General features: G+C 41.1%; 1 protein-coding gene across 10 annotated transcripts; it reads right to left on the bottom strand.

Moving 5' to 3' along the window:
* Nucleotides 1–16,335: 16,335 nt before the first annotated feature.
* Nucleotides 16,336–94,721, bottom strand: MBNL2 (muscleblind like splicing regulator 2). 10 transcript variants are annotated; one of them, XM_054380788.1, is made up of 8 exons: nt 94,471–94,721; nt 51,608–51,772; nt 47,343–47,543; nt 45,912–46,175; nt 39,479–39,532; nt 38,654–38,807; nt 35,325–35,360; nt 16,336–17,535 (listed from the first exon to the last, which is right to left on the bottom strand). In XM_054380788.1, exons 1-8 carry the CDS (start codon nt 94,642–94,644, stop codon nt 17,408–17,410), a joined length of 1,176 nt encoding a protein of 391 aa, XP_054236763.1. In that variant the 5' UTR covers nt 94,645–94,721; the 3' UTR covers nt 16,336–17,407. The 10 variants fall into 10 exon arrangements, with proteins under 10 accessions (XP_054236763.1, XP_054236773.1, XP_054236752.1 ...); XM_054380798.1 differs by lacking the exon at nt 35,325–35,360 and adding an exon at nt 33,778–33,872 and having other exon boundaries at nt 38,716–38,807; XM_054380777.1 differs by lacking the exon at nt 35,325–35,360.
* Between the last annotated feature and the right edge of the window lie 8,248 nt (nt 94,722–102,969).

Raw genomic sequence — 102,969 nt, 5'->3', positions numbered from 1 at the left:
TGTCACAGTGGGAGGCCTATCCTACAAGTGAAAGATATGCATGCACTACTTTAAAGAAGAGCCAGAGTTCATTTGCTTGAGGAAAATAATACAAATAATTAGCTTCAGCCTCTCTTTGCATTTCCTCTTGGGACTTCTGTGAGGGCTGATACAATTGCATGTAGATTCTTGCAAAATAATTTGGGAGCTACTCAGAACACACCACACAAATCCATAAAATCAGAATTTCCAGAATTATTCCAGGAGGATTCATACAGGTCTAGTCCCACTGCACAGAGCTGAACTTTATCAGGATAACTTTTCTGGGTCAGATTCCAAGCAGATTTCCTCATGGGGTTTGGGATGGAACATAGTGGGCATATTAGGTGATTGAATCTGCCAGAACCGCTCTGTGTCACTCTTCTCAAGATGGTCAGTGTCTACTAGTTTCTCTTCTTTCTGTTTCTCCTTTCGTCTTCCAAATCAATGTTTTTCTCTCACTTGGATATTTTTACCAGTTACTCATCAATGAGGGGAAAAAATACATATACTTTGTATTTATTTAAAGAAAAAGTTTGATGCAGCAATGCAGCAAGAGGGTTATCTTTTGGTATGGTTTTTTTCATGGTGGTGTAATTCTTGGTTCTGTACTTGCTGCTAACTTCCTCACTTGGCTTCTTCTTGGCTTCCTTCTCTTTTTTATGTAGTGTCCTCACAACTCTTCTTCCCCAAGGCCATGCTTTCATGGTATGTTAGCTCTGACAGGGAAACTACATAGTGTAACTTCTGCCCTAGCTCCTCATCGTATCGCCCCACAGTGGTCTCTCATCCAGTTAGCAGAGGACCATTGATCTCCAACACACCATCATTCCTCATTTTTCAGTCACTGCTTGTGGGACTATTGCTGCAATTTGAGGATTTGTAGGAAGGAATTCAGCACCATTTTGTTTTTCAATTGTGATTGCAGTTATGTGATTGATATTTTCTTTATTTTGGTACAACACCCCCTCCCCCCATGTCGGGTTAGAAGCTTAGCATTTGCACATTTTTTTTGGCTGTATCATATCCTGATATCCCAGCCCTATGAACACTTGCTGCTTGATATAGCTTTCTGTTTCTAAAATCACACATGAAAAAGGTTATTTCCACCCTTACAGAGAAACATCTTATTCAGAAATCTCAAGGTCACTGCCATGAGCAGCTGTAAATGAAAAATACTTTAGAGCCACAGAAAAAAAATCAGCTGATGAGTGGATTTCAAGAGATCCCATAGGTCATGCTCTCCTGAGAGGCAATTTGAGTACATCAGGCTCAGTCCTGATGGACATCTGCACACTACCTAAACACTTCATGCAATGGAAATGCCACCATAGCCTACATCATGCTGTGTGTCACTGTCTGTGCTGTGTTAGTTTGAGATTCAGCTTGAATTCTCCTCTTTGTCCAGTTCACTCAGATCACAAAGCTCCATGTACCCTTTTCAGCTTTTAGGAACTTTAGGAACTTTTAGGACTTTTAGGAGCTTTAGCTTTCCCCCTTGGTTTTCTCCAGGATAAAAATGCCATGGGCAATACTGTCTAGACCTCTGATCAAATTTGCATCTTCACTGGAGTTTTTCCAATTAAAGCATTGTTTTCCTGAAGCAGAGCATCCAGACTGGACACAGTACCTCAGCTGAGTAGGTAGGATGCACTTGCCTTCTTGGTAGGGTAGGCCTCTCTTCATGCCTACTGGTGTAACTTGGAACTTCTCTTCACCACAAAGCCATGGTAGAGTTAATTTGTGTTAAGCTTGTGATCTGTAACTAACCTCTCCCACCCAGCCCCTGCATGAGGAATTTTTGCTCAGATAGTTTGGAAAGCAGATCACAGAATCACAGAACGTTAGGGCTTGGAAAGGACCTTGAAAGATCATCTAGTCCAACCACTCTGCCATGGCAGGATCACCTAGAGTAGGTCACACAGGAACGTATCCAGCTGGGTTTTGAATGTCTCCAGAGAAGGAGATTCCACAAGCTCTCAGGGCAGCCTGTTCCAGTGTTTTGTCATCCTCACAGGGAAAAGGTTTTTCCACATGTTCATATGGAACCTTCTGTGCTCCAGCTCGCACCCACTGCACCTTGTCCTATTATTGGGCATCTCTGAGAAGAGATGCGTTATCTAAATGCAGTACCTTGCAGTTGCCTTCCATGAATTACATTGTGGTTTTCATACTCTTTTTTTTTTTTTCCACAATTTGTGAAGACAATTTTTAATTCTAATTTTGTCCTCCAATGTACTTGTGGTTCCTTCTCAGCTTAGTATCATCCTCAGATCTAATAAACATCATCTGTTCCAACAGATGTAACACACCAATTACTGACTGGTTGCTGGATTGTTCCCTAATCCAGTAAGTGCTTATTATCTTTACTGTTACTACATAAGAAAATAGATTTTAGCAAGTTCAGCAGCAGTGTGTATTGGGTACAGCTTAGAGGTATCTGCTCTGTGACCACAAAAGTGATGGCAATACAGCATGCTGAGACCTGAGCCAGCTAGCATAGATAGCACATAAATACTCACTAAACTTGAAATAGTAATTAGTAGCTTAATCTGCACTGCTCCATCTAATTCTCTAGGTAGTGGTGGATTTGGGCTTTTTCACCTGAGAAACTCATACCTGCAAAAACTTGCTGCCTGTTTAGATATGGCTGCACCACTAATCATGCCCCAATGAAGAAAAACAATCATTTAGATAAAAATTGTGATGACTTAGTTTTTTCATGGGGTGGGATGTAATTCACCTCAACAGCCTTTGTTTACTGCTTGTTTACTAACAGCTAGGCAGCTATTAGTAAAATCTAAATGTTTAATAAAAAAAGCCCAATTAATAATACATGTCACTGTTTATGTTTATTGTATTTACTTTTGATTCCTAAAATTTCCATTCCTATGTCATGAAATGTGATATGGTCAAAGCTATGGATTGCTTACAAATGAAATTCTCGGTTTGCATCCATGCAAAGGAAAGACCCTTGAAAGAGAATCAGTGGTATGGGTTGAAAGGGACATTAAAGAACATCTAGTTACAATCCCCTGCAAGTCTAGAATTTTGTTTACTGTTGTCTTTAGATGCAAGACTCCAGTGTAAATACAGAGAAGCCAGAGAGACCTATGGGAACCCTGGGGCAGATCCATCTTGAGTCTGAAGATGTGGGGCTACAGTATTCAGTTCACTGCACTCACTCCATAGCTGCAGTTTCGGGACCTGAAGCCATGCAGTGGTCCTTGTACCTTGCTAAGGGAGTGAGTGAGTGAGTTTGTGTAGGTTCAGTGCCACACAGGCATGGTGTTGATTTGGTTTCTTGCTTAGCGGTCCAGTGTTCCTCATCCCAGTGGTGTGCAAGGGCACCTGAAGGCAAGGGCAAGTGTGTAGGCAGTATCTGTTGGAGGATGCTTAGCTGATCCCTTGCTTTATGTCAGTCTTCTAAGATTAAAAACAAACAAACATCCCACAATATTTTAATGGGCCATTTTCACTAGTTTCAGCTGGGAAAGCTAATGTGCAGGCAGCAGATCACTTGGGGAGTACATAATTACCCAGGGAGGACTTGTGGAAAGTGGTGGTCCAAAGAGATACTGTCATGTGCATGGCATGTAGCAAATGAGTTCTGCTTGCTGGATGAGAGCTGGCAGTAAATCAATCCATGTTTCAGCTGGAAGAGCACAGGGTAGGGGACATTTCTTTTCATCTAGCCCTGGTGTGGAGGGATTTCCTACAGTACCACCCCACAGCTCTTTGCCTCCAATACCTAATTCACTTGTGAAGGTGGTTCAGGAGCCCATAAGTCATTCAGGTGTTTGAAAAACATTGTCTTACATAGCTTTTCAGCTGCAGTCTCTAATGGGATACGGTGGGGAATTTGTATCCCCGAAGTAATTTAAAAGCCGTTTGGAACAAACCCTAGAAAATAACCATATAGGTCTCCAGAATAATTCCTTAGAAGAAGAAATAGCTGCAGTTTAACGTGGGAGGACGAGAAACCAAGCCAGTACTAGGTCCAAATCAGCCAGGAACAAATGTGTCAGATGGTGATATATCCAGAAAAGTACAATACCTTTATGTCTCCACTATGGTGTAGGTATGGCTGCAGTTCGTATTAGGGCTAACCGCACATGTGGGGACTGTGGCAATGCAGCCTGGTGAGTGTGTGTGTGTGTCCAGGGGCAATAAATGTGTCCCCATGCTCCCCATGGGGCTGTTCTTGGTGGGTTCTGGAGCTCCATCATCTTGTTTGAAGGTGACATAAGTGTGTGTATGTATTAGCTATGGTTGTATGTGTGTAACCACTGTGCTGGCATGGCCCACACCTGTTTCAGATGTGTACTTCAGGTAACTTGCACAGAGGGAGATATGAGCAGCAGTGACTGGTCACTTGGACCTGTAATGTTCTCTTAACCAGACAAATCAGCCTGTTTGAGCAGGAAATAATGTTTTCTCATGTTATGTCACATAGTCCTGCAGATAAAGAGGATGATAATATAGTTAATGCACACACACACCCCCTATTTACAAAGAAAAGACAGAGCAATGTGTTTTGGTTAAACACACTGTTACCAACTCTTTTTGCACTTTATTTTCTTTATTTTGGTATTTTAGCCAGCACCTAAGAAATGGATTGTCTCTGATGCTGATACATTGTTACACAGACCCATTTGATTAGAGGAAACATCCATTTAACAACCCGTAAGGGAGATTAAGAACAAGAACAAATTTAGCTGCAGTATTTTCCACGGCCTTAAAAACCTTCAGCCAGAGTCTCAGCTGCCATAAATTGGCATAAACTCCAATATCTAAAAGATGCATTGGTTTATGTCACCCAAGGAGATGACCTCTGGGATTTGTGGGACCGCTGCATAAATACCAGAGCTTTCAACCTGCCAGGGTCAATAAATAATGCTTTTAGTGCAGTCCTGCTCCATGCTTATATGTTGCTCCTTGATTTAAGCAGCATTGCATGAAACAGCAGAGAAGGGAGCCTTCAGCAGCTCAGTACATCTCCCTAGCAAAACCCTAACCAGGGTGTTGCCATTTTTGACTCACAGATGGCAAAACTGCTGAGGGGACAAGCTGTCTCCTCACTGGCACTCACATTTTTGTAGCCAAAAGAGGCAGTGGCAGAGGTTTTTGGTAGGAAGTGAGGAGTAAGCCCTTCTCCTGTGGAGCCTCTGGCAGGACAAGAAAACTTTTTTTCCTCCAAGCCCCTCACTTGCCACTGGAGTGACGAGGAAGTAGATGAAGAAAAGAGGAATGATGGCAACAGCATTCTTGTGCTCCAGGGGCTAAAACTGAATGGGTGAAGTATTGCTCTTGGAGTGCTACAGCACTGTCTTTGTGTCCACGGAGATGCTTCATTCATGTGAAGACAAACCAAATTAAATGGTAGGTTCCCACCAGCTCTACCTGTCCAGTTGTGTCAGTCTGCAGCGGCTGGGTAGATGGACACACAGGGACAAAAGTGGGCAAGCTAAATTGTTAGAAATGTAAAAGCCTGAGGAACAGGGTTTTAAAACTGACTTTTTTTTTTTTTTCCCTGAGATAAAAGAGGAAGTGATGAACCAAAACATTAGAAGGTGAGGACTGGCAAAAGGTGCCAATCTGAGTGTTATCCAGAGGAAAAAGGCAGTGGTCTGTGAGTTGCTAGGGATACTCCTAGCAGCAGCAGAGCACACAGCAGTTCTTCCCTGCAGCAGACACAGCGGGTTTGCTGTGCCAGCAGGCGTAGCTGCAAGCTGCTATCATCATAAACCTCCAGCTATTTTCATTTCATCAAAACAAATGCGCAGTTTGCCCCTAAATGGGTACAAAATGCTCTGAAAGCATCAGGCTTTTCCTAGCATGGGAAAAACACAGTGGCCCAATACCTTGTGCCATATGCCCACGCAGGGATGACGTGGAGGGACACTGGAAAGGGCTGAGGAACTTTTGCTGCTGGGGGCCTTGGTGGAGCTGGGTGAGCAACTGAAGACATGAGCCTGTGCCACTAGAATTAAGTTAGCAGGGCAGTTGCAAGGCTGGGGGCCTAAGACACACAAATCCAACCAGGTATCACTTCTGAAGGGACAAGAGCTTTGGCAGCACCTTTGCTGCCAGGGACGGTAGCAAAGCGGATGCTATTAATAGCCAAGAGGAGTTCAGTGCAGATACAGGCAAGCACATTGCAGGTAAACCTCACCTCACTTCACCTCAGCTGCCTCTGAGGTCTGTAGGTGCCCCATGGGAGCTAATCAACCTCTCAGCCCCCCAGCCTTCATAATTTTAGTGATTTGAATATAGTCTCAGGCTCCTTAAGGGGCTGCAGCTGAGGCAACTCCTTCATAACCTAGCTGGTTGAACAGGCCCTGTAACACCCACCCACTCCCCTGGATCCCTCACAAGGGTGTTTTCTAGGAGTGGTAGAAATAGACATTTCTACATTGTTGTCTTTGCATGTACTCTAATTCTGCCATGATTTGCAAGATAGAAACATGGTGGAAGGGAATAGGTGCAGGGCCCCCAGCGCTAGCATCCACTAGAGATTTGGCAAAAGAAATCCCAACACAGAGGACGCAACTGGTTTTGCTGCAGAGACCACAGACTTCACTTCTTTGTACTAGCTTCTCAGAGGGATCCTGCTGACCCCAAAGGTTAGTGGTCTTTGGGTTTTATTTTGAATAGTGATACTATTTTGCATGTGCAGGAACAGGATAGCTGGTGAGACTGTTGGGATTCTGCCACAGGAATCATGGAATCAGTGTTTTAGGTTAGATGGGACCTTTAAAGGTCATCTAGTCCAGCCTGTCCTGCAGTGAGCAGGAACATCATCCAGATCAGGTTGCTCAGTCTCCTGTCCAGCCTGACCTTGAATGTTTCCAGGGATGGGGCTTCTAACACCAATCTGGGCAACCTGTGCCAGTGTTTCACTGCCCTCATCATGAAAAAAATGTCTTCTGTTTATTTAGTCTAAATCTACCCTCCTTCAGTTTAAAACCATTACCTCTTGTCCTGTCACAACATGCCCTGCTAAAAAGACTGTCCCCATCTTTGTCACAGGTCTGCTTTAAGACCTGTAAGGCCACAATAAGGTCTCCCCAGAGCCTTCTCTTCTCCACACTAAATAACCCAAATTCTCTCAACCTTTCTTCAAAGCAAATGTGTTCCAGCCTTCTGATCATTTTTGTGTCCTTCCTCTGGAACTACTCCAACAGGTTCATGTCTTTTTGTGTTGAAGGCTCCAGAGCTAGACACCTCTTCCAGCTGAGGTCTCCCCAGACTAGAGGGAGAGAATCATCTCCTTCAACTTGCTGTTCATCTTCTTTTCATGCAGCTCAGGAAATGATTGCCTCTCTGGGCTGTGAGCTCACAGTGCTGGCTCTTGACTAGCTTTTCACCCACCAGTATCCCCAAGTTCTTATTGGCAGGGTTGCTCTCTAATCACATTATCCCCCATCCTGTGTTCATACTGGGGTTGTCCCGACCCAGGTACAGGGCCTTGCACTTGGGCCTTGTTTAATGTACCAGACTGCTCATGATGAAGACACATCCCCTGAGCTGTGCCTCTGAGTCCTTTCCTCAGGACCTTCCCATTGTCTCCAGCTCTGCCAGCAGACTGTAGAACATTCCTGTAGTAAATCTTCTACATCTTACCAGGGCTGATTTCACAGAATGTTATACAGATTGGAAGGGATGTCGAAAGATCATCTAGTCCAGCCCCGCTGCCAGAGCATTATCACCTAGAGTAGGTCACTGAGGAACACTTCCAGGCATGAATATTTCCAGAGAAGGAGACACCACAACCCCTCTTGACAGCCTATTCCAGTGTTCTGTCACCCTCACAATGAAAAAAAAAAAATCCTTATGTTTCTTATCAGTTTTATTGCAAATTGGCTCAAGTGTATGGACTCCTGGAGCATGAAACCACATCCAGATACAGATAGAAAGAAACTAAAAAATAAGAGAGTGGCATTTGTTTCTCTCTGCAGTATTTGTGAGGTAATAATAGTAACAGTAAGGGGAAGTAAAATAGAGCAGCTTCATGGTGATATTTTGCTTAAAGGATTCAACTGAATATAAAATAATGATTGATTTTAGGCACTTGGATGGACTAACATTTAATTCTAAGGGAGTCATTTTCTGAGAAAAGAAGAAAGCTTTGTCAAGAGGAGACAATTTTCACTTTGTATAGAGAGATGCTGCTGAGTAACACTGCCAGAGTTCTTTATTTAAAAAAGAAAAATTATATTGCACAGGAAACTTGGATTTGGAAGCAGTTCCTCTGGTAATTACTCACAAAGAGGAATGTACCTGCTGCATTCACCAAAGCCTGAAGGCTGGCCTTGCATCACAGAGGATCATCTGCAGTATGGCTAAAAATTCTAGCAAAGAGAGCGAAAAGAAGCAAGAAAGGACATAAAACTCCCAAATGCCTGGTCCAGAAAACAGTCTTTTCTACCAAGAGGGGATGAAACGTCTTTCAGGCCGAAATCTGATATAGGTGGAGGTGAGAGGTAACTAAGAGAATAACTATGCCACACTTGATTTCCACTTGAAAAGGAATCCCTACTGGCACCTCACTGTACAATGTCCCCTCACTGCTCTACAATTTTTGCTTTCCATTGTGTTTCCACCATGCCCACCATACCTGTGAGCTCTCATGAAAACCTTTCCTGTGGACAGCATTTGCTGTGAAAGAACAACAAATTTCTCTAACAATAATTGCAGCAGAGAGCAGAGAGGGTTTGTTTGCAGTCACTTTAGTTAGGAAAATGAAGATCACTTTCATATGCTTACATGAAACTTCTCTGTGTGGTCAAGAGCAGCGTGTCTCTTAATTTGGATCCAAGGGTCTCCTAAGGTAGGCCTGCAGAATGAAGTGGGTGAAGAGAAAAGCTTCTGCACACAGGTTCAAATAGGACTTCTCATAAGTAGCAAGAGGACTTTTTCCCTCTGGAAGCTTCTCTGTGCAGTAAAGGATTCATATTAATGTGCATGTGTAGCAGTGGGGAAAGGTATCTACTGCAGAACAGGTCACTTACAAATCATCTCCTGCCTTTCAGACTGCATGCTCAATACATGCTGGCAAGAGAAATCAATTCATTGCAACAAATGGGCCTAAATAACCCATTCAAGCACTGCAATAGTGCAAGGATTAAAATGTGCTCCTCCTCAGCCACATGATGGTAAAAAAGCCTATGTCATTTCCAGAATGAAAGGGAGAAAAGAAGAAGGAGATGCTCTGAAAAAATAACCACAAGCAAAAATAAAGGCACAGAAGCTGGCAGGCAGCAGGGGGTTCCTGTGGTGGACGTATGCTCAGAAGAGAAGCTCAGGTGAAAGCTAGAGGAAGAAGCACCTGGCTGTCTTGGTGCAGGAATGGGGATGCACAGCACCTTGCTGTATGCTGCGGCTTGATGGAGGAGGGGGGTCACCCTAGGTACCTCCATAAGCAGCTGGGCTGAGAAGGCTTCAGAAGAGGCAATCCTGCCTAGAAGTTGATTGTTGTTGCCCTCTGGGAAAGCCTCAGTCACTCTCTGTTTGCTCATACAGGACTGAGGCTGAATGCAAAAGGCCTAAATTTTGTGGTAAAAACATACTTTGTTCTGCCTGTACATAGAAAAGGATGCTCAGAAGAAAACTATTGCTACCCTTTAGACAGCTGTATCAATACCGTCCTGCATCTGACAAATAGAGTGGTTGCAAGTAAGAAAGTGTAGAGTTGGCTGATAATTTGATTTCATCTGCCTTGTGTGCTCTCTGTGTGCTGTTACAAATTATTATTCAGATTATACTTTATAAAGGATATTTGAAATATGTTGCTGCAGAGTAAGTTCTGTGATGGGCAAGAGGAAGTAATTTGGAAGACAAAAGAGCACATGTGAAACGTGCATTTAACAATGACCGAAGGAAACCTGAAATATAAGTAGCCTGCCCCTTACAAGCTATGAAGGATGCATGATCAATCTAAGAAATACGTTGGGGAGAAAAACACCAATAAAAAATTCCTGTACGTCCAACTCCAAATAAATTTGGACTGGAAGGAGTTCTGGCTTTCCCATCGTCCGTTTAAATGGAAATAAAATGAAAAATCCACAGGCAACAGGAGGGGTTGCCAGTGTGCTTCTATTGCCACCCATAAGCACTTACCATGGATTCTGAGATGACAGCTGAGGAATGGGCAGTGCCATCAGCCCACAGCCTTCTCCAAGGATTGGTCTTAGAAAGTTCACACTCATGGAGAAGGGCAGTGATTCTCTATTAGAAGGGTTCAACCTCATTTATTTGCTCTAAAATAGGTATAAAGTAATCACTTTTAAGAGCAATAGAAAGGGGAAATACTTTCTATCACATTTTGTAGTTAGAAAGCCTACTGAAATCTGCTCAAGGCTGACCACTTTTTTTCCCACGAGAGTCCTGGTTTACTTGTAGTTGCTTTCATAGCTTTTGTTTTGAACACATTTGGCCTGAAGAACACAAAACAGGACTCTTGCCTTTCACTGTTTATCTTAGATCTGGAAATGAATGTGTAGGCTCTACCTAATGCCTGTGCAAGGACAGCTTGTTATCAAGCCTTACAAAAAAAGAGAGATTAAAGCAACGCAACTGCATGGGATAGAATAGTGCACAATCATTTCACGTGAACCATTTAAACAGAACAATTTATGTTCCTACAGGGACAGCCCATCCCCTTGTGATTACATTCAAAGTTATACTGATAGCATCACACCTTCACTGGCATAATAATAATTGAGTAAAGCCCATGTGAAGATTAAGCCCAAAGAAATGGTGTTACATGCTGAAGGGTAACATATTTCTTCATTCCTCCCTATTACATGGTAAGAGATAACATCTTAAATTCACCAAATCTGTAAAATTCAGGTTGTCAATTTTTATGCCTTTCTCAAGAATTTTATGAGCTGGTCTTCAACGTTCCTCCATGAGCACATGGACACGTTAGGTGATATGAAATTTATTTCTAGGCATCGTGGCAGGAGAGAAAAGGCTTAAATATGCAAGCTGAATGTACTCCAAATACCTACAGAGAAAATCAGGATTTTAAACTGTCAGAACATGTAAGCCTATCTCATGATTTTGTGATTTCTTGTGCATGATGGTGTTTAAAAATCCATTAGAATCATTGTTAAGATAGACAGACCCTTGTGAAAACAGGTGGGATTCACTGACTGAACTCATCTGAGGTGTTACAGAGCATATGAGATACCTGCATAGGGCTGGACGACTTAAGATATCCATCTAGACATGTGCTGCTTCATATAAGCAGCTTTAGGCCAAGTGGGTACCCTGCAGTGCCTGAAATGATACTTGATAGCTACAGAGAGAAAGCTGGATTCAACCCTAACAGCTTTCCAAGTGTGAAAAACTTGCTTGCTCGTAGTCCTGAGCTGTGCTGTCAGCTACCAACTTTAGCATCTCTGAATCTACTCCACTGGTATTCAGTGTGGTGGCGACAACCAAGAAACAAGGAAATAAAAGCAGTTCTTCTCACAACCCTCCATGAAAATGTGAGGCATTCATGTCAAATGTAAACACAGGTTTAGTGTACATACACACCTCTGCAAGCATCCCTGGGGGCTCTTCCTACCGGGTGAACCTCACACCATTGTGGTCACCCTTGTCACCACCACATCCCAGCATCTATTTGGTCTGGTGACTCTCTGAGGAACCACTCACTGTGTAGGCTACACCCTGACTGTTTTGTGACAATTAGACTAAGGAGGACACTCACTGGAATTTGTTTTTCTTAAAAGTAGTATCCAAATCCATCTCTTTGAAGATGAGAAGAGCAGGCCATCTTTCCTGTCCTCATTTTCCTACATCATAAAGCCTTACTCTTGAAGAAGCTTTGGTGGAAATAATGCAACTGCCACACAACGTTGCATAAGCAGCTCTCACCAGTATCCTCCTTTCACATTTCTCAGTGTTTTTTTTTCCCCCTGCTACAGCAGAAGGTCTTTTCATGTAATGAATCATGTAACTTACTTCCTACAATTTCTATGGTTTCTGTAATTGCAGAATTAGAGCAAGAACTCATAAGACATTTCTGTAATTTATTAATTCACATGTAATCTAACTATATATTCTATACCTATCACTATTTGCTCAAATACATTAAATACCAGCAATATTAACTGCTTTAATGCAACAGGTGAGACAGTATTGCCCTCACATACATCCATGCCAGCTGTAAAAATCCTCTTGACCTGTGCAAAAAGGCTTCCAGAACTGTCAATTACATGACATCATAAAAGCAGGTTGCTTGGCTAGAGAAATTATTTCAGGCATAAAGAGCATGGTATGTGTATGATCAGATGCCAGGGTTTTCAGCAGTTCCAGGCAAGGCATTTTTTTTGGGTACAATGGATTCATGTGACAAATGCTACTAGCAGAAGACTCAGCTTTTTCCGTCATCACCCGCAATACAGAAAATGTTGGGTTGTTCCTAGGTTCTCTTTTGGAGTGAAACAACTCTTCCTGAAACAAAACCCAGCTGCTGTTTTGGTTGTTCAACAGACACTCCCAAAATGCAGCATGGGCAAGGCTGAACCACTTTTGTCTTCCTTTGCTTTATACAAACATACAAAGCTATCCCAGCAGGCTCCAACCCCTCAAATGTCACATACCCTTTTGTTTCCTGCTATTAATTCCAGTGGGCTGCAAACCTCCCTGGCCCTCAGATTACTTCAGTCTTTTGAACTGAAAACCAAGCAAAACATACTGAATGCCTTATAGTCATGGCTACACTATGTGGAGCCAGAGATGTGACACAGCCAAGCACTGAGTGCGGACCTGTTTTGTCTGCTCTGAGAGAGAACGCTGATATTGAGCAACACAATGCTGCTGCAGTGCTTGGCTTGGTGCAAGGGACTGAGGGGAGCAGCCTTTGGCACCAAAGCTGTGGCCACTGTCCCTCCATGAGGACCTGTGTGGGAGATAACAAAGGTTTCTAAAGCCTCTTCTCTGGAAGCAGCATCTTGCTTCATTTTGGAAATGCTGACATTATCTGAAGGGGATATGCTCTGTACACTGAAGTGTACAAAGACTGCTGGTGTGGTGTGGCTCCTGAAACCTCATGGCTCCCACAAGTGCTTCTCTGCTGACAAAAAAAGCGCCAAAGTTGACATGAAACAAAGCAGCTTTTAGACAAAACAAAAAAAAACAAACTGACATATCCTGACCCTTCTTGGCAGCTGACAACTGTCTAGGGTGGGGTTTTACATACGTATTGTGAGCAGACAGGGTTTCTGCTCCTGAATCATTGGGAGATGAATTTGAATAATTTGCTTTTTCTGCTCTACAATGCCCTTGCAGCCCTCCATTAGCTCCAGCCCTCCTCTGTCCCTGCAAGCCATCCCTCTATCTCTTCTTCATCCCACATTCTTGTTCCCAGCAGGCTTCTGGCTCAGTACTGTTGTGGCACATCCAAATTGACTGGTTGACCAGGTGGTCTTCCAAATCAGTTGTGACATCTCTTTTCAAACCAGCCCCATGCTGATGAAATGCATACAAATTTATGACACAAACTCTTCTTGATTCTATGGTAATTGTAGTTCCTTTCTCTAAAGCATCTTTAAAAAACAGAGCAGAGAAGCTGGTGTCAAGAAACCAAGAAGCCAGTGGTTTTAATCTCTCCTCTGTCACCAGCTTGCCAGGCAGTCTTTGCCCTTGGGCACACCAAGTACTCTGTGATGCTGCTCTACCCAGAGGAACTAGTAGATGAGAGATAATTTATTGGTGTAATACTCTGAGATACAGGCAAGAAAAAAAGAGTGCAGAGGATGAGCTGGCAAAAAAAAAGAGTAAATCCCAATAGTTAAGCATCTGTGAACCACACTGCTGAGATAACCACTGCCTGCCTGAACTCCAGCGTGCACAGGCAGGCAGAAAGGGCACAAAATGACTGGGGCTAAAGCCATGCAGTGCTGTGTCCTCGGCATGTTGCCTCCAGCAGAAGAGTACATGCTTCCTTCTACAGCATCTGCCTGTATCCTGCATCTGGGGTTTGTACTTAAAGATTTATTACTTGAACATGCTATTTCGGGTAGGGTAGGGTAGGATAGGATAGGATAGGATAGGATAGGATAGGAAAAGGAAAAGGAAAAGGAAAAGGAAAAGGAAAAGGAAAAGGAAAAGGAAAAGGAAAAGGAAAAGGAAAAGGAAAAGGAAAAGGAAAAGGAAAAGGAAAAGGAAAAGGAAAAGGAAAAGGAAAAAGACAAGGAAAAGAAAAAAGACAAGAAAAACAATAAAGGAAAAGACAAGGAAACACAAGGAAAAAGGAAAAAAAAAGAAAAAGGGAGAAGAAAAAGAAGAAAAAAGGAAAAAATAAAGAAAAAGTAAAGGAAAGAGAAAAGAAAAATGAAAAGTAAAAAGAAAAAAAGAAAATGAAAATAAAACTCCTCCACTTTTGGTTAATTTCTTTGGCTGTTTTTGTTACCTCAGTCCCCTCTTCCCAGAGCCGCACCACAAGAAAGGATCACCCCAACTCTGCTCTCCTTTTAAAATGCTTCCTTTTATTTCAGTGGTTGTACATTGGGTGAATGAATTTTAACGTCACAACAGAAATAGAATGGCTATTTAACAGAGCACTAGTAGTTATATGCTGAAAAAGAGTGAATGGAGGGGTTTCTTTTAACTGTTACCGAAATATTCATTGTACGTGCCGTCAATTATGCTGGATGAGAGAGGCAAACTAAAAGGTATTTTGGTGAGGTGCTGTGTCCTCTGAAGAAAATAAACACTGAGACATCTCAAGTCACTTGAAACCATGTCCCAGCTACAGTATTCACTGTCTCTGTGTTGGCCCATCTCATGGTTCTTTTAGGGGGTTTTCTTTGTTGGGTTTTTCTTTAATTAAGCAAAGCATCTAAAATTTAATAATTTTCATTAGACTTTTTTTTTTTTCCTTTCCCTTTAAATATAAACAAAGTTTTGGCAAATAATATTTATACAGAAAAATAGTTTTAGATCTTCCCAAATTTTGAAATAGTCTATACAATTACTTTATAAATAAATAAAATGCAGAATCTGTTGTACACGTATTTGCACATCTCTGTAATTGCCTCCTTACTGTTAGCGTAGGTTTGTACTTGTACAGTTTTCAGGAATATTACAAAGTCATAAAGTCGGAAAGTGGATCTCTTATTAAAAATACATTTTTTTTTCTCTTTTTGTCTGTCAGTTTATCTGGATGAAAGACCTGATGTTTCTGAAGCTTCATCATCCATGGGCAAAAAATAGTAGTATCGGATTGATTGTAAAAAACATAGAATAACAGTTATTTTGAAACATAAAAAGTTCACACATAACAATGTCTTGAAGAGTTATCTACATAAAATATTTAAACATGGATAATTTACCATTTAGTATTATACAATACGCTACCCAAATGCCTAAATTAACTATTATAAAAAAATAAAAACAACTTTGACAGATATAGGCAAGTTGCAGTGTCAACTACCTAGTTATAATGACTGAGAAAGTCTACAAATATTAGTGTTTTAATAGTATATAATGGTGATACCTTAACTGCTAAAGTAACAAGTTAAGATACATTATTTTTCCACAAATTAAAACTAACGCAACGTTACAAGCACTATGTTAATTTTACAATCGAATTGTGATCAGTTTTTCTTTCTTTCTTTCTTTCTGTCTTCCTTTCTTTCAGATGATCAAACCTCCAGCTTTATATATATAAATAGAGAGTAATTAGACATCGGACAAACAAGATTTAGCCTGGAAAATATAATTTCCTAGACAAATAATTACATGGTTAGTGCCTTCAGTCGGTTCAGAACAGGCAGCACTGCCAAAGTTTAAAATAGTTTACAATCAATCTGAAGAGGTTAAGTTAAAATACTGCAATCACTAATAATGTCCACATAGAAAACTTATGCTGCAAACAATTATACATAATATCCATTAATAACAGCTGTATTGTTCTATATTTTTGTTTGTTTTGTTTTTTAAACAATAATTTAAAAACTATGTCATTTATGTGATACATGTGCAACATATAAAATGTGAAATATGAAATATTTGGTACAATAGTGCTTGAAACAAATCTCAAATCAAACAAATGAAAATTTAATTATACATATATAATTACCTTCTAAATCAACAAAGTATTTAAAAAAGTAAACAACATTAAAATCTGCTTCATCCATATATATGTATGTATGTATATATAACATGTATATAATTGTATTAAAGATATCTTCATACATTTGTGACATAAAATATGTTTTTAAAGAAAAACAATTAACTATTTTTTTTCTCCACTCTAATCTGGTTACAGTCTTATCATCCAATTTAAAAAAAATGCAAATACAGTAATGATTTACTAAACTGAATCTCATTCTACATTCTTAGTGTTCAGTTAATAGTCTAGATTAAAGTCACCTATGAAGTTTCAGTGACTCAACTGAATTTTAATTAAATCAGCATGTCATACAAATCTCGTCATCTACAGCCTTCCTTTTCGCCTTCTCTTAGTTTGGTCTTTTTTGTTTGTTTGTTTGATTGATTTTACATGTCTAGAAGTAACTCCTTAACAGCTTGGATCTTTTTGGTAACCTGATTATGAGCTTGAAAGATTATTTGCTTCCGGTGAGATTTCACTGTTGGCATCAGGCTCACTTTCATCAAGTCTGATGTGACAAAATTTAGGCACTTCTGCAAAGTCTCTTTTAAAAACATTATAAATACACTTGTAAAATAATATTCTCAAGACTTTGTTCTTTTGGGGATTGAAAGGGGTATGAAGTTCATACTGTGCAAAATTTTTAAATTTTATTCTGCTATTCTGCTATGATTCAAATGCAACTTCTCCATACAGGTCAAACACCAACCATGTGCATCTAAAGAATTTGTGCTTTATTTTGGACTTCTGGCTAAACATACTCAGGTTTGGCAGGGTGACGTGCAGGACACTGGGCTGCGTTTCACTTCCACTGTCTTGGAATCAACTCACTAAGGGAGCAAAACCAAGATTAATTTACTTTTTTTTATTTTTTAAACCGAGAAGAAAAACTCCAATCATAGCTCAGGTGAAAATTAAACCTGCAACTGGGATAGGTTTTTAGCCAATACAACTTACTTATTGCTGAGCTCGAAAGATTCATGAACACTGAATCTCATGAGACTGACTTGACTGGACCATTTCCGTTAGGGTATAGTTATGGAGAAAAGACAATATTTTCAAGAATTAAACTATGCTTAGAAAATCTTTAAAACTAAACATTACCCTTTTATGTCTTGAAACATCACAGCTGGTATTCAGGTAGTTAACTATTTTAGGTTGGAGTATAGTAAGCATACCATATTTAATATTCATATATGACATAGCAGCACTAGCTTTTTCGAGTTTGTGATTTGTCCATAAGAACAAATTCTTGACTTAGCATGCAGTTTGTGGCAACTCTAGAAAGGAGGAGACGGGGTAGTATGTACAGTAGCCATGCTTGGCTGTCCGCAGGGAGGCTTCGTGACACTCCGTTCCGCTCCTGCCGGCTATTTCAGGATTATCTGTGGAGAGAAAGGAAAGTGTGACCGTGCTTTTAGGTGACAGGGGGAGAGCAGTTTGCCCAGACAGACGGTGCTACACTAGCTAAGCTCAGGGGCAGCTCATACTGGGCAGCATCCCGTACTGGGCAGCATCCTGCATCGTCACACTGCCCAGGAGGCGTTTGGGTTTCACAAACCTGTTTGTCTTCCTCCTGTATGCATGTCCTCCCGTGTGAACAGGCAGAGGGGCTATTTCATCCGACAAAATACCAGCGATGGCACCAAGGCCACAAAGGGAGGGTCTGGCCATAGGTGGGGTGTACACCCCCAGCACCCTAGCTGTCAGCAGCCATGGGAAGCAGTCTTGTGCCTCCTGAGGAAGCTCAAAAGTGCATCGGTGCCTGGTGCAATTTTCTAGTTCCCACAGTATAATAACAATGAGGGGAAACAGTGGAGGCAGGGCCCCTCACTGTTAGCAAGCAAAAAAATGTACTGGGGTGGCTGGTTTCAAGAAGCTGAAGTGTCTCTTCAGTGCACTTCTAGCAGCTCCTTATTTCCTAAAAAAATCATTATCTGAAGGTCAGTGTATTTGAGAGGTTTTTTCATGCTTCCTTATGTCAGGGGATCCAGGGGCTTGATTATAACAGTACCTCTGTGCACCAGGCTAGTCACTAACCTTGCTGTTTTACCTCCACAGTGTCTCAAACTGAGGGTGCAGCAACCATCTATACAGATGCACACTCTCACAATTCCAGTACAGGGAAGGTTAAATGCACAATGTGCCCAGCAACTGACTCAGCCTGCTCACAGTATTGGAAAATAGTCCAGATTCCCATCACCTGCCTGAAACGGGTGTCAGTGACGGTGATGTTCAAAGCCAGTGGTGTGATGTTTTATCACCTCCTTGCTCATCTATGCTCCAGACTTAAGCACAAGTCTGGGAATTAGAATGCATTGTCTGCTCTTCCTGTTTAATTTGGCAGGCAGTGTATTTTTAAGCTGTATTTGTAAGTGGTATGCAAAACAGTCATGACAGCACTTTGACCTACTTCTGTATTACTAGACTGCTGCTGAAAAAGGGAAAAAAAGAGATGTTTTGAAAATAATTTCAGCAACATACTACCTCTGACATACAGAACACCAAAAAGGAAACATGCTTGCCTCTGCTTGGAAGGACCTTGTCCTAGTCCACTGCCCAGTCGCATCTTAGCATGCCTCACAACTACAGAATCACAGAATCAACCAGGTTGGAAGAGACCTCCAAGATCATCAAGTCCAACTGATCACCCAACCCTAACTAATGAACTAGGCCATAGCACTAAGTGCCTCTTAAAACACCTCCAGGGACACTGACCCCACCACCTCCCTGGGCAAACTTGCTCTCTGTACACAGCTCCCTGATCCCCCTAATTTGCCAGCATGCCAAAGTCATCTTTGATTACCGTCAGCATTGAAAATCTGGTGACACGTGGGGCCCCCTTGTAATGACACAGTACAAACACCTGATGCTCCAAAGGGCTTAGCATCTAAATACATCATACGTACAACAAGGACATATATTTTTAATGAACTTCCACCCATTGTGAGTTTGTTTGCTTAGTGCCTATCTTCTGTTTCCTATTGAAATAACAAAGAAATGCCTTTGCTGAAATAATAAAGCCCTGCCTGTGATAACCCTGGTCCATCTGCAGCACAGTACTTTGACAGTACGTACATAGAACGTAGCCGTGCTGAAAATACGAAGTGACCAAGATTATGAGCACTGATTATTTTTAGCATGTTACAAACCAACATGTCAATGTAATTAATAAAGCAGCTTTAGTTATGTTGGGTTAGACATAATCGCACAAGTGTATTTAAGGGAACCTAAGGTCTGATTTAATGGGACACAAATCTACTCAGTGTAAAAAAAAAAAAAAAAAAAAAAAAAAAAAAAAAAAAAAAAAAAGAAGAGAACTTTAGACACTGCAGCTGCCTACATTGTCTGCCAACTTTTGAGGAGATAAACTTGCATTTTTCTATAGCTTGTTTTCTCCCTATCTAGAGAGACACATCACTGCCCCTTATGGTGAGACGTCCTAAAAGGTTAAACAGCCACACAAGATTGATGCTCCCATTTGCCCCAAAGTGTGCCCCAAAGAATAAGGAGGGCCTAATCTCAGGCTGTTTCTTGGGAAAAGGGTAGGACCCCTCTGGCGCTTTGATTAATGCACGTGCAACTTGCCCTGCTACGTACCAGGCAGGACAGAGGGGCCCTGGGCATCATGAAAGAATAGGGATCCCTTCTCTGCCCTGCTCTGGCAAGTGCCAGACTCCAGGTAAGGACTTCCACCACACCATCCCTATTCCTGCCATTTCTCCCCACTTTCAAAACTTTCAAACAGCAAAGACAATGCAAACACTTTCCTTTTGTGCATGAGCATGTCCTGTTTATGTGGCTGTGGGCAGAGGAGGAGCAGCTGGAGCTTCCCTCACCATGCTTCTCCCACTGCCAATGGCTATGGAGCTGGCGTGCTCCCACCACATTGTCCTTGCCATGCTGCTTGTGCAGGGGATGTAACTAGGGCATATTGCACCCTGGCTATTTCTAGTACACGTAGGAGTCCTCCCAGGGGACAAAAAGAAACAAAACAAAAAAAAACCAAACAAGTTCTTCTCCATCAGAACAAGCTTCTCTAGTGCAGAGACGCAGAACTACTTTTTTTTTTTTTTACATTTTTTAAACCTTAGCCACAAAGTGTAAAACATATCCCATAGTCTTTAATTATATGTTCACACCCTATTTCTCAAAAGATATCACAACTCTGCCACAGCTACATACACATGTATCAGCTGCTGCAACTTCTTCACTGTGTCTGACAGAAGCACATAAAACGCTAAACTACTTAATATGGAAAACACACTGTGAACCTCTTCTGTTTAATCTGCAAATGAAGTCATAAACCGTGATGGAAGATGGAGGATATCTAAGTCTGCATCGCTGCTAATTGCTCCATCGCTTGCATGCTGAAAAAGGAGAAGCTGTACAGAACGTACTGACAAAGCAAGATCTCTGAACACTCATTACAGGGTCTGCGCTCTCTTGCTACTTGTAAATAGTTCCAACCTTCATGTTCACTGCTGTTAGAAGAAATGCATATAGATATGGCTTGTCGTGTTTGCAGTGAGACTTTTGTATCATTGCATTTCACAGCAACTCGGTATGTGTTGACACTTTAACCATACTTTATGTAAACATGTAAAACAACTGAAAAATAAGACTGCACAGTGAGTGTGCAACTGAAAAACAACACTGTCCAATGAGTGTGCATTGTCCCATGTACAAAGGTTGACAGGTCAAGCATGGGAAAGCATTTTACCATGCTCTGTACAGGTAAGTTCCACAGGTGTGGATACAGATGTGCCAGAAAACATACCTGCTGCTGCTGCAGTAAGAGATCTAACAAGAACACTATTGCTAGCATAAGGAGAATGGCCTGGCCTGGTCTGGGGAAGTAATGTATGTAAGCTTTAATAACAGAAAAGGGATTTTTTTTTTTGAGGCAGTCACAGACACAGCCTCTCCATTGCCTTCTTGCTTGGTACCCATTTGAAGTGCCAGAAAGCTGGCTACCCTTTAGACTAAAATCACTAAAATTGTGCTAGTGTTACTATACCTCACTGAAACTAGTAATACGGAATGAACCTGGATTTCTGCAAACTACTTTTCTAACTGCCAAGAAGCATTTGCTCTTCCAAGTTTTCCAGCTCTTTAGAGGTGACATTTTTTTATCTCTTTTTTATCAGAGCATACCTCTTTTAGACCTTTACTTTCAGAGCCACAGAATGACCACAGTGGTCATTTAACACCGCTGTGCAACATAGAACATCCTGAAATGCAGCCAGGGCTGCTCCTAAGGGCGATACAGTCCTGAAATGTCATCCATGGGAATGGCAACCAAAAGAGATGTTACTGCCAATGGTTTCAGCTTCTCCCTGGACAACAACGCATGTTATGCAGAAGACAAATCAATGTCAGCCTGGGATTTCCTCATCAAAGGCATTTGTGATCAGTTTCTGTCTCAGGAATTAAAAAGCAAAATGGAGACTCTTTTAAATTAAGGTGGAAAGCCCACGTTTGTGAGCTGTTTTCTGACACCCAGGTTACTACATGCACTGCTTTACTTGATACAGTTTACAGAATTAATGCATTACCTACAACCATAACTGGATAACAGGAATTTCAAGAATACTGTTTTGCTTCTACTGTTTTGACTCTACCACCTCCCTAGGCAGCCGATTCCAATGGGCAACCACTCTCTCTGTGAAGAACTTCCTCCTAACATCCAGCCTATGCCTCCCCTGGCACAACTTGAGACTGTGTCCTCTTGTTCTGTTGCTGGCTGCCTGGGAGAAGAGACCAACCCCCACCTGGCTACAACCTCCCTTCAGGTATCTGTAGACAGCAATGAGGTCACCCCTGAGCCTCCTCCTCTCCAGGCTAAACAACCCCAGCTCCCTCAGCCTCTCCTCACAGGGTTTGTGCTCCAGACCCCTCACCAGCTTCATTGCCCTTCTCTGGATGCATTCCAGTACCTCAACATCTCTCTTGAATTGCGGGGCACAGTACTCAAGAACTGGACACAGTACTCAAGGTGTGGCCTGACCAGTGCTGAGTACAGGGGAAGAATAACCTCCCTGCTCCTGCTGGCCACACTATTCCTGATGCAGGCCAGGATGCCATTGGCTCTCCTGGCCACCTGGGCACACTGCTGGCTCATGTTCAGCCTACTATTAACCAGCACCCCCAGGTCCCTTTCTGCCTGGCTGCTCTCCAGCCACTCTGTCCAGAGCCTGTAGTGCTGCTTGGGGTTGTTGTGGCCAAAGTGTAGAACCCTGAACTTAACCTTGTTAAATCTCATCCCATTGGCCTCTGCCCACCCATCCAGCCTGGCAAGGTTCCTCTGCAGAGCCCTTCTACACTCCAGCAGATCAACACCTGCTCCCAACTTGGTGTCATCTGCAAACTTACTGATGATGGACTCAATTCCCTCATCCAGATCATCAATAAAGATATTGAACAGGATGGGGCCCAGCACTGATCCCTGGGGGACACCACTAGTGACAGGCTGCCAGCTGGCAGTGGCACCATTCACCACCACTCTCTGGGCCTGGCCCTCCATCCAGTTCTTGCCCCATTTCAGAGTGAGGCAGATTATGAACTCATGATGCTTTTTCCCTACCCACCAAATATAAGAGTCTGCAGCAAACAGTTCACACTGAGGTATTTAACTTTTAGACACCTCTGTCAGAGCAGATGAATCTTTCCACAAGTGACATTTTCTGCTTTCATGTTTTTTGCTCAAGTAGCAGACTGGTCAGATATAGCTAGGGTATGCACTAAAAACTACATATATTTTCAGACAGCTGGCTCATATCAGGCTGTCTCATAACTTCTCCTGCTTTCTAAAAATAAAACTAACACCAAGTATTTCTTCCCTTTGACATGAAACCCAAGACTATTTATATTTTTCCATGCCTTTGGGAAATGTTTCTATCTCTTTATTTCTCATTTTCTCTTAGAATCTTCATTGTTGGCTTGCACCTTGTTCTTTGTCTTGAAAATAAATCAGGTTGTTGTTTTTTTTAATCAAACATTTACTGAGAGTAATCACTACTGTATCGGTTATGCTTGATCATACTTTCTACATAGCTTTAGGGATGGACTTTTTTCACCTCCTATTTCTCCATGACTTCAGCAGCAGCATATCCACAAAGCACCAACTCAAGTTTTCTAGTCCAAACCCCACTTTTCCAATCCCCTCCCACTACAGCTTTTTCAAAGGATGGGATTTGCCCTGTCCTCAACCGCTTAACAGCTTAGCCAGCTCTAACTCTCACTTGCATTAAAAGCAGCCTGCCTGCTCCCAACACTCAGGGTAGAAAGGTGCTAGAGCACACACACCTCATCCCTCCCATCTTACATGTCATCCTGCCCCTTTTACTGTTCCTGGCACCAGCTGTAATCCCCAACTGGAAGTCTCTTCCTGGTATAGTGTCTGCACTACATCAAAGGTCTTGTCACTGCTGCAAGAGCCTCCCTTCCTCCTCTCTAGTGAATACATTTGCACATTCGTGCACCCATCTAACCTCAGGCCTGCCTCATTCATTTCTCCCTTTCCACTTTCAAATTCAGAGTCACCAGTTTCCACTTGTGTAAAACTAGTGTCATCTTCCTACAGAGTCATCTGCAAACATTGTGAAGAAAAAAACTCTGAATAAACATACCCCCAAACAAAACCTAAAGGAACTACTAATAGAGTTGGAGGGACCTGCTGAAAGCAGTTTGTTATCCCTGGTATCACTGCTGAAACAATCACTTTTCATAACCACACACTGAGCTCCACCCTCTGTCACTGTCTCTGGCTCCTTTCCTTTGCTGCTCCTTTTCTCTCGATGGCCAGAAACCTCATTCTCGTTCCCAGCATACTATGATCTAATGTATATGTGCTTAAGTTTTCTCACTAACTGCAGACCTCTCTTTGATTCAGGTATGAAGGAGGATTTTTATCACATTGCTTCTCCATTATCCCAATGCATCCCTAATACATTTGTCTACTTTGCTCATCAATAAGGTGACCTCTGACTTGTGTATATAAAGGGTGAGACGTCTAAGTCACAGATGATCTCCTCAGTTGCCTGACCATACAGTGACTAACACAGGGGGTATCAGGTATTTCCTGAGGGGTGGAAGTCCTACTTGTTTGGTTTTATCACAGCTCATGCCCTGCCATGGTAATTCCGCTGCCCTGCTCCATCCTCTCTTTTCTTCTCTAAATCTGAGTGTGCCCAGTTCTGCCTGTCCCATATCTTGATAATAGGCCTCTGGAAATTGCTGAGGGTCAGACATTCATGCTGAAATGGACACATCTACTAGCACATTTTCATTCTATCAGGCACAAGCTTCTTGGTCACTGGGGTGTAATAACAAAGAGTGTGTCTGAATCCAGCTCTTCATGATGATCTAAAGAAATGATCAAGGCAACCTTGGCATCCCAGAGGGCTCAAGGATTTGACAGCATTGTTCCTCTCATTTAATATTCACAAAGTCCTGAAAGAAAGTCCAAAGCCACTTGTGCTACCATCTCCTTATCATGCTTATGCATTTCGATCAAGTAATAATGTATAATATTTAAGTTAATAGGTATTTACTCACTCTGAAGAAACAGGACTAGTTGCTTTAAAAATGAAAGCAATCTGGCTTTATTTATTCTTCTTTAAAGTAATAAATAATGCAGTGCTAAAAATTGATCATAACATCCTTTAATATAGTCTATCAAAATCTATTTTTAGCTAATTTCACTGGCAGCAGACAGACTACATAGAAATGAGAAAACCATTGCTGTAATATTTTAGGAGCATGCATAAAGTACCTGTTTTGAACAGCCACTCAATTTTACCTTTCAGCAGGTCTGAGATACTGCAATCATCTTTTTACTTCTTTACATGCTTTTTACTTCTTATTTTCAGGTCATTTCTCTTCTCTTCTTGAATTTTAGAAATGCCAGAATAGGCTTATGCAGAGGAACTGAGAGCACAAAGGAGTGAAAGGCCAGGCAGAAGTTATTACCTGTGAAAGTGCTCTCGTAGGGCTGTTACTTCTCCAAACCTGCATTTTCCTAGGTGTCCTTACCTATCTTTTTTTTTTGTTTTTGTTGTTGTAACAAAACCTGCTTTACATTTTTCTCTTACACATCATGCATGCACAAATCATGCAAACTAAGGCTGCCACTACACATATGGCCTCCTTTTTAGGTGAACACTGTCACTGCATACAAAGGATTGGCTGGCACTTCTGCAGGTTTCCCAGCAGCAGGCACCAGTCTGAACCCTCCTCTTCCAAAACCTGGCACTCCAGTTCAGACTCCCTTCCAAGCATGGGACAGTCCACTGCAACACCCAGAACTGAACTCGAATGCGGAAAGGTACCACAATTATGTTCATCAAGGTTACTCATCAGATACTGCGCTGAGGACACCTATGCCAGTTTGATAAAACTTATTATACTTACAGCTTCTCTGAGGAAATCTTAATATTCCTGACTTTTGACTGCTTACTGCTTCCTTAACATTCTTCTTAACTGAATACTCTCACATAAATAGACAGAGGACTGTGTGGCACTGCAGATAATACTGCACCAAAAATGAAGTCAAAGTTAAAAAATCTCTGCCTCAAGCTGAAAGTCATGACAGGCACTGTGTTGTTAAATTTTTATGATGGAAAAAAAAAAGACTCACATGAGCTGTGAGTGTGTGCTTTTTCCCCAAAATGTCTACAAAACAAGTTGACCTCAGAATTTTTTTCCTCTGCTTAAGTAATAAATAAATACGCCTAAAGACTTTTTACTCAATTTCTCAAAGTATCATTTGTGGAATAATTGGCAGCATGAACACAAAGGAGTTATCATATCAAACATAAATACTTTTTTTATATACAATTATATGAAAATCAGTCTATAACAGGAAAGGGAAATACGTCTTGATTTTTTTGTTACATAAAAGAAGTGTTTGCCTGTGCTTTACTGCTCCTGTTATGCGACACTGCCACCTACCAGGCTATCAGGGGAAGTCAGGTTTCAGGCCACTTCTATAGGGGTGGCTGTGTGTGAGGGGAGAATTAAAAAAACAAAAACCCCAGACTCCCAGAAAACCCCAAAGAAACCTAAACCAAAACACCAAACCAAACCAAACCAAACAAAACCAGACTTTTCCAGTTCTTCCCACTGGCACCTTGTAAATGATCACATCATCTAAAACTCAGCATGCAAGCCTGACAGAAGTCTCCAGCATCTACACAGAATCATAAAATCATAGAATTATTAGGGTTGGAAGGGACCTCAAGGATCATCTAGTTCCAACCCCCCTGCCATGGGCACGGACACCTCACATTAGATCAGGTTGTTCAGAGCCACATCCAGCCTGGCATAAAAAACTTCCAGGGATAGGGTTTCTACCACCTCCCAGTACTCCAGGTGGGGTCTCACCAGAGCAGAATAGAGGAGGAGAATGACCTTCCTTGACCTGCTGTCCACACTTCTCCTGATGCAGCCCAGGATCTGGTTGGCTTTCTGGGCTGCAAGTGCACATTGACAGCTCATGTTGAGCTTCTTGTCCACCAGCACCCCCAAGTCCCTCTCCTCAGGGCTGCTCTCCAGCCAGTCACTGCCCAGCCTGTGTTTGTGCTTGGGATTTCCTCGACCCAGATGCAGGACCCTGCACCTGGTCTTGTTGAACCTCATGAGGCTGCCTTGTGCCCACCTCTCCAGCCTGTCAACGTCCCTCTGGATGCCATCCCTTCCCTCCAGCGTGTCTGCTGCACCACACAGCTTGGTGTCATCAGCAAACTTGCTGAGGTGCACTCAATGCCACTGTCCATGTCACCAACAAAGATGTTGAACAAGACTGGTCCCAGGACTGAGCCCTGAGGGACTCCACTTGTCACTGGCCTCCACTGGGACATGGAGCCATTGACAGCCACTCTTTGGGTGCAGCCATCAAGCCAGTTCTGTATCCATCTTGTGGTCCACCCATCCAACCCATGTGTCACCAGTTTGGAGACCAGGATGTGGTGCAGGACAGTGTCGAAGGCTTTGCTCAGGTCCAGGTAAATGACATCAGTTGCTCTCCCCTCATCTATTAATGTTGTCACCTGTTCACAGAAGGCCACCAGGTTTGTCAGGCAGGATTTGCCCTTGGTGAAGCCATGCTGACTGTACCAAATCACCTCTTCACTATTCTTCTGTCTCAGTAGTGCCTCCAGGAGGATCTGCTCCATGGTCACAGAGGGCACAGAGATGAGACTGACTGGCCTGTAGTTCCCTGGTTCTTCCTTCTTACCCTTTTTCAAAATGGGAGTTATGTTTCCCCTTTTCCAGTCAGTGGGGACTTCCCCAGACTGCCAGGACTTTCAGAATATAATAGAGAGGGGTTTAGCAACCTCATCTGCCAGTTCTCTCAGTATCCGTGGGGGTATCCTGTCGGGTCCCATGGACTTGAACACTTTCAGGTTCTTCAGGTGATCACGAACCTGATCTTCACCTATGATGGGCAGTCCTTCCTTCTGGTCCCTGCCATTATCTTCCATGACTCCAGGAGTGTTGCTGGAGGCCATTGCAGTGAAGACTGAGGTAAAGAAGTCATTGAGAACCTCAGCCTGTTCCAGGTCACTTGTGACCATTTCACCTGTTTCCTTTCTGAGGGGTCCCACACCTTCCCTAGTCTTCTTTTTACCATTAATATACCTGTAGAAATTCTTAGTGTTCCCTTTGACCTCTCTGGCTACATTCAATTCAAACTGTGCCTTGGACTAGAATTTTTATACCAACATTTTAGTCAACAAAAAAGGACCAAAATTGTTTAGATATTTATTATTCACCACAGAAGTGCTTTCCTACCTATTCTGCCATTTCCATGCAAGCTGCAATTGAAGCTTTTCAAATGACTAACGGGAATTTTGCATAGGCTCTTATTTGTAATGTTGTTGTATACCAGTACTAAAGATGTAAATAACATTTGTTTTCCTTTCCTACTTTCTTTCTCAAAAGCTTGCTTTTAAACAACCAAAACCGCCATTTCTTACTACCTTCCAGACTTTTCAATTAATTTTCTCCTTGCAGTACTACTCTTGTTTTCAAGATCAGCAGGTTTCCACAGGAAGAAAGGGAACTTGAGAGACAAAAAACCTTGTGAGCAGCACTGAGGACAGCCCTCTAACCAGCCAGAAGGATTTCCAGGATTAGATGGGTGGACTAGAGAGGAAGCCCTTTTTGGGGTCACAGGGAATATTTGCAAGCTTTTGTAGAAAGAGAAATTAGCTTGAGTAGGTCGCCACATCACATTTTAATTTAAGAAGAATTTGCCTCCTTTGGGAGTGGTGGCTGCCTTTGTGGGCACCTTGGCAAGGAGAGGTATTCAGTTTCTGCATGTCTCAGCTCCCCCCCCTCCAGAGGGACCTGCCACATGCAGTATCTCAAAGCCCCATTAAGCATTTGGCATCTTTGTATTTTATTCTATGTTAACTTTTTTTTTTTTTAATTCCAGGGCAAATATTTTAATTGTCCTTTTGTTCTTGGCACTCAAATGGAATGTAACTATTTTATTTTCGTTTCATTGTATTTTCACAGATTTTGACAAAACTGAAGGCTACAGAATGATTTCATAATTAATATCTGCATAATTTCCACCCAGTTTAGTGTGAACACTGAAGCATAATTTAAAACAGCTGTGCTGGATAAATCACAAGCCTTAGCATGAGACACCCTGTTGATCACATTTATTTTATTTTTTTTCAGTCTATGACTATTTTGCTGTTCCACTTCATCTGCCTTTTATTTTTTTTCCTTCTTGGTTAAAGGTCATGTAACCATTAGAAAGATGTTGGCACTAAGTAACATCTTTAAGCATCATTCTCTATAATGCTATTTTTATACTATCAGTCTGTGGCCCATTTTCATTGCTAGAGAAAAAAAAGCCATGTGCTATTCTGCACTGAAGTGATGTGAGCAAGTCTATTTTCATTTGGAATGTGTAATTGCCCTGTAATAACCAAGAACTAAGGAAGCACCCACTGAGCTTGAGGACACATTAAATCAGAGAAATGCTGGTGTCTGAACCTCCTGCTGCAGTCAGTGGGGTGATACAACAGCCAAGGAGCCAACAGAGCCTAGAAATCACTTCATGTGATCACCCACTGCAGGCTCAGGTCATTTGCTCACCAGGCTTTTAGTATTGTTTGGGCTAAGGTCTCATGCCTGTCATCCAGCTGCCAGTTCAGAAGCATGCAGATTTGTCTACAGGTCCTCTGTTGCATCTGTCAAGCTTGTCAAAATGTCTTGGATAACCTAGACATCCAAGGTTATCTCAGGACAGTCTTCTTAAACATCAGTAGACACATGTTTAGGCAACTGAACCAAGACCTGAATGAATTTTGAAAGGTAAGACAGGCTGTTCTCCAGACTTCATCTGGCTATGCTCATAAACTTCACAGTCTACAATGGATACTTAAACTTCTAGCTTGCATGCAGACATCCATATTCAGACATCAACACTTAGGTGTCTTAATTTTGGGCTGAGTCCTAACCTTTTATCCTTGTAGGACTCACCGAAGCATACACATAAGCGAACCAACAGTAAGACTTTCTGCTTAGAAATGTTAAGTCCTCCCAATGCAGGTGTTTGCATTATTCAAAACTGAAATTCAGTCCCAGAATTCAGAATAACATCTTCCTCACATAATGCTAGGACAGACCATCCTCTGCAAAATCTTACAGCTACCTGTGAGTGAAGTTGAGCAGGTAACAGCTTCCTTGCTTGCTTGAGTACTGCTTGCTCACTAGCTACAGGAGTAATAATTTAAAGCTTTGTTAAAGGTCTCTGAAGTAGGTATTTACACACAATTACTGCATTTGTATTTTAAATGTGACATTTGACATACCTCTGCCCACATGCATGCACTAGAGGGAGCCAGGACCAAGCCCTCCATACATGTGCCCTAACACTGCTTCTCACTCTCATTTCACACTACGTGGATTTTGCAGGTTCCATTCTCCAAGAAAACATTGTGAGTATCCCTGAACAACAACTGAACATAAGCCTCAAGTGAAATTAAGCAGCTGCAGCTTCCAGCCCCACTCTGGTGAGAATGGCTGGAACAGTTTGAAGAGGGGGAAGAGAGAAAAGGGAAAGATGTCTCAGCTCTGACAGGTCATAGTCCTCATGTATCTTTCCAAATCCACCTGCCTTTCACTGGAAAACCCAAACTGAAGTCCCCTCACTTCTCATCACAGCCTGACAGCTAGAGTAACTGGGAACACCCCCTCACAAGATGTCCACACACAGTAATCAGCAACACCACCAGCTCTTTTATCAACTGAGCCATTTTTTAATCAGGATTTTTGAAACAGGGTTTGCTAAAGCATTTTTGCTCCATCTCGTTTTTACTGCACCAAACCAAAGCGATTCTCTCCCACTGTGAAGTACACTGCAAGAAGAATTATTTTGGTTTTAAAACCTAACTTATGTAAGTGAGGGAAAGCAGAAGACTTCCAGTTTTCTGCATATTCTTAACTGTTGTCACCCAGCAGGGATATAGTACAGTATAGCCTTTAACTCTACACAATCTTCTTATGTTCCTCGTGCCATACACTGAGCACACAACGCGCAGAGTTGCTGGCTGAGCATGACTGACTGTGTGCTTTGAGCTGTTACTGATGTTATTTTCAAATAGAAAAGACATACCGAAGACAGGAGACATAGTTCATCTTTTTTTCAAAATATAAGATGCCAGCTTACACTGAATAATTTACTAGATCCTACAAAGTTGTTAGGGTTTTTTAGCCATCAGCTCAGATTCCATACCTTTTGGGATGCTGACTTTTCCTTCCACTGGTGCTTCAAGGACACCGAGATCATCAGACTAAACACAAGCAAGTCCAGCAATCTTTCCCCAGGCCAGAATACTAAGTCAAATGATATTGAGCTAAATTATTAAGCCCTGCTACTACTTTCTTCCCATGCCTGTTATTAGAAGCTGTGGGAGCTGAAATGGGAGCTGAAGGTTGCAGATTGATTTTAAAAGTGCCATAAAGACACTGGAAAGAGGAAATCATATCCCATGGATACGTAAAGCAGTGTGGCACAGACCCTGAAAGGAAATTTTATCTAGATGGGCTATTACCCCAAGACAATTATGTGTTCTGTGTTTCTTGAACTAAAGAAATACTGAGAGCAAGGACCATAGAGCTACTATGGGGCCTTTTCCAGTGCTGTAGCTTTGTCTCCATCCTTAGGAGATTGCAAATAAGCAATAAACTTAGAGATTTGTCTGTTATAAAGAAGAATTAAGTACCACTACCTTTCCCTTTTCCTTTCAAATACACAACTTTTTACAGTAGCTTTTAAGATTTGCCATAACTCAAAGATAGGAGTGAGAACAAAAAGACAGCGATGGCACATGCTACAGAAGCTAATGAGAAAAGCTGCTGGGTTTGGAACCCATCTCCTCCATGTGCAGTGGTGCAGAACTTTGGTTACATACCTATGCTCCTTCTATAAAATCAGACAAACTAGATGTTGAACTTTCAAATGGCTGAAGTCAAACAAGTTGAAATTCATCTCTGTGTTAAACTATCCTTTAATTTAAGCATGGAGTTATATGTATACACACACACACATACACACATATATATGCAACTAAATAAACACAGAGAGGCACTTTTTATAACTCTCATTAAATTTAAAATGCTCTAATGCTCCAATGCAAACAAAATCCACACCAGGAAAGGAGGGGCTCTGCCTGTTATGCTGTGAGATGAAAAAGTGCATTAAGGCACACCTATGTCTCCCCAGTGGCACTAATTACTTGTGTAAAAGTATTCCCATTAACTAAAATATAACCCCAAAATAACCAGACCGCTTACTGGTCCTTTTGTAGGTGTACGTCTATTTATGCTGCTGCAGACACAGTCAGCCCCTCTGGCACTCAGGAGTGGGGGTGGTGGAGCTGCCCCAGCTGCATTCCCTATGCAGGACAGGGTCCCCAGCTGATCCTCTCCCCCAAACTGTCCCATTTTCTGATAGTCCCTTGGCATCTTCAAGTCCCTCTGTTATCACTTTGGGATCACAAAACTACACTGGATGCCACAAAATAGTTGTCAGCAGTAGATGCAGTTCTGGGAAGGACAGTGAAATGCACTGTTTCTCTGCCACACTTTCTTGCTTGTCTCAAGCATGTTTTTCATTAAAACAAGCTAGCTCTTGGAAAAGAATGCACAAAACGACAGCCCTCTTCTGATGAAAATGCTAGAAGCACAAATACCACAATGCTGGTAAATAAGCCTTTAAAAAACCCAACAAAGCCAACACACAAAGCTGACTGCTTTGTGTTTCTTTAAGAAAGCAGGATGTATTTCAGAGGTAGTATATCTTTCCTGAATTATTATAAATAAGCTCTTGCAGCAACTTCTGTTTTTCCATAGGATACTTAAATAGTCTGGGGACAGACAGAGAAAAAAAATATCTGCTGGTATAACATTATTAAGCAAAAGATTTTCACTGATTTCTTTGTAATTCCTTGGCAGGTGAAGGGGAACGAAACAATGAGCACACCATTTGTAGTAGGTCTGCAATAGCTTGTCAGTCCAGCCAAAAACAACACAAGGAAAGGCGATGAGGACATAGCCCTTTGCTTTCTCTTGGTGAGCGAATCTGCTTGCTTCCTTCTTAGCCTGACCTCTCAAAACATGAGGGAAAATGGCTCTTAGGTGGAACAGCCCAAGTGTGGTCCCAAAGCCAACAGAAAAGCCAGAGTGACCGAAGTGCTGTGCAAACATCTTTCCTGGCAAATGCCAGGTGCGAGGGTGGCAAGCTCTACAGCCATAATGGAGGACTCAAAGCTACACACTGAGCTGCAACAGGTATGTCTTCCCTGGGAATAAGGTCCTACAGGAGGAAGGGGAAACTCTACCAACATTAAAACTTCTAGTAACATAACAAACCATAGAAGGAGAAAGTATCATCTCTCCTAGCCTGTCTCTGCCAATAACCCTAGGGGTACTTTGTGACAATGTCCTTCCTTAGTGAAATGAAATTCCCATGTTAAAGACACACGTTCAAATATAAAGCAGGCATAGTCATAAATATCTTGAGTCCTGTTTTGATCACTAGCATTTACAGAAAACACTCCGTTTATTTCTCTTTTCTTTTTCTTTTGTTTTGTGTTTGTTTGGGGTTTTTATTTGTTTGGTTTTTTCCCAACTGCCTTGTCCCACATATGATTTTGGACAGCTTCCATGCTTACAAATTAGTCACTTCCACACACCACATGGAAAAGGCTATGTGCACACACCTAAACATTTGAAACCTGTGATGATCTTTCTTTTCAACTTAGGAGTTAATAATAGACTTTGGTAAGTAGTCCAGTACTATGGTGATTCTAACTCCAGCTGAGTTAATTACACATTAATTAGGTACAAACATCGCAACACAAAACACAGCTACATCATTATTTGCAACAAATGTTAACTCTAAATAAGTGCAACCTGTCCCACAAACACTTGCTATAAACGACTTAGAAATAAAAGTAAAATTTGATGGGGTAAACACAGAAGAAAAAAAATTCTCTGGGAGAATTTTTTTTGTTTAAAAATAAAAGAAAAATTAAAATAAAAATCTCAGCACTCATTTAGAGTTCAGGATCTTGTGAAAGAAAGCTTTAAAAGGAGCAAACCTGATTTGCTGTGGCTGTTGCGGCGAAGGGAACACTTGTTGCAGGAGTTGTTGCTGCAGAGACAGTGGCGGCCGTAGCGTTGTGCATCATGGGTACTTTCAGGAGGGGAACCATGGAAGCAATGAACAGGAGGGTGCAGCATTATGGTAAGAGAAGTGGTATTTTTGGCATGGTGAATATCAAGAGCGGCAAGCCATCGTCATGGGTTAAACCGGCAGATGGCATGCAATCACAGTGCAAAGCGAGAAAGCGTGGCGGAGAAATAAAAAAAAAAAAAAAAAAAAAAAAAAAAAAAGGGAAAATAGCTTATTACAAGTACAATTAAAGGAAGGCTGTCAACACAATCGGCGATTCCCAGAAAAAAGAGCAAGGACCATTGAAAACATGGGTGTAATCGCTAAGAAGGCTTACTACTTGTGCAAACCAAGACTCTCGAAAAATAGCCTGGTAACTGAGAATTGTTACAAGGGCAGTTTCCTTTCCCCTAGTATTGATATAAAGCATTGGGGGGGGGGGAATAATAATAAAAAAAAAATACAGTGGTTTGCACTGGGAAGGGAAATAAAAAATGTTTGTCTCATTTTTAAAGACAATTAAAACGCTATTTTCATGTATCTTCATTCTGAAGTAAGCCAGATATTGCCTGTCTTCCTTTATAATCCAATTTGTGCATTTTTTTTCTACTAGCACTGCACAACTGTTATATTTTATCAGAGTTACATTACCATCTGTTTTGAAGCAAAAATCAGGAGGATGATTATAATAATTTTTCTGATTTAAATACCACTTTGTGTGATCCAGAAAAAGCAAGGTTGATTTTATGGAAGTCACTGCTTTTGCTCATTTTGAGAATGAATTCTAACCAGCATCTTCATGAGAGGATTTTTAACTCAATGTTTTAAAAATGTTTGACATTTTAACTGTTCATCTGAGTAGTCCGACAAATAAAAATTGTGGGAAAAAATAATTTTAAAAAATCACTAGGATAGGGCTACAGAATAGAAGGAAGATTACTTTTCTGTCTTAGAGGCTGTTGTATTGGACTTCCATTCTGCATGCCCAAAGTGTTCATTCCAAGCTGCAAACACATTTAAAGGCAAGGCTCAGATCACAGGTTTCAACAGAACCTCCATGGATCAAAGTAGGCATTTCTGGGAAACGCCGATAAAACTTTCTAACACACAGCAAAAAGGAGAATAGGCACACCACTATGAAACTTTAAAACACTGATGAAATTTGCTGGCTTTTTTCCAGTATTTCATGTTTTATAGTACTAGACAATATAAAATATAAATAGAAATAAAACTTTGAAAACTGAAAAGCAGAGTGGAATTCATGGTATTATGCTTTTGCAGTGTAGTTGTTATAGCAGGTGATACGCATCTAAACTTCCATATACGAACCTAAACACTCTGCAAACTCAACCAGAAGGACAAGCGAATCTTTAATTCTAGTCACTGTCTAGATCCTGCCCAGGACTTTTGAAACAAGTGAATATACATCATATACAGTACAAAAAGAGATCAGTAAAGAGATTTGGAACCTACCAATACTGGTAGCGGGTGTCATGCACAAAACTGACCCTGCATGTCATGCAATGATAGGTGAAAAAAGTGGATAAAGGGAAGAAACAGGTTAGCTGTTTAGAGTTAACATTCAAAGTGAGATTCAAGCATAACCACAGAGAAGTAAGTTAGTTAAATGAAACTGTAAAGTCATTCATAGTTTTGCTTTAACACAGAAAAGGTAATTATGTTCTCACTAAACTCCTGGCATTTTTCTGTGTACCTACAAGGTACTTCATAAACTTTTTTACTTAGCACTTTTATCCTTTCAATTAGTACTTTTGCAGCAAAAGTTTTTTGTTTACAGCAAAGACCTTTGGTTAAATATCACGTTATTTGGGAATTTTATAACTCAATGGATAATTCAGACAGTTCAATGTTGCATGTGTAGGCATTCGCCAACTTCTGATGTGCAGTAGAGAAAAAAAATAAAATGGAATTAGCTGATATTGTTCTGCAGGGGCTTTGCCAAATTCACATTTGATGGTAAGGTACTCATCCTTAATGCAACACTGGAGGCACAGAGATGCTTCTGGACGAAGAAAACACTACTGTGACAATTCCCTGAGCTAAACACCTCAAACTGTGTAACTTCCCAGCAAACTATTCCCAGCACATCTCAAAGATGCTCTGGAAGGACTGCTCGCCTGCCACACAGTTTAGTTTTGGTGCCTAGTTCACCTTTAACCTTTCTGGGAAGACCAAATGAAAAAAGAAAAAAGAAACCAAAGAACAGTGTATTTTCAGGACAGTGCATATTGCAAGCTGGTGAAGGCCAGCAGGTAAGGAGACTAGTCCCAGGTATACACATATTTGATATAAAATCAAATATGCTTCCTGTATTCCTGCTTAATTGTCCCCTTCTCAGACCTTCACAGTAGCAGTGTAACTATGAATGACCTTACCCAAGAATATTCCCCAGAGAATACACAAAGTTCCTCCTCTTAGAGGCTATAGAAACAGTAACGAACAGCAATGGGAAGAGAGAAAAGACCTGCTGTTTTCAAGATCATTCATCAAACAGTGAGGAGAAGGTGACAAAGCAATCAAACTGATGTAAACAAACAAAGTGCAGAACTTTGGAGCTAAGCCATGCTACGTCAAGCCCCACACTTTTTATTGGGGGAGCAAGTGGTTAAGAAAGCAGAGAAGTTATATAAAACAATTACGTTTTATATATATTCCAGCAGCAAAACGTCTTAAATTTTAACTTAACACACACACACAAGGAACACATTTGAAAATTACACCAGTTCAGAAAACATCACATAATAATTTAAAATCCAACAGATAACGTCATGCATTGATCCTTAGACCCGGGTGGCATGACAGTCCTTATACACACCAAATCCAACCTTCCTACGAAATGGAGGAATATCAGGCATATCATCTTTAATTAAAAGCTTATGACACCCACTCATATAGAGAGGGTTCCCCTCTCCTAACTTCCTCCCACACACCACTCCTCTCCCTAACACCCTTCCGAGGCGCTGATGTTTGCAAAAAGCAACACTTTTAGTTTTCTACTTTGGGCTTGGGCTCCATCTGCTATACTATCTCTCTGTTTTTCCCTCTTCCATGCACTTGTTTTGAGGCTTGCCAACAATCTGGCCCTTAAGTTTTGGTATCAAGATCTACCCATCCCTGTCCTCTGAAAATCTTAAGATGAAACTGTAATTATAACCATTAGCTGGAAAGGGGGATGGACAACGAAAACACAAAGAATGAGTTACTTAAGGAAGCATGAGCACTCCAAAAGTCTGGAAAATATCCAAATGCTATTTTGCTGAAAAAGGTTTAAACTACTGCATTTTCCACAGTTAATTTTAAATCCTCGGCAATTGCAAATAATAGCAACAGGCCCTGAAAGGGAGTGCTAAAGAAAAGGAATAATGCATGTCATACTGCAAAATCGCAGGGCTACAATGTAAAATGAGTTTGTGGAAACTTCTGTATGTTTGTAAACACAGGGCAGTCTTCCATTCATGTCCAAACAAGCAGATTTGCAATTTATTTTATTTTTTTTTTCTGAGCACTCCCATAAATATCAGTGTCTTTCTGCAACAGATATTCTGGTGCACCAATGCGCTAAAAATACAGCAAGCTATAACTTACTATTATAAATACAGGGGCAGGCTCCAAGGTTGTTACTCAGGCCTTATAGCAAAATTCCACGAAGTCAAAGCCATCTGTGTTTGTTTTTATCCTTACACACATATGGGAATGCTGATAGATTGGGAAATCATTATGTGCTGAGTTTCATTCCTTGTTTAACCGACATTATTTCTATAAACTAAAAAAGCATTGCTGAAATGTCAAGCGCATTTGCAAACACGGAGTTTTAAATTATTCTGGAAGTTCACACTTGATAACATTCTGGTACTAAAATATGTAATTTGATAATTACAAATGAAATTGCAGCATTCACTAGGCAGGATGTTTACCTTTGGGAAGTCTGGAGTGGGACTGACTGACACAATTTAGAGGTTTACGTTGTTATTGTTTACACAAGCACTTAACACATTCTTTCTCTCATTGTTAAAAGAGAAGCCCTGCCACCAGGCACAGTGCAGGTTCAAGCCATCTCTGAATGCTCTGATAGTTACAGAGTTCTGAGCACTGAAATGCAAATTATGGTCACTCATATTCAGATCTCCAATGAAGAATTATAAGCCCAGCCAGCTACTAGCCACAAGTGCTAGGAAAAGTTCTGGTGGCATTCCAAGGTGGCAACCACAAAAACACACCTGATGCCTTAAAACCCTTCAGTGCGGCTGCAGGAAGCAATGTGTTTGGCCAGGGCTTCCATGCAGGTACCCAGTGGAAGGTTATGTCTGGTGCTCCCCTTTTCTTGCTCTGCTCATGTGCAGGTGGGGTAAGCCCTGCAGCTGCAAAACAGCACCCGAGGGAGCAGGAGGATGTCCCTCGGTCACAGCACACTTTCTGCGGCACCTCACAAGCATGATGCTTTTCCCAGCATTTCTGCTAGTGGAACTTTGCCTTCTCATCTCCTCAGAGAGCATTGGCAGATAAAAGTCAAAATACAGCCAATTTAAAGCAGGTAAAAAATGGGTCAGACTGCGGACAATGATCAACAAGGTTATGAACGTGAAAAGCAGCCTAGTGGCACATTGAAATACTTCTGCTTCAGTTCTCGTGCTATGCAGAAGGAAGGAAAATAACATAAATATCTGTGCAGACTTCACCTCAAGTAGGGCAGGGAGCATAATGAGACCTTTTGTTAAGTGCAGCTGCCTAACGTGGAGGCTGCCTAATGAACACAAAATCGGTTCAATGTGAGTACAACATACCTGTTGGGATAAAGGCTGCATGTTGCTGCAACTGAGCATTGGCAAGAGCCTGTTGATAGTGCAAGACACTGGGATTGAAAACGGCACTGGCACCATTGCTTTTTTCAAGTGCTTGTCTCTTTGGTAAAGGGTGAAGAACACCAGGAGGAAAGGCCTGTAAATAAGAAAGTTAGTTAAAAGGGTGCCATTTTTAAGACTTTGTCTGTAACACATACATAAATACAAAAAAAATTCTTATTTTTTTAAAGCAGCTAAAGATGCCTCGCCATGCATATTAACTCAAAGCACAGCAATGTAAAATGAGTGAAATTTTGTTATTGGTAGCAAAAGCATGGTACTATTAACCTAAAACTGTAGCAGCACAACTACTGAAAAGAAAGGCCTTTAAAGCAACGAAAATGGCATTTCCTTTAAACAGGTTTTCAAATATTAACAGGGAGAAAAAACCACTTGTGTTTCATTGCCAAGTATTTTCTTTTTCTAAAAATTTAAATACCGTTGCCTATTACTACACAGATTAATGGATTACGTTAAGCGTTTTCAATTACAGAAGCAGTTTTATCTCAATTCGACTTTTCATGAGAGGATATTTAAAAAAATGAAACCATGTTAGGAACCAAACTAAATCATCTGCGTTTATTACGTATGAGAATGAGATGGATAAATAGAGTTTCTGGTAAATCAACGAGTATGTGAAATCATTTCCGGTTGATGTTCAAAAGTAAAGCGATACAAATTTCATTAGTTGCTTTCTCTGAAAACAAAACAAAACAAAATAATAATAAAAAAGCTACATGCAAAGCAAAAGGTGAAAGGTCAAAGTACCAGGTCTACAGTTGCTTCGAGAGGTCGCTTCATTGCTTTGGCAGTCGACTGAGTCTTTTAATAACAGGCAGCGAGCACATGATGGCAGTGGGCCAATGGGATTCAAGCGAATTAACATACAGGTAAACAGCAAGCAGAGGTGCATCATGGGAACGGCATTGCATTTGTGGATAGGTGAGAAGGAAAAAAATATTCTGAATGCAATATACAACATACAAAACACTAGGCATGCACAACAACAAAAATGTCTTCTAAAGAAATGAATATTACATTTCAAATTAGTACCGAAGCAAAAATGCATCTACTATACCTTAGTTAAAAGCATATAAGAGAGTAAAATATAGATGTTTGAAATTCAGGAAAGTTGAGTAAAACAGCAGCTTGCAGACACTATTAAGCATCGTATAAACACTTCATAGAGATGCAGAAAGTTTTAAGGATATGCCTATAAGAATTCCTGATAAGTTAGTCATGTCACATTCTGAAGCAGAAAAATCAATTTGGAAGGCTAATTTTTCAAATATAAAGCACTAGTGAAAGCTGTAATGCATTACAAACACTATTAATATCAGTGCTTGCAAGGTGAGGGCCTTTTAATTATAAGTGTGCCATTCAATAGAAAATGAGAGTAGTTCTCCTTTTCCAATACAAAGCAGAATAAGTAACATGTCTAGTTATACTAACTTATCATTAATTCCTTTCTTTCTTCTTTTTTTCCCCTACAGGTGGCTCATTTTGGCAGAACTTTTTTTTTCCTTGTAACTTACCACATTACATTGAGAGGGAAAAAAAAAATCTTTTAGAATTTAAAACATATTTTCTAAATTTTGCTATAACCTTCAGTAGTATTTTCATGAGCAGGGAGTAAGAACACTGCTCCCAGTTCATAAACAGACATTAAATTATGTATTATGATACTAGTACAGCATTATGATTATTTTTTAAATAAAGTATTTAGGTGTAGTACATAGGCACATACATTTGTGTACAATTCTGTAAGAAGATCAAATTTACAGCTGATATGATTGCATTCTCTAAAATATCTTCTCATAAAATATTTGTGTAATATTACATGGTGTAAGTAATTCTTACAAATCTTTAGAAAGGAAAGGAAGATTTCGTTGGAAATCATAATTCTTACTTTTGTTATTTAAACACAGGCTGATATTTAGCTCTTTTTAAGAAATGCAGAATATGTCTATCTTGACATCAGTATGTGGAAATAGGGAACAAAAGTGGGGGAAAAAAAAAGGGGCAAGGCACAAAATGTGTAAAAATGCTTATGGTCGAAAGACTAGCTAGTTGCCAACAGGATATTTTGCAGAATAGCTCTCACTTTGCCTATTCCTTGGCCCTGGCTCTGTTGCACCTACATGGTATGAAGCTTCCCGACACCCTCCTCACCTGTCCTTCAGCACATTTCTGGATTACATACCCTGATCTACAGGATGTAGGACTGTCTGGGTCCAAGACTCAGACATAACAAGAACCACCTGGTGCAAAGTGAAGATCTAGAGAGCCTTCTTGTAACTCAGCAAGGTGCTGTGCTGCTGAAGCGCAGCACCCTCATGGAGGACATCACCCTGTCTGCACAGGGCACAGCCTCAGATTCACTCTGCATCCACTATGGATGGAAGACTACAAGGAGGTGAAGCATTACAACTGAATTCAGTGCTATGTCATGATGAAGTCCACAAACTCAAATCAACAAAACTAAGAGCAAAGCACTTCAGGTAATTACCTTTATTATCCAAATGCAGATCTTATCTGATCTCACTTGTTAACTTATTATCTCTGTGTTTATGATTGCCTTCCTCTATTTCTCCATGCACTTCATAACATCAACTCTCTGTTTTGAGGCTTTTTGCTGGTTTTCCCCTCAGCTTCCACATCAAGTTCAGTCTCACAGTTTTCCCAACCTGAAGGCTTTAATGTGACCTGGTTCTATACCTACTTAATCATCAGCCTTTTTTCCATGCAGTCTCTCCCTCTTTTCAGGCCTTCAGACTGACTGTCCATTTTTCTCTCTTTTGTCCTGATACCAAAATCTCCTTTGCCTCTTTCTGTTCCATCAGGTTATCTCCTGCTCAACATCTGATCTCATATAACTACCAAAAAAAAAAAAATCAATGGCTATAGACTGGAGATGAAAAGGCTATGGAAAGGAAATAAAGATAGTAATAAAAATGATCATACTGAGGCACAGTGTCTGCTGTATGTCATATTGGTACACTATAATATCTCCTGGAATAATAACAAGAGCAGAGGCCTGCACAGATGTGCATGGATCTCCTGACTAAAATCAAATGCAAAAAGGGAAATACACAAGAAATGGAAGAAGGCATGGATGGCCCTGAATGAGGACACGAGGAATGAGGACACCACAGCCTGAGCATGCAGGGATGGGCTAGGAGAGCCAAAGACCACTTGGAGCTGAATCAGGCAAGGGATGTGAAGGATGACAAGAAGGGCTTGTCCACGTGTATCAGCAGCAAAAGGGAGACTAGGGAAAATGCGGCCCTGCTGTTGTATAGGGCGGATGATGTGGTGATACAGGACACAGAGATGGCTGAGGTACTGAACACCTTCTCCACATCAGTCTTTACTGGCCTTCAGCCACTGGGAGACTAGTGAGAAAGTCTGAGGCGAAGATATATCCTTAGAGGAGGAGGATCACACCAAGAAGCATCTAAACAAAACAGATGCATACAAACTCATAGGACCTGACAGCATGCACTGATGGGTGTAGAGGGAGCTGGCCAATGCCACTTCAAGCCACACTCAATTATCTTTGAAAGGTCCCTGCCACCAGGGTTAAATTCCCAAAGAATGCAAGAAAGGAAATGACACTCTTATCTTTAAAATGGGCAGGAAATAAGGTCTGACGAATGATAGGTTGGTCAACCTCCCCTCAGTCCCTGGGAAAGGAATCAAGCAAATCCTCCCAAAAACCATCTCCAAACACATGAAAGCGAAGAAGGTGATGAGCAGTAGTCAACACGGATTTACAGAGGAGAAACCATGCTTTAACCAGCCTGACAGCCCTCTGCAATGAGATGGGCTTGGTGAGTGAGGGAAGAGCAATGAACATTGTTTCTCTTTTCAGAAAGATTTTCCAACACCGTCTCCCATTTCACAGACAAACTTACTTGGTACAGGCTAAATGGGAAATAGTGAGGAGGGCTGAAAATTGGCTCAACTGCCAGGATCAAAGGGCTATGATCAGCTGGAAGCTAGTCACTAGCGGTGTAAACCTCAGAGGACTTGTTGACAGACAAGATAGATGTGCTGCCACTCAGAGGGACCTGAAAAGGCTAGAGAAATGGGCACAGAGGAACCTTACTAATTTAAAAGTAGAGAAATACCAAGCCTTGCACCTAGGGAGTGACAACTCCAGGCACCAGTACATGCTGGTGGCCACCAAGTCTTGGCAGAAAAGGCCCTCAGGGTCCTCATGGACACCAAGCTGACACGAGCCAGCAACATACCCTCACAGGAAAGGTAGTTGACAGCATCCTGGGCTGCATTAGCAAAAGGATCACCAGCAGGCTGAGGGAGGTGATCCTTACCCTTTACTCAGCACTAGTGAGGCCGCATATGGAGTACTATGTCCAGGTCTGAGCACTTCAATACAAGACAGACACGGACATACTATAAAACAGTCCCATAAAGAGCCACAAAGATTTTTAAGGAACTGGAGCAGCTCTTATATGAAGAAAGGCTGAAACAACTGTGACTGTACAGCCTGGAGAAGAGAAGATGTTAGATCTCATCAGTGTATGTAAATACCTGACAGAGAAATAAAGATGAAGCCAGATTCTTCTCATCAGTGCTCAGTGAGAGGACAAAAGGCAATGGAAACAAACATAAACACAATAAATTCCGTTTAAATATAAGATTGCTTGATTTATTACTGAAAGCATGATTTAACCATAGAGCAAGTTTTCTAGAGAAGTTGTGGAGTCTCCACCCTTGGAGACTTTCAAAAGCCAATCAGGTATATTTGTTCCAGCTCACCCAGCTTGAGCAGGGGGATTGGACTAGGCGAGCATCAGAGGTCCTTTTCAACATCAACTGTGAATTTACATTTTCATTTAGGCTGTACATTCTTCAGTGACTTTTTATATGCTCTGATGCACCATATGAATATTTGGAGCTCCCTAAATACAATGACAGACGACACTGTCCTCTACCACAATTCACACTTAAGCTATACACAGTCTATAGCCTCTTTCACAGTCCTTTCCCTTTCTTTTTACTTCAAATCATGAGGTCACGTAAGATATCTGAATAAAAAATCCTAAACTTCAGCATACAGAAATACAGAAAGGGCATTTTCTGCAAGGTCCTAGACTGCAGAACTCTTTGACCTTCAGTGGTCTTACAGGCCACAATGATCATGTATATGAGCACCCTTTGAACCATACCAATACAACCATCTCCCCCAGAAAGTAAGACCTCTCAGACACAATTTCAGCTTGGGAATAAATGGAAAGCAAACTCTGAAGGTAATAATTTGTATTTTTGCCTTGATTTTGCTCTCTAGGTCCAAGTGAGTATTTTTGATTGTTCTTGGTTAGCCTTGCAGGCATGTATCCTTTCTACTATTTTTTTTGTTTGTTTGTTTTTTTGTTTTTTTTTATAATTGCTATTCCTGTGAATCACTCCATCTGATTGTTTCAAATGTATATTAAAAAATAGTTGGATTGTAAAGAATCTTTTCTATTTGGCAGTCTAAATATGCCATTACAATATTTTGTACATGTTTTTCTGCAAAACATTATCCTGAATTAGAGGTTCCTGCTTCTTCTCCTATGACATTAGAATGCTAATATTTCAATCCTGTGTTTCCAAAGATGCTTCATCTTGCTTTGAGGGCTAATGCAATTCCAATTATAGCTTATTTAAAATCACAGGATATAAACTCAGCTATTACTGAAGCACAAATAAATTAATCCCTTCTTCTCTCTCTTTTTTTCTTTAGTATACTGCCTAGAAATATTACATTCTCTAAATGGACAATAAATATTGCACAATTGAAGCTAATTAGAATAAAAAAATAATCTCCTTTTGCTTTTAGTTTCCAGATGGTATTCAATTTCTGCAAGCACAGGAAAGTTTAACTAAAAATCACCCAATCTGAGACAGAGACTGTGGATACTATAAGACATATAACATTAAAACTTAAGGAACATTCCTCTGTTTGGAAGCTTGCTTTCTTGCATAACTTACCCTTTGTCCCTCAAAAAGTCTGGTCTTTGCTAATACGCTAAATACAATAGCTTGGGCTACTTATATACTGTACTGTGTTGTGTTTCTGGTAGGCTTTTTACCCAGAGAATAACTGTATTGTCTATAGCTATTGCATGCACTGCCTTCAAGTCCACAAACCACATCTGCTTAATTGTTTGTCCACTGCCAGCGATAAGGACAATGACTCTTTGATTTGCTGCCAGCAATTTTGTCTCCCAAGTCAGATTCTGCATGTTTGATTTATTTAACTTTATCAATACCACTCTATTTAAATTTATCAACTTTCCTGGTAGCAACCGTAAGAGAGATCCTATATTGGTAAGTGGATGGCCTGACTTGTCTGAAGAGTTTTAAGAGCAAGCTTAAAAGATCTGAAAATGGAAAGCTCTCAATCTCTTTTCCTCTGACTATAGTTACTACGCTTTTTCTTCATGATTCCCATTCTAGTTTACTACCCCATAATTCAAATAATTTCCGGGAGTGGCAAGGATAATCTCCAGGCAGGAGTCACCTAACAAAGTTCAAAAACATACAGTCAATAGTTTTTAGTCACTGGGGACAGGTGTGTATCTTTCTCATCCTCAGACAGGCACTAACGGTGGATCAGATGAATGTGCTGTTTTTTCTCCACTACCTATAAAGTGAGACCAAGGAAGCCAGGCTAGACTCAGATATCTAACTGTCTGATATCAAGGGTGGAGTGAGTTGAATCTTAATACAGGTTTCTTCTCTACCACTGATCTCTGAAGCAAAAGGTGTCCTTGTTTTTCTTCCTTTTCTTCCAAATTTCCACATGTATATCTGTCATCAAAGAGCTAAACCAGCATATGTGCCCCTGTTTTCCAGGGGACATTGAAGACTACCAATTTTGTTTCTGTTTGGAAATACTAAGGGCAGATTTAACATATAATTAAGGCAGGGAACAGAAGTGGTATAGAGTGTCATTTGCTTCACTGTCTTGGATAGAAATACAGCATTAAAATAAAGGCATAAAGAAAAAAGTGCTTCCTCCCATCAAGCAATACTAATAATTTTATTAATTCTTGTCTTTTAACAAAACAAATTAAAAAAAAAAAGAGGCAAAAGAGAAAAGAAAGTATAAGCAAACAGCATTAAATTGAAGCAAAATAGGCATCAAAGAGCTTCTGTCAAAAAAAGGCAGCCATATGCCAGCACTTACCATCACAGTCGCAGCTGCCGCAGCTGCCTGGGCTGCCACTGCAGCCTGGTTGGCTTGGTGTTGAGCCGCTTTGATTTTGGCCTGCAAATGTGCAGGAGGGTGAAAATACTTGCATTTCTCCCTCATGCAACGACCTTTTATGTAATCCATACACACAGTTACGGTGTTGTCGTTTGTGTCAATCATTGTGCTGTCTGCTGGATGCGCAAAGCGGCAATCAGTCTCTCCACGTGCACAGTTTCCCCGCTGGAACTCCCTGCACACCTATGTACAAAACAACACCCGTTGCAGGGGAAGAGCTTGGCACAACACAAAAGGACAGGGAGAGCCCCACGCCCCCAAAAGACAGACCTTACCCTTTCCCCAGTTAAAAGTTTTTCAGTGAATTGAATGTAACAAACTTTCCACCTTCTTCTAGGACAGGGCAATGCATCTAGCTTACCCTTGCGTACTTGGCTCCTCAGGCAGCTCTGTGGTACAGCGACCAAATGAATCTGACATGCAACAGAAGCATTCCCAAATACCTTTTGTTTTTCCTGTCTAGAAAACACTTGAGAAAGATACCTACTGAAGTAACTGCCCCTGCATAACTAGCTGGGAATCACAAAATATTCATTCCCTTTCCGGCTACACTTTATATTCTTGAAGCTCCACTGGTAGGGAAGGAGTTTCTCTTGCTTAGACCCAGGCAAATTATGCATCAGATGCACTGTATTTTTTATGGACTCTACAGACAAAATGGGGATCCTCCTTAAAAAACAATTTTCAAAAATTAACACAATGAACACATTGATTTATAAAGAAGAAACGTGCTCTAGACATTAGTGCTTAGGCTTTTGGGAAAGGACATTCATTTCTGCAAGAGCCATTTGGCCTTCTCGTTTACTTGGATCACAGATTCCACTGAGCCCAGCCATGCGGAGATCCATCAACACCAGGGAGACTCTGCGCATAGCTGGCGGCTTGCCCCTTCAGCCTGCTGCAGGGCTGGTAACATTCGATGTTTCCATTTGTAGCTCAAGGCTGAAGGGCTGTAACATTCCTCTAATATTGATCCATAAGGCTATAAAATTTCCCTCATATCAGTGCATAAAAAAACAGGACAGACTTAATACTGAAAAAAAAAATATGCTTGTATACCTTTAAAGGTGTGTATACCTGAGATATTTTGGAGGACACAAACTTTACCAAAAAAAATGAAAATTCATATTGATGCCCGTGTATTAATTTTGAGCAAACACACTACCTTAAAAATAACTGTGTTTAATTACCACTGGCTGCAAGTGTAGAAATCCTGCCTGATTACAAGGTCTTTATTAGTAGCAACTAAATTCAAGCATCATTTCTAAAACAATAGAATTTCTCCCTCCAGGATCTTTCACACAGCCTAACAAAGGACTGTATTTCTAGTCACGACAGTGTCTACAGTACCTCCAATTTATCAGTCCTGAGGAGTTTCTGGGTAGCAGTTGAACTGGGCACTGAAACTGGTGGACTTCCAGGAACAATGACAGGTGGCGTGGGTAGGATCTCAGTCGGGACTAAGCCAACTCCTGGTGTTACTGGCGTTAGGTAAGGAGCAAAGCTAATAGCCGTGTTCGTTCCTATTGTGGGACCCACTGGAAACGTGGGCTGCAAAAGGAAAACACAGATCACGATGAAAAAAACCCAAACCCTTAATCAAGAGCTTGCTAGCTGTCTTTTGCACATTCTTTCTGGCATTGATTCATTTCCTTAATGAAAAAATTTCAAACAGCTGGAAAAACACACAGCATACTTTCTTCTTTTAATCATGTAACACATTCCAGTAGCACACGAAGAACCATCCTTGTGGCTCTATTATTGGAAAAGAGACTGCCCATGCAAAGGAAGTCGTACTTCGAACCTGAATCTCTATGGAGGTCCAGCTTACATTGCAGGCTTATTTACACATCTAACAACAGAAATAACATAGATTGTATTGCTTTTCCTCAATGTCTGTTTTCCTTGGGAAAACAGGCTATTTTTCAAAGTACCAGATTTCACAGGTGAGGCACTATTAACTATATTAAAGCCATATTTCTAACAAGGGTATATATAATGAGCTCTTTGGCATGTAGCTTCCATCCCTTTGCGTGCTGTATTTTGTCACCTCCTGCAATTATATGTTACTATGGCCCACACATCAAAAAACCTCACCTTTGCAAATGTTTGTGTGCTCAGCTGTCACCAGTGGCAAGCAGAATAAATATTATAATCTCAGCTGCACACAATATTTAGAAAGGGATTATTCAGGCTTAGCCAGAGTTCATCTCACAAGAAAATGTGATTAGAAGGAATGATATCTGTTTCATGCCTTCCTACAGTGAGTCAGTGAAGTCATGACCAGAAGAAAGAGCACTTGTGTGATGCTAAAACACAGCCCTGCCAAAGCAGAATGGTGGGTTTGTTACCACCAGCTCCATGGGGCGGGGGGTGGTGAAGGCAGAACATCACCACAGTCAGACCTGGAATGTGTTTTATTTCTGCAGAGCTGACACTTACCCCAAAGCGAAGTTATAATTATAAATGAGGAAAAACTATGCAGAAAAACAGGACACATCTCAGAGTAGTTTTGTCAGAAATTAAGCTCCCAAATAAGCCAGCAGCTAGAAATTAACCACAAAACAGTAGAACACTAAGGAAAGACTTAAAAACACTTAATGAAGTAGGAGTGTCTTTCTTATCTCTCTGTTCAAGAAGGCAGCCATGTGCAGCATGTAGAAAATATGCAAGAGAAAGCATATGAGCTAAAAAGTTATTTCTGTTTGTTTTTTTGTTTGGTTTGGGACATTTTGTTTTTGTCTTTGGAATAAATTACTAACTTATGAACGAATGTGAGAAAGTACCAAGAAGATGCTTTGAGCAGCAGATTAGCTAGGATACCCAATGGTATGGAAATGGCATCTACCCACCCTATAGAGTTGTGGCTGGTTTAGGCTGATGCCTAGGAAATTTTCCACAGATCTTGAGTAGAAAGTGGTAGAATGTAAATAAATTACCACCCTATGTAAACAAGAAATAATGATAAAGTCTAAATAATCCCATTGGTCTGATAACTAACACAAAGTTAGTTGTATAAACAATTCTCTCTCTTTCTTGGCTCTTTGCTCTAGCTGATGCTAGCTAGTGGCATTTGCTTGGCTGTTGCTGACCTTGGCCGCATTCTTGTTGTGGCTAAGTAACTAACAAGCTACTCTCTGCTTTAGTCTTTTCTCTTTTCCCTTGTACAGGAGGAAGGGGGCGGAGACAGGGAAGCTATTGGTAGTCCCCTGGTTTTGTCCAGTGGGGTCTTTGTGTTATTTATAAATTATAAATAGATGTAAATATTTTATATTTCCTACATATTCATTGCATTTCATATTTCTAGATTTTAGTTTGCTTGTAACTACAGTTTCATTTGCTCCCATCCCAAACTGAGCTGGTCTGGCAATTTTATTTTGGGGGGGTAGTTTTCCAAATTATTTGGGGGGTAATTTCAACCCACCACAAGACTTAAAAGTGAATCATGTTCTGGTTTTATCAGAGATCACAACTGACTGATATCAAACAGCCATTTATATGTCAAGTGCAAGCTAAATTCTTTAGAGCATAATAATAATGAACATTCATATAAAACAATGGTTCATCTGTGTTGAGGACAATATGTGTTATGTGAAATACAAGTAACACCTTTGTATCAGATACAATTTTAAGAATAAACCCACATGTTAAATGATTTCTATGGAATTTTCTTTCATTTTTATATCCATTTGGTCAAGGCTGAGTCATCTTAATCTGGCAACTTCTGTGAGACAGGGAAATAAAACCCAGCATTTTTATCACAGGGATCAGTACAGAAGGCATTACGTCAATTAAATTACACAGTTCGAACTATAAATGAGTAGGGAAAAAAGTATAATTTTGCCACTTCAATTTTTCTTATAATACTAAGAGGTGAAATCTATTACTTCACCAAAACCCTTCTGGTGAAAGCTCAAGCACTAAAACCCCAGGAAATATCAAAACACGTGAGATCCCATCTTGAATACAGCGTCCAGTTCTGGTGTCCCCATCATAAGGACACAGAGCTGTTGGAATGAATCCAGAGAAGGGCCACAAAGATGACCCAAGGGCTGGAACACCTCTGCTATGAGGATAGGCTGATAGAGCTGGGGACATTCAGACTAGAGAAGACTCTGGGGGAACCTCATAGCTGCATTCCACCACCTGAATGGATCCCGCAGGAACGCTGGAGAGGGACTTTTCATAAGGGTGTCTAGCAACAGGACAAGGGGGAATGGTTTTAAGCTGAGGTAGAGTAGATTTAGACTAGATCTTAGGAAGTTCTTCAGTATGAGGGTGGTGAAACTCTGGATGCCTCCTCCCTGGGGATATTCAAGGCCAGGTTGGACAAGGTCTTGAGCAGATGAGTCTAGTTGTGAGGTGTCTGTGCCCATGTTGGGAGTTTGGAGAAGAGATCTCTAAGGTCCTTCCAATCTAAGCCATTCTATGATTCTGCCAATATACCAAGATACATTTTGACAAACATATACCAGAAATTCAGGAACTCCTGACAGTCAATTTTTGTTCACACCTCCCCACCTTACACCAGATGTTTCAAGTGTAAAAATACATCTGAAAAAAGCATCAGTGGTAAGCTATCTGTGACCAAATACAGATGTCTTTCTCTGAGATGCTTACATCTGACTCGTGTGATAGCCCATGGAAAGACAAAGGCACTTAAACCAACAAGTATTTTAATCCAAATGCAGAAGTCCAAAACAAGCCAAACAAATAGTAATTAGAAGTTCTTATGTCTTCTGATAAACTACAAACGGACTTTGGAAGCCCAGTGTCGAAGTTGATGCCAACACTCCAGATGCCTCAAGTTAGAGAAAGAAATCCCACTCCAGTGAGATGTCTTACACTAGGCATTCAGATTGAGAAAACATTAGCAGCCATGTGTGAAAAGTTTAATTCAGATTACTTGCCTAAACATGCTTTGGAAGTCTGGTAGCAGTGAGGAACTCAAGTGCAAAGGCAGCCCAGAGCAGTCAATTATTTTAATGTATATCCAAAGATACTACTCATGCATACAAGACTCAAGTTTCATTTAGGCTTCTGGATTTGAAGTGTCCCAGGCACATGTGCACTACCTTAAGGAAAAATGCTGACTTTTGTAAAGAAAATGCACCAGCAGTTCTCTGTCTTACTCTGGGACACTTTGGATTTCATGAGAGTAAGAAAATGCTACTCAGAATGACACTAACCTTTGTTGCTGGTACTGGGATTAAACACTAAATAAAGTCATTCAAACCCATAGACTCCTGAGAACATTGGCCTTCATACTCAAATTATCTTACTAGCATCATAGTATTACTATTACACAAATTTTCACCTCCAGAAGGATTACAGGTAAAAGCCTTGCAAATCTAGACTAAACCTGACATAAAGTGAAGGGAAAAAATGAAGAAAGGAAATAAAACCTGCAAATTATTCTGGGATTGAAAAATATATAAAATCTACAGCAACACTCCATTATATCTTCAAATGCAAATATAAATAAACATGTCTTGGCAATTGCTTAAGTCCATAGACAGGAAATATTTTTATTGACACTAATTTAGAGAACTTTTGCAGGTCAGTATTGTCTTCAACCTTACTTACCATTCACACCATCAGAGAAATACACTTACCACTGGTTGTAACGGTGTCCCTGGAAACATGAACTGCATTTGCTGGGCAAGCATTGCTGCTGCAGTTTTTTGTTGGATTAAGTTGTTCCTGCCATTGATTTCCAGTTGAGTTTTTAAATGCGTTGGTGGATGAAGGTACTTGCAGTTCTCCCTTGTACAACGACCCTGAAAGAAGAAGTCACACTAATTGGTCTCCTGCTTTTCATGACAGTTTATTGCCTTTGAGCAAAATATTACACCATAAGCTAAGGAAGAGTTGATGAAATACAGGGTGTTTCCTGGGAACCATGTGGCAGGCTGAGAGAAGCTGACGGCCTTGAGCTCTGCCTCAGCCCACTACCTCTGATGAATCATTGGGGCTGTTCAGTCTGGAGAAGAGAAGGCTCCGAGGTGACTTATTGTGGCCTTCCAGTATATGAAGGGGGTCTACAAGAAAGCTGGGGAGGGACTTTTTAGGATATCGGGAGGTGATGGGGGAACGGAATAAAGCTGGAAGTGGGGAGATTCAGACTGGACATGAGGAAGAAGTTCTTCACCATGAGAGTGGTGAGAGCCTGGAATGGGTTGTCCAGGGAGGTGGTTGAGGCCCCATCCCTGGAGGTGTTTAAGGCCAGGCTGGATGAGGCTCTGGCCAGCCTGATCTAGTGTGAGGTGTCCCTGCCCATGGCAGGGGGGTTGGAACTAGATGATCCTTGTGGTCCCTTCCAACCCTGACTGATTCTATGATTCTATGATCATTACAGCTATTAGCCAAGAAAAAGTGGGAATGACTTTGAAACAGCATTTTCACTGTTAAGTACAGATCACTGCTGTACAGTTAATATTCTGAGTATTACCTGAACTGCCAGTCGTTACCATAACATAAATGTTTGGGTTTTTAAATAAATGACATTACATTACGAGTAATAAATTTAAATCTTGTTTAAGAGAAGTGCAGCCTTTAAGCAAGTTCATGGCAGTAAGAATCTAAGGTCACTCTCTGCTTGTGTTCTCTCATATGTTCACCCTTATTCCAGTTCACTGCCTTCTGGCCTCCTGTTTTTATTACATCACCACAACTCTGAGCTATTTCCATTGAAGTATAAGAGAACAGAAGTCAAGCTGGTACTTTCACAGCCTAAATTTAGAAGCAGTGGATGGAGCTAAGACTGGAGGTACACAACAACAACAAAAAAGAGCTCCTGATCAACCTGAAAGCAGGAATTTCTTATAGACAGTTATATGACAATAAAGATAGGAGTGGGCTTGTTTTGGAGGAGATGGACATAGAGCACATTTCTGCAAGCAGTGCATGCTGACCAAAATGTAGGCAGAGCAGCACCAGGTGCACTGGTAGGTTTCCCCCCAGAAAGGAAAATTGTAGGATGCATCAGCAGGTGGTGCAGCTGCAGGGAAGGATGTGCCGATACCAGAAGCTCCTCGATGACACAGCTCACAAACAGTCACAAAATTTTTAAGAGCTGTGACCAGAGGACTTGAAGCACTAGTCAAATTGCATTTGACACACTGTCCTGGGTTTAAGGCACACTGGGAAGCCTTAAATCTCTGAGAAGTCTTCCAGGAGGACTAGACAGTCTGGAAGATACACCCCAGAAAGTGTAATCTTTTTATTTCATTACCACAATGCCTGCATCCCTACAAAATTATCTGCAGAGTTAGTTTCTGTCTCTTTTCTCCCTCCTTTCAGCTCTCCAGAGGCAGTCCTTATCTGGTAACACAGGGGAGTAAGCCTGCTTATGGCCTGCAGAGGACTGACTAATTTGTCCTGTGCAACCTCAGCCTGTTTAGGCCTAATGGAAGGGAGACAATGGTGGGAGAGAAAAGGAGCACTGGAGCTTTTGGTTTAATCTGGTTGGAGGAAGGATTTTTGTTTTTTTTATGTATCCTGTATATGTATTAGGTGTTAAGGATTCATATGTTCTGTATTTTTCTGTGTATTTTTGAATAGAATTCTATATTTCTCTCCAATTTAACGAGAGTGGTTTATTTTACTCTTACGGGGGAGTAAAATTATCTGTCCACTCTTTAAACGAAGACACACACTCAACTTGTACAAAGGTAAACTTCCAAATTTAGACTTTTTTTTTTAAACGCTTCTTTAAACTTTCCCTTCACTGGTATAAGGGCTTTACAACTTGTAGCCAAGCCAAGAAAACATTAAGATCCCTGTGCAAGAACATCACACAGCAGACACGTACGTTGCATATGCATATGCATACACACACCACTACAAAACATTCCGTATGTCCCAGAAGAGCAGCACTAATACCACACTTTTTGTTCTAACACCAGAACATTGCTGGTTCTGCCTCTAATCCACCATAAGTATGCAGTAACTACCTACACAGCAGTGAGTTAAACGTGTTCAGGAAGGTTCTTCTGCACCAAGGCCAACAGGAATGCAAACAGCTATTTATACACTATCAAACCATTGAGAACAGCCTTTTTTCTGAACTGGCCACTGCTCAGGAGTGTGCTCAATGGCAGAAGCCAGACCAATTTAAGAAAGATAAAAATTCAAGGAAAAAAAAAAGGTCTCAGCTCTCAAGAACAGTCCTTGGAGCTGTACAGATGCTAGTATAAATGCAGCCATTTTCAGGACACCATGTCTTCCTTCTGACTTCTGTTGTGCAAATCACTAATGCTGCCTGGTCTAATAAAGTACACAAAAGGAATATTACTTTGCATGCTGGCGTGAGCAGATCCAGAAATAGTCATGGCTTGATGGGCATGGAAGAAACTTGGCACTTCCATTTGGGGGAACAAGGCCATCACCTTCATAATGCTAAATTGCAGCATGCTTAGCACCGGTAATGAGCATAAGCTTCTATGTTGGCTGATGAGGCCAACTGATTAAGACATTTAAAACTGAGATCTATTTAACCTTAACATATCTTGTGCATGAATGGTTCACATAGCAAATCTGAAAATTAAAACAGCAAATCAAATTACCTATGGAAACAAAAGTGCTCCTCAAATAAGGATTGAGAGGGACTCAAACACAGTGCCTTTTGTAGTGCCTTAAGCCTGAAGAGTGCCTTCAGCCAGCCCTCTGCTCTCATCTCTGAAAGAACACAGCTACCATATACCATTACTCCAAGCTCTGCAAAGCAACCCACAGTGCACAAAAAATTGGTTATTTCAGAAAACTTTCCAAAATAATCCAACCATACAAAAATGTACTGTCCTTTCTAAACTTACCCATGTCTGTGCCTCATTTAATAGTATTTTGAGCTCCTGGTTAGCAATGAACATACTATAAAAGAGCTGTGTGGCCCTATCATGATACTGTAGAAAGTGTGGTAAACAGATCAAGCCTTGTTGAAATTAAATGACCCAAAATAAACCACAGAGGAATGAACAATGAAAATAGTGAGCAGATTAATCCAACCCTAGCTACCAAAATTAAATAAATTCTGAGACAAGCTTTCACTTTTTGGACCTACAATGGTTGCAGGAAAATGCCTATGAGCAACTTTTCATTCCTTTTTTAACCAATGCTCCACGTCCCTATGACCTTCTGATGAGGTTAGTTTCAGAGAGGAACAAGGCTGATTCCCAGCTATCTATCCTTGCAAAAATGTTTGTAGTGTCATCTCAGCCAAACGTGACCCTGGATTTTTTGTTTATTAAAAAAAAATATGAAACCCAACTGAAACAACAGCACATATCAACCAAACAGCAGAACAGACAACAGTACACAACACACAGGGCTATTCAACATGCTGGCTGGATCAACATCTACAGTAAGAGTCCACTTTGGATTCTTGTAAAAAACAAGTATGCTAGCACTCTAACTCACAACAAATTCAGAGACAAAACTGAGTGTATTAAATTTAGGATGCATCAGTACGAAGCCTCTGGAATAAGGCTTCGTTTATAACAGCTCTTGAAACCACAGCAACTCAGGAGCTGCCCTGCAAGACCCTCAGTCTTCCCAGCATCATGGTGGCACAAACTGTCAGCTGGATGAGGCAGGCAGTAGGGAAAATAATTGCTTCATTCAACTTTTAACCTGTTGCCACATGAGTCAGAGTCCTGAAACTGAGGGCACAGACAGATTGCTTTGAAACTTGTCCCTAGAAACTCCTGTCACCCATGAAGAGAAGGTTATCAAGGAGCACATCATAAAGCTGTTGTGCACTTCCCATGCAAGTTCATTTAAAAACACAAATTAAAAAAAAAAATCACTTTCAATGAGCTCTCTCCTTATCTGCAATGGATAGTAATGATGCATTTACATTGCAGCACTCTGTTACTCTTCCTCTTAGCCTGCAAGGCTGGTACCTACCTCTGAGCTGTCATTTCTCTGACTTTGTCCTTTACAACTAGCCTAGCCTAAAGCATAGGACCACATTTCAGGTGGGTAAATGAAAGTTTTCACTGAAAAACTACTTTTGTACTGTTCCCTATCCAGATTGGGAACATGCTGTGGCTCGCATCAGGGGTGTGTCACAAGCTTCATTCCAGCAAAGAAGTGGGATAGAGAAAGGATGCACCAAGGAGCTGGCAACTCAAAGGACTCCAGTGCCTATCACCCAGGTACATAAAAATCACAGAATCACAGAAACATACAAGTTGGAAAAGACCTTTGGGATCACCAAGTGCAACCAATAACCCTGCTCTACAAGGTTCATCCCTAAACCATATCCCCAAGCACCACATCCAAATGACCTTTAAACACGTCCAGGGTTGGTGACTCAACCACCTCCCTGGGCAGCACATTCCAATGCCTGACCACTCTTTCTGTGAAAATTTTTTCCTAATGTCCAGTCTAAATCTACCTAGTTGTAGCTTTAGGCAGTTCCCTCTTGTTCTATCACCAATAACCTGGGAGAAGAGACCAGCACCAACCTCTCTACAATGCCCTTTCAAGTAGTTGTAGAGAGCAATGAGGTCTCCCCTCAGCCTCGTCTTTTCCAAACTAAACAGCCCCAGCTCCTTCAGTTGCTCTTCATAAGATTTATTTTCCAGGCCCTTCAGCTTTGTTGCTCTCCTCTGCACTCACTCCAACACCTCCACATTTCTCTTGTATTGAGGTGCCCAAAATTGGACACAATACTCTAAAGTGTAGCCTCACCAGAGTGGAGTACAAGGGTACAATCACCTCCCTACTCCTGCTGGACACAGCATTTTTGATACAAGCCAGGATGCCATTGGCTTTCTTGGCCACCTCAGCACACTGCTGGGTCATATTCAGTTGCCTGTCGATTAGAACCCCCAGGTCCCTTTCTGCCAGACAGCTTTCCAGCCACACTGCCCCAAGCCTGTAGCTTTGCTTCAGGTTATTGTGACCCAAGTGCAGGACCTGGCCTTTGGCCTTGTTGAAGCTCATCCCTTTAACATTGGCCCATTGATCCAATCTATCCAAGTTCCTCTGTAGAGCTTCCCTTCTGTACAGGCTTCACTTCTGCAGGGTCAGTGGTCTTGGGAGCTGCTACCTGATCGGCTTAATATCAAAACTACATCCCTTAACAAGCCATGTCACACCACTGACTTTTGTTTTTATTTAAAACAAACAAGAAACAAAACCAAACCAAATAGATTTCCCTATTAAGAACATCAGGTCGTTTGGCTAAAGTCAATGGCAAAAGACAGCTCACAAAGTGGAGTATATTAAAAGCTAAGCATGTGCTAAGAATCATAATTTTAAAATAGCAAAACAAGGTGAGTGCAGAAGTAACACTCTGTAACTCTGTATATTAAAATACTAAGAACTTCTTTCCTGTCTACAAGTTGTATAGACACGTCTCTGTCTTGAATATTTTATAAATTCACAACTTTCTTCAGCAATTTTCCTGTTGCTCTAATAGTAACAACAGTAATAGTTCATCCAGGCCCAGGCTGGGAATAGCTTATGCATAATAATGAGTTAGTTTTTACTTATTAAAATTACCTTTATCTTTCCTAAAAATAAGATATCTGAATTAAAAAAAAAAAAAAGGCAAGCAAACAAAAGGCAAACCAATCTTTCTTTCATCTCCTGACAATTATCCACAACCATTTCACTCATGTAGTGAAGTCTGCTTTCAAGACAGGAGTCAATACATATTCTTACCATGATTATCATGAAAGTCTAACAGTAAATGTAACAGCCCCTATACAGTCAATCCAAAGATTGACTTCTGTAAGATACTTCTCTGCAGCACAATATGCTGGAGTTTTTTTGGCAAAAGGAGAGGCTAACACAGGTTGCAGACCAACATGCTCAAAGCAGGGTCAGCCCTGGGATCAGATCAAGTTGCTCCAGCTGGGTCTTGAAAACCTCCATGGGTGGAACCTGCACAGCCTCTCAGCAATTTATTTGCTGCTTGGCTGTCCTCTCAACGTAGATGATTTTTCATATATCCAGCCTTAACCTGTCTAGTTTTGGCTTATGCCAGCTGCTTCATGTACTCCCACCATGCACAACTATAAGGAGCTGAGCTGCACCTTTAGACAACCTCCTTGTATTTGAATGCTGCGCTTACAGGAGGAACAATGGCATGCAACATCATTATGTTGTCTTCTTTTAGTGTACCTGGCTCAGGTGTGAACCCGGCTCAGGTGTGAACCCTGAGGGATACATGTTAGGGTTGTTTTAAATCATACCAGCTAAACTAAGACTTCCTCCACATGTTATCTCATGTTTTGGGAAGGCAGCAGCCACAGTTACCTGCTATCCTATCAAAGCAGCAGTGTTATTCACGAGCAGCCCACAGTATTTATCATTATCTTAAACAGATGAAATAGGGAAAGTCCAGCTTGTGGCTGAGCATACAAATCCAACATTCATTAAGGCAATTTATTGATAATGTTAGTGGAAAACATCAGAGTATGCCTCCCCCACCTCACAGCATAGCATGGGACACCTCATCACCTTTACAAGTCAGATTATCTAATGAGGAGCAGAAAAAGGGAGGCCCACTTCCTTGCAGACATTTGTTGCTAACCTTACTCCCCAGGGTGCTTCCAGCTTCCCCCCCCTTGCCGCTCACCTTTGTTCTCCTTAAATTCCAGGCTTCCTCCTGTACCCACCTCCCTCTTTCCTGTTACCCCAGAATACCCTCCCACCTCTCCTAACTATAGTCCAGGAAACAACTCACATGATAAATATAACTTGCTCAAGCTATGAATGTCCTGAAGGGCCAGCCAAAATGTGCACGTGGCTGGCAGACCACGCTTGGGAGCAGCTCAGTGCACACTCTAGCCTCTTCCTTAACAGGATCCTTAGCTGGGTCTCTCTCTTCTACCCAGACACTGCTTTTTGCATAACCATTTGTGATAAATCTTTGAGATGTCATCTTCCAGCAACTTTGCTTTAAATAGGCCAGGGTGTTCAAAAGTTATTAGGGCACAAGGATGTTGCTGGCAAAAATATGGATAGTGCAATTATGCAAAACCTCTTTCCTTAAGAAAATGAGCTACAACTAACAAAAGCAGATTAAATCATATGATCTCTCAGGATTAAATATACAGCCTCATGGGGGCAAGTAGCTCTACAAGGACAAAAAAAAGATTTTCTGGTTTCCAAATAGACACTCTGAGATCCAAATATTTAGAAAATACTCACTGAATATTTATTTATTTGCTTGTTTATTAAAAAAGTAATAATCACCTGATGTCACAGCCACTTCTCTTACTGGGAAAAAAACAATAAATTGCAAGTTTCTGTATCTTGCAGCTTCAGCAGGAGATCTGCACATGCTTGTAAAGATCAGTTCACATTTTAATAAAGTACTTGTAAATACATTTTAATTTTATTTAGAAACATTTTAATAAATGTACTTGTAACTGTGGCCATGCTGGTTAGCTAGGTATCAGCCACTTGATAGTGATACTAGATACCTGAAGCTATTACATGCTGTTCAGACCTTAGCAGAGCAAGAGCTAGCACAGGTCACTGCCTGGGGTGGTGGCAGTGCACAGCAGGAACAGCCACAAAGAGAGCAGCGTCAGCAGCGGTGGATGTCCCTAAGCCGTAAATACTCCTCTGGAAGAATTTCTGACAGAGCAGAAACTGTTACATCTCCTTTGGGACTCCTCCTCGGCAGCCCCTCAGCAAATTCTAGTTGGGAACATGTGTGGCCTCACCCAGTCAATTTAACAATTTCACCACCGCATAAATCGGGAACTTCTCAATTCCAATAATCCCCAGCTCCCTAGGGCTAAAAATAGACCCAGTCGATAGAAGGGCAGGGTATTTTGAGATACTTAAGCTTCTGCTCCTGTTCACAGACAGCCACACTAACTCTACCACTCCAAAACACCCAGTTAAAATATTATTTTTCAAACGCAGAAATAAAAAAAAAACAAAAAAAAAAAAAAAAAAAAAACCCGCAACAAAACAAATAAACAAAACCAAAACACAAAGAGAATGCTGAGTTTTTTATTCACAAAGAAAAAGGGATTCCTCTTGTTCTACAGGACTTGCGTTTATGAATTGCCCTATATATTTCAGCACAAGAGCTCTATCACCAACAGTACTTTCAACACTAGACTTCAGTTTGGACTAAGTTAAAAAGTATTTTCCATCTAGCATCACAGTGTGGGAATTCAATTTTCCTATGCAAGTTTATCTGCTTCCTAACTTCTCTCAGAAAATAAAAAAACAGGTATCACACCTCCACTGAAGTATTCCCTTTGCCCTTGTTGTGAACCATCTCACACAGTCTGCAGGACTACACATGCGCGTAGAGCTAAGTATATGTGCAAGGACTTAGGGGATTTAGTTAAGCCTTAAGAATGACTAGTCATAGGTTTTAAAAAAATGCAACAGCATTTTATTTCTTCCTTAAGGTACACAAAAAGCTTCACAGTTTTTTTGAATTTTGCATAATAACCTAGAGTTGACTTGCAAATAATACATGTTGATGAAAGCATGATACCTTTAGCCTAAGCAGAATTGTACCTACTTTTATAGAAAGGAATGGAGATCAGAACAAGATCCCTTATCACGAAAATGAGACATTCTTGAGCTAATTGATGAAATGAAAAATAATTTCAAAAGGAACAAACCATACTTCTAAGAGAAATAAGCTTTTGATGGAGAGTTCAGATGCCTCAAACTTCAGTCACCAGCACAAAAACTTGAAGAAAAAAATGCATTTCAAAAAAACACAAGCACCTCTGTATTACACTTGAACTACTTCAGCTGCTGGACCTGTTTTCTTGGAAAAATAAATCCAAAACCAAACAAAACCCACTAACAAAAACAAAAACTTTGCTGGGAATCCAATTCTTTATTTCTTAAAAAACACCTTGCCAGCCTGCCCACCGAAGTTAGTGAGTGTGCATACATATTTATACACACCTACACACTTCCACTTAAGGAAAAAGCAAAGGCAAATTCAATTTCTTACTTTAAAGTAGAAAATGAAAAGAAGGCAAAAAAAATCTCAGGTGACTTCATCTTGATTCAATTTCCAACCCCTTGGCTGCTCTTACAATTATTTCTTTTCTTTCCTTTTTGGTAAGAAGCTTAAAAGCTGGTAATACAAAAGTGATCGTTTTATTCATAAAGTTAGCGAACAAGAACTGCCTGGAACTGACAGAAACCTCAGAAAAATATTGAAGAAAAATGGAAGCCTTGCAAAAAGCTGAAATATCTAAATGATGTAAGAGTCTTAACACTAAAGACTTAATAGGAGATATTTATTTAAATGGAAAAAGACAAAATATTTTACTGAAGAGCACATTTGCAATGCACAAAGAGCTCTGAATTTCTCAAGATGCTCTTTCAAACAAATGTTGAGAAGGGTAGCTATACAGAATAGTCTAATATTTGCCTCACACTATCAAGGGAAGTATACTCAGTATTAAATTGCTGAAAAGAGAAAGAATTCAAAGAGATACTGCAGACACCAAAAAAAAAAAACACTTATTAAATTGCAAGTCGTTTGACAAACATCCTCCAGATTACCTCTAAAAAATAAGACAAAGCAAATTCAGACAAAGAAAGGGCAGTTTAAACTAATACCAATTTATTTTATTTCTGTGTTTACTGCCATGAAAATAATTTGAGAATAATAGGGAAATAATGATTATTTATTGCCCCAATTACATAGCTCCTTTTTCTTTTCCCATTTTTCCCCTCATTAGCACTCAAAATCTAAATCAGTTTTTTTTTTTCTCTTGGCTTTATGTTTGGATACCAGTGTGGTGCAGTATATCCCAAGCAACCAGAGAAAATTTATTTCAGAGGTTTTCTAATATACACAGGCAACTTCCATGAAACGAGAAGCAAGCAGCCAATGTAAAGGAATAGAGGAAGACTCCTATGGAATGAAAACAAAGAAAGCAGAGGGAAGCATGACCTCATTTAGTTAAAATTCCTAAAATGTCTGATTTCTATTGTATGGGTGGTAAGACTCTTCACAGGATATGAAGTTGCCTTGTGCTTGCAAGGGTCTAACAAAAATACAGCTCCTCTCATGGAAGGACAAGACGCAGCCTGTCATGTGACTCAAGATGGGCTGCAGTAGCAAAGCAGTGATTTCAGCCCTCCAACTCTGCCCATTAGGGGAAGTCAACATATCTGCAGATGCCTGCATTACAGAAAAAATGTCAAAACCTTTATGCAGTCTCACGATACAGCCTTACAAACAGTTAACTCATCTCTGGGCAGCTTTAATGTACCCAAGAATCACGAGGATGGAGTGTTTTCATGGAAGTCAGAGAGCAGTGTAAATTGCAGGTGGGACCACATGGTAACTCGAGGTGACATGGATTTTTGCCTCTACCAACATACTCTACCATTAAGTTTAATCTGACTGAACTGTAAAAGAAGATAAAAGCTTGGAAAGAGGCAATTTTCGTCAACTTTTCTTAGAATTTCAAGAGCAGACAAAAACAGCCATTCCAGAAATAACACCAGCAAAGGAAGGAAAATTGTTTCACTGCAGGTCAGCTCATACGAGAAAAGGCAAGAGCAGCATAGCAGAAGACCAAGCAAGAAGCTGGGCATGACATGACACCACTTCCTGATCTACCTCTTTTCCTTCCTCCTTTACAATTCTCATGAAAGCCTTCAAACAGAGGTATGCTGGCTTTAATGCAAGCTTGTGTTACGAATAAAGAGTAATAAGGTGAGAAATTAATAAAAATATAAATTGTTCATTTGGCTCTGCCTCCCACATAACTATATACGAAAGTTATAAAGGTTCAGTATTGGGTTGAGAAATTATCTTCACAATAGGAATGGTTACAAATGGTTTGAGAACAGTATTTGGAAAAAGATAAATCCAAAACCAGTATGTTACCCAACTAACAAAAGGTAGGAATTTCCTGGAGACCTTAGGAATATAGCAATTACTCACAATGCTGTTTGCCAATGGTGGGAATTCCTCTTTTGACTCTTTTCATTGGAAAATCCTCCTGAACTGCTCCTGCTGTTTATAATTCATGCGTGCAGAGGGCAAAAACCCAAGAGAGAAGAGCCTCTGCTCTTTGAAGCTCACCTGTTCTAATCCAGGCAGCTAATTTTTGTGTTACCATCAAAAGCCCAAACTGATAACCATCAGTTCTCTGCTTAAATATGCCCAAACACACCCAGACGTGACCCTGCATGGGGTCTGCACCTGGCAGGACACGTGGCCTGGGCAAGGGCCCAGGTGAATCCACCGATCCACAGGCCTGGGAGAGGGAGGTATCTCTCCTGGCTCCTTTCATCCCAGCTTCTCTGTTTTCCCCCATTCCATCTTCATGGGGAGGGGAGGGGTTTTGGATGTACTGCCACAGCTTGCTCATATGAACAGGGCTGAGATTAAACTCCTTTACAAACAAAAGGAAAAAGCAATGGCTGAGTTCAGTACATAGATTGTGGAGGACACCTTACATGACACCGTCTTGCCCCTGTGCAGAGGAGGAGCATTTACCCACCCTCAGCAGCAGTCTGGAACCACAACCACTTTATTAATAAATCATCAGTTTCGTTCCTGGAACAGCCCAGCAAGGGCTGGAGTCTGACACCATCTCTCCACTCACTGGAAAGCTGCTGAAAATACACAGAAACTTCTTGATGTTTTACAAACTCCAGGTATTTGGTACTGCATTAAAAAGCACAAATTAAAGGTAACACTCCTAATAAACTAAATTATATTTACATTTCCAAAGAAGAGCCACATTTTAAACAGCCCATACCATCCACAAGAAGGGCCAGAAGGAAGAAACAGGAAATGACAGACCTGTCAGCCTGACCTCAGTGCCAAGCAAGGTTATGGAGCAGGTCATCTTGAGTGCAATCACACAGCACCTACAGGTTGGCCAAGGGATCAGGCCCAGCCAGCATGGATTTAGGAGGGGCAGGTGCTGCCTGACCAACCTGATCTCCTTTTATGATCAGGTTACCCACCTGATGGATATGGTGAAGGCTGTGGATGTAGTCTGCCTGGACTTCAGCAAAGTCTTTGACACCGTCTGCCTCAACAAGCTCCTGGCAAAGCTGGCAGCTTGTGGCTTGGACAGATTCACTCTGAAATGGGGCAAGAAGTGGATGGAGGGCTGGGCCCAGAGAGTGGTGGTGAATGGTGCCACTGCCAGCTGGCAGCCTGTCACTAGTGGTGTCCCCCAGGGATCAGTGCTGGGCCCCATCCTGCTCAATATCTTTATTGATGATCTGGATGAGGGAATTGAGTCCATCATCAGTAAGTTTGCAGATGACACCAAGTTGGGAGCAGAGGAACCTTGCCAGGCTGGATGGGTGGGCAGAGGCTAATGGGATGAGATTTAACAAGGTTAAGTTCAGGGTTCTACACTTTGGCCACAACAACCCCATGCAGCACTACAGGCTGGGGACAGAGTGGCTGGAGAGCAGCCAGACAGAAAGCAACCTGGGGGCACTGGATGATAGTAGGCTGAACATGAGCCAGCAGTGTGCCCAGGTGGCCAGGAAAGCCAATGGCATCCTGGCCTGGATCAGGAATAGTGTGGCCAGCAGGAGCAGGGAGGTCATTCTTCCCCTGTACTCAGCACTGGTCAGGCCACACCTTGAGTATTGTGTCCAGTTCTGGGCCCCTCAATTCAAGAGAGATGTTGAGGTACTGGAACGAGTCCAGAGAAGGGTGACGAAGCTGGTGAGGGGCCTGGAGCACAAACCCTATGAGGAGAGGCTGAGGGAGCTGGGGTTGTTTAGCCTGGAGAAGAGGAGGCTCAGGGGTGACCTCATTGCTCTCTACAACTATCTGGGGAGTTGTAGCCAGGTGGGGGTTGGTCTCTTCTCCCAGGCAACCATCAGCAGAACAAGAGGACACAGTCTCAAGTTGTGCCAGGGGAGGTATAGGCTGGATATTAGGAGGAAGTTCTTCACAGAGAGACTGATTGCCCATTGGAATCGGCTGCCCAGGGAGGTGGTAGAGTCGCCATCCCTGGAGATGTTCAAGAGAAGACTGGATGAGGCACTTAGTGCCATGGTCTAGTTGATTGGATAGGGCTGGGTGATGGGTTGGATTGGATGATCTTGGAGGTCTCTTCTAACTTGGTTGATTCTATGATTCTAAGTGGCAAAATAAATTACCAAAATGACAAGACACCATTATCATTATGGGACCACCTAGCAGAGAGCAAGCAAGTGTGCCTGACCTGCAAAGCAAAAGGTAAGCAGACACCTTTCCTAGCTTTTCTACACCCAGCCCATGCCCTTCTTCTTTTGGGAACCAGTTTCTTAACATCAGTGATATGTTTCAGTTCCTATCTTTTCCTGCAGTCCCATACACCTCAGATTTCCTTCTTCAGGTAATGAAGAAAGTAGCACTACCAGCAGGAGGGGCAGTGAGTCCTCTGTCTTGAAGCAACAGGACATGAAACTTAGCAGTGAGAAATACCCAGAGAATCAACAAGCTAGATCAGCTTTTAATAAACAAACAAATAAATGTAGGAGGAGGGTGGTAAGAGGTCCAGAAACTCAATCAAGTGGAAAGAATGAAGAACCTGCAGTCCAGTAACCCAAAGAAAACCCACTGTTTTTTGTTAAAGTTCTATCTGTCCTCCTCCACCCAGTATTAAGAAGCTTCCAGAAGATCCAGCAAAAACTGTAATTGTAATGCAGCTACATTTATCTCAAATGCCGGCTTACAGAATTAGGCAGCTAAATCATGGTTATGAGAACACATAAGACACATTAGGATGTCTTATTACCTCTCTTGAATGCTATATTCATCTAAGTACTAAGAATATGTGATTGTGGTCTTGAGAGTGCTTATACTTTCTCAATACTGTGTTGAAGGAGCAGATAATTACTCTTTTCCTTAACATAGATTCAGCTCCAACTAAATGAAATTCTAAGTTAATCTCAAATTAAAATACTGCCTCTAGGTTTTCCAAGGCATATATCCATGATTTTCAAGGGAATGCACACACTGGACTCCCTGCAATTTATTATACTACAATGACATTGTCAGTGTATTCTGGTGTCCATGGTCTTCATTAGGTCCTGAGTAGATGTGGTGATACCAACCTCAATTACATGAATTCATCTACTATTTTACACTGCCTCCTTTCCCAGATGATGAATAGGCAGCTGAAGGATACTCCTTTTAACCCTGTCAGTAGATAGTAGAACTCTAACACACATTCATCTATCTCCTGGCTTGAATGCAAGATAGTCACTGCCTTTTGGGCCTATCCATAGGATCACAGCAGGAACGGATCCATTAAAATTGTTAATGGATTTCTCTGTCTTCTTCTGAGACTAGACAGCACTACTCTCACTCTACACAGAATAAACCGGGACCAAATAAAGAGCTGAGAAGTGTCTGTGGACTTTGGCTGCAGATCTCTGCCCTCCTTCCACTTTGCCATTGCATCCACATGACACATGTAAGTGCCCCACTAGACTCCTAGTGCTTTTGGGTTTGGGGAGCCCAGCCACATGAGAGCTAGCAGTGAAGATGCTAGTTTCAGGGACTCACTTGCTGGCCTGACTGGGAGGCCAGCTCCTGCCAGCTCTGCCACTGCCCGCCTTGTTTACTGCATCAGCACCCTTTGAATGGGGACGTGACGACCTCCACATGCCATCCCAACTCCGCAAAGCTGTCTATGATGTGCACTACTGAGGCAGAGGAAAACGTACGGCTGGAAAAGAGTGCAAGCTAACATTACCTGGACAACACATCGCCAGCACAATTTCCTAAACTCTTGGCTTCCACCCAGTTCTCCCAGGTGAGGTCCTGCCTTGTCCCAGCTCTCCTCTTGCTCTCTCTCTCGTTACCTTTGGTTGCACCTCTTACCCACCCCTGGTACCAGCACCTGACACCTAAATGGAGCAAATGCATTGAGAACTTTGCTCAGCTTGAAGCTAGCTCTGTGCACAGAGTTTTTCTTATCTGCACACCAACCCACACACACCCTCTGCTAGGCGTGCATAGATGGTGAGTTTTCACACACAAAAAATGACCAAACTTGGGTGAAATTTCTCAAAAACAGCGTTAGGCAAATTACTGATATCAGAGCAACACTGCTGCTGCAGGATTTTGAGGTTCAGCTGTAAACAATGAGGTTCAGCTGTAAACAACAAGGAATCAAGTTTATTTTTGAAACAGTTTTAAGATGCACTTAAAAAGGAGAAACAAGTTATTTGCATCTCAATAGTTTTTCAAAAATGCTTGAAGAATTTCACTGAAACTTTAAATAAACATTCTGAGTAAGCCCTCATGTTTCAGCCCAGACAATTGCATTTTGAAAGACTTACAAACCACAGAAAAGGAGGATCCTATTTGGAAAGTGGTGGGAAAGATTAAATTCAGGTGCTGGTGATGGCACACTACTTGTAATAAAATGCTCATGCATGCCTCAACCACACACTCGACCAAAGGCTAATGACCACAGAAACTCAAAGCACTTATGGAGAAGTATTCGAACACAGTTATAATAAACAAAATATTTGGTAACACGTTAAAAATTAAATCCACTGGATCATTTGTCCAGAAGTACTTTAATGCAAGTAGTCATTTCATGTCCCAGCTGATGCACTCCACAGACAATAGTTACCACACAGTGTTTTGGAGATACAATGCCTATAAACATTTAAACATAATCTCAAAGCAAACTCTTCGTTATATTTCAAATTGCATCAGAAGAGATTGTGTTCTAGTGTACCAAACCTTTTTAGTGTTACAGCAAAGCCCTAGCGATCTATGCAGAAAGAGAAAAGATCATGACCATTTGACTTGCACCAGGACTTCTCTGATTTGTTTTCTTCAGCATTTTGAAGATGATACCTTCCTACCCTAATTCTTAGCAGGTGAAAGAATTTTATCAAGTCTTGGCAGGCTATTACAAGTTCTACTACAAAATACGCAAACTCACTTGCATAAAGGAATCACCTTTGTGATTTGTTTTTCCTTCCCGTTAAAGTTTCTACAGGAGATTAGCAGGCTCCCCTGCAACAGGGACCAATGGTTGCTTTCAGTGTCTATCTCCTGGAAGCCTTCACAGGTTTGGCACCGCTCACCTGTTTCTCAGGATAAATTAACAGAGAGTTCGAAATAGTGGTCTCCAAAGAGGAACCAAAGGACCACATAATTTATGACCTTCCTTTGCAAGCAAAGTGTTTTCACTGCCTGCATCTTATCTGAGCAGTAGTCACAAAATGGAGAGTCCCATGAAACATTTTTTTGTTAAATGATTTCCTTTTTTTTGGATGCCAAGGAGGAAGAGGTACGATGCAGTTAGAAGCCAAGGGCACAGCCAAGGCTTCCATTTCTGCTTTTCACACCAAAGTGGCAGCAACAACCACTAAGTGAGAAACTCTAGGTGAAGATTACACTACCTGTGGTTGACAGACCTTCTCCCTCTCTGCTCCCAAGCAGGACTGGAGAGAACAGAATCACTAAGAACTTGTGTCTCTGGACCAGAAAGGAGAAGACCGCAACCACCAAGTCCTCAAAACTAACACACATGGAGAATGGATCTGGCTCACTATCCAGCCTGGCAGTGTGGCTGAACCATGCCTTCATTGTTCCCAGGAAAATCATTCATCACAGCTACACTGCAGGACTTTGGTTTAAATAGTCTTTATATATGTCATAAGGCTGAAGAATATATTAAACTAAAATTCCACAAACCAAACCAAAGTTTAATGGAAAAAGAAAGGGGGTGGGGGGGAGGGTGCAGCAGGAAGCATCATGATCTCATGCTTTTCACAAGAGTGGCTCTTTCACTGCCAGGAACCATGAAGCATTTGTTTCTATTTTCTATTTGTATTTGTCTGACACGCACATCATAAAGTGATTACAATTGCCATGGCACATCAAATTCAATCTGAAGGACATTCAGGTTAAAATGTAGCATGGTATGAAATGTTAATCGTAATTGAAACAGACTTGATTCGGATTTTTCTAAAAGCCTTTGCAATTACAGAAAGTCTGGAAAAATAAGTATTTAAATGGTCAAATCAGTGCTTTTTCCCATCCCGCTGCTTTTTAGCGAAGAAAAATTGTGATAGATGAGCACCATTCATCTGAAGAAATAGTCAAAACATGAGATCACTAACTAGCATCTAGACAGGGTTTAACCAACTCCTTTATTTAATCACTGGGGATTCAGTGTCTGGATGGAGAGAGGGAGTTTAGACGAATCTACAAATTTAACACTAATGTACTTAAAAATTTTACAACTTTTAACCAGCCTATAGTACTTGGCAATATTTATCACAGGTTTCCAGCACAGCAGAGAGGACTTTCTCAACCAACAGCGACCACAAGAAAAGTGGTGTATGTATCACTAATTGCTAATTCGCTAATTGCTAATTAGCAAGATTAAGACTAGTGTTAGGTTTTCTTTGTCAAACGTAATGTAAAACCATGCCCAAAAATACAGCTCCTAATACAAGCTGTCATTTACCTCCTACCACTCATTCACAAGGCTGCCTACAAAGCATGACTCTTCAGGCTATTATACCTACCCTATACTACTTAGTAAATAAGTACAGCAATAAAAGCAAAAAGATGCATCTACTTTTAAAGATGTTCTCACAGATTCAGGCCAGTCTTGGGAGATATAAGCTGCTCCAAAGGGATGAGTATTGGTATCAACAAAACCAGTAAGGGAACCTAAATTTCATTAGGGATCCTCTGGAAGACCTCTGAGCCAGATGAAGCATCTTCATATGAGGGGAAAACTCTCACCCTAGGCACTGCGAAATAATAGCAAGCACACAGGTAAAAGATGCAGGAGGTTGGAAGGACTGTACTCATCCCCCCTCATTGATAGGCAAGCCACACACTATAGGATATGTGGAGTTTATATATCAGCAAACCAACCACACACAAAAAGTGAGATTTTTATAAGGCTGCCTTATTATCTCTGAAGATACGGCCTCTGATACAGAGATTTCTTTGGAGATGAGTTAAACATGAATGCACCCCAAGTACATCTCTATTAGCTCATTAGTTTTATTAGTGTATTTAGTTACATTTGTTTGCACAGATTTTTAGACACCTTAGAAGAAGACTGACTGGAAGAATCTTGCCTTTCTACAGTTTACGTGGAATATAGTAAACAATCTTAAGTTTTCCTTGGCAAGTAACTATGATAGAAAGGAAGAAACTGCCAACGGGGAAAATGTCTTTCAATTAATTTTAAATGGGCATTAAGACTACGGCACCACTGTTAACATTTTTAAAGAGAACTGTCTTCTCCAGTAGATGTCACTGGCCTTTTTATTTGTTTTATTTCACCATCCCACACTGAAAGCCCGGTGTTTCATCAGCAGGTATTTATCAGCAATGGTAGTTACAATCTCAATGTTTCAGCAAACAGATACAGCTGTACATAGCTATATATTAGCTATAAATGTCAACTCTGCTTTGAGAAGAAACACAAGGTCTCAAGAGAAAGTTCATCATATGTACAGGCACCCATCACAATCTAGACCATGTTTCACTAGTTTTCTCCAGCTGTAATCCTGAAAACAATGCAACAAAGAGACAGTAAACAATGTGGATGCATGCCCAACAGACTCCTTTGCCTGGTTGTATTTAACAAATGAAGTGTTCAGTTTTAACTAGTTAAGGAACATTTGACTAGTGTATCAGCAAAACCAAAGACAAGGTAGGAGCTAGGAAAAACCTTTTCAAACATCAAACAGAAATCTAAAAATCTTATAAATAGAGTTGCCTGAAAGCAAACAATTTCTGGAATGTACTGTGGGAAACAAAGGACAATCCCACAACAAAGGAGATTGCAAAATCCAACTCAGTTTAACAAGTAGAATTACCAGTTTGGAGACTACAAGGAAACAATGCAAAAACACCAGCAAATCTGACATGAAGAACTTACTCTAGCATTTCACAGAAACTCCAACATAAAGGCCAATCACTAGGTAATTATATATAGCTCTTTGGAAATACAAAGCCTTACACAGAGTTGTTAACTGCTCCTGAAGTACTACAATGAATGAGGAACTAAAAGTCTCAGGAGTAAAGCTGAACAATTTCAGATACATCCATTCACAGCTGGAAAATGTTAAGCTATTTGAGTACCAGACAAAAATTTATGTATCATCAAACAGCTGTCTGCCAATTTATCATGTACTTCTTGCTGACACACAAAGAGCTGAAGACCTCTAAAACATTATTTTAGTGCTTTAAATCTAGTTTTTATGCTTGCTATTAAATACAAATTCATGCATACACTGGAGCCTAGATGTACAATGAAGTATTTTTCACTGCACCTAAAAGGACAATGATAACCCTACCATGATGGAAACATGATAGCTACCACTATCATGTTCTCCAACACTCTAAAAAAAACCAAAAAAATCACAGAAATCTCCTAATGCTGTAGGGGGTTACAAATAATCAAGGATTCACCAGTCTGAGAATGAGAATGTCATTCTGTGACATTTCTCCATGCTTGTGAATGGCCCAAGCAGGCACTGTGGTTCATGCATCCAAGCAGTGACCTGTCTATAGGTGCCAGCGGAGTCCCTCAGCTACTCAACACCACACTGTACTCCATAGCAATATCCAGTGCCCCCAGCTTCCGTTGTCTCTTCCCACCTTAACAGAGGGATTATCTAATATGGCTCTGAGTAGCTGCACTGGGAGGTATAGGATTGCTGTTGCTGTCTACAAGCCAATGCTCATCTCCGAGTATCCATCAGAAAAGAGAACAAAGAACCAGCACTGGGAGATTCAACAAAACATGGGCTAGGACAGCCTGAGCTTGTGTGTTCAAATAATGATCTATGCATAAGCACTTATTCAATGCTCTTCAAATAAACGTATCTTCTGTTTAGAAAAATAACTTAGATACAAAAGAAAGTGCACCTGATCCTTCCTTTTGCTCATCTTCATGAATAGATTAGGGGCTAACGTTCCTACATCTCTTTTGTTGCCCTATAGTTAGAAAAATATAAATTTGTATTCCAAAAGTTTACATTTTCTTTGTTTAAATGTAGAAATATATGGTGTTATTCCTTAAAATGAAAGTGCTTCAAGGACAGTGGAGTCAAATAAAAATACATTGCCCATTGGCTAGTTCGCCATCACTGGAGAACTGAACACTGCTATTCCAAGTACAGCAGCCAGGAAGTATTTAGGACAGATACTCAGCCAATTTTAACTAACTCCTGAGCAACAAGTCAACAAAGCTCAGTATCTGTAAATGCTCTGACAATTTCTAAAATAAAAATATAGGTCAAAGGTTTCAAGATTTTTACCTCCTTCTAAAAATACAAACAAGAACATACAGGTAGAATGTGAATGCATCAAACAACAAAATTAAAAAAAAACGGTAAGTGAAAAATGCTAACCTTGGTGAAAAATAAATGATAGTGCACTTAACTACAAAAACAGATCTCACAATTAAATGGATAAAAGTACAGCAAAAGTAAAATAAAAGGCTAACTTGGACATCCAATTGTAGAAATTGTTTGGGAATTATGTGAATGTAAATCCTAATCTAATTCCACTTTTAAATCTGGTCACATAAACGGGTAAAAGTGATGCCCAGGAATCTTAAAATACCTCTGAGGATATCATTGTAAGATCATTTTCGTTAGTCCAGTGTCATTAATAACAGTATTTCTATGATTCTCAGTCACATTGGGGGCCATTGCTGCATACCACAACCCATTACTGCTTCAGTGGTATATGAATTAGGAATACAAATATATGAACATCATAAAGCAATAGAGCTCACATTACTACATTGTGTCCTAAAAAAACAAAATAATCAAATATCACAACATTAAGTTTTTATTATTAATAGGAAAAAAAAGTATTTAATGATCAAAATTAAGGTTTAAACATAGAAGTTTCAAGAAGAAGCTGTGAAATGTTGTAGTTATGAGCCCTTAAAGTTTTGCTAAACTATTAAGAAAACATTTACTATCTACATTTATGATAAGGAACTGTGAAATTTGGATACAAAGCACACCCTCCCTGCTCCAATTCTTTCCTGTTCCCTTCTTGAGCAGTGACAACTACAGCTACCAAGTCTCAGGTAGATTTTGCTCCCCACTGGCATCCTTTGCCTCCCCTTCAGAGTGCAAGTTGGGATAGCCCCCATCTCTCCCTGCTGTTGGGTTCTTCTCTTCTCTACCTCAAGCATCCAGACTTTCTGGAAGCTGCATATTTCATTGCAATACAAGCTTACTGCCTCTGCACTCATCAGAAGGTTACAATTAGGAACACTTCTGTAATTACTTAGACGAGCTGTTGTACACCTCTGAATTTATACTCTCAAGAGCAAACTGCAGGCTCTGCTTCTTAAAAGCCACTGCAGCTGCATACAAGCAAATAAATAAAAACTACTTTCTCTGACAAATGATTCGGCGTTTAAGAAAATAAAAACAGCTGTACTGTGTTAGACCAAGGTACATCCAAGCCCAGTATCCTGTTTCCAAAAGCAGTCAGCAGCAGATGCCTAGGGAGCAGTATAAGAACAAGGAAGCCATTTAATGATACATATTGAAAATATTTTTCCCATATCCTTTATAGAAAACAGAGATGGAATTTTGAGAGAAGAGGGGAAAAAAAGTAAAAGAAAACAAAGAGTCAAACACACACACCCTTTGCAAAAGCATGAAACATTCCTTTTGAAATAAAAAGAGAACTGAGGAGAAAACCTGCAGGAGCAACAAAAAACAGAACCTCACTTTCAATTCACAGAAACAGCGTTAAGTACATATTGATGCATACATCAATAGCTAATTTTTACAAACCCTTAACTATGAGTGTCAACAACTTTTCTCCCTTCTTGTCAAAGGGTCCTCACAGAAACAGATAGGGATTTACATCATGATATCACAGCTGAGAGTTCTCAAAGTATTTAAATTAATGGATTTATAAATACAGCTTTAAAAAGTATATTTCCCTCAGTTAGAGGGAAAGCCTTTTCCACTTGATTCCCTAGGTATGGGAGGGCAAGAGCCAAAACAGGTTGCACTTAGAAAAGTACAGAAAATGTGGAGACAGTGAAGTGCCCCATTAAATCAACTGGAGGTTTATAATTCGCTTAGCTGGACATAGGATCAGTCCCAGCAGAAGTCATCCCAAATCAAAGACAGGTTGGATGGGGCCTTGAGCAACCTGGTTTAGTAGGAGGCAGCCTTGCCCATGGCAGGGAGTTTGAAACTAGATCATCTTTAAAGTTCCTTCCAACCCAAACCATTCTGAGATCCATTGGGACACAGGCTGGAGGGGCTATAAATCACAGATGTAGAAAGCAATTGCTTTGATTACATTGTTAAGCTTCATAACTTTGTGTGCTGGTTTGAGCTCTGACTGGAGTTTAGGAGCTCAAATGGTAACAGATTAAGATTCCTCCCCCCTCCCTTTTTTCCCAGCAAGGCAGAGAGGGAGGAAAGAAAGAAAAAAAAAGCGGGTAGTGGAGAGGAGAAGTAAATTCACCAAAGAAATAGTCTGGAATCGGTTTGGAAGTAGAAGAGGTAAATTTTTTACAAAAAAAAATATATATATATCAGTAATGGGGAGGATTCACAAAGGTAAGGAATGAGGGTAATTGGGAAAATTACAAAACCAAGCCTGGATGGCCTTGTATTCCCCTGGACGTGAGTGGATTCAGTTGGAAGAAGTAGGCCCCAGACACATGGTCAGTGCAGGAGACAGCAGCGGCAGAACAGATGAGGCAGGAAAGAGGGCCAGCAGCGAGATGTCTGACCTTTTATAGGCTTGCTAGACAGGAAGGGGACCCCTTCTCCTGGGGGGAAAGGAACCAAGTCCCACCTGGATTAAGTTTCTTTTGTCCACCTGGGGGGCTGGGTTCTTTCAGCCCCATCGAGGATGGGTGTAACCCAGCACACTCTGGGACACTGCATCTGCTAATTTGGCAGATGGGAAGACAGAAAAATTGGAATATGACAGAATGTGATGACCTTGAAGCTGAAAGAATGAAAACCAGTGCGAAAGCAGAAAGTGAACAAAGCATTTCTAATCAGCAACATGAATCCCACATACAAGTGGAGACACTGACTGGAAGGTGTTTGGTTATGACTGACCTAAGGGTGGAGCTGGCCACAGCAGAGAATACCATGGATGCTTTGATCAGCTGCTGACTGTAGAGACACCCGTGTGACAGACTGTGGAAAAAGCAATCACAGCTCCAAGGATGTATCAAACCAGGATTGTCTAGGAAAGGCAGTAAGCTGCTGTGGCAAGGTTTGTTCTTTTGCAGTGAAACTCTGCTTGCAATGCTGTGTGTGCTTCTGGTCTCCAACATCCAAATAAGATGAATTTGGCCTGAAGCAGGCACAAGAGAGGACTGCCAAAGTGACCCACAGAAAGGAAAGTCTGTCTTGCAACCAGAGAAATAGAACGTGGTGGGGGTTTTTGGCTGAGTAAAACAAAGGCCTGAGGAGGGGTGTGCCTGCTTGCAGTGAATGACCCAGAAGTCGAGGTGGCGGGAAGGAGTGGCAGGAAGGGGAAACACTGTTGCCTCAGCTGCAGAATAACAGTGGCATTCATCTGAATGAAGGAAAATTGGCAGCGCATAAACCCACAAAGGAAATGAGGACATACGAGAGATACGAAACTATAGCAAAATCTTCTGATGGAAGCTGAAAAAAATATCTGCTAAAAACCCCACCCACATTTAGTACAGAGATTAGTAAATAACTTTAGTGAGGAAATTACATGTCCATCCCATGATAAAAAACAGCATTGAAATCTCTGACTTCCACAATTCCCTCAAAGCTATCTTCCTAACCTGTCATTAATAAAATAGGTATCTGCTAATGTACTGGACTGGTATCAGGGATTCAGAAGTCCATGCTCAATAGAGCACTAATAAACAAAGTGGGCTCAAGTCCCTCCTCCTGCCTCAGCTAAGCACTGAGAGTAAAACACGGCAGAGCAGAATGCAAAAGGCAAAACCTTTGCTGAGCAAAGGATATACATATAAAAATAGTTATGATACATATATATGTGTGTGTTTACATCTACATCATATTTTATAAATAACCAACCTCACTGGATTTTTGAGCCTCCAATTTCACACCAAAGAGATGCATTACTGGTAAAAATGCCTCAACCACACATGAAGATGAAGAAAGAGTGCGCTTAGAGGCTACGATATACCTTCCAAAGGTCAGTTTTGATGACTAGAGTAAAACACAACAGAAGTGCATGATTTCCCAATCAGAACTTAACAGAGAAGATTATATCAGGCTTCAGCAGAGAACCTAGCATGAAAACAAAAATACTGTGTGCTTGATAGGTTTTGAGAATCTCTGGCACACCTTCTTTTTTAAAAAACTGGAAAGGAAGTCTTGCTCCCTGCGGGAGCAGGCATTAGGCTCTTCCAGTGCAAATCAGCACATGCAACCCACTCTCTGCAAAGCCTTCAGTGTAGCACCGGTCTGTGGGTGAAGCTGTGAGGTGACTAGGAGATGTCCCTCACTCAAGGTGCTTCTTATGCAATCTGCCTCTAGTTTGGGAAGGCCAGATTTAAACACCTGGGCCAACAGCTAAAGAGGGAGAGCCCTGACTTTAGATAGTAGATCCAGTGGACCTAAATTAATTACCTGATTTTCCTTTGATATTTGGATTCCAACTTACATTTCAACCACTGAGCTGTTAGAGGTAGATGAAGGTCCCTCCATAGTTTTGGGTATGAATCTCTTCTCTGAGCTGCAGAAGCCAACTACATTGCTCTTAGTTTCACTTAATTCTATCATTTCACCCTAATCTACCACTTTTTTTGAGTGACAGGACCCCACAGGCAAATTGGACTGTAGGAGTGACTCTATGTCCAATGTATTCTAGGTCTGCCAACTCTAGTGCACAGTAAGCACTACATGTTCTGCATCTCTGTATAAGTATGTGTTCTGGGCATTCATGGACTCCTATGTGAATAATAAGTTGGTCTACAGATGGCAAATATTTTTTAATTGTTTTCTTTTTTTTTGTTCGACAAGTGAGCATTATCATGCTTGCTCTGTATTTTTCCAAGACACTCTATACATAAATTTCTACAAATATGACCCAAAAGGGGGCTTGTGAGCACAAAAGTTGATCTGTGTTTTTAACTTCTCAGCTGTTAGCAGGTCTAATAGAAAGTGTTGTTTCTTCTCATTAACCTTGAATAACTTATTAATTTCTATTTCTAAAAGAAAAAGAGAAGTAAGAAAATCTCAACAGTTGCATCCCTTTCACAAAAAGGAAAACAAAGGGACAGAGAGGTTAAAAACCTTGCTTCTAATAACACAACAGTGTCAAAAGCCACCATTTAAACAAACATCACCTAATAACCACTATCTATTCACTATTCAATAGAGGTGTGTTACAGTATGAGTAGTTACTAAGACTTGTAGACTGAAAACTTACTATTTCAGCTCAAAACAGGCAGATACAAGTATTTTGCAAGCGGAGGTGTTTTAAAATATACATATGAAGATCAGTATCTTCTCATTCACCACTTGTGAATTTTAAGATTGGTATAAGCCATAACCCACAACAGATGTATAATTAAGAAAATATTTAGACGTACTGTGAATTTTACACAGATTTTTAAGAGGTCTGTGCTGCTTTGTTAGACAAATGCAGTCCTGTAAAGAAGACACAAAAAAAAAAATCACATTTAGGAAATTGTGATCAAATAAAATTTAAGAACGTCCCCCCACATTATTTGGGGAAGAGAAAGCATGTTAAAGCTACTGTATTTATACTAGTAAACCGTGGTTATGTTTTTAAACTCCAGTCTTAACTGCACACAGTACGTACATAGCCAATTCAAAGTCAATAAAACATCAATCCAATCAATTTTAATAACGACCCACATCAGAATGTTCCAGCCCTCCCTTCAGCTCATTTAAGGTCTTCTTGCATTTTCTTTGTCTGTAGCTGCACAGCAAGTTTTACACCATATAATAACACTGTTTTCCAAAACAGACTGAATTAAACAACCAAACCAAACAACATGATCATCACCCAAATACCTCAAAAGAACACCATTCCCATACTTTCTTTACCTGTTGGTTTTTATCATCCTATCAAAACAGGGTGTTTTAAGAGGTTGCTTAACATTACACACAGCAGCAGCACAAAATTCTGCCCGCATCTTTCTTTCTATGTGCCTGCCTTACTGTTAGAAGTGTCAATAAAAAACAGCGCAGCATTTTCTGAACTGTGTTGTCCTCTCTGTGGTCTTCTCCTGGCATCCAAAGCAGGGCACCAGTGTCTACCACTGGTCTCTACTGACTCAGCTGTGTCCCCCTCTCTTCTTTTGGGCTGCTGTACTCACATCTCATTTCAAGCAATAAAGCAGTCTAAGATCAGATGCAAACTGAAACAAACAAAGTCTGTTAGGTATATCAGTTATTAACTTCCCTTGAACAGAACCAAACCCCAACTTGCCATCATTTCTTTATGGCATCTAAAGAAGCTACACGTTTATTCACTTATTGCACTACATTTGATATTTCCACATCTGTAACAATGAGTAAACCCACTAAATAGAATTTAGCCATGTATGCAGATACATTATGAATTATTTCACCTTCACTTGCAACGTAATTAGTTGGTGATAAGATTTCTCATTTCACATATAAAATCTGCCTGCTACTTTCACACCCCTGGTTCTCATGTGAAATGCACAGCTGCTTTACAGCAAATCAAAGCACACCAAGACACAATTGACACAGATCACAGCAACATCCAGAACTGAAAGGCAAATAACTAATTAGGAAGAACAGCCTTATTCAATTGCCTAATAATAAACTCCCTTGCTCGTTAAACAAATTACATATATTGCAACAGCTGGCATGCTGAAATATGCAACAAAGGAATACCTTCTTGTAGTCCTGTTGGTGCTTTAGGGAAAGCTGACTAAATTTGTTGGCATTTGTTTTGTACTAGTACTTGTTTAAAGGATCACCTATGCATGGAACAGTGGAGGACTCAATTATGCTGCCAAAAGTTTGGGGGAAGAAAGAGCAAACATCTCCTAGGCCAAAGACCAGCCAAAGACCAGCTTGGTCCTCCACCAGGATACAGAAATAGCCTTATGGGCTGCTGCCCTGAAAACAAGAGCTAAGAACTCAGGAAAACGGCATATGGTTCTTACATAAAATGTAGTCACCTCTGCTTCCAGGACAGATTTCATTTTTTTTTAATCAACTGGCTGCCTAAAGATAACATGCCTCAAGAAACCTAGCAGCAAAGATCATAACTGTAAACTCCCTCCTTCTTGATGAGCTCCAACTACATAGTCCATAGAGTCACACTGTTACTGAAAATTGTAATCACGAGAAGTCTCCAAACCAAATGATAGTTTAGAAAGCAACACTGGTTTATTACACAGTTACACAAGTTTGGGTATTCTCAGGAAGTAAGAACACACCTTGAAATTCATAGCAGATATTTATACAGTGAAATGTATTAGCTACACCTCCTGTCAACACCTATTAATTATCCACTATCTTTGTCACTTTGCATTAAAGGTCCATTTTCTCTTAAATCCACTGCACATGCTCATAGAGTGAGGGGTTTATTTCATGCAGTGGTCTTCTAGCTAGGACATGCGGGGTTTAACATCATAACAAGGCTAGTTTCATCTAGAACACTATTTTCAAGCCAACAGCTGACTATGTTATTTAGTAGTAGCACTTTTTACAAACCAAGGATATCCCAATTAGAAGTTCCTTCCTGCATCGTTCCAGCATGTCATCTAAAAGATTAACCCTGTATGCGCATGCTTCTTTGGTAATGCCACCTTCTCTTGCTCTTTCTTGCTGCCTCTTATATTCCCTCTATACAACAGCCAGGTTCAGTGAGAGGTGTCACCTTCCTGAGCTGTCATCCAGGATCTTTTCCTTGTGCCACAGGCTGACTTGAGTCTGCTGCTGTTATTCATACCATGCCGCAGTCATGCCACATTTGGCTTATGCTTTAAACCACTGCACAACCATCTCAGATCAGACCTAAATGTACATGTCTAATGGAACATTCCTTTTTCCCAAAGACAAGGAAATAAAGGTAAGTACCAATAACTCTGTAAGATAAATCTGCTATTTTTGAAACTTGTTCTTACCAAGTAAGAGGAGGCTAAACCTAAGAGGGAATGACTGCAAGCAGTCCTCTGCAATAGCTCTGCTCAGCATAAAGAGTGCTAGTACCATTAAACAGGTAGTGCTGCAAACACTGGCACAACCGAAGGCACAGGCTTTACACATTTACAAATGACTGCACATCCCAAAACCTGGCATCCTTGTGGCTGACTGAATTTTAAGGTCCTTTTCTTGCCTGCACTCTCTGAGAACCTCCTCTTTCATTTGGGAGGCCTTAGATATCTCTCCCTCTTTCTCCATCCTACTATTTGACTGTTCCTTGTAGGAACTTAATTATCCCTGAGAGTTCAATCTCTTTGTCAAACTTGGCTGAAACAGGCCAGTGGGTTCACAAGTTAGTCAGGAAGGAGGGAAAGAAGCAGCCTGACTGCATAAGCCTCATTTCCTCAAGAATCCAGGCTAAAAACAATTATAGCCAGAAGGTTCAATTAAAGAAAAAGAACCAGAGACTTTTCCTGCACTTCAAACACAAATCTGTTCATGCCTGCTAATCAGTTAATGCTGCTCTCACTGAAGTAAAGAGTTTTGCAGCAAAATATTTGTGTTGATTTATACTGAGGACTGTCACAAGCTAGAACTTTGAGAGCATCAACGTGTTCAGCACGAAGCACAAAATCACCTTTATACTAACACAGTAATTTACAGATGCTCCCAATACCTCCCTTACCTATATCCACACACCTCCATCTCTACACATGCAAATCCCACACCACCAATTTTAGTAACACTGACACAGATTGTGTGACCAGTGCTATGAAGAACACAGGTAAGGCAAAATATGTCTGGGGAACAGCCTGCATTTTCATGTCATTCATTATTATCCATTACCATAGGAAAATCACCATGAAGAAATTCCTTGAAGAGCAAGTATTTTTCCCCATTTTGTATCAGAAACACACTACATGTGTATGTAGTACACATATGACATGTGTCTGCAAATGAAGTAATGGAGAATTATATTTCAGGGGAAAACAAATTCTTTGTTGCAATTTTCATGGTTTTTCAATGCATAGACCACTATTCTGGTTAATTCTTAGCTTTAAAATCTTCATGAAGAGGTAGTTATGGTTGCTCTTCAATTTAAATTTGCAAAAATGCTATCCATCTTTTAATTTTATATAGACTGAGTTCACTGTCATAATATCCCTGTGTTTGGAAAGATTTTCTTTCTTGTCATAGACAATAAAAAGACAAGCCCAGTTACCTCAGTCACAACTGCCTTAAATTAATGAGTTTACCTTAGCTGTTAGCACTACTAAGCGTAAATTATAAAGTGCACATTGAAAACGTTAATTTCTCTCTTGATATTCACAAGGGCATTCTTCTGCTACAGAAGATAGTCTCTTCTGGGTTTGACCTATACTCCAGCTTTCTTAGCCAGGTCATCACTGTGGCAAATGTATTGTCCACCTTTTTGCTCAAAGCAGGTGATGTCAGTCTCCAGTTACCACAAGAACTAATGCTGCCTCCCCAGAAGGGCTTCATTCTGTTGCCATAGAGAAGTCAGCAGGACCATTTGGAGTACCCTGGGACATCCTGGACCTCTGTGTGGTGCCAGCAGATATGACACACTCCTCTGACATGTCTCTGGAAGGCCATCAAGAGCACTCTAGAGTATTTCAAATAGTATCAGATGCCTCTGTTGGGGCAGTTGAATCAAGCACAAAGACCCAGGTTCTATTCATGGCAAACAGATACATATAAATTTTTAAATTATGACCTAATCTAGAAAGCAATCTCAGGGGAAAAAAAAGGGGGGGAGGGGGCATTATATGTCTCTTGACTTTCACATGTTACATCTAGCTTAAAAAGATGGCTTATGTTGAGTTTTTTACTTGGCTAGTGATTGAAGGGTAGGGGACTGTTTGACACAGGCAGTAGGGTTTAGTCTAGATGGATTTTGGGGTTTTGGCTCACTGTGGATGAGTGCAGATGGTCCTAGCAGCTCAGTTAGCTTCTTCATGACAGCTGAGCAGTTCTTAGGGCCACCCTGTATCTTTACAGGTGCCACCAGTCTGACACTCAGTAAGTTCCACTCCTGACAATATATGGTACATGAACCCATTTACTCAAAGGCACAGCTTTGCTTCAGCGTGCTCACAGCCCCAAATGATTTTCTTTTTACTTTTTAAAAAAGATGTCAGGCCTACAGGACATGCAGATGAGACAGCGGCAGAACAACTAGCCAGGCTATCTATGCACCTGCTAGGACACTGTGCACCATAGATCCCCTCTCATTCAAGCCAAACAAACCTCAGAGGAAGCAAAGGCTGAAGACTTGCAATGCCTCATGAAAATGTGTACGTCTACACTATGGTGACTGTACCAGGTCATCTTTCAATCAGGAGCACAGCTCCGTGCAGTGCCATGCTGTAGAAAAATGCATAGGCCTAAGGGTTACAGGTGCCCACACAGGGAGCAGGAGAGCTCCATTGGTTCCTAGAGACAACGTGCTCACATGTTGCACCACAGCTGCTACATCTTTCACAGTGTTTCATGCAGTTTTCCACTGACTGTCTACTTCTTTCTGTATACTTTCTTTTCTTTGTACTGTTCAGTGATTTGCCTTCCCAAGCACTGGGGCTATCTGACTTTCGAGGCGCTGTTCACAGCACCTTGCCATACAGCTCACTGACAAAGCAGACGAGAAGACAGAAGGTACCTCACAGCAGGTTTTCAATGGTATGTCCCATTATCTCTAAAACTATGACAACTTTCCTTTATTGCAGTAGGCTTCCAATACAATCCACCTCTCCAAAAACAAGGAGCCATCTTTATATGAGATGATATGTCTGGGAGGGGTAAGGCTGTCAGACTAGCAAATAAACTCCCTAATTCTTTTTGTGGGTTGGTTTGTTTGTTTGCTTGCTTTGTTGTTGCTGTTTTAGTTTTCAGATTTCAAAAATCTGTCCTGGACTAATAGGAACATGGGTCTTATCTTTGCTAGGCTTTTACATCAGGTTCTGCTCTGCATCTGAGCAGAACCCTGTCTTTTGTATTGATGATGCAGTCAAAGTATAACAGCTTGGGAACTGTTGGGAACTTGATGCCTGAACTGAGAAAAAGCTACATACACAGGGACCAAAAAAAAAAAAAAAAAAAAGAAGAAAAAAGAAAAAGAAAAAAAAAGAAAAGAAAAATCTAGGAATGAAAGAGAAACCACCTGCCAGAAAAATAAAGGAGTAGGTGGGGAGACCTGGAGAGAGCAAGCCTGTGGGAACAGTAAGTGACCTGAGTTAATAGGGAGTGTGGGGGAGGAGTGGGCAGCAAGCAATTGCTCTTGTGTTCAAAATCCTAGTGATGGGATGAGTCAGAGACTCTGATTGAATTTTGCCTTCATTACACCCACAGACTGGTTATTATAAAGCTTAGGGGAGCAACAAAAACTACACAGTGAATCAATGGGTATATGAAGCACACCCAAGTGCCCAAAAATCTGAAGAAAATCTGCCCAACACTGTGCCCTTTCACCTAAGGTTTCCTGCAGCTCTAATTAGTCTGCCTAGCTGCTCTTCATGTAATAAGACTTAGACTGATAACTGAGTGACATGCATCTGAGATGAAGGGGTACAGCAGACTACCTGAGAATGCTCTTCACAAGTCTCTCCTGGAGCTTCTGAAAGCAGCAAGCTCCAAGAATTAACTCAACCCAGCAAGACCAACTGTCCAGGAATTACTAAACACTATTCTAGTCCCTCAAGACAACACAATTCAGTGAACAAAAAGATATATTTGTATTACATCCTTCAATTACTGTTTACTCACTTCTTCTTTCAACCATTTCTGCTCCTAGTGCTCACTCTCCTCCCCAGGCCAAGGGCCAGGCAACCTGCTCAGCAAGTTCTACTACACTGAAATCAGCAGTGAAAACTGCTGGTAAACACCCACTCACTCACATCAGGCAATTCTAACGGGCCAAAGGAGGCACAAGCCATCTGACAGGTCTCTTGCTTGTGAAAGGCATCTACCCTGACCACCAAGAGGCTTTGCCACTGAACCAATTGACTGCGAACAGGAACTTCCCACATCTCCAGACGGAAAGAGGGTCTGAGTAACCACAATAATTAGGTTCACAGATTGCATTGGGTTGGAAGGGACCCCCAAAAGTCATCTTGTCCAACCCCCCTTCACTGAGTAGGGACACCTCCAACTAGATCCAACTGCCCAGAGCCATGTCAAGTGTCTCCAGGGACATGGCCTCCTCAACCATATCCCTGGACAGCCTGTTTCAGTATTTTACCACACTCTCTGTAAAGAACTTCTTCCTTCTGTCCACCTGGGTTCTCCTTTGAGAATGTAACACATCAAGTTGAAACAAGACATTCAGGTTTAAAATCTAACAGGTGAGATGGTGCCGGGGATACTACTGGCAGACAGGACAGCTTCGTGCTCAGTGCTACTGCTAAGAAATGAAACAGGGCCTGAAGGAGACACCTAAGTTTTCTAATAGCCTACATAATGAACTTCAACTGTTTCAAAATCTCTGTTTTCCATAGTTTCAGTCTGAGGGCATAAACAGCAGCAACAGGTTAGGACTTGCTCCTGAGCTGACTTGATGGCCTGTGCCCTTCTGCTGCCCTCAGCCCTGACAGACCTTCGGGGCCTCTTGCTTCTTGTGGGCTAAAAGCTGCAAGAAGCAGGACTGAGCTGTGCCTCCGGACCCTGCTTGGAAACAGACTAGAAATGCCCCTCAAAAGAAGGACAAATTCTTGGTAGGAGCATGGCCCCCTCTACAGTGAACAAACACCCACAGATTTGTTTTATTTGTGCTTTGTTGGAAAAGGGCTTGTTTTGATATTTTTTGTTTTGTTTTGTTGGGGGTTTTGGGTTTGTTTTACTTTGTTGGGATTGGATCGGGGGTTTTGTTTGTTTATTTTGGGTTTTGTTGTTGGTTTGGTTTTTTTATTTGTTTATTGAAAGAATAGCTTAAACATCATATAACACAACATTTAAAGGCTTATTTCAGTTTTGTTTGACTCTCTCCTAACCAATTTAAACTAGCCTTATGGATTTTAAAAGGTGTCCACCCAGCAGGTCAGACAGTTGGTTTATAACCCTATCTTTAGTTAAGCCTGAAAAGCTGGCATGAAGACAGGTACATGAATAGATGGGAGGGAGACAAACAGGAGAAAGTAAGGGTTTAAGGAACTTGTGTGTACCAGGAAGACTTCAGGAGAACACTCAAAAATACAGTTTTTGCAGAAAACAAACAAGCACATGTAACTGACAACAAATGAAATACTAAGTAAAACTCAGAGATGGGGGAGGGGCATCAGAAAGGGATTTCCCTTTCTTAAATCCTAATGTATCTCAATTTATGCTAGATCGTGCTGCCTAAATTAATATTTTCATCTTACATTTAATGCAGTTCTTCCTTTCGTATTAACTCAAACAAGTTGCATGGCTGCATGGTCACTTGTTCAAGTAAAGAAAGGTAAAAAAGGGGAGCTAGTTGTGATAGGACACAGGACTGGATGTAACCATTTCTTCCTAGCAGCAGCTCACAGATGAAGGGTATAAGGTGAAATATAGTCTAAGGAAACAGGATAGCATAATTACACGAAGCATCTGATGTCTTGCACTTTATTTTGAGACAAAAAACCTCCCATAGGCTGAAAAAGCAGGGCCTTCAGGAATCATATTTGTCCTGGGAACAGCATTTTCATGGGGCACATTTAAAACAATGTCTTCTGTCATGAGACTTCCCTTGAACTCACCGGAGAGAAATACGTCCCCCTTCCAGAAATAATTCAGTGGAAAAAGGCCACCCATATTCATCTTAGGATAATTCACAGAAGATTCCTTTCTGCTTCTGCAACACAAGAACTGGGGGGTATCTGTGAGACAGGAGATCTGAAATGAACAACCAGCTGGTTTCAGCAAGGCCTTTGACACAGTCTCCCACAGCATTCTCCTGGAAAGGCTGGCAGCCCATGGCTTAGACCTCATTGGGTTAAGAACTGGCTGGATGACCAGGCACAGAGAGTGGTTGTGAACGGTGTAGCATCCACTTGGTGTCTGGTGACAGTGGTGTCCCCCAGGTATCAGTACTGGGCCTGGTTCTATTCAACATCTTTACTGATGACTTGGATGAAGGGATTGATTCCACCATTATTACAATCACAGTTGACACTAAGCTGGGGCTTGGGAGTGTTGATCTGCTGGAAGGGAGGAAGACACTTCAGAGAGACCTGGACAGGCTGGACTGATGAGCGGTGGCCAATGGCATGAGGTTTAACAAGGCCAAGTGGAGGGTCCTGCACTTTGGCCACAATAACTCCATGCAGTGCTACAGACTGGTGGATGAGTGGCTGGAGAAGGGCCTGGCAGAGAGGAACCTGGGAATGCTGGCTGGCAACAGCTGAACATGAGCCAGCAGTGTGTGCCCAGGTGGCATGGAAGGCCAATAGCATCTTGGCTTGTATTGGGAATAGTGTGGCCAGCAGGACTAGGGATGTAATGCTGCCTCTGCACTCAGCACTGGTGAGGCCTCGTCTCAAGTACTGTGTGCAGTTCTGGGCCCCTCCCTTCAAGAAAGATATGGATAGGGTCCAGAGGAGAGCAACCAGACTGGTGAAGGGAGGGGGAAGGAAAGGCTTACAAGAAGAAGCTGAGGAAGCTGGGGTTGTTTAGCCCGGAAGAGACTCTACAACTAGCTGAAGGGAAGTTGTAGTAAGGTGAGGGGTCAGGCTCTTCTCCCAGGCAATTTGTGACAAGAAGGCATGGCCTGAAGCTGCGCCAGGGGAGATTTAGGTTGGATGTTAGGAAGCACTTCCTCACAAAAAGGGTAGTTAGACACTGGAAGGGAGGTGGTAGATTCGCCATCCCTGGAGATGTTTAAGGAAAGATTGGATGTGGCACTTAGTGACATGGTCTGGTCAATGTGGTGGTGCTAGGTCACGGGCCAGATCTGATGATCTCACAGGTCTATTCCAGCCTCAAAAATTCTGTGATTCTGTTTCCACACTGTAACAATGAAGTTGTGGAAGTTCCCACTGTGGGACACTGAGTGCTGAAGGTGTACACGATTCAAAAAGCTGCAGGGCAAATCCAGGGGAAAGATGGTAACTTGGAGCTAATAAGCACAACCATGTAAGTCCCAGCTTTCAGTGTTGCTTGGAGCAGCACATCTTTAGAAGCTAGGAAAGCACTCCAGGAAGCTGTTGTGTTTGCACACTACCTCTAAAATATCATCTACTGGCCATTACTGGGTCACTGGACTAGAACAAGGCTTCAGTCTGCCCCAGGGCAGCTCCTGTAATTCTGAATACAGAGGAAGCCTACAGAGTTAATTCTGTCATCTAAAACTGGACTTGATTGACACTTTCTCTTCACATCCACTAAACTCAGACAAAATACAGCTTCTGCCAGGTGGTCTTCTTAGACTACTTGTAGTTTATTGGACTAGAGAAAGAATGTGATCAAATTTGTTGCTTTTCAGGAAGAGGGAGATCTGGATTCTGCATCCCCCACCTGGAAGGTTTCAGCCTGCAACCTCCACATCCCCAGAGCCCACAACTACTGAAGAGGGCAGCCTAGACCCTCCCAGTCTGCTAAAATTGGGTCACTGCAGCAAAGCAGTCAAAATTCTGGGCCCAGAAGGAATAAGCTACTCTGTCACCCAGGAGAAATGAGTCTGCCGTTTCAGTCATTCTTCTCCACCAAGGCACAGCCCTTGAACTCACCTTGTCTTTGAACAGTGTCACATCAGAGAACCAGGCAACGAGCAGAAATTCAACCATAGGATGCTACAAACACCCATTTAAATGCTTTCTATACAGACAGAACTAGTCAGTCCTCCCTGCATATGGTGCTCTTCTACAGCTGTTCAGATTGCCAAGTTAGAGCAGGTATCACTTCAAAGTGTGAGATGATCCTGAATCCTTGACATTTGTAAAACATTTAGAGACCCACAAAAGAATCCGAGGAAGGCAAATGACTACCTATCACATCCCAACTCTGAGCTCACTTTACAAAGACTTTTATTTTCTCTCTAAATAAAGCTGAGGCCATTTTAAACCAATTATTTTCGGTTCCAGATATAGCAACAAAGTGGATGTCCCTAAAATGTCTTTTTGTTCCTTCCCCCCTCCCCCCGGAATCCTTTTAAATTGGTAAACAGGTCTCTGTGTACAGCTTTCAATTACCTTTTATTCTGTGGTCCCAAATGAGACCAGGTAGCCATATTCTTAAAAAGGCTTTCATGAAAACACAACTGAACAGCTCATATTAGTCTGATGCCTCAATAAATAGAACAGTTTAAAAGTATTTAGACACTAGTAAATAGATAAAAAACCCACAGAATAGTCACCTGTACCCCAAAGAAACTTTCATTTTCCTGTTACTACCATAAAACTTGCAATGACCATATCTTGAAGATACCGCTTCTGTTATCTGTATTAGCTTAAACAACATACACTTCTAGTAGCTGACCTGCAAAGAAGGTAAATCTAAGACAAGAAATAACACTAAAACCCAGACCTGTTTGCAAACATGAGAGTCAACCCCTAGCAAAATACACGTGATCACATTTTGTCAAGCTTTCCATAGAACAGAATCATAGAACCATTTAGGTTGGAAAAGACCTGTTAAGATAGAGTCCAACCATTATCTAACTCTACCAAGGCTAGTGCTAAACCATGTGCTTTAGAACCACTATGTGTCTTTTAAATATCTCCAGGAATGGAGATTCAACCGCCTCCCCGGGGAGCCTGTTCCAGTGTTTTAGACCCCTTTCAGTGAAGAAGTTTAATCTCCCTTGGTGCAAACTGAGGCCATTTCCTCCTGTTATAGAATCATAGAACTGTTTTCGTTGGAAACAACCTCTGAGAGCATTGATTCCAGCTGTTGACTTAACACAATGGCCATTAAACCATGTCCTGAAGTGCCATGTCTACACATTTTCTGAACACCTCCAGGGATCAGTGACTCTACCACCTCCCTGGGCACCTTATTCCAATGCCTGATCACTCATTTGGTGAAGATTTTTCCTAATATTCAATATAAACATTCTCAGGTGCAACTTGAGGAAATTTCCTCTTGTTCTATCATTTGGGAGAAAAGACCAACATCCACCTCACTATAGCCTCCTTTCAGTAATTGCAGAGAGCAATATGGTCTCCCCTCAGCCTTCTCTTTTCCAGGCTACATGATGCCAGTTCCTTCAGGCACTCTTCACAAGACTTGTTCTCCAGACTCTTCTCCAGCTTTGCTGCCCTGCTCTGGACATGCTCCAGCATCTCAGTGTCCTTGTGGTGAGGGGTATCCTTGTACTGAAAACAGTATCTGAGGTGTGGCCTTACCAGTGCAGAGTACAGCAGGATGAGCTCTTCCCTGGTCCTGCTGGCCACACTACTTCTGATACAGACCAGAATGCTGTTGACTTTCTTGGCCACCTGAGCACACTGCTGGTTCACATTCAGCTTTTTGTCAACCAGCACCCCCGGGTCCTTTTCTGCCAGACAGCTTTCCAGCCACTCTCCCCCAAGTCTGTCCTATTACTCATTACTGGGGAGAGGAGACGAACCTGGCTATAGCCTCCCTCCCAGGTAGTTGTAGAGTGCAATAAAATCTTCCCTCAGCTTCCTTTTCTCCCCCCTTCTCCTAGAGTTCCCCATTCATTTTAATATTTTTTTGGTTTGGTTTGGGGTTGTGTTTTTTTGTTTGTTTGTTTGTTTTTTTTTTAATTCCATCCCAAATACAGCAAAATGTTGTATGTTCTTTTCCCTAGACATTATATTATATGTTAGTATTCCATGGAAAGGATTTTGTTCTTTACTACGAGCAGAACAAGAAAGCCTTGAAAACAGGTTTGCTTATAGTGTCCAACTTGGATGGATTTAAATATGATATATTAAGTGTTATGTATCTGGGTTCTTCACTTTTAAATTAAGATACTGGAATCCAGCAAGAAGTATTAATACACAAACACAGCAGTTCCTGAAATTCAGACTTCCCAGTTACAGGCCTCTTCACAGACCCCTCCTACTGCACAAACACTGCAGCACCTAAAGACAAGCCTTTAAGGGCTCCAAAAAGGCTTCACGAGTTTAAGGAAGCAGACATGGCTCTGGCAGCACTTCCTCAGAATCCTTCATCTTCCTGCCACCAGCAGGGCTTTGGGCTTCACCATGGAAGCACCCCTTCGTTCACCTCAGTCATAATCAACCAGATTAACTCAGAGACACTTTCCTCATCACATTAAGCTCACGAAGAGCAGTTATCCAGCACAGTTTTGGGTGTGCCCTGTGGCTGAGCTATGGTGGGGCTTCAGCTGGAGGGAGGCCCATGGCTGAAGGCAATGTTATAACTGGCTAATGGGCATGCATCTAACAGCTGCATCCAACATCCACTGGGTGCACAGGAATCATCCACCTGTTCCTTCCCCAAAGAGGGAGGAATAAACGCTGAGCTGCAACTCAGAAGCCCATGCAGCAGAACCTGGCTTTAAATCAGCACATTTCTGGCCTGAATCTGAACCAGGCTCATTAGTCTTCAGCTATTTCTGTCTAGCCTGCAGCATCTCACAGATGAAGGATATACAGAGACCAGACTGCCTTCAACATTGAGCATTTTGAAACCTCAAACCTGTAATTGGTTCTGTTGAAACTTTTGCTGGGTCTAAAGAACAGGTATTTAGAGCCAAAAATCCCTTTTGAGTTGAAAGCAAACAGCCTGTTAAATTCTACTGACCTTTTACTGGGAAACAACAGACCTACAAATACACCTCTTTAACATGGGAAAATTTGGATTCTGATGCAGTCATATTACTCCAGAAGCCTGGCCTAAGGCTACAGCATTATCACTGGCAGAACTCACCCAGCGTTCTTCTGATGCCACATGGCTCTTCTCCCTTCTGTCAGCAGCAACTACAACAACAACTTAGGTTTAACTGCAATCGATTTCCCACCCTGGTACACCATACAATCACAAAGACAGTGGAGGGAGGATGTGGCACAACATTGAGGCAGATGTCTCTGGCTGGGATTATTTCCTCCAGTTCCAATATTGTCTTTTGCATACTTAGAACAATACTGAGGCTATGGGCAAGTCAGTGTGGAGATGCTTCTGGTTACACAATCACAGGATAGATGAAGTTGGAAAGGTCCTCTGGATGTCATCTGGTCCAAACCCCTGTGCAAGCAGAGCCACCTAGAGTCAACTGCCCAGGACCATGTCCAGATGGCTTTTGAGTATCTCCAAGGATGGAGACTCCACAACATCTCTGGGCAACCTTTGACAGTGCTCTGTCACCCTTGCAGTGACAAAGTGCCTCTTGATGTTCAGAGGAAGCTTCTCATATTTCAGTTTGTGCCCATTGCTTCTGGTCCTGTCACTAGTCACCACTAAGCAGAGCCTGGCTCTGTTCTCTTTGCACTCTCCCTTCAGACATTTAAATACACTGATGAGATCCCCCTGAGCCTTCTCTTCTCCTGGGTGAACAGTCCCCGCTGTCTCTCCTCATAGGAAAGATGCTTGAGAGCCATCTTTCTGGCCCTTCAATGGACTCTTTCCTGTAGCGCTGAACTTGTGCTTTGGCAGTCTGACCCAGCTGAGAGATTCTGATTCCATGCTCCCCCATCTATCCTGGAAACCTGGAAAGAAGGTATGCAGGAGAGCTCCGATCCCTTCTGAAAACAGTGGCTCTTTTGAATGATCAGTACGTAAAGGAGAGCCTGTCTCAGAGCATTTGAGGGAGCAGCTTAAACTACCAGGAACCACCCAAATGCAACACATATCCCCAGTCTGAGACTAAAGAAATTCTGTCTTCTCTGGGTAGGAAGATGTTTATTCAAAGAGACTCAACATACCCACTATAATTTATTTTTACAGCAGGTACACTAAACCAGGACAGTTAAAAAGTTAAGTATCCAAAGCTCCAGATATTATGTAAATAAACTCTAAATAATTGCCTGCATTAAAGTGTGGTTCAGCATTCAGCAAGGAAAACAGCTCTTATTTTTTTTAAACTAAATTCTGATTTTATCTATAATTCTAGACTGTTCTGTTTGTTTATTTACATGAAAAGTTATCCAGGCAGTTGAGTGCAAAAGACTTGTTCTGAAACAGTATGATTAAACACCAGCATTCCTGAAAGCTACGCATCAAATAGATTTTTATGACTAATGACATAAGTCCCTCAACCAGCAGCATAAGCAAACTGAGCTAACCAGGCGCATTCTTGACATACATATGGTGAGTTACAAACACTCTTGTGAATAACGGAGATAATGGCTGCGAGGGCAGCAGTTGATGCAGCCAAGAGCCATGCACTCACAATGATCCCTCACAGCTTTTTGTGCACTGCAGGGTCAGGCAGCACACTGAAACACAGCTCTGGCTCATGCTCAGCAGCTAGGAGTGGCAGTTGAAGATGTTGCTGTCCCATTATCGGATCTCGCTCTGCCTGCAACAGGGTTGGCAGAAAGATACCTGTATCCACCTCTGCTGCTTCAAGGCCACAATCTGGCTTCTTGGTATAATCCCATCTTTATCAGCAATTTAATTCAACAGACTCAACTAGGAAATGCAAGATGGGAGGCCCAGCTGCACACTTCCTTCTGCCAGGTGGGAAGAGAGTGATGACAGGCAGTGGGATGGAGCAGCACCACTCTAGCCACCAGCTGGCTAGAGCAAGCTGGCCCCTAGAAGCAGACGCCCTCCCACGCTAAGACTAAACACACCTGCATGTTTTGATTACTTTAACATGGGTTTGGACTTCTCTCCACTGAGCAACGATGCTGGTTTTGTCAACAAGTTATCCACAGCAATTCCTCAAGACTTCCCTTGGGTATTAGCTTAGGTTGCAATTCATAGGTGAATACCATCCCTGCACAAAAGTCTCCAGTTCAAATAGCTGGCAGCTCTACCATGAGTGCCCTATATTGTCAGGGAGAACAATGCTGTCCTTGGGTAGTGAGGACAGGCATGTTGCTGCTTTGGCCAGGATGATGCAGCAGCAGCACTGCAAATCATCCATTCTGCCAGTCCAGGAGTAACCAAGCCCTGCTGCCCACCTCCAGCCTCCCAGCCACAGCCCTGATTCTTTACAATTGTTTTAAATTATATTGAAAAAAACCTTCTACTGACTCTTCAGTTTTTCATAAAAGCTGATTATTGCCTATTTGCTGCAGACATTGGCCTATCTGTTTTAAGGGGGGGAAGCATTATCCTATTGGCAGACAGCCAGTACAGAAGACCATCTACAAAGAAGCTGTTACAGTTTATCGTGCAGTAATCCATGGATTAAGGTCATTAATAGACTCGATGACATATTGCCATGACTCCAAAGGTACTGTTCTGGCTTGTAAAATACACAGAACATAACAAACATTTTCTCCAAGATGCTTCCTCTAAATCCTCAAAAGAAGAGAAGTAAGAAAATGTAGAAGATAACTAACACAGTATCCTGCATTGCATCAGAAAAAAAGTTATAATAAAAATCAATCAACACTTTCAAATAACACTGAATTTTCTTCTTGTTCACATTGAATCTTTCACAGTAAGAGTTGTCTTGGTAAGTAATCAAAATCTTGGTAACTAAATTTAAAAAGCAAGCATTCTCCCATGCCCAAAAGACAAAGCCAAAACTCTCAAAATAAAATAAAAAACGCTCATTTTCCATTTTGTTGACATGAAAACAGAAATGTATCATCATACAATACACTGTGTACTCCCCCCAAATCCCATGAGGTCATTAATTTTCTTTTAAATTAGTTTTCTAAAGCGTGTCTGATGTCATTAGGAAGCCAAGAGACACTGATGTCTTAACAACATAATTGCTAAATATCCTCCAAAGGAGAGAATTACTTCACTCTTTTCCAAACTTTGGTATCTGCACTATTCATACATATAATTATTAATGCTATTACCTTACCCAAGTCTCCAATACCAAGGGTAAACAACATGTGTCAAAACTGAAGTAATGGATAGACTTTTCTTACTTTTGTTGATTTAAACAAAAGAATCTGCACTCTTTCTATATGATTTGCTTCATTAGGACTCTGGTAATGCCCTAGTACTGTGTCATTATGTGTTTTCATTTGTCATGAAACAATGCTAAATCATAAAATGTGCTCGGGAGGATACAATTGTCCCACCAGGGGTAAGCAATTCTGTATCAGTCATACACAATTTTTGTAAACGAGATATTGACACTGGAAAATAAAATCCTTAGAAAGAAATCTTCTAAAAGCTTCAATAAATAAAAGTTATGACAAACAACATTTGTATTAATATGCATCTTACCAAGAACAAATCACTTTCTGATTAGCCTGGTTTAATTGCAACTCATTTCACATTTTACTTTCAGTACAGTATAGTAGCATACTCACTACACATGCAATTTTTTTCTTACCTTTAAAGAATCAAAGCAGGCAATTACCCTTCCATTTTCAACCTGGCAACTTTTAGGGGGGTGTGCAAATTTGCATTCTTCATCAGAGCGTGAACAAGTTCCTCTCTGAAACTGCCTGCAAACTTCTAATGTTAGCCATTTTGTATCTCTGACGGGAGCAACATTCAGAGCCATGGTGAAAAGCTGATTTAGAATTTGTAAATTTCTGTCAAGTGAATTATGCTGAAGGGATTTCCAAAACTAATGCTAAAGAGGAGGGAAAAAGAAAAGGAAAAAAAAAATACCCTAGAACCTCCCAGAAAAAAAAAAAATCAATTGAAATTTAAAAGAAAGTTTAAAAAAGTGGGAGACGATTAATGACGTCCAGTGCACACAAAGCAGAATAAACAGAGAAAGTTTATCAGCAAGCAGTCATTCATCAATCATTAAGTCCCACTTGTAGACTTTTGGCTGGGAAAAACCATGCTCAGTCACATTTCTGTCTGGAAAACACGGGAACTTGTAGATTATATCAGGGATGCACCAGTTTCAAGCCAAGGTCCCTTGATGAAGTGGCACTCCTCGATAGAGTAGTAGTTCTCTGACAGCTGCTCACTGGTATCGATTACCCAAGAAAAGCAATGCAGTCATTTGTTCATTTTCCAGGAGTGATAATTATTATTCTTCCTCTTTTTCTGCTTTCAGTTTCCCATCAACTAATTGGCAAATGGAGACAGCTGAGGTATCTTCCACCCAGTGTAAGGTGAAGGCAACGTCTGGCTGGCAAAGACGGGAGTTTGAGAATACAAGCGTGGCAGTCCTCACTCATAAAAGTGACTTGGCAAAGGCACTTTTTAAGTCACTGACCTGACAAAACAAATACAGTATCAGTTCACGTGTAAGTCTCTCACATCAACATTACAAAACCTATCATTCCTTTTTATCAGACATTATAAATATACTGTCAATGCTCACTTTTATTTCTTCTTTCCAAACAAAATCTGCCTCCCTCCTGAAGTTACGCATGACAAGGGAATAACCAGTTGAAACGCATATTGCGGTAATATTCTAGGCAGCAATCCAGAAGTTGGGAATGATTTAAATAGATGAATGTGGCAGACACAATAATTAGGCATGCTGTTTGTGAAACATTTCAATGTGCTTAGTCTCCAAAACAATATACAAGAACCTCTGTTTCCATTAATTTATCATTTGGCCCTTTAAATTACTACATTAAAAGCTGTCACTTGTTGATTTGTTATTCCTTAGAAATTATTTTATTTGCTCAGATTCTTTTTGTCTCTCTCTCTGTTCCTCAAGGGGAGAAAAAAAAAAACATTTAAAATTATCAGTAGAAAAATTACAGGGAAAAAAACCCAGTACTTCCATATCCAGAAAATATAGTTATCTTCACCATTAAGCTAAAGGCTGTTTCATAAAGGCTTCATGAAAGGACTCGCCACTACGTCATCATCCTCTAATGAGTTCTTTCTAATAAGAAGTACTCTTTATCTAATTCTTCCTTTGATTAAATTAGCTTTCATGTACCTTTACAAATACATGGTTCAACATCAAAATCTAAGAATTAAATGTGGAACTTAAGCTACTTGGGGCCTATGAAATACCGAGGATATTTTATAAATAAACAGTTCTGAATATCAAAGTGTTAGATATTACAAATATTTTTTAATAAATTACTATTTTATATGCAGATGGTTAAACCACAGACATGATGTTTCCTTCTATTCAGCTTCAAAAGAACAGAACTTTGCAGATACCAGCCAGAAACAGCTGATGGTTTATTTCTGAGCCACAATAAAGAAAAAGGGAAGGACTAGAACAAGTGAGATTTAAAAATGCATCATTAAAAATAGCTCTAAAAACACTGCCATCTTTCCCATGTGAGAATATGCTTAGACTTGTCAGTATTGTTAGTTATACGAGTAAGAATTACTCAGAGTTTCAAGAACAGATTCCAGTTCTGAATTCCAGGTCTTAACATCAAAAGGCTTTTCCATTACTTAGCGATGCTACCAAAAAGGCTTTTACAACATGACCAATACCTACACCAAATATTGCCACTGCTAGCATGAATAAAGGTAACACAATGCAAATTGCTCAAAAAAATTTAGTTTTGATTCCAACATGCAATAGGATGGGTCTGGATGCTAGCTTTACCTGGTCATCAGGAATAATAAGTTGCAAGATAATTCTACGTTTTTAAATAATTCTATGCAACTGTGGCGTAGTACCACACATGAATTAAATATTCCTCAAATTAAATATTCCATCAGTGTTGTCCAACAGCATTGATGAAGAGCGAGGTTAAAGTTGAAAATGTACAAAGAGGTGAGAAAACACTCATAACTGGTGAAAAGGAAAGAGAGATAGAAAGCCTCTCCACAGGCACTTGGAGCTGGTAGCTTTTAGGGCTAATGATTTAGCTGGCTAAACATAAAAGATGGATGAGAAGCTGGATATGAGCAGACAGTGTGCATTTGCAGGCCAGAAGGCCAGTCACATCCTGGGCTGTAACAAAAGATGTGTTGCCAGCAGATCAAGAGAGGTGATTCTGCCATTTTGCTCTAGTGAGACCTCACCTGGAATACTGCATCCAGGTCTGGAGCCTTCAATACAGGAAGAACATGGACCTGATGGAGCGGGTCGAGAGGAGGGCCACAAAAATGATCAGGCGGTTGGAGCACCTCTGCTACGAGGACAGGCTGAGGGAGATGAGGTTGTTCAGCCTGGAGAAGAGAAGGCTCTGGAGAGACCTAATAACAACCTACCAATATTGAAGGGGGCCTACAAGGATGAAGAGAGACTGTTTACCAAAGTCTGTAGTGATAGGATGAAAGACAATGGCTTCAAACTAGAGAAGAGCATATTTAGATTGGATGTTAGGAACAAGGTCTTTACCATAAGGGTGATTGACACCCCATCCCTGGAGATATTCAAGGTGAGGCTCGACAGGGCTCTGGGCAACCTGATAGAGTTCAGGATGCCCCTGCTTACTGCAGAGGGAGTAGGACTAGATGACCTTTAGAGGTCCCTTCCAACCCAGACCATACCATGATGCTAAGAAATACTCTCCTTAGAGCTGACTACTGCAATTCAGAAACGTCAGTAATGGTTTTCAGTAAATAGACGTAGGAGACAGACAAGAATTTTGGGAAAAGAGTAAATGTTATACCACACTCTGCTGAAAGTCGCAAGTGGTAATACTCTGCTGGGCTGAATACTACTAAAAATGACAATGTTGTTTCTCAAGTAGTAGATGTTAAGACTAAAGAAGACTAGACATTGTATACGGTGGCAAAGCAAACAGCATGCAGTATATACATGGCAGCAGCCACACTTTAAAAACTACCCACAAGAGTGCACAACAAAATCACACATGAGATTCATGGGGCTGCAGCAAGAATTAACACCAAAGTGTTTGGCAGGTAGAGAGCAGAGGAGGAGTGGAACAAACCATCATCCCATTTCTATCTTCCAACTACATGAACGTTTTCTAAAGCGAAGCATGAGAATTTTGTCTCAAAACCCTGTGTCTTGTTAAATGTAATGTCACTACCTGATTTCTTAAGACACATTGAGTGCTTCAGCAGCTTCTACTGATGCAGGCTTAGAAAAGAGAGCTGAGATCCTTCTGAAGGATGCCATGCCTTCTGCAGGAGTAAGGTGCAGACACAGTGGAGACAGAAGGATTTAGAGTCCTTCACCTCTACCACATATACGGCTTATGTTTTCATGACCACATCCTAGGCAGCTGACATACTTGCCCATCACCTGTACCAGGAGCATAAAGAAAGAGATGCCACATGGAAACTCTGAACATGAGAGAGAAGCAATAGAAGAGAATGGAGAGGAAAGGAAAACAGGAGTAAAATAGGAGGAACTAAAGAAAGAGTTGAGGATGTGAGGAAAGAGCTCAAGAGAAGGAAAACATGGGAATAGAAGGTAGGAAAGTCAAATGGTTCATTGCAGAAGGAAGGGCGGATCTTCATGGGAAATGAGCAAAAAATATGCTGGGTGTGAAGAAAGTTGGAGAGAGGATGTGAATACTGGAGCAGAGAAGGACAAGAAGGAATTTTAGAAGGAACGACTATGGTAACTGGGTAAAGAGAGGGAAATAAATGATGGAAAATAAACACAGGATTTTTAAAAGAAAATACCACGATAATAATAACAATCCTCAATAAAATGCCTCACAGGCCACAGACCATTATAGATCATCCTGACCTTGTCTATTACAAAACCCACCCATGGAGAACACCAGGGCCTCCATCAAATGTGAACTCTGATCTTCTCTCCACTACTTATAATTTCTATTTGTATCCCAACATGTCATCCAAAATCAGCTGCCCTGTCAAAACCAATGGGATCCCACCAGCTTAAAGTCTTCAGCATCAATGAGGTCCCTTATCCAGGTAGAAGTTTTGCTTTTTGGTTTGATTGGGAGCTTTGTTGACTTGTTTTGTTGTTATAGTCATTAATGACTCCAGATGAAGTCTACAGTCCCTCTGCATCTAAACAAACTACCTAAACTTTTACATTGACAACTGAGATGCAAAATGTTCCTATTTAAGCTGAAGAAAGCACTCAACATAAGTAGAAAAGAATTAATTTTGTTTGTTTGTTTTTCTGCAACTATTGCTGTTTATTTTCAGTCTCTCACATACTTGGATCGATGGAATTGATCCAGAATATACATCTACAAATGCTGTTTTTCATAGGCTAAGTGAAATAAATTCACAAACATGTATTTGTAAAAAACTATTTAGCTTTAGACTGTTTTTTTCAGATAAGCATCACTTTTCTTTTGTGGAAAGCTAGCAAGGCGCAGAGGAGTAAGAGGCTTTTGCCAATCATGTTTTCTTGAGAGAGTGGGAAAGAGGCTCTGTTAGGCTCCAGATTTTTCTGTTCTAGACCACAAAATAATTTCTCTCCAAGTAAGAAAAAAAAAATTGCAATTAAAAAAAAACAAATCCTTTTACTTATTAAACAAGGCACAGCACACCAGCACCAGGTGCTCCCAGAAAAGGTTCTCATTCTGAAGAATACAAGACAGCCAGCATCTTCAAGAGCTGCAAGCAAGCACAAAGCCCCTGACCTATTACAAAGCAGCTGGCTTTCTCGGCTAGAAAACAGGAGCTCGTGGTCTTTACAAAATATGGGCTGCTGGCATACAGTAGTTTAATTTATCAGACAGATTATGTGGCAGTGGATTATGTCTAATTATTATCTGCCTAAAGGAGAAGCTGAGACTTCTGAGCATGTTGTATTCACGCTCCAGTAGAGAACACACAGTAAAATGAAAATCTCATCTTCAAAAAGATAACTCTGCAGGTGATGATTTCCACCAAAGGAGAAAAGTACTTTGCATACAATACAGATCCAATACAGATCTGTAGTGGAACCACTAAGTTAAAACAGATTTGCACTTTACTCTTAGAGAATTAAGCACTCTGTATTATTCATCACATTAAAATCTTCAGTTACGGATGACAAGACTGGGGCTCAGTTTGGTGCTCTTATTGTCAAAAGTTTGTCAAGATGATCAATATGTATTCCATATATATATTTACACACACACACATGTATCAGAAACCTAAGAATTAAAAAGTTAGAAAACCTTCAATTACACCTAAGAGGGACTGCAGAGTTTAAAGTTGTGATGGTTGTGCTTTTCTGTTGATTGTATATATTTGTAAATGTTGTGAATTTTGTATATTTGTACATATTCATTGCATTTCATAGATTGTAGAATTGCTTGTAAATACAGCTTTCATTCACTTCCAGACTGAGCTAACCTTGTGTTGGCGTGGGGGGATTTCAGCTCACACTGACACACAAGTATACAAATTCTTTCCTAGCAAGCTACCTGCGCTAAATATACTTTACAAGTTTGATATTTACAATGGTGCGTTTTAAAAATAAAGAATTAGAAAGAAACAAACAAAAATACTGAAACTACACACACACAAAAACCCAAACAAGAAAACAACCAACAACCCAAAATCTCAGTATACTGTGGAAGTGGGGTCTTCCTCCCTTAGGCCACCAGGACAGAAACCCGTTGACTGTTAACAGATTGCTCACCAAATTCAGTCATAGAACACAGGTGGGATAAAACTCACCTCAGGACCTAACTGACCTACTGGGTACTCTAATGATAAGAGAATGTCATAAGAATTTATTTTCCAAACCCAGCATGCATACTCTGCAACTCTTCAGAGAGAGACTGTTAGCTCAGCCAAAAAAAAAAAAAAAAAAAAAAGGAATGCTTTCAAGAGGACCAAAGTCACATCCCTTGACACAAAGTAGGTTGCTGCTACAACTTTTATTCATTTACATGTAAACATATATTCATGTTGCTTACTTCCACAAAATCATGTCCAGACTCTTAAGTTTATTTCAGAAGTCTTTTAACAAAGAAACAAACCAATGACCCTGCAGTAGATACCAGGCACAAAGAGTTTCAGGTTGAAATTGTAAGCTCTGGCTGGAAATTGTAAGCAGTGGAAAACAGGCTCTCTGCCCTTAGTCATGGTTAACCATAAGCATCACTACCTTTGTGCTGCACAATACAAGTTTACAAACCAGCAACATCTTAAAACACATATTACCTTAACTCAGATTCCTGTGAATTTCTTACTTGTCTAGCAGATGAACTAATCTATAAGAAATAATATCCCCAGTTTAGTCACTCCCTCCAGCACAGACTTGTTTCAAGTCAATGATTTTACCCGGGAGAGGCAATGTGGGACAAAATGCAGTAATTCCTGGATGTCCCAGGACTTCCAAACACAAGAATTAATCGATGTGCTCCACTCTACAGATGCATCTTCAGCCAAACACTGTGTTCCTTCAAAAAGTTGCTGCTCCTTCAGTGGCTGACCATATTTGCAAAGTAAACTTGGTCTGAAGTTCACTATATTTATAGCCAATGCCTTGTGGAAAGTTTCCCTGCATATGTCTAATATGTAGGGATCCTTCTATAACCAGACCAAGTTAAGTATCTTGAACATTCACAAAGGAAATAGAGATATTTGAAGAGTGACAGCTACTGAACCCTCATGCCTGAGGCCAGGAGAAGGCACCGTATACAACTAAGTCATACCTCTTTGTTTGCAGCTGCACAGTGGACTCCATTTTCAAAGCACTCAGGATACAGCCACACATTTAGGAGATGTTGGCAGGTGCTCTAGTTCAAAAGACAGTGGGACTTTGCTTCAGTTTGTTAACTAAAGCTCACTGTTACGTTCTTTGAAAAGTCATTTTTCTCCTTGCTTTATGCTTTAAATAGCATTCAAGGCCTCCGAACCGAAGAGAAGCTGTACACCAAAGTACCACCGCGACCCCATGAGTACACTCCAGCACTGCCTTCAGTTCCAGCTACCTGCCATTTCCTTGACTCCCCCGTGTTGTTTTGTCTTGCCCTCCCTCAAACTCCCTGCCAAGGAAAGCACGACTGCAGCTTAATCCTATGATAAAGCTAGATTCCACAGGTGCAAAATAAAGCCAACACAGCAGCATAAAACACCCTGCCATCAGGCATGCTGGACACCTCAATCAAGACATACTTACCAGCCCATGCCCTACAGCTGAGAGAGTAAAAAGCATAGCAAGCATGGCAGCACAGGCTGCAGCCCCTATCCCTCCCCTGAAACCCACATGCAGCAGGTCCGGCTTGTCAGTGTAATTATGAACCTATGGGACATGTTCTGTGTTCCAGGACAGTAAGGATGACTCTCACTCCATTACTAATTTAAGCCTCATTGTGCAAGATTTCACACTAACCAATACAGAGAGGATCTTACATCAGAAGATGCTAATGTTAAAAGAAGAATAAAAAAAGAAAGAAAGACAGAAGAAAAATAACTTTATAGACAAATAGTGCGACAGGCAGCATGTCTGTTAATCACCTTTGAATAGATTACATTCTCATAAACAGAACATGCAAGAGATTTTCCTGTGGTGGATACACTTTTCTCACTCCATTAACCCACCAGATAAGGAAACAGGATCAGAAAGTGATGTGACAGCACAGAGGCATCATCAGCAAATACTATGCCAGCTTCATATTCTTTTTTTGAACCAATTTGTAACAGTCATATTTTTGACATGTAACCTAATACTAGACATCTAGTCAGGCTGAACAATGTACATTGGAGTTTAGTAATGTCTTTTCATAGTTCAGTAAAATTATAGCATTGAAAACAGAATCAGGCACCTGGCTCTTTTCCGACCTGTTGTAAAGTCACCAAAGGAGAACGTTCCCTAATTTCAAGAAACAAGAGAAAACAAGACAGACTTCCATGAAACATCATCTGTTCTTTGACAGCAAATACAAATGGAAAACCTTTCTGCCACCATAACATTTTAAAGAAAAAACATTCAATTATAGCAGAACATGATGAGTGCACTTTTTTCTGCAGATTTCAAATGAAACTTCAGAACATTTCTTTAATCACTTTGAACGTTTTTTTTTTCCACTAAGGTGGTAGCAGCTTC

Source organism: Indicator indicator, chromosome 1, assembly GCF_027791375.1.
Source record: "Indicator indicator isolate 239-I01 chromosome 1, UM_Iind_1.1, whole genome shotgun sequence".
Lineage (NCBI taxonomy): Eukaryota > Metazoa > Chordata > Aves > Piciformes > Indicatoridae > Indicator > Indicator indicator.
Note: the sequence above shows the minus strand (reverse complement) of the source record. Positions and strands in the feature narration are given on the sequence as shown.

Excerpts from the sequence above, each read along its gene's own strand:
- MBNL2 (XM_054380788.1), bottom strand. The coding sequence starts at position 94,644 with ATGGCTCTGAATGTTGCTCCCGTCAGAGATACAAAATGGCTAACATTA. Across the intron at positions 51,773-94,470 it reads CCTGCTTTGATTCTTTAAAG|GGTCGTTGTACAAGGGAGAA; the intron begins GTAAGAAAAAAA and ends TTCTTCTTTCAG. Across the intron at positions 38,808-39,478 it reads TCGAAGCAACTGTAGACCTG|GCCTTTCCTCCTGGTGTTCT; the intron begins GTACTTTGACCT and ends TCTTATTTACAG.